The sequence below is a fragment of the Diadema setosum genome, chromosome 2 (assembly GCF_964275005.1).
Source record: "Diadema setosum chromosome 2, eeDiaSeto1, whole genome shotgun sequence".
Classification (NCBI taxonomy): domain Eukaryota; kingdom Metazoa; phylum Echinodermata; class Echinoidea; order Diadematoida; family Diadematidae; genus Diadema; species Diadema setosum.
The window spans coordinates 1,048,159-1,192,337 of record NC_092686.1 but is presented as its reverse complement, the minus strand read 5'-3'; the positions used below and the strand labels follow the sequence as shown (position 1 = coordinate 1,192,337).

Below are 144,179 nucleotides of genomic sequence, written 5' to 3'. Positions count from 1 at the left end.
AGTCTAAAAATTGCATTTGCTTACGCCAGTGAGTAATTTAGGAATGTACCTTTGCACAACTGATGTGTGTGTGTAGCATGGCAGCAAACTATGTGTAGTCAGACTACTGAATATTAGTTATTACTATGTACTTTTCATCATTATAAAAAAAAATGCACATTAAAACTAAGGCAATGATATTTTTTTTTGAACTCGGCATTGGTTAGAGTACATTGATCAGCATTATCTTGACTCTCTCTGATCATATCAGTTAACCAAGAGGCAAATTTACCATGGTTCTAACTGGTAGTTACAGTATTGTAAGCCAAATACCACCATCACCTATGCCACACATCCTAGCTATAGACTTGTAGATAATTTAGCTTCTTGTATTTTTCTTAAAATGCAGTGCCTCCCCATAGAATGGTAATTGAATTAGATCAAACAACCCAATTGTAGGTGTTTTTTTTTATCAAATTGAATTTGCATAATATTATACAAAAGTTATGAGTTTTATCAAAGTTTGCTATGTAGTTACTAGTTACCTTTTTATTTGGTTGGTGGCAACCATGTACATGTACATGTAAATCTTGATAAGAAAAAAAATCATCACTAGTTCCCCCATGTTGCACATGGCGTAGCAGTTATGTTTTAATATTTTGATATTAAAGGGATCGTATAGTTTGGTTGAGACCTAATTTCAACTTTTTGGTGAAATAATGAGAAACCTCTTATGAAATATGAAAGAGCATGTAATTTCATGAGGAATTCAACATTTATTTGATGAAAATTGGTTTTGAAATGGCTGAGATACTCAAAACAGAGCGATTCTTATAAAGTGTGGGACCCACCTTTTATTACGATGTCTTTGTTTTACTTCAAATGTTTTTGGATGTTTCAGTCATTCCAAGCCCGATTTTCATCAAATAAACTTTAAATTTCTCTTAAAATGGTATGCTCTTTACTATTTCATAGGGGTTTTCTTGGTATCTCACAAAAAGTTAAAAGCCCAATTCTCATCTCCACCAATATTGTACCATCCCTTTAAAGTAATAGGTGGGATTATTACTTTATATGTATGTGAATGCAAAAACAAAAACTTACAGAAGAATTCAACTGTATGTTGAATATTTGTAAGTCAAGAAACAATGTCATCCCCCTGATGACAGTGCATAGAATTTCAAGATGTATTATCAAACATTTTATTTACAGCATAAGAATTGTCATTTTCTACTGTTTACCTGCCTACCTACAATATGTATGATGACATTAGATTGTGGCATGCAGTACTGTAGATACAGTGCCCACATAAATTATACTCCTGTGTGAAATCAGCTTGCTAATCTTGATGGTGTAGAAGTGATAGTTTACATTATATTTTTTTCCCATATACTTTAATAGAATAGTGAATTACTGTACATAGCACTACTTTGCAGATGAATCATACTTCAAAGTTGTACCATCCTGTTGTTCATGGTGTGGTATATTTTAGAGTTCTTTTAGAACTTTACTGAGGCAATACAAAATGCTTAATGTGATCTTTTTAGTTTGTTTGCAATGTTCTTGATAGGTGTATTTAAAGGTCCTGTTTACGATATTAAGATATCGCTTCTGATGCATATGTGTAGGTCAGTTGTATCACAAAACATCCTACCATATAAAATTTTTGCAATAAAGCCTAAAATACAAGGAGATATCACTATTTTTCTCACTAAACCATAACTGTAGACGATTTAGTCTGGAAACACTTTTATTAACTGATATTGTTCACATTTTAACATTTATAACATGCTGGTTCAAATTTTTACCTTGGTTGTTTCTTTCCCTAACTCACATTTTAGAACTAATTTGAAGCACTAATGCTGGCTATTTGTTTCATCTGCAAATGGTAAATTATGCCTTTAACTCTGTGCAAGACAGTTTATTGAGATAGCAGAATATTGAAAACTTTGTGAGAAACTACAATCAACCACCTCTGCAAGTTCACATTTTTATCAGCTATTAATAATTTCTGTTTGTTTTTTGCCCCCAGATGTTTGATGTTGCCAGTACCAAAAATGTTCTGCATTCATCATGTTTAAGAGTACAAGTGCTGTACTTGGACTACAAGTTTTTTGATACATCTCTGAACGTCTTTGTCTGTCTAGAATACAATCAATCACATGTCTGCATGGCATTGACATGACTGTGTTGCTGGCACCCCACAGAGAGAACCAGTTTCTGGTTTAGATGATCATTGAACTGTCTAGTATTCCAAGTGATCAGACTTTACTGGTGGTGAAGATGAATTTTAAATTCAAACCTTCTACTGTGATGTAGACACATTGAACTTGAACTGCCATTTGTGATTAATAGAGAAAAAAAAAAAGCTGTAGGTGCCTTCTTCGGGCAAATTCATGACAACTGAGAAGATTGCAACAGCAGGGTTGTTTCTTGTAAGAATTATTCTGTAGATGAACCTGAAATGTAATTTCCATATTTATTTGTTTCTATCTGTGTACATGTGCAGTGAAGAGATTAAGAGAACCCAAGGATGAAAGGAGACCGTGGAAGATTTGGTAAGTCTATCTCAGCAAAAAGTGTGTGTTGCAAAATCTGCTTTAAGATAATTTTCACCCTGCTGTCTCTACTAAGGAGACTACCATCTGCATAATTTGCTTTGTTGTGTATGTTTAATGCTGTAGATCGTAGATACCAAGCTCTCCAACAATTAGCTACCAGTAACAATACACTCGTGCATATGTTTAGCATACATTTATGCATTGAATGATGCATATCAGTATGTGGTGATTTTGTTCAATGGATATTCAAATGCTACAAATTCTGTGTAAATTTATTCACTTGCAAATTGCTTAGAAAGGGTTTGTATAGACAACAAGATTTAATGTTCACATCTGAGGCGTCTGCTCTTTTTCTCCTTCATACAACACTTGTTGTGATGTGGATGTGGTACAATGTGTATTATCTCACCCATGGTCATGCAAACATTGTTTTATAGTGTACTTTTATCAGAATTTTTAGGTCAAGGCACTTTGATATACACATGTTTATTGTGAGCAGCAAATTCAAAACAAAGTGGTATGGCCTGGTCAAAGGTTTTTCATTGTTGACACACGTTAGGATACTGGTATTTCGAACATGAATGGATGTGTAATGTACACAGACAACAGCTCTTATCAAAGGTAGTACATGTAGGTTTCTCCATTGGTAGTACATGTAGGTTTCTCCATTGAAAAAGATTAGAGCAAGGTCCGAACAGGTCACAGACGGGATTCGTGAATCATCCTAGTGGCTCGGTCTGTTGCCATGATGACATGAAATCCAGCTTTAATATCAAGACATTATTTTGAACATCTTTGCAACATCTCTTTGGCAACAGTTCTACATGAGTCCATGAAGTAAATCAAATATAAAGATAACTGGTCATTAAAAGAAAGTTTCCTTTGTAATACCAGATGTCAAGCAAGGACGACTTGCCATTTTGATATGAAATATGAAGTAATGCATTTAGATATGATACTGTCTCTCTTTTTTTAACCATACATCCAAAATGTCCATTAAAGGACAAGTTCACCTTCATAACATAAGGATTGAGAGAATGTAGCAATATTAGTAGAACACATCAGTGAAAGTTTGAGGAAAATCGGACAATCCGTTCAAAAGTTATGAATTTTTGAAGTTTTTGTGCAGTAACCGCTGGATGAGAAGACTACTGCAGTGTGTGAAGAACTTAGATGTCACATGCGTACAACAATATGAGGAAAATATAAAGAGAATTTCACAAAATTTCATCTTTTGAAAAAAGTACATGTTTCCCCGACTCGTTACCAACAAATGTTATGGGTAATATTATTTCCCCTGCCTTTAGAAAGAGGCAAGTCAGGTGCTCTTTTATTATGCGAAAAAAGTGAAAATATGTTGAATTTTCTTTACATTTTCTTTATACTGTTGTACGCATATGACTCACAAGCTGTAGTAGTCTCCTCATCCAGCGGTTCCAACACAAAAATTTTTAAAATTCATAACTTTTGCATCGATTGTCCAATTTTCCTCAAACTTTCACTGATGTGTTCTACTAATATTGTTGCATTCTCTCAATCCTTATGTTTATGAAGGTGAACTAGTCCTTTAACTCACTTTGTTAAGATGAGTTACAGCATTATTTTTTTTTTTCTTGTGAGGATGCTGCTTACAGGACATTTAAATTGCAGATACATGTACTACACTTTTTGATTCAGTCTAACAGCATAATTGCTTATCTTGTATACAATGTACAACCATGTCCTGCATTCAACAAATCAGTACTGCTTGGGGCTTGCATCTTAAGTAATCTTAGCATCATGCAACGATGAAGTACATGTATAATGAATTGCCTACAACTAGAATGACAACTCTCTTCAGTTGTACATGTATGTACATTTGTACACTGGGACTTGATTGTTAAGTTTGCAGGGTTATGGTATTATACATGTACATGCAATCCAGTAGAGGCTGATATAGTCAGTGCATAATTGCAACATACAGTTTACACTGAGTTGTATGGATCCATTGTACCATTGAGGTAGAGTTCTACCTCCATGCATACACATTATTAAATATAGCCTATAAAACCATCTACTGACATGCCTCATATTGACATGGGAGGTTACACTATAGATATTCAAATGACCCTCCCCTTCAACAGTCTAGATACCTGCCTGTTTGTGCATTGGATTATACATGTTAGGTCATTGATAATTCGCCATGGGTGGTATGTCTAGTGAGATAGGAGTGTTTTGCTGTTTAATCCAAACACATGTACCCGGTATACTTCCCCTCCTTAGTAGATTGAGCCAGAGGCGTGGTGGTACACTATTCATCACACTGAAATTCAAACTGTCATTATTGTATAGTCTTTTTCTAGTCCAGCATGCATTTCTACTCACATTTGATACACTGTAATTTGCAACTTATGCATGAAACTGTATGGTATTTATTGCAAAACAGATTTTCTTGATTATAATCGTTAATTATTATGACTGCCATAAAAAATAATGAGATCAGCAGAGTGAATACATCCAGAGGTCTGCTTTTAGCATACTTTATTACCAGATTACAGCTTGATGCAGCTGGGTAGTTTTATTTGAATAATATGAATTGAAAAAAAAAAAAGTATTATAAACAACCTGGACACACAATAAAGTTGACTCCGTTAAATTCATTATAGGCCTAAGCTGAGCATTGAGGCATGGAAAGAAATTGGAAGAATTAACGCAGAATTGTGTGAGATGGAATTTAAAAAATGTGACCAAATTACATAACTTTAAGGACAGACACTCTACTGATTCCTCTTCTATTGAATTGACAGCTTCTCTTAGGAACAAATTATTACTCTCAGTGGCAAAAATAACATTTCCTTTTCTTTTCTTTTTTTTTTTGGGGGGGGGGGGGGGAGGGGGGGGGGGAATGTGAGTAAAATTTCCTGCCAGTATCTAGTTTGCAATAACTACATCAGGTTTATTAATTCTTAAAAATTAATGCATAATAAACAGACAAAAGTGGAAAGTAAAATTTTGCTGTCTTTATTCCCATTATCAGTATGTAACTTGATAATTTTGACAAAAATAATTTGGGTCTGCTCTTTACAAAGGATTATCTTCAGTAGGTGTATGTTCTTGCATGCTCAAAAAAAGTTTGAGTATATAATTTCATTGTCAAGAAATAATCTAAAATGCCATTTTATGGGTAAGTGTACAGTGTAATTAGTGTTTTTGTCCGTAATACACAAAGTGCAATATAATATCCAAAAGCCAAGATACAGTGTGCACACACATAGTTGTACAATATTGTGTGTATAGCCACCATCTGGCATGTACTTCTGTACTGTATTCACGGTTTCAACGGTGATACACCCCACTGTGCATTATCTGCTCTTCATTCTATTTTTAGCTGCCACGTTAAAGGGACTGTACAGTACTGGTTGAGGTGGGGATTCATGTTTTGAACATTCTTAAGTGAGATAATGAAAAGCCTCTTATGAAATATGAAAGAGCAGGTAATTTTAAGAAGGATTCAATGTTTATTTGATGAAAATTGGTTTTCAAATGGCTGAGATATCCAAAAAAGTGCTAATAATAAAAAGCGACATGCCACAACTTTATTAGGATCTCTTTGTTTCACCTTGTTTTTGGATATCTCAGCCATTTCAATACCAATTTTCATCAAATAAACTTTTGATACCCCTTAGAACTGCATGCTCTTTGACATCTCATAGAGTGGTTTCTCAATATATCGCAAAACGTTAAAAGCTAAATCCTCACCTCGACCAGAACTGTACACACCCTTTAAGTACTATGACATTTCTAACGGGTGCCTTAAGCACCCATGGCAATTCTAATTTTCATCAGATAGGGTGACATGTATGAAGTCCTACAGTTGTATATAGTAGGCAACTTTTGAAATTAGGGTAACATTATTGAATTATCATTACAAGTAGAATTTGATTTTCAGGCTTGTTGAATTCTGGACTCATAATTAGAAACTATTGAAAGTGACATAGTATTTATTAATATTTTTGATAATTGAAGTTTTTGCTGACATTTGAGTTTTCTCGGGAATTGTTTGTCCTTATTACAGGAGTTGCTTTGAAGAATGAATTTCCGTATGTGATAGTGACAAGGTGTACATTTCACATTTCTGTGTCATTGTCCTGGTGTGTACTCTGCCATTTGATGTCAGCCTGGTGAATGTTTGTTTATTTCACAACATTATGTAAGAAAGGAAATGCTGTAGAGAGGGAAATTCCCAGGGCTGTAAGAGCATGCAACAATGGATGCCTGTTATATTGTAAACCATTGCCACTAATAATGTGGAAACTAGATATTGGATGATTTGCTGATATTTTAAGTGTTTAGTGTCTTATCTCATTGGAGGTATTTTTGGACTGTATTGCTGATTTGATAGCTGTTCTGAAATTCTCTGTTTCCCCATGACTCTGCACCATGGACAGGAAAGCCTTGATGTATTTTTAGGATGTCTGTCCTTTGGTCTAATCTGTCAGAGTCTACTAATTTTTTTTTTTTTTTTTTAATATCTGTCCAACTCGTCATTCCAAGGGTGAATAATCATATTTCACCAAACTTGCTGTAAGGCTGAACATGACAACTGGTGATCATGGGCAAGGGGCAATATCTTTTGAAGATATGGCATCTATTAAAGGGTCCTGATAAACTGTTATCACTGTCCATGTAATACCAATTTGAAGAAAAGGAAAGATTGTCAACATTGGCACATGGTTTGCAAACCCAATTCAATATCATAGCAGTACCTGACAAAGATCTATGAATTAATAGGTAAAATATCAGCATTCGAGCCGTCAATTATTAAATCATACAAAAATTCTTTAAAAGTTCGTACAATATAGTAGTTAATATGTTGTTCTTCAGGGCATGTGATTGATCAATTTATGACAGAGTATAGTAAAGTCTGCCTTAAAAGTTCTACCATCACATTAAACATCTGAACTTAAGACAACAAAATAGTCACAGATAAAATTTTACATTTACACGATGTAAAAATTTTTTGATAAACCACTAGTTTAAACAACCTGGAAAAAAAAGTTCACAGTGAGGTAAAATCACTGTATAGCATTTGTCCATGCAGTGGAATATACTTGATGGGTTCTAATACAGCATGATGTTTGTAGATGTACACTGTATGGCTGTTGACATAATGATAAAAGTTGCAGTACCTTGACTGTTTTTTTTTTTGTTAGGTTTTTTTTTGTTGTTGGTATTTTTCCTCCAAAACTTCTTACCTCTTCATAAAACGTGCTCTTTAAAATGGGCTGCTGCTCAGGCTGTTTGAGCGAGGCACACAAACTGAGCAAAGCCGCATCAGAACTGGTGTGAAGACTTTCGGTTTCTATGGCAACCACAGCATGCGTGTCTCTCACGTCACCTAAGACCTCCTTGTCCTTTCTCCACTGATTGATGACTTTTTACCTCCGCCTTGTTTGATCACACTTTGCTGGCAAATGTTTAACCTTTGGTTGACTATTACATCTGGTACACTGTGCACTACCCTGAGGGTTTTAAAATGTGTAAATCTGAACTCCCCCACTGAGGCAAAATGATAGAATTTATAAGATATTGCCAACACTGAGTTCTATCTTTGCATGATTATTTTTTCTCTTGCAGGTTTTTTGATACGTCTAAACAAGCAGTGGGCACCGGCCTGGAATCTGAATTCCCCCCACTGAGGCAAAATGCTAAACATTTAAGTATATGAATATAAGAACGACCCAAGTCCATTGAAGACCATTTCAAGTAAACTAAAAAAAACTTCGTATCTTTTTTATTTGTCCAATGATATTCTATTTAAATGTGATGGGAAGGCAACATTGTATACAAATTAGAACATATATTATTATGACAATTAACATTTACATTAATTGTGGAGAGGCCATTTTGTGTGGTGGACTTCGGTCGTTCTTTGATTCATATGGACTTGGGTCGTTCTTTGATTCATATACATGATATTTTGCTATAGAGATGAGAGAAGGATGAGAGAGGGCGCTATTATATGAATGTAAGAATGACCCAAGTCCTTCATTCTTACATTAATATAAGATTTAACTCATTCAATTCAGGCACTTGCGGGGGTAATTAGGATTTATCATTTATACACAAGATGAGTCCATGCATAAGCTACAATTTCCCATGTCAAACTGAATTTGGCCAAAAATTGGACTTGGGTCGTTCTTATATTCAGGTCTTCATTTACAAGATATTGCCAACACTGAGTTCTATCTTTGCATGATATTTTTTTTCTCCCTCCTGCAGGTTTTTTGATACATCCAAACAAGCGGTGGGCACCGGCCTGATTCACGTCATCAACACTCTTCTCTCTATCGTCTCCCTCCAGGGTGATGCCTGCACCTGGTAAGGGATGATGCTGATGCCTTCATTCAGCCGAACAAAATTTGGGGAGAGTCATTATCTTGTGGAACATATGGCAATAACATTTATGAAGTCTTGATTGCTGTATACCTCAAGTACATGCAGAATGTCTAACTAACTACAATATATTGTTTTTTATCATATTTAGTGCATTCTATTTTAATCAAAAACCAGAAAAATGTAGCTATGGTTTAGAGATGAAAAACTATTTTTGACATGCGTGGTATGTGCAGTTATGTCCAATTTTTTTAACCAAAATATATTTTCTGCCGTTGAAATGTGTTTCCCTTTCTCTATTTCTTTTTTTCCCCTTTACTTGTTGTGTCAGTTACACACACACACACACACACACATATATATATATATATATATATATAGGTTTGCAGACCTGGTTATGGCATTCTAAGGAATAATATAACATTGATTGTTTCATTCACAAAACCATTGCATAACATTTTTGCTGATATACATACATGTGTATACAAGGCCCTATCTTACAGTGTAAGTGTATCATGCCAAAAGAATAATATGCATTATAGAGCACCTTCTACTGTATGCTTGATGTTATTTGTGCAGATGTTGTCCTGTCCACATATCATTAGATACCCTAGACCATGTTTCAACATGGTCAGTATTGCATGCATGCCTTCTGTGTTATATATGGCAGCACTTTCAGTAGAAGGCATGTATGTCTCTGAATTTTGACATAATATGAAACATTAAAAAAAAAATTTAGATTCATCTTTTCTCTAGATTGATTAGACATAAATACCCCCTCCTTGTTGATTGATAATGGTATAAAAATACCACATGAATCATAATCATTGAGGATATGAATGATCTATTTTGTCTGCTGTTAAGTGGTTTACCAAATACAATCAGATAGGTACATAATGTAATTGCACATATTGAGTAAATACACAATTTGCGATTCTTGTGGCTTATTGTCATTGTCTCCTGTGTGAAACACTTGACATTTAACATTTTGCATGGATGTTCTTGTAATGTATATGTACTGCAAGAGATAATGATACTAATTATGTATTAGAGAGAGATGTGGATTTCAAAATTTATACTTAGTCTCCAACATTAAAGATAATGATTCACATGAACATTGATCATGGAAAGAAAATGCAGTAAAATATCGAGTTGTGCAGAATTAGTTATTTATCAAAGACTACAGTTTACTGTACAGGAGCATATCAGAGGTGAAATAATCTCCACAAAATGTCTCCTTGTTGTTCTCTTCTCTCATCAGGTACATCATCTATTTCCTGCTGGACTCCACAGCAGGTCTCTTCTTCATCTACGTCCAGGTGCGCATCGCCCAGGTCATCGTGACCAGGAGTGGCTGCAAGTCGCTGCGCTTCGGCGAGTACGGCGACCCGCCGCAGTACGATGCCTGGATCGGCCAGTGCGGCGTTTTCATCATTATCGTCATCGTGGAAAAAATCCTCATCACCCTCCTCACACTCATCCCATTTTGGACGGAGGTAAAGTGACAGATTCAGTGTTGTAGCTACATACAACTTCCTCCCAGATTCTATCATTGTGTGAAAGGGATTAATACTTGCATGAAAGAGTTATTGCTGAATTTAGTGCTGAATGTATCTGTAATACAGTTGACTTGTAGAATTTGTTCGCACTTTTTTTTTTTTTCTTTATAAATTTGTGTTTTAGCAGACCCATCTTTGAGATCTGCTGCTTTTGGACGGCTGCATAGTGTAGTGTCTTTGAATAGTGTACTGTCTTCATTGGAGTTTGCTCATCACTCATATTATGAATCATACACCTCCATCTTGCTTCTATAAACAGTCTGCTTGCAGTAGCCCTGTTAAAGCACCCACATCTGAGTATTTAGCAGTGCTCAGAAACAGAACAACAATTACTCGCTATCAGAGTTGTTTAGTAGATGCTGTTTTGGGTTTCGGGTAGATTTTTTGTTGTTGTTGTTGAGGGGGAGGGGAAGGGCAGAGTTCTATGGTAATGAATGTGTCTGTTATGGACACACAGTTTCATTTAATGTTTATCAAGTATGCAGAATGATTGAGAGTTATATTCTCTTTGTTCCTTCAACAATGGCAAGTATAGATTCCCTCATTATTGTAGTAAAGGAGGCAATGTCAAAGCACCCAGCGTGACATTATTAAAACAGTACGAATGCTACAATGTGTATTAAGTGCTGAAGATATATATTTTCCCCATTGATAACTATATCATTGTAATTTTAGAATTATATTAAAGGCCTAACTATATGATTACTATTGTTGGTATTGTTTAAAATATCGGTAGTAGTAGTAGTAGTAGTAGTATGAGTTGAAGCAGTAGAAATAGTGGCATTATTATCACTATTATTGGTAAACTGCAATGTACACAGCTATTACTGCTACAAGTGCTACAACTGTTTTGTAAATGCTTTGTGCCCTGTAATACACAGCACCTTTAATTGAACATCTCTGAGTGTGTATTGAATTATCCTGGTAGAGCTTAGAACGCTGCATTGCCAGTCTAAGAAGAAATGTAAAGAGCAGAAATAGATGACACATTGCTGTAGGTTTTGAATTTCCAAAGTACCCTTCTCCATTACACAAATCACATTTTGTCCATTGCTATAAGATCCTTGTTCGTCATCAGAGATGGACGATTTTAAAGGGCCAGTTCACCTTGATGTATGGTGTACATCTGTATTGAGAGAATGCAGCAATGTTATTAGAACACATCAATGAAATTTTGAGAAAAGTCAGACTATTCTTCAGAAGTTATGCCTGATGAGGAGACTACTACAGCTTGTGATATCACATGCATACACTGTAGAATGATGTAAAAAAAAAAAAAATAAAGAAAATTGAACGTATTTTCACTTTTCTTGCATAATGTGGGTCAGAGCACTTGACTTGCCTTGTCAGAATGCAGGGGAATGATATTACCCTTAACATAGTTATGTCAGTTACGTGTTGAGGAAATAAGTACTTTTTTTTTCAAAATGTGAAATTTTGTGGAATTTTCTTTATGTTTTCCTCATACTGTTCTACACATATGTCATCACAAACTGTAGTACCTTAGTTTTCTCATCCAGCAGTGACTGCACAGAAACTTTAAGAATTCATAACTTTTGAACAGATTTTCCTGTTTTCCTCAAACCTTCACTGATGAGTTCTATTAACATTGCTACATTCTCTCAATCCCCCTATATATTCAGGTGAACTTGTCCTTTCAAGGCAAATTTTCTTGCAAATGTTTAAATGGCTGCTTTCCTTTCTTTCACCTGATAGTCCTACTGTATTATTTCTTTTACGAAAATATGTCCTGTAGTTAATATCAATGTGTTCATAGATTACCTTAGACAAAGGAGAATAAATTGCAAGTTTAAAGGCATAATTTACCATTTGCAGATGAACTTTAGTGCTTCAAAATAGTGCTTAAATTTGAGTTAGGCATAGAAACAACCAATGTAAACATTTGAACCAGTATAATCAATGTTAGGTATTGTTGAATATACAAAATGTGAACAATAGTGATAATAAAAATGTTTCCAGGCTAAACTGTCTGCAGTTATGGTTTAATGAGAAAAATAGCGATATCTCCTTATGTTTTAGGCTTTATTTCAAAAATTTTATATGGTAGGATCTTTGTGATACAACATGATCTATTTTTAAAATCACTGCTCCCAAAGGTAAACAGGACCTTTAATATCAGTGTGTTTATAGAGTACCTTAGACAAAGGAAAAGAAATTGGAAGCATGACACTGCTGCCAGTGTAGTACATTCATGACCACAAATCTTTGTTCTAGAGCCCATCCAGTTTTAACTCCACTACCTCTGACACTGGTCACTGCTAGGTGTAATGACCACATCTATTTGACATGTGGAAGCTTGGTTGCTTGACTTGCCCTGAGTTAGCAAGGATAGAAATGTTACACAGCTGGTTACACATCAGTGTTGGATTGTCGTTAAATTTCTACTTCCGGCTAGTACAAATTTGTACAGATAGTAGTATTGTAATATCAGGAGAAATTTGTAAAATGTAAACTTAGGGACTGTTTTGTTATGTGAGAACAAAAGATATGTATATACATGTATATGTATTTTTTTCTATCAAGGGAATACTTAACCTTCCTTTCCTTTGTAACTTGCATTGATCCCCTTAGGTAAGGGGAAATTTAGGCAAAATCAACTACATGTAGCTATATGTCACTTCTGTGCAAATTATCATCTTAACCCAAACTATAATGTGCTAGTATTTGATGGACAGAAATTTTCTACTGTTAGGTACCCATTGTTTTTAATTAGAAATGCTAATTTGGCATTGTCTTTCTTTAGTCGTGTATATCAATTAGTTTGTCCCTAAAGACAAGAAAGTTGTAAACATGACATTACTTGTAACTTCTTGCAGTCTGTAGATGATGAAATGATGTAATTGTTGACATGCTAAGGAAACATTAAGCTATAGCATTAATTGATCACCATGGCAATGGTATAAGAACAGTTAGCCTTTTCATGGTGTTTTACCATACAAATCTGCGACATTTTGTATAGTCAACCCTGCCAAAGTTGAATCCAAATGGACCAGAAAAAAAATTTGTCAACTTACATGAATTTTGACTTATACAATAGAATTAGCACTTGTTTATATCTATACTTGGGGTAATATTTTTCTTTGACTTTGATTTTGCTTTTTTTTTTGGGAGGGGGGGTTGAACTTGCATGGGAGGGATTATGCCTTCTTTTTTTTCCATTAGTGATGGTTTTCTGTGTGTGTGTTTGTTTGTTTTTTGTTTTTGTTTTTTTTAGGCAGATATTTCATCATAATGAATTTTAAGAGCATTTGAATGAAGCAGTAAATTACATGATCAAATATTTTGTGTAAGAAAGGCACAGTCTGTGCACTGCATACCGTACATAGTTGAATGGCTATTGTTACAATCAGGGCCCCGTTGCAAGAAAGTTGCAATCAATTGCAAATAATTGCTAATTTTGAAACAACCATTCTGATTGGCTCAGGGTCTGCCCTATCAAGAAGACATGCATGCAACAATGATTTTGATTGGCCAGTGACAATCAGTTGCAAGTTGCGTTTAAACGCAAAGTTGGTAGCAACGGGGCCCAGATGTATATTTGATCCCATGCTATTAAACGCCAAGGAATATGTATGCAGACAAAAAAGAAAAAGAAAAAAACAAAGCAACAGACAAAGATATACATTTGTCATGGAAGAAAGCTAGCTTTCAAAATCTGAGCATTACACTTATCTGAGGGTTTTGATACCATTGGCATCTGTGTTGGCAGATGGAAAAGTCTACTGTAATATATGTAAAGCCTTTTTTAATGGATACAGCTCATGAAAATTTCAAATTTCCTTGAGTGGTCTGCTGAATTATGCACAATACTGCACTATCAGCACCTGAAGTAAGCTATACAAACACATCGTACACCACAACAAATTGGTCTTCTGTGTGGTGCATGAATTCTGATGGAAGGCAAGGTGTTAGGAATAAGTAAATGTTCTTGAGATTTAACCCGATATAGCCAGGGCTATTTTGATATTGTATAGCCGGGGAGGAGCTTTTATGGCTTAACCGTCGGTGGCATGATTGTGGTGTAAATCAGCTCGCCCGTTGCCCATCATGTAATCTCCAAGAATGAAACATTAGTGTTTCCAAAAACATGATCATTTTTAAAATTTTGCTAATTATATACAATATAAAGAAAATATAAAGGGAATTCCACAAAAATTCATTTTTCATGAAAATTACGCATTCCATCAACTTGATATTGACATATGTTAAGGGCCCCCCTGCTTTCTGAGAGCGGTTTATTGTATGTAGTCAGGTGCTCTTTCATTATGGTAGGAAAGTGAATTTTTGTGGAATTTTCTTTAATTCGTATTGTTGTCCACACATACGTCATAACCTCTAGTAGTCTCCTCATCCAGTGGTTCCAACACCAAAACTTTAAAAATTCGTAACTTTTGCATCAATTGTCTGATTTTCCTCAAACTTTCACTGATGTGATCTACTAATGTTGCTACTTTCATTCAATCCACATTGCTCTTTGGGTTTAGGTTTCCTTTAAACTGGGCTAATATTTTTTTTCTCTAGATATTTTTGTGGTATCATTAATGAATTAACACGAAAAAATTGCGGTATCAAAATTGATTTCTCATGTATTTCATTGTTTTCTGAATTTCTTATGTATTTCTTTGTTTTCATTTTTTCATTGTTTCTCTTTACGTGGAATAGTTGATGATAACAAAAAAGGGTGCTATCTGAGAAACATCAGGGAGAAACATTGATCTTAAAGTCGTCTACATTATCTGTTCTGCAGCTCCTCCTGTCTCAGTATCTGGTGTTCCCTAATACACGCAACTCCGTTTATAATGAAGCCCTCGGGAACGACAGTTTTCTTTCATTATACCAAATTTTGTTACAACTGAAAAGATATTTGTTCCATAGAATTTAATGATAATATGTTTGGGCCCAGAATTTTACTTAATTGTATTAAATCCAATTTTGTTATAACCATGTTCGTTTTGATAGGAGCACCCCGTTCTGACAAAATGTGTTGTAGCTGCTTCACGTGAATAATTTTCATATCTGATCTCTGTGTAAATGACAGGTTGCAGAAGTGCTGTTGAGTCCCATCCACAACCCACGGGCGGAGCTGACCCTCGTCATGCTTGTCATCCCATTTATTGTCAACGTAAGTGATGATTGATTCCCCATCTCCTCCCCTTTTCTCAGTCTTAGGCTGCGTTTATCATCTTTCCCCAGTTTGAAATGGCTTTCCATACCAACTATCAAAAGTCATTTTCAAATCCCTTTACAAAACGCCTTCCAAAATAAGTTGTGTTTATCAACTCATCGTCAACACAAAAACTGGCCTTGTCACTGCACAGCTGCACTGCGCCATTTGACCCGAGGAGAAGGGGTCATGTATGGCGTGCGCTTCGTAACTGCAGTACAAAGTCATTTCAAAACAGCTTTGCATTTATTTTGCTTCTAGAAACATGTTTCTCGCTGAAAGCTGTTTCGGAAAGCACAAATTTGCAATTTTCAAAAAGGCTTTCCGAATCCCATAATCAAAACAGCTTTGTGTTAATATCATCTCTGAAAAAAGTCCCTGAAAGCCATTTGGAAAACATGTTTCTGCCAAAATATAAGAGTTGATAAACGCACCCTTGGACCCACCATGTTCACACTCTCAAATTAATCTGCAAATTTACCCATTGTTCAAGTTGACGTTCTTGACTACGGCCAAATTTACCGGGAAAAAACAAAAGGGCCGGCCGCGGAACCTAAGGGCAAAAGTTTTACCAAAATTGGACAAAATGTATCAGGTATCAAATCTAAAGCTTGTCAGAGGCCATATATCATGCCTCAACCCCAAAAGTATTTCAGAGGTGTTATTTGCCAAAAACAAAACAAAACAGAACCGTGAATAACTAATGATGCAATATACATTGTAACAGTAAAATGGAGAAAAGAGTTATAACATGCTGATCTACTACATATAGTGTATATGCTCAGATTTGCTAACCAGTTAAAAAATACATTTGTCTTGTAGAAACAGAGCATCTGGCAACTTAAAAACCTAAAATTGATTCATAAGCCATAACTAAAGAAGATGGGGATGCTACCTCAACAAGAGAGCTTATTGATGCATGGTGCATTTCTGGTAGCATTATGCACGTCTTGTGTAAAAAATTTACAGAAATTGTCCTTGTTGTGCTGCAAGGACAGCCTGAGATAGGCCTAAACCATGGCTCACCCGGACTAGAGTACTTATATGGTGTTCTACCAGACATTATGAGATCACTTTTATACTTCTGTCTGTTGTGTAGAAGAATTTATATTTGTTTGAGTTTATCCACTCTTTCCTTCAGACCATCATGTTCTGGGTGGTTGACAACTTCCTGATGGGCAAGAGGTCAAAGGTGAAAGGTCACAGCAAGGATGGCGGGATGCCAAAAGGACGAGACAGAAAGCAGCGAGTTCATTACTACCGCAGTGTGCCAGCAAAATCATCAGATGGGTCAGAATCAGAGGTGCTTCTATCGCCCGACGAAGAGGATACCAAACCATCCAATGGGTCAGTGGTGGTCAGGGACTCCAATGTGGATAGGCCGACGGTCAAGCGAATAGGGGATGCCTACTTATAGTACTTTGGTTTGACAGAGGCTTGACAAAATGAAATGACAGTATCGGTTATGGATGGACATCAGAGTTTGTGAAGAATGAAAGTCTTTGTGTCATCAAAGAGGAGTGAAACCTTTTAATACTTTTCAGGTTTGGTATTCATTTTGAGAGATTTGTTGGTTTCATACACTGTCATTCTTTGAATGGGACTGTGGCGCATATTCAAGAAGGTTCACAACTCATTATCTGCCTTAACCCACTGAAGACTTGTCCAAGTATACGTGGGCGAGTGTCTATGGGTGCGTTCGAGCGCTCTAAAGCGAACCAAAGCGAACTGAACTAAAGCGTACCGTACCGTACCATGCCAATTTTGGAGCGTTCGAGCGCTCTGTGGAGAAAGCGTACTCACAAGTTATTTTTAGAAAGGTCACACTTGTTTGTAGCAAGAATGTCATTCACCCCTGGCGCTTGAACTACTTACAGCTATCCAGAACAAAGAGAATGATGTTTTTGCATTGTGACATATGCGCATGATACGCGCATGCTTTACAACGAACTTTTGGTACGCTTTGGTACGCTTTTGGAGCACATCGGGAAGTGGTCCACGGGAAATGCATGTTAAAGCAAAATCAGCTCATCCTCAACTGGTTAATGTGCTTTTTTGGTTGGTGATTACTAGTATTATGTCTTTACATACTCTCTCTCGGACCTTTGCTCTACAGTTCCCATCAGATCCTCCAGGATTGCCTCCTCAGAGCGCCTATTGGTACTTAGGGCCCCACCCCCTTTGGAGGATGACGTGGGATCACAGGCTAAAGAGACAAGATGTAGGAGTATTCTTTGCATCTGCTTCATGCTAAAGATTTCAGACACTTGCCTCATTTCACACTAACAAAATCTTCTCTTTTCAGTCCGTTTTCTTCTAATGGAAGTCTATTGCTCAGTACAACAGGGATTGTCAAGATTGGGGGGGGGGGTTCTGGCCTTCCAAGAACTGTGCTTCTATTGTCGTATACGTGACACAAGGTGGAAGACTGTTTTTGGACCTTTTCAAAAGCATTTTTCTTTTTCACTCCTTCTCGTTAGGATAAGGGGCAAATTATATCCTTGTTCCATTGCACCATTTGATCACTTAACTTTTGTTCAGTGCTTGTCATAGGCCTTATTGATACATTACTCAGTAAGTCCACCATTTTCAGGCACATATATCTGAGGATAGCCGGAGATTGAATCTTCTCGTTGGGATAAGGGGCAAATGAAATCCTTGGTCTATTGCACCATTTATGGTTGTTATAGGCCTTATTGATACATTGCTCAGTAACTCATCCATTTTCAGGCACAGATCTGAGAATGGTTGGAGATTGCAGTCAGAATCACTGCCTCTTTGTGATACATAGAAACAAGTCACTGTTAACTCTACTCAGTTTACAATGGACAAGGCATTGACCACTGAGACTGCTTGACCATTAGTTTATCATCTTCATATCCTGTCCAGTTCTCTCAAAAGGTGTGAGATGGTGCTCTGTGAGAGAGTAGGCTTGTTGGAGTAAAAAATTGGAGGAAGATAAACTGCTTGAAAATATTTGTGTCAGTTTTTGGCTTAGCGGCTGTCACCGCATCACCCCACGATTGCCTCTCATGAAATTTGGTCCAACTCTTCTTTAAAAAAAGGGACAAGAAATGTGGTTTGTTTGTTTTTTGGTGGAATTTTTTCTCATTCATCTTAAACAACATAAGATTCTTGATTTCAAAACAGACTTTATGTCTTTGATATGTGTTGATGTTTGTATGTATAAATGTATTTAAGGAAAATATGGCATGAAATGCCTAAACCGTGCAGTGTGTTTCTGAACCTCTCTCTTATGTTTTTTCAAGTGTGGATGAAGGGACCTAGTCCAAACAACAAGGGGTTTGAAAGATCACACTGTATGCGATGAATGACTCGTCAGTATATTTTCTGCAAGTTTATGTCAACATTTTTTAGTTTAAGACTTGGATTAAATGCAAGTACAATATATCATATTTTGTAATCAAAATTATTTTATAATCATATCATAATTTCGTTTAGATATTGATGTTATATACTCAAGTGATAAGGTTCATACCTCAAGGTCTGTCTAAGTGCAATTCACTCTTAAGATCAGAAAACAAAGGTATTGAAAGCAATATAATATGAAACAGCTCTCTCCTTGTTCTCTTGTTAACTGTGCTTGATACAACCTCTCTCAACTTGGATTATTTTTTTGTGTTGCACGCAATCCATGTTGATGTTCTTATTCATCCTTTGCTCTTGTTACTTAGCAGACAGCTGAAAACTTTTTTTGTGCTTTGCATAATCTATACATATCACCATGGGGCCAGTGCACACAAACTGGCCTATGTAGGTAGACTGCAATATCTAAGATGTGTATTTACTTTATCAACAGCATGTCAGTAGAATCATTTTGATGCTTAAAAGTACCTAAAATGTATTTGTAGGTGTTTGAGATCTATAGATGGGGAGAGGTACATGTATGTGGAATGTCCATAGTACAAATTCAACCCAGCTCCAAAAACTTGGGATTGCCTGATGGCCCAGTACAGCAACCGTAGACATAAACATCAGTGAAACTGAACTTCACCACTCCCATATGTTTCACACTCTATAGATTGAACAAGAATTTCAAGCATTTACCAAAAAGGGAACCGTTAAAATGTCACTGCAAAAACTTTTTGTCAATGACAGGAATACTATCTGGTTTGAATGCAGTTTGATTGGTCAGTTTGTTGTTTTGCAATGTAATTGTGAATTCAGTTTTGGATTTTGATTGATTTATATTGATTTAAAAAAGAAAGAAAAAAAGATGAGTTTGTTTATCAGGATGGTGTCATGTAACTGCTGACTAATATGATGTAAAAGCGCCCATCCAACAAACTGCCACCTGCTACTTACAGGATCCAGTTGTGCTAAATGTTAGTTCTTCAGAAAATTACCATGTCTCTGAGGAGAAAATTTTAGGGACTGGAATATTTTCATTTCTCACCACTACTAAAAATATGCATAAAGGCCCCGTCACACTAGAGTGAATGACCAACGAATTCTAAACGAATTAAAAATTTTGACAATACTTACGCATCTGATGCCTTCATTAGCTATTCATAGGATTTGCTATTTTGTTTTCTAGCTTTCTTGTGTAAGTAGCACCAGTGCGCTTTTGGAAACACCTGTATAAAGCGCCATATAAATGCAATTGTTATTATCATTATTATTACTGGCAAAGATATGCTGGAGCCGATTCATTTATTTTGAACAAGTCCAAAATCTCCAACAACTCTGCTAATTCCTATGAATAGCTATGGAATACAAAGAATGTCAAACATGTTACAAACTATTTAGTATTGGCAACGGATGCGAATGTAATCTTCAAATTTTTCTAACTCGTTGGCCATTCATTGGCCATTTACTCTAGTGTGACAGGGCCTTAAATTGCATCTGACACCAAAAGCCTTTTAGGGATGAACTAGGACAAAAATATGGAGGGCTCCCAAACAAGTGCGATTACAGTAGTCTCCGCTTAATTGGGTATTGTCTGGCAGAGCATTTCTTACATAATTAAGCGGAGAGTACTGTACTACCATGTGACCATATCTACCAGATATTTCCACCAAAGACATTCAGCTTTATGTACTTGCACTGGTGTGCTTTTAATGAAGTCAAAGATACTTATAACTTTCCATTGAACAGATCTAGATGCAGATCTACATCACACAGTATGTAAATTATATGAATATGTAGTTGCACAGTACTAGTATAGTTTCTGTTGTCTTTGTGTATATATAGTGCAATGTTGCATATATATATACATGTGAACTTAATTCTTGTGCATTAATTATTCACAGCACGCTTTCATCTCATTTCACTGTGGAATAGCTTTCACTTCATGACCAAACGTCTTTTTTCCATTGTTGCCTCCATAGAATGTTTGTATATAAATGCATAAAGACTGAGATTCTCATGATAAATGTGTGCATATAAGAAAGTAACTTATATTTTCCAAGATAAAAGGAAAGATATTTTGTGATATATGTCTATAAACTTTGACAGCTCAAAAGAGAGTTTCTTTATAGTGAAGAGAATTAGTACACTTTGATAAAACAGGTGCCACACCTGTGATAAGATTTGTACCACTAAATAAAGTGCACTGATGTAGAGCTATTATGAAACGCCTATCAACTGCTTAATATCTTGCCTTTGCACTTCATGATGTTCAAAACTCTTATAAAAGTCATGTGGTTACATCTTTGTTATCTTATGTGTAATTCAACTCTTCAATTATTATCATGTATTTTCTTTTTGTCATAAAATTTGCAGGTTTTTGTCAATGAAATGCAGTTGTATTTGTTCACCAGGTTTGTCATTCAGTTGACTTTATATGTCTTGATGTTGCAATGAAGAAACAAAGCATCAGTAACGTCTCAGAAGTGAGGTTGTTCAGCCACCATTGGCTTGGCCAGTGACAGCAAGTTACATCACACTGACTAGTTTGTCCAGGCTCAGATTCTCACAATACTAGTTTTAACATGAACCAGGTTTATGTGATAATTGGTGAAATGGACTGTAGTTTGCTCAGACTGAAATCTTCATCTCTCTGATCAGTGATGTACGATGTATTCGTTATGAAAAACAAGAAAGTCAGTAACCTCATTTTTTGATGGTGAAAGTTATATTCCAGAAGATAAAGTGACACTTTTTTGGAGTAATCAAGATTTTACATAGAACTACACCTACCAGTATGGGCCACTCAGTTTTGTAGTGTCTGTATTGTCCCCGGCTTGGGAGAAAGGTATACAGTACACACATACACCCACACACACACACACACACACAGGCAATGTACTGTGGGAGCTGAAATTTTTGGGTGCAGATATTTTTGCGAATTTCTTCTTGTCAAACGTTTTCGCATGATGTTCATTTTGCAGTTTCGAGGGGGTAGTACAGGTGTAGTGGTTACTTCACTTTTCATAAAATGAATAAGAATGAGTAGTAAGTAACAATACTATTACTGGATGTTTTTACTGGGTGATTCCCTGTACATAAGGAAGTAGTTTTTCCAAATTCATGACATTCTTCCGTCGAGATGTTTTCATTGCAACTGATTGACAATCAGTTGCAAGGAAGTAGTTTGTTCTGCATTGGCAGTACTGTACAACTGCATTGCATGTTGTTATGTCCCCAGATGTTGCTATGTCATGACCCCATGCTACATCTTCGGAAGTTCCATCTACTAGTTTTGCACGATCCAGCACTAGCATGGATTTTCTTTTTTGCGCATTGTTGTTTTCACACATTTTTATATTTATGTGTTGTTTTTTTTGCAGTTCAAAGGCAGTTTGAAAACTTTACAAAACTAAAACCACCCTTAAAATTTCGGCTCGTACAGTAATCTGACATGGTGAAAAAATAGGATGGGATAATTGGTCTTCTTGAATGAGAGAAACAAAACAAGTTGATGTTTGTGTTTTCTTTACGCTTCTACCATTTCCCAAACCATGGGTCTGTGTGAAGATGCACATTGATAACTGTGATGACAACATGTATAACCCACTAGAGCAGATCATACAAACTAGTATTTCACCTTATTTAACAATTATTTGACAGGTATTCAGGTAGAAACGCCAGTATTTCTGTCATGGTGCTGAATGACGATGTAATGTGTCGCTGGCATATGACAGAAGTCAGAGCGAGCATGTTCAAAGAAATAACGTTTGCATAAAGAAAATCAGATTTTCTCCAAAGGCTGTTTGAATATACAGTTGAACCTCTATTATCTGGCCTCCCTTTATCCGGATCTCTCTATTATACGGACGCAATCTCGCCGTGATTTTGCCCAACTCCTTGAGAACTCCTACACAAACACACATGAATTACATATTACTTCCAACATGATTAACATACATTACATCAAATTTCCTTCCAAATTGCTTACCCTCAGACATTTTAACATCCCCAAACATCCCCAAATGTAACAATGAAAAGGTTGCGGTATACACATTACTACATGTGGTACTACAATGGGCTACATCAGTACATGTGTATGTATGTACATGTATAAAGCATTGAGTCTCCCGTATCCGGCCAAATCCCTTATCCGGATGAGCCCCGGTCCCGACTTGTCTGGATACAAGAGGTTCAACTGTACATCAAATACAGTTGTATTTTTAGAAAGCAAAGGAATATTCTGTATTCTCATATGAACAGATATGAACAGTAATAATCCTGATCGAGGCATGTATTACAAAATACATACAGAAGTTTGAAGAATGTCTGCTAATTCTTATTTCAAACACATAAAGATGACATCTGACAAACAGTGACACATATTGCTGATGCAAAGATAAAATTTTATGGAAATTTAGAGTGCACTCAAAAGAGAGTTTGTATCTTTCATTGTGAATGTTTGAATGACAGAAATGACAGAAATAGTACAATGTACAAATGTGAAAAGGCTTAACATTTTTGTTTCAGTGTAAATTGTTTATTGTGAATTTCATTTATCAATGCCATTTGCTTCCAGAAGCAAAGAGTTTGTCAGAAACATGAAACCAACTCCTTGATGTGAATTCAATGTCATCATTTGTGTGCTTCGTATTCAAATTGTCCAAAAAGAAAAATGAAAGTAAGTCATTCATGGATGAAAATACCAGGATGGTGTTTCCCAATGAGAAAAATTCTACTGACAGGATGAATCTTATTAAATCTTCACTCAGCTTATTTTTTCCCCCATCAAACAGCAAGATTGATAAACGTATCTGTGGCTTTGTTCAGCCAGAGTGAATTTTATAACAGATGAACCTGTCACTGAGTATTTTTCTGCCACACATTATGAATTATATTCTTATCCAAATCACGGCAAATCATTGACAGGAAAATAAAGCTGTTAAACGTATGAATATATTGAATTGAATAAAGGTATTTTATTTTTAAAAAAGATATGAAATATTATGTGTTAGTTATGTGTATGTTATTTCTTTGTTACTCATAGTTACAACACGACAGCTCTTTACTGACAGTGCTTTTGCATAATTAATATGTAAAGGACTTTACCCTACATTATCCACATAAAATGTATTGTATGTACTTTTCCATCTTCAGTTGGGCTCTCTCTCTCTCTCTCTCATTATCTGTCTCTCTCATTCTCTGTCATATATATATATATATATATGTATTAAGATGTCCACGTGTTGGCGTGATAATATCATCAAAAACAAAACTGAAACAACGTCCATGCTGTATTCACCAACAGTTTATTTCTGCACACAAATTTTCAAGAGATTCACTCTAACTCAAGCGTTGACGCTGAGAGAACAATAATTATATATAATCTATATTACATATATATATATATATATGTGTATATATATATATATATATATATATATATATATATATATACATTGTATATATACTTCATCTGCACTTCATTCTTCAAGCTTTGTGCATGTTATCCATCAAACCTTTGAGTAGAAATGTGATGAAATACTCCCACTTATATGTGTCTAGAGAGAGAGAGAGAGAGATGAGAAGGCACAGGAGGGGGAGAAATAAGTGAGTTAGTTTTGATTGCCCACACAAATCAAGAGGATACAATGAAAACTACAAAGAATTGTTGTTCGCTGAAATTTATGCTGGGGGCTTTTGTAGTATATTCCTTACTACTTTTTCACATAGCATATGTGTGCCATTGGGAAAAAAAGTGAATATTTTCTACTGCAAATCAGTTTTCTTTTTTTAAATAATCCAGACTCCGAATACAGGAAAGATAGCTACATGAAAGTATGATATCTCACAATTGCTTTATTTGAGAGACAAAGAATCACTCTGACAGTGCTTGAACAAAGCATCAGCAAATCTTTCCAATATTTACTTCACTTCATATATTTCCAACTCATGGGATGTCACAAACTGTAGAACTGTATAATACATGTAATTTGCGTACTCAACACATACTGTAGATCTCATCATTCAAGCACTTGAATGTTTCAAAGAGCTTACAAATGTAAGTGATCAACTTGCCAGGTATGGTCCTCTCTTTTGAAGTTTCACACACACACACACACACACACACACAAAGTGTATCCCACTGGCCAAAACTCTAAAGATCACATGATTTACTCAAATTGATTATATTCCTAAAAGTCATCCACAAATCGCACTTGGAAAGGGAAAGGGAATAAATGAAACTGTCAAAACCCAAGCAATACCTGACAGAGTACAGATATTGCATGCACATACAGGTTCATCATTAACCACAAAAAGTTTCTACAGAAGAGAAAAGAAAAACAGCACAGACCATCGGTCAGAACAAAAATTTGAATCCAATTTTCAATGACATTCTGGAAAATAATGATTCCCTTTTATTCTTACAAATGTTTCAACAGAAAAGCTTCAACACAGAGTGTTTGTTAGACTGAATACAAAAAAAAAGAAAAGACACATGAGGCAAGAACTAAGTTTACCAACATATGTTTCAGTAATTTTAGCTTCTCTGTTAAGCATGATTTTGCCAGTGTAAAATGGGATTGTTGCACCTGCATAAACACCAGAAATCTTAAAGAACTGAAATTCAGTCCATGGTTAATGGAAATTTTTGAAAAATTCATAATGATGAAAACACAAAAGAGCAAGGAATCCTCGTCTTGTTTAGTTAACCTTTGCCTATTACACCGTACTAGTTGAATCTCTGGGGACTGATGAAAACATGGCTGGCGCCATGTTTTTAAAAGGGGGGGGGGGTGTGCATTTTTATATTTCTGGTGCCACTTCCAGGTTTAAATCAGCTAAAAAGCAAAAAAAAAAAAAAAATTAAAAAGGTCTTCAGCACAACTTTCTGATTCCACTTCAGGATTTCTCTAGCTGACAAGCAAAAAAAAAGGACTTACCCACGCTCCCACTTCAAGGTTTCATCACCCGGCAAAAAACAAATTGCTCTGGTACAACTTGCAATCACGAAACGCTTACCACTTCCAGGGTAAAAAAAGTGGGGGGGGGGGGGGGTGCCAAAGTGGTCCCCCCCCCCCCCCCCTTTTGAGTTCTGGCATAACCTCTTATATTCATACACCCCTTGGGCAATCCTTCTGTAATGATAAGCACTTCTTTTTGCCATTGGATTCTATGGGCTTTGGCCCAGTCCGTTGGGAGTCCACAAGTGGCAAATCTCATATACTGTGGTCATTCATCTGATGAACATTCCTTGGTCATATCACCAACAATTTTTCTCATGTATTGGAATGGAGGAGCTGAGAGCATTTCAGCAGCATTTCCATGACTTGAGCTGAAGCTATGTTCTGTGGAGCATGGTGAGGAAGCTGTAATATACTGGTATAGTGGACATCAGCCTGATTGCATCTCACAACGTCCAGGTGTGTCCATTAGCAATGTCAATTTAAAATGTCTTTTGGGTTTTTTTCAGTGTTTATATTTTGAGCGACGTTATGTTTTCTCCGGGGGAATCAGCCCTGCTGCCACCACCCTGCTCTCTCTTGCCAGGAAATTGAACGTTGCACAGGCATGCGGCTGTTGAGGAACAGGGTCGGGAATTTTCAAGACAAAATATTGAAAGGACGACAGTTATAAGCTGCAAAGAAAGTGCAACGGTGAGGTGATGAGGTTACCAGAATGATGCTCTGCCATGCCCATGTTAAAACAATCTCTGAAAGTTTACTAGCAGTGAAGGGAGAACATAACTTTCTGTCACACAAGGCATAAAAACACATGAAAACTGCTATATCTGGCATTTACCAATAAATGAAGTAAATAACCAATTAAAGAATAGTATATGACTAATGTAAACAAATAAATAGCACTTTTAAAAATGATTTAAGCATCGAGTCAGCAATATTTTCTAATCATGAGATTACAGACCATCAAAGTCTGATATGGAATTATACCAACAGCTTATTAAAAACACACATACACCCACACATACAAAACAAACAAACAAACAAAACAACAACTCCAAACTAAACCTGTAGAATGATATCAAAATCAACTTCAGGTTAGAAGGTACAATTGTGTGTGCTGAAATTGTAAGCCTACATAGACTATTATTTGAAGGCATTTTGTGAACTTTCTAACAGATAGTACAACTTCCAATGTTTGTAGATTTTGAAGATTTCTTTTTGTTCTCCTTTCATTTCATGTAGTCTTGTCGACTTAAAGAACACATTTGTAACTAATGAATTTCACTACTATTCAACCAAAAAATATGAACATATTTCACAAAGACACCATTTAGTTTTAAATAAATCAATAATCCCCGAATCTAAGTAAAAGTGAAGAGATCCTTTAAGGACATGATTTATGAAAACACTTTTTTAATCATATTCCGGCATTAGCAACCTGTACAGACATATGAAATTTAATTCAATGTTCCTATGCAGTTATGTCTCCTACAAAGAGAGTCAACTTACTGTGTCCTGAACTTCAAGTGCGATGCCTTTCAGTCTCATGAACTTGTGCAAGTCGGGACTCAGCTTGTGGTATTGAGCTCCTGTTCCTATTACCAAGATTTCTGGGGATTTAGATAAGAGGCACAACAGATAAAGCTAGGCTACTTCAGTACAGTCAACTCCTGTTATAACAAAGTCCACTGGACCGGCAGTTTCTTTTGTTATACTGGAAATGTGGATATTTTCGCGCGATTAATTTTTCATACTCGGCCCGGTAAGAAGAGTTTCGCGTGTTTTTAATTTCGTGAAATCAAGACAGTAAGTACGGGAACATATGGCAAGCAAAAATATTCGCGTGCTTTTATTTTGGCACTAGTTTCTCGTTGCGCGAAAATTTCAACACCGCGAAAATTTCTACTTTTACAGTAACCGAACAAATAAACAATACAAATACATAGAGCTGATTATGCTGCGGCCTAAACTTTTATTTGGTTGTAACTGGAAATTTGCTAAACTACATTCATTATAATGGCAGTGCACTGAATAATTTGATGTATGCTAGAATTTCTCAGTATTTGATGTTTTTCCTGACCAGACTATCCTGCATGTTGTGCAAGACTGCCCCTCTAGATGCTGTCCAGGTGGCCTTGGGGGAATTAACCGGTTGAGGACAGATTGATTTTGCTTCAACACGCATTTCCAATAGACACCTGCCCAAGAATACTCGGGACTCATCCTCAATGCGTTTTAAAGAAACAACAGATGATGTCCTACCCTGCCTCAGCAGCCTGGACTCATCACTCCAACTATGCATATCGTCGCTGGGGCAACTAGACCTTGTATCTACAAAATGTTAAAGGTTCAGGAGAGCCAAAAAACATGGCGGCCAAAGCACAATAGCGAATGGGATAGCCTTTCCTTTGACATGCCTTGGTGGCTTCATTTTTGGAGTAAGACAGTTTGGATTTGTACAGGACATCACTTAACGCATTATTTGACCATTAATCCAAAAAAGTCATTTTCACCAAAATTGCAGATACAAGGTCTTGTCACCCCAGCGACGATATGTCATACCACAGGAAGAGTCATTACTTTTATTAAATGCCTTCATCCACACTTTTTATCTGCTGGCACTATGAACTTAAAATCTCCCCTCCTTGCCTAAAGTTAGCAAGTTTTCGATACTAATGTCATTAGATTGTACTTGACATTTTACTCGAATGCCACTTTTGTACAGAAACACTCCCCTGCTGTAAATATATATCAGCCAAGATGTCATAAGCGTGTACAAACATAAATGATAGAAACACTTCGCTCAATAAAAAAATAACACTTTTTGTCACTACCCTAGAATTGCTAAAGTAGGGCAGAATTGTCTAATCTGTCAAAATGAAGAAATTGAGAAACTATTCCTTTGCCGTCTAAGTATCTGTTTGACTGTCATAGTGGACTGTAGGGTCATCAGCTACTACAAAACACATTCACGCTTTTGACACTTTTCAAGCTTTCTTACTTTCCTGTGGCCATTGCTAAAATTCACTACAGCAGCAGTGAAGGAATTGATACAGTAGGTCCAGAGATATGCAGTTTAAAGGCAACATGTGGTGTGTGATTCATAAAACATACTCCTATTGGTGGTTGCTAGGTCAATCAATGCATAATGCTTAACTTCCCAACCATCTTTTTGAGAAAATAATTGCTTGCAGCATTCTTCCCTAGCTAAGGTGATACAAGATACATAGTTCCACCCTCTATGTGTTTCAGATCTTCATGTCAAAGCTATCTTGACGGAGAAAATTCTTGGTAAACTCAGATTGAGCAAAAATTGCTCTTCAACTGTGTTACATGATTTCTCTGAAAGGTGTAAGAACATTTAGCTCTACAATCACATCTCATCTAGCTGCTAAACAGTTTTTAGTTTTATACTTAAAGCTAAATGTGTAAGGTTATGATTTTTCATTCCTCATGAGATAAAAAAAAAGGAAATAAAGTGGTGGGCAATAAAAGAGTAGTCAAGTGCATGATTCTTACCAATTTTGGGTTCTATAAGATGAAACAATGAAAGGCTTTCTTCACAAATATCGCTAAGACCAGAAATCTGTATAATAGAAAAAGCAACAACATAGAGAGCATGCATCACATTTTGTAGACTGATAACTAATGCAACAGATGAAATAAACATTTTCCAATATATCATGAAGGTGCATTCAAAAACAGTAATTACACATTCATCTATCACTGGTGGATATTCTAATATTTGTGTTATCATATTAACATCCATATAAATTGTTAATTTGTTTCTTGTTTTAAATGGTGACAGAAGATGAATTTAGCCAAAGCTATATGAAATTAGGGAGCATTAGCAGTTCTTACTTTCCCATCAAACACTTCTTTTCTACCAAATCGGAAGTACACAACACTTTTTTACTTTCAGTCACTAGCTTGATGACAGTGTTAATCAAATTTTTATCAAAATAAATTTTTTTTTCTCAAATGATGTTAATGCACAAATAGGTCAAAATTTCCAAGACTTTATAATCAATTTTCCTCTTTTGATTCTGATTTTCATAAAGCTTGCAACCCTCAGTTCATCTGATTTTTCCCTTCGACATTACAGTCAAGTTAAACATGGCTTGGTATTGCAATTTAGATTGCTTCTGTAAATAACATCAGGTAGAGCTTTAATAAAAAGAAGCCACCTTAACCTGATGGTGACGCTGTCTCTTATTTAGATTTCTAACTCTCTTTCCTTCTTACACAAAGTATTTAAGATACATAGTCAGCTCAGAACCAGAAGGATGCTATCACATTTTCAAATTTGAATGTAAATAAAAAGGAAACAACCAATTTTTATGAAACAAAAGTTTTTTCAATCAAAGCATTGTTCCAAAAATAGTGCCCTTGTGGTGTAAGTTTTAACATCTAACTGAAAATGAAAATAATTGGACACCATAATGTACGAAATGTAGAGGAGATCCAGCTCTACAATATGATATCAATCACCCAATACCTCCCAAAATTGCAATAAAGTCCTTCTGGTAGATTTTGGAGGAGCTGCTGTGGCTCAGTGGAGAAGACTATAGGCCCACTACCAGTCCCTGGATCAATTCCCCTAGCTGCAGTGGTTGTACCCCGAGGCAATGAACTTTATCCCCATCACCCAGTCCCTCAGAGGGGACTTTTAAGCTGTTGCTCCCCTGGTTGCTGAATTATAAGTACACATTGCTTCATTAGCAGTTACACAACTCAGATAAGTTAAAAGAATCAAATCAAACAACGCTCCAATATTCAATCAAACACAAAGAAGACGACCATATTCTGAGACAACACTCACATTCCAAGACACTAAGCTCCTGGGCAAGATGGCTACTGGTCCATAGACCTTGTCAGCGTTGATGGTGAACCCTCGGATGCTGTAGTTGGATATGAAGGGGACATCGGATGACTCCTTGGAGAGAAGACTGATGGATGTCCTGGTGTAGAGCTCGTCATCTGTAGGCTGTAGCTTACTCATGCATCTCCTTGAGACGTCAGTCCTAGGTCAGCAAAAACACACCAAACAAAAACTGATCAGGTGAAGTAACATACACCATAAGGGTCAGAGGTGGTAGAATTAGCCCTAGATATCTTCATTTCCCCATCACATTTTCTCATGCATAATCTAATCATTTGATATCAGTGTATATCACTTCTGAAATTGTATTACACAAAACCACGTTCCCACATAAATAAACATATTAGAAGCACTCTTTTGAAAAGCAGCAAGTGAAGGGGTAAATACACAGACTTTTTGTGAAATCTGAGTCAAGTCCTAAGCTTTCGATCTTGGCAGACTCTTTGTCAGTAAACCACAAAAACAATCAGATGTCATAAAGGAGCTCGTCCAGATTTTTCTTTAGACCCTATTATGGTATAGATACATGCAAAACTTAATTTAAAGACCAAATTGGGTAATACATCATGGGGCAGGCTAATGTAAAGAAAACACAATGACAAATTGTTTGAGGGCACATGTTTTTTTTTTTTTTTAATTAAACTTTCTTCTTAAAACATGTATTCGTCAAATATGTTATGGCAACAGAAAGTGTGTTATGATGTTCATTCATTAACCGATAGGTTTTCACACAAGAATAGTGTGGAATTCATCCAGTGAACAAGAATATACATAAATTAAAGGATAAGTTCACCTTCATTAACATAAGGATTGAGAGAATGTAACAATATTAGTAGAACACATCATTGAAAGTTTGAGGAAAATCGGACAATCCGTTCAAAAGTTATGAATTTTTGAAGTTTTTGTGCAGTCAAAGCTGGATGAGAAGACTACTGCAGTGTATGATGTCACATGCGTACAACAATATAAGGAAATTATAAAGAGAATTTCACAAAATTTCATCTTTTGAAAAAAGTACACATTCCCTTGACTCGTTACTGACATATGTTATGGTAATATTATTCCCATTGCCTTTAGAAAGAGGCAAGTCAAGTGCTCTTTTATTGTGCGAAAAAAGTGAAAATATGTTGAATTTTCTTTACATTTTCTTTATACTGTTGTACTCATATGACATCACGAGCCTTAGTAGTCTCCTCATCCAGCGGTTCCAACACAAAAGTTTTAAAAATTCATAACTTTTGCATCGATTGTCCAATTTTCCTCAAACTTTCACTGATGTGTTCTACTAATATTGTTGCATTCTCTCAATCCTTATGTTAATGAAGGTGAACTTTTCCTTTAAGCACTACCAGTTGCACAGCACAATACTTTCACCTAAAACCCGAGATCCTATTCCTAGCTACAACTGGTGCTAATGTTGATTGACCAAAAGATCAGTCTGTATTTGTTGTCGTAGATATGTTCCATGGAGACTACATCTGGCTTCACGGAATCCCCTCTAATGAGGACCATTAACCTGTTGAAGACGAGTCCCAAGTATACTCAGGCAAGTGTCTGTGGGAAATGCGTGTTGTAGCAAAATCAGTCCATCCTCAATGGGTTAAAGTATGTTAAAACTCCTCCAGGCAAACAGATTTTTCTGTCAAGCACTAACAATCATTAGACTCCAGATAGAACATTGAGGAGTTTTATCAGTTTTGTAACTACAGTTTTTCTATGAGGAGACTGCAAACTACAAGCTCTGCTTGTTAGCAGTCCCCTCCATAAACAACTATTTTTTTTTAAACTTGTCTTGGAATTTACAAGGTTGCATTATTATTCATAGTTTGTTTTTCATTGCCTTGTTGTATCATCAGTATACGAGTATTCAAAAGTTGTAATTACATGTGTTGGAAATAAAATAAAATGAAATAAAACATGTATTTCAAAGAAGAAAATGATAAGTGTCATGAGTTAGTACTCCAATGGCACTCTAATATTTTATCTCACAACAAACCCTAAACCTTGAACCTTATCAGTGATGCCAAGTTCAAAATTTTTTTATGAGTGAGATTTTCATGACTCGGCGTCTCGGCGCTCGCGCGCATGCACATGCGAATTAGGGGGTGTCCCCCCTCCCATGGTAGGGAGCTTCTTTTCTTTTTTTTTTAATTAGATCTATTAGCTCTTAATGATGCGATCTAGTGCAACTATTTTCTACTTATTTTGAAAGACAAAAGGGAAATATACCTTCAATTGCAACTATCGCTTTAATCCTTTGAGCTATGGCTATGCTCCTTGTTTTTGGCCCAAGTTGCAGACTTCACCCAAAGCGTGAGAAAAATGGTTGCCATGCATGAGATCGTGAGACAGACCCTAAATGCTCGAGTCTCACGCAGAATGCACGAGACTTGGTAGCTCGCTCTGCCTTATTCAATCCTAGCCGAGGACTTCAGAGTAAGAGCATGCTGTAAGAGCATGAGTATGATGAAGGAGTTGATTTTCAAAAGTGCATTTATGACACCGGCCTTGTCTTGAGGCATGAGCCTTTCCATTGTCTCTTTCTAGTCTAGTAAAATTGGCGATGAGGGGTGGACATCAACAGTAGCAAGGTGCAGGAAATGGATATTGTCCATTGAACATCATAAATGCAAATTTAATAGATCTACGTACACCAAAGAAAAGTAAAAAGAAGTAGAATCTAGACTCTAGACTGTTCTAAATTTACTCATTATCATTCTCCTCCTCCGTAGCTCCTCCTAGCTCCTCCTCCTCCTCCTCCTCCTCATCTTCATATATGCTGTTCGAATTTACCTAGCCTGGCCTGGACGTGACATCCAATGCATTCCACACAGCTAGATAGCTAACTAGTCTGCAGTAGGCACCTGACCTATCGAATCACGACCTTATTAACCACAGCACACAGATGCAGATGCGATGCTGGTGTAACAATTACATAACAAACTTGAAAGTGAGTATGTGGGGATAGTGCGGAGACCCCTAAAACACTGGATAGCCGATAGTGCAAGGTAGTACTTATACAAAAGAAATGGCATTAGACCGTTAGATCTATTTACTACCAGTAGACCCCTGACTGTGGAGCATGCATGGGGAATCCTACGGAAATATGGCCGGAAATACTTACATTTTGGACGCACGCAGTATCACAGACCTTGCGTAAACATTGGAATATCTGAGAAATCCTCGAAGCGCCGAGGTCGCCATTGTCCCGTCCACGGTGGCTCTACCGAAGATGTTATGTGCATGTGTTACATGTGTTTGTACATTGTACGTATTCACACTCGAAATTGATATTACGCAATACGCAGCGAGCACACAGCTGCGGAAGAACCCCCGCAAGTTGGTACAGCTGGCAGAGAGTTTCGGTTGCCCTAGGCTATGTTGCGATACAAAATCGACGTTGACTTGGCCCAACAGAGGCCCTATACTGCACTGGCTGGCCGGCAAATGGTATATCATGAGCATAAACTTACTCGTGGGCTGGGCTTGGTTGGAGAGCAATGTCTAGCAACTGCTCAGTGCTTGAATGTAACTTGTAAGCATGACTGGTGAAGTGGTACGGATGTGTTTGGTGAGTGTAGCTTTAAGTTAAGCTATGAAATGAATTTATGTCATTGACTTTGCATCGTTTATAGCCTAGCCTACTGGTACAAGGGAAAGTGAAATCTTCATCTAGAATCTAGTTGACTGTATTGTTCAGTAATTAGAAAATCTATCCCACTATAGCCCATTAAATCATTGATTCTTTGTCACAACAGTTACTTTGAGTTAGCTATAAAAATGCAGATTTCAAGCCCTGAGCCACAATTAACCTGTTTCTTCCCCTTTTCTAACTGAGAAAAATAAACCAGTGGCAGTGGCAATGTAACATGTCATTTACACAATAACAAATTTTGTGTTTGGATGGACCCTGCACCCCTAACCCCGTCACGGGGCGCTGTAACACGGTACGTATTTGTCCGTATGGGGTCGCTGCTGCGGTTACTGCACCCCCTACATAATGAGTAGATCTAGATCTAAAACAGGTATGGTATTACCGGACACGGACAGCATGGTAATTCCGAACACGCACATTTCTGTGTACTGATGACATTCAATGCGCACGGGACTTTGTAGACTAGCCTCACAGACTGAAAGCGTAAAAATGTGACACAACAATGCAAAAACGCTATTAAAACAAATTCACATTTCCTACCTCAGATATAGAAGAAGATGTTGATTTATCAAAAGATTTTATCGCGAGAATTGTTCAAAATAATGTTCATAAAGACATATACTGCATAATACGAAATTTGAGCCTCATTTGTCAAATTCTCTTTGTTGTCTGCTTGGTAAGCTTGTTAGTTGTAACAGAGTCATTGTATGAATTGTGATTCTATAATGCAAGGATAAAAGGCGAAAGGAGTCAATTATTCCATTATGAAAATTGTGTCCGGAATTAGAATGTGATTTTTTTTTTACACCGCACTAAAAGATAACTCTTGTAGCTAAGGGTATACTTTAAGTCTATTTTCCAAAAATCAGAGTGAATAATTTTCATGATTTTACTAAATTCGTAATTTTCAGGACTTTGTGAATAAGTGGTGATATTTTGGCTGAAATTTCATCCTCTGTGTAAGGAATTCAGAGCCACAAAAAAAAAAAAAGGTGTCTGGTGATACGATCCACACTCCTTCTACCAATGGTACAGCTGTATGTTCTACCTATAAGTAGGAAATCTGCTGGTCCTGATAATTGTGTAACACCTGTAATGTTATTATATTTAGCTGATATCTGATCGATTAGATTTCAGTATGTCGGAAGGAGATTGTTCATTTGGCAACATACTCTGACTATCCCCAGTTTCATTCTTTGTATTTTCCTCTTCTTATTTTTCATGTAGAGTAAGATGGATGTGGAAACAAGCCTCTCACTTCTCGTGGCTGAGTATCCTTCTTAAAAGAGGTCCAAACAATGTTCAAAACAATGTTTGACAGATTTCTTTGTATTGAAATCCCCCAAATCTGAAAGAAATGTGCTGCCATCCTTTATTGATTCTCAACCACCTATGTTCTTGTTGGAAGGTGATCTCATACATCTAACAGCCCACCACACCCCCAAAGAAATTACCGAAGGATGGCTCTTGCAGATGATGTACACGGTGATGTGGGTGTCGTCAAGGATTCAGTCAGTGAGACTCTTACCGGTGCTCAACAAGAAGTACCTGCAGAAGGTGCAATGGCGCTAGAGATTGAAGGGGAGCAAACAGCCTGGATCGGCCGCTGCAGGAGAAAACTTGACACTTCTAAAGCACAAGTTCAAATGCATGAGTATCTCCTCCTCGAGGGACTACAAGCAGTTGTATCTTATCTCAAGAAGGCAGGAAAGACACCGATTAGGTCCTTGTGGATGGATATCATCAGTGAAGTACCACTTCCAGCCTGCAGGAAATTCGGCAAAAAGGCCCCTGAATTTAGAAGAGTTCTACGGTGCTACCCAGACATTTTTGTGGTGGATGACAATGAAGTAGACATCATGGAGAACGCTGCTATCACCTACTCTTGGATACACAGCTACCTCTTGTCTGCTGCCCTCAAACTGCAGACCTTCATTTCTGCCCATGGTTCTTGCCGTCTTGAAGAACTGTTCATAAGGTCATCGGACATCCTCTCTGATGCTGAAAGAATGGTTGTAGGAGACAATTTAGACATGTTTGGCATCACCATAGAGTCCCTACATGAGCATGTTTCAGTGAAGCACACCAACCAGACAGTGAAGGAATCCTGGGCAGTTGTCTTTTCAGAGATTAGCACCCAAGTCTCAAGGAATTTTCCTGATGCAGGCTGTACAGTTCAGCATGTAGTTCAAGTTTTAATCAGCAGTGAGTTTGATAATGCAGGGATTACACATACGGGTACTGCTGATAGCAGACAGTTATTAGCGATCAAGGAAACTCTCAAAGCACACCCAGAGCTGTTTGAGATCGATGATGAAAGGTCATTTGTTGTCTGGCCTGCACACTGCCTGTCTGAAAGTGTGGCTGCTGTTACTGGTGCTCAACAAGAAGTTGTTGGAGAAGTTGCAAAAGCACTGCAGATTGAAGAGGAAGAAGCAATTAGGCTGAGCTACTGCAGGAGAAAACATGACACTGCTAAAGCACAAGTTGAAAGGCATGAGTATCTCCTTCTTGAGGGACTACAAGCAGTTGCATCTAATCTTAAGAAGAAAGGAAAGAGACAAATTTTCTCAGTGTGGATGGATGTCATCAGTGAAGTACCACTTAGAGTCTGCAGGAAATTCGGCAAAAATGCCCCTGAATTTAGAAGAGTTCTACAGAGCTACCCAGACATTTTTGTGGTGGATGACAATGAAGTAGACATTATGGAGAATGTTGCTATCACCTACTCTTGGATACACAGCTACCTCCTGTCTACTGCCCTCAAACTGCAGACCTTCATTTATGCCCATGGTTCTTGCCCTCTTGAAGAACTGTTCATAAGGTCATTGGACATCCTCACTGATGCTGAAAGAATGGTGGTAGGAGACAATTCAGACATGTTTGGCATCGTCATAGAGTCCCTACATGAGCATGTTTCAGTGAAGCACACCAACCAGACAATAGAGGACTCTGTGGCACTTATCTTTTCAAAGATTTGCACCCAGGTCTCAAGGGATTATCCTGATGCAGACTTTGCAGCCCATCTTGTTGCACAGGCCTTAATTGGATTTGGTGATGTCGGGAACACTGCTGATGGCAGGAAATTATCAGTAATCAAGGAAACTCTCAAAGCACACCCAGAGCTGTTTGAAATCGATGATGCTAGGATGTATGTTGTATCGCCTGCTCAATGCTTGTTTGAGAATGAGGCTGTCAGCTCTAGTGGACAGTGCAGCCCAGCTGGCAGTGCTCATGAGGATGATACTTCCAATCCACCCTCTGACTCTGTTTTCCAGAATGATCTTGAATCTTCTTTGACAACATCAACCTCACACCCTGAGGCTACTTCTTCTTCAGACATGAGTACCACATATTGTTTGCCTTCTATGTTGTCCAGGGATGAGATAAAAGATGCAGCCCTTGGGGATGAGTGGGAAACCTGTTCCGAAGGAAGTGAGGTGGAGTCTCTTGGCAGTGAAAGTATCTCAGATACAGAGTCCTTGGAGGCAAAGGAGACCGAACCAAATGAAGCCATTGAAGACAAGACAGAGAAACCAGCACTGCATGTAGATAACATCCTCACTGTACTGCAGGTTTGTGGTCAGGGAAAACCCTATTATATTCTGTATTCTCCGTAATCTGCATTATTTGAGAAACTGTCTGACAAACTTATTATAAATTGTCTAAAATGTACAGCAGAGTTCTACCAGTGCCAATAAACCTTTGGGAGTTTGTATAAAAGCAATTGGTTTTCTTTTCTTTTTTTCAGTGAAATATTCAGATTATTTATTCAGGGCAGGGGTGACATCAAGATCATATCTACAATTATGGTACACTGCTATAGTCTTAGCCAGTCTCCAGAGGCCTTGACGAGGCATGTGACAGACCCTGCAACCACCAGCCCCGCCACCATCTTGGGACTGAACAAAGTTACAGATGTAAGATTTGAAGGTACTGGTGAATCAAGGAAAGAGAATGCACATTAAATGTATTATGATTAGCAGTGCTTGTATTAGAGGTTCCCTATGGAAGAAATGCTTCAGAACCATTTTATACCATCTGCTAATCTCTGCAATCCAGCAAGTGTCACATCTGTCCGAGCATCATTCCTGTACCTAATTCTCCTGGCCTGCTGTTCATTTTGTGTGCATATACAGTTGTACAAATAACGTTTTCAACTTTGATACAGTCATCAATAAAATTGATAAATATTGTCTTCATTATAATCTCCTGAATAGGACAAAGGGCACTTCAGCTCATGCATTAATCAATGTCTGGCCCAAAGCGCATTCCCCATCATCTCTGTATCCTCATCAGAATGTTGGCTGCTGGTGGGTCTCTGGGAGGGCCAGATCTTTGCCATTGATTTCACTTCACTTTCTGCTGAGGTTGAAGGGAGAAGCACAGAACACCTTCCTCTTGGCTTCCTTTCAAACTCGGCCATCTTGAAGGTAAAGAGTGGTGTTTATCATTCCAATGTACATACTTTTACTTTTCTAGTAATACCTTTTACTGCATGTAACAATTTAGTCTTTGAAACTATAAATTTTTGTACTGTTTGCCAGAAAAATTAGATATTTGTGTACAGCAAACATATTTCTCTCTTGAGATATGGTGGAATGGCCCCTGCATACAAAGGCCCATTTTTTTTTTTTCCTTCTAAAGCTTCCTACAGGGCTGGCATTTGAGCGCTGAATTTGACAGCAAAGGTGGCATGTCTAGGATATATGTGAAATTGCAATCCCTCTGATCTCTCTATCAGGTAACCTTCAATGTGAAGCAGCTGTCATCTAAGGTCTATGATCAACTTCGGCTGGAGATGGTCAGCGTGTTTGATGTAAAGGTATGTCGTTACTCAGGTACTGGAGCAGAGTGTATGTAATCCTTCCACTTAAAATACATAGTGTCATTTATCTCTTCACACCACAACCACAATGTTAACAGTTGATATGTACAGGTGTACAGAGACAATTGGTTCGTATTTAGTACCACACGTTTTAGGTGTTGTTTTTGTGTTTTGCCTGTTAAACCTTATTTGAAATAGTGTGTGCAGTTTTCTAGCTTGCTTTTTTTTATTTTACTGCCAGATGGGTTGCATACGATTAACTTGAGATGGTGGCAGACCCATATTTTACAATTGTAGTGTAAGTGCCGCCCACATCACAGGCTGCAGATTTCACATTTTGATATGATCCTCAAATTACTACTGTCAGTTGAGACATGTGCAGAACTAGATGTATGTGTGTGAAGAGTGTTACATTCTGAAATTTTGTCATTTTCTTCTTTCTCATCTAATATTAGTGAAACCTTTGCTATTGTTTATGTGATGAAGTTATAGTTACAAGGGCCTATTTGGAGTTGGAGTGACCTTTTTTGTTTGAGGGATCCAGCTACAAGCACATCCAATTACTTCTTAGTAGTCTTGGCATGTATTTGTTTCTTTGTAATGACTTGTAAGTTGTATATTGTTTTATATTTTGCCAAAATAAATGAATGAAATGAAATAATTGAATGTGATGATTGCTTCTGAAACTTTGACATTTCGTCCTTAAGATGGCAAAACAATGTATCTAAATCCAACCTCATTTCCATTAAATTGAGCTTGAAGTTTTGCAAACCTTCAGCTGTCTTTCTGTTTTCATTCAACACTTCATATCTTACCCTAGAAGGACCAACACTATCAGTAATACAGTGCATGCAAATTTATTTCACTAGACCCTTTATTTTTAGAATAATTTGCATTTAATCAAAACATACATTGTTTTGCCATCACAACATAACCACACTATTGCCATTGATGCGTCAAAACAACGTAAGTCTCGATCACTGGCACAAGTTTAATGTATTACAACGTCAGTATGCGTGCGCTTCTGCAACAGCACTTGGCGCGCAGCCTATTACTTAGTAAACATGTAGATGGCAAAACAACGTAACGCATGTAGATACGTTGTTTTGCCTATTCCATGCCTGACGTGTGATGAGCAGGGGCAAGCATTGTGTTTTCCCAACAAAATTTGAACAATTCCCACTTGGATGGAGCGTCATATCAGTAACGGAATGGGTTCTGATTTCAAGATTTGGTCAAGAGTTAGATTATACTAAAATAAGCTGAAATATGTGACTAAGGCAGTTTTCATGAATTTTTGACATGCGTTGTTTTCAGTGGCGTATCTAGGGGGGGGCAAGGGGGGCACGTGCCCCGGGCGCCACTCCCCGGGGGCGCAAAAAAAAACGAAAAAAAAAAACGAAGAAGAAAAAAAAAAAGGGAAAAAAACGAAGAAGAAGAAAAAAAGAAAAAAAAAGAGAAGAAGAAGAAGAAAAAAAAAAAACTCTCGCCCGGAAAAAAGGGGGGGGGGCAGAAAACCAAATCAAACAAGACAACAAATAAAACATGATGCCGCCGACAAAATGACAATGTTTATTGTGTTCACACAAGATTTCCGTGTTCTGTAAGTAAGCTGAAGTACAAAAATTTTCGGCTCGCTCGATGCGCTCGCTCGCCAAAATTTATGTAAAAAAGAAGGTACGAACAAAACGTGGTGATGACATGAGTGGACAAAATTACCATGTCTATTGTGTTCACACATGTCACTTTATATTCAGCAGGCAACATGTTTCACGGAGCAGCGGCTGCCATTTCTTTCGTTCTGAAGCGATCGCCAATTGGATCAAAAGAAGGCGCCAATGGTTTCGAACATAAGGGGGGGGGGGTGGGGGCGCAAAAAAAAAACACAACCCAAATCAAACAAGATAAGAACAAAACGTATTGATGACGCGGGTATATACAAATTTCGGCTCACTCGCTCGTACTAATTTAGAGTATTTTTTTAAAGTCCTCAGTTTGTTGGTATGAATAGTTATCTATAAGGTCGTCACTATATCTTGTAAAAATTGTAAGATTTAATAAGCAAAAAATGACAAGAATTTCATGTTTTGTAAGCTGAAATACAAAATTTTTCGGCTCGCTCGCTGCGCTCGCTCGCCAAAATTTATCCCCAAAAAGAGATAAGAACAAAACGTGATGATGACGCGGAAATATATAAATTACGACTCACTCGCGCGTACTAATTTAGAGTATTTTTTAAAGTCCTCAGTTTGTTGGTATAAATCGTTATCGTCGTCACCATATCTTAATTAGAATTGTAGGATTTAATAAGCAAAAAATGACAAGAATTCCATGTTTTGTTAGCTGAAATGCAAAAATTTTCGGCTCGCTCGCTGCGCTCGCTCGCCAAAATTTATTACAAAAAAGAGATAAGAACAAATCGTGATGATGCCGCGGAAATATACACATTTCGGCTCACTCGCGCGTACTAATTTAGAGTAGTTTTTCTAAGTCCTCAGTTTGTTGGTATCAATCGTTATCTATAATTCCGTCACCATATCTTTATTAGAATTGCAAATTTTGAAAAGCAAAAAATTACAAGAATTCCATATTTTGTTAGCTGAAATACAAATTTTCGGCTCGCTCGCTGCGCTCGCTCGCCAAAATTTATTACAAAAAAGAGATAAGAACAAAACGTGATGATGCCGCGGAAATATACCAATTTTGGCTCACTCGCGCGTATTAATTTAGAGTAGTTTTTTTCTAAGTCCTCAGTTGGTTGGTATTAATCGTTATCTATAAGGCCGTCACTATATCTTGATTAGAATTGTAAGATTTAATAAGCAAAAAATGACAAGAATTCCATGTTTTGTAAGCTGAAATACACAAAAAAATTCGGCTCGCTCACTGCGCTCGCTCGCCAAAATTTATCAAAATTCATTACATTTAAATCACCCTCAAAAAAGTACATCATGACAGTGGACTGTGTTTAAAGTCTCTACGGGATGGGGTTGGGGTTGAACACTTTTTCGGAAATTAGGGGCGCAATTTTCGCGCTTGCCCCGGGCGCCGTTTTCCCTAGATACGCCACTGGTTGTTTTGCCATCTCAAGGCCGATTATTTTAGCTGTTCTCGGTGCTGTCCCAAACAGGTTACACACAACCTCTTACGAACGAAAAGTTGCTGCTCAGGCTTGTTGCCGGCCATCATGAAGGACTATGGTGTATCACCATTCCAAGATGGGTTGGTCTCCATGGCAACCCTTCAAACTCCGCTCCTTCAGTTAGGTTACTCAGAGCAGCAAATCTCTGCACTGGCGGACTGGGCAAGAATGAGCTCCAAATTAGTTCCACATCTGTTTGAAGAAATGCTGAGGTAGGAGAACTGTATGGTACGGTACCAGACGTTTCCACAGAATCCATTTCTGAAGCTGGCTACGTGTACTGACAATTTGTATTTTTCAACTTGTGCTTCTTAAGATATCCTATAAGGCTCAAGTAATGTTGGATCACTGGTGGGTGAATATGACGATTACACACAGAAATCATGTCTGGACGAGGAAAATCTGGCAAGGCTTGCACCAAGGCCAAGTCTCGAAATGTAGATAATTAGAGTTTCTGCTGTTGTTCTGTTTTTGTAACAGCTTCACGAAACCTGTCCTAAATAATATGATTAGTGAATATTTTTCTCTCTCCCTGCCCCCCCCCCCCCAGTGTATTTTACCTTGACATGACAGTAACCATGACAACAACACTATCATTTACTTTTTGAAGCTCCATGACATCGAAGCAGATAACGCCGGCCTGTAGACAAAGCCAGGAGGCTACAGTACCTCATAAGGGAGAGGTCCATGCTATTAATGTGGGCTACATAGCGGCTGTGTTGTCCTCTCACCATAAGCGCTCCAAGAAGGCAAAGAAATCCAAGAAGCCAAAGAAATACAAGAAGGCACTCCCAATCTCTCTGGAAGAGATATCATCATCCAGCCGTGAAGCAGCGCCCTCTCATGACCAATGTCAAGAGGTCGGTAGCAGCATTCTTGGTGAATTCATAGAAAACTTGCCCTAGTGTGCAATTTACTTTCAATGACAAACCAATTAAAGTATAGCATCATTGAAACTTTGATAAAATTAAATTTTCTTTGATGCTTTCACTCAGTGGCTCTGTCTGTCTTTTCCAGATTTTTTTAGTTTCCACAAAGTCTATGTCAAAATAGCATTTGTAATATATATCTAGAAACTGTGTGGCAATGTAGCAGTGAGGATGATATTGTTTTGAACTTTTTTTGTTGTTGTTGGTACATCTTTTTTCACATCTTTAAAGCACCTCCAAATAAAACTATTTCTCATGTCATTGCACTGTGTTTGCATACTGGACTCCCGAGACACGCTCAGAACTGCCAAGTCCTCTGTGATCCTGTAGGAGGCTTCCTAAAATTTTCAGTGTCTCTTATGTCTAGATAAGAAAATCATAGCGAGCATTAGATCTGCGATGTGAACGCTAACACGATGCTAATTATTGGCCCAAGTATGCACAAGACAGCTGTTTCCATTTTCCAACCCGGGAGGCTGCGTTGTCCTAGCGTTCGCATTGCAGATCTAAAGCGTGCTGATATCTTTTATGTCTGGATAAGCGGATATAAAAGGTCTCCCAGATTCAGAAATTATTTTGGCCACCTGAGTGGCATGTCACACACAAGTGCTGTATACACCATAAATAGTGAGTCTAAATTTTTTGCGAATCGGGACTTCCCGACAATTTCGCGAGTGGTTGAATTCGTGATCGTAGAGTACTGTACTGAAAGGAGAAACATATATACAACTGTACGTGTGCATCACATTCATATCAGGATCAGAGTCTTTGTTTATGCGTGTATTTAATTTCGCGAATAGCACGTGACTCGCAAAATTCGTGAAAATAAAAACCTTGCAAAATATTCAGCGTATACAGTATTTCCTTGATTTGATCGCTCTTTGGAATCTCCCTATATTTGAATATCTGAATGTTATGCTAGCCTTGAATGCCGTAATTATAGAGTTAACTTGTTTTGGAGGATTGCATAAGAACCTCACCAAGATGTCATAAATCATTTCTCACCCATATTCACCTGCCTCTTGTCATGTCCTGTGTACGGTCATCACAAAAGGTTGATGGCTATCTTTCTGGAAGCTGTCGTCCAGACCAAGCTACGCCGTCTTCATGTGAGTCAAGTGGACATCCTGAAGGCTACTTGCCATCTTCACCAGGCCCAGTGCAGTCCAAGGTCCTACACTATGGGGAAGATGGAATGCCAACCTTGGTTCACTGTGCAAGCGAGGTAGTGAATAGTCTAGACCTCTTGTCACTTTTGTTCACAAGAACAGCTAGATACTGTAAATGCAGAAACCTTCGCAGTATATTAGTTTTTGCGGATTCTCCGCTACTTCTGGTTAGTGCAAATTCTAAAACCTACCCTAAATGATTTTCTATGCACATTTTGAACTGGGTGAATCATGCGTTTTGTCAGGTGATAAATGGTAAGTACGCATATATATGTATGTATGCTAGTAGCTTGCTGTAATGGACTGTTTACTGGTATTTATACTGTAAAACAATATTTTCGTGGCATGAAATTTTTGTGAATTGGAGCCGACGGCCTTTTTCGCAGCATGAAATTTTCATGAGTTGCCTCTAACATTCAATGCATATAGATCTAGTGTAGATAAGAATTTTCATGTGCAGTTTAATTTCGCGAATCTTGGCTCTCTCGAAATTCGTGAAATTAAAATGCACGCAACGATTCCTCGTTTTACAGTATTCTGTGATTAAATGTGTGTACTTGTGTTATTGATATGTGATGTGCATACATTGGTATGCATACTGCACAGTAAAGTAGTAAATATACTTAAATTTTCATGCATGGAAATATGAACACAGTGTTTTCAGTTTTCACCACATCCATTTGCTGCAAAAAAAAAAAAAAGTCTCATGGGAATGCACATGAGTTTGTCTGTGTGAAATGATATGTATTTATATACAGGGCTCAACATACTGTAAAACGAGGAATGTTCTTGTGCATTTAATTTCACGAATTTTGTGAGAGCCAAGATTCACGATGCAAATCAAAATGCACTTGAAAATTCTTGTTTTCACTATATGCATTGAATGTTATAGGTAACTCGTGAAAATTTCATGCTGTGAAAAAGGCTGTTGGCTCCAGTTCGCAAAATTTTCATGCCATGAAAATAGCGTGTTTCACAGTAAGCACTTTCCCACTAGGCAAGTGAAAATATTGTAAAATGCCAATTATGTTACTTGCCCAATCAGGGAAGTAATATTTTGTCTTTGGTTTGAAAAGCAGAAGCTCCTCCAGTCAGTTACATTATACATTGGCACTAGTTTGCGGCAAATCCTTGTTTTTTTCCAGGCAAGTAAAAATTTGAAATTGATGACATTACTTGCAAGATGAGCAGCTGAAGGAAAAGGTATATATCAGATCCTAAATAGATGAATAGTTAACCCTAAAGGGGCCGGGCTTTTTTGGCTATGCTCAGACCGGGGGGGGGGATTCCGCCCCCCCCCCCCCCCCCGAGATCTCGGTCATCGGTGGTGCGATCGCGATGAAATTTTGCATGCGTGAGACCCGTGTCATAATCTACAAGATTGTGTTATAAGATTTTTTGAAACAATCAATTTCTAATTTTAATTAATTAATTATGCAAATTAAGCTCAAGGTGATATTTTAGCTTAATTAAAAGCATTGAGAGTCTAATTTTTGATCTGTAAATCTGTTTTAGCATATTCAACAATTGTACATCACAAAAACTTCCAAAACTCATTTCAATTCTTATGTATTTTATTGTTTTCAGAATTTCTTATGTATTTCTTTGTTTTTCAACTTTTGTTTTTTCTTTGTTTTTTCATTGGAAATTGTCACTGACCACTTTTCTACCATAATTAACACAAAATTAATCAATGAAAGTGATTAATTGTAAAAATAATCAGGTTTTTATGCCTTTCATGACAGAGCACTGTTTTCCATAGGAAATGTACACAAAATCACAAAATTGTGCCCATTTTGGAGCGACATTCCGTTACAAAAATGGGCGTGGCTTCGCAAAAGTATGCGCGGACGTTGCAAATTTGGTCTCAAAAGTTGCGCGAGACTTGAACGAAGAAAGTCAAGAAGCCTCGCGATGAAGCCTTCTCGCGTTACAGAATTATAGCGCGAAACGTTGAGGGGGGGGCGGATTCTGCCCCCCCCGGCCCTTTTAGGGTTAAAAGAATAAATCATACAGATGTAGATGTACATACAGTGTATACCCTCACCCACACTCTATTAAACTACAAGTCATGTCTCAGACTTCTTTCATAGTGCCAGAAGACTGGATTTTGCTTCATATGCTGCACAAGAGTGTGTGTGTGAATGCAGATCAGCATGTAATTCATGGACCAAACACTACTCTGTGCTTTGTCTTGTAGCAAGCCACGAGGCAGATTAATCCCTGTCAGATCAGCTTGGAGATAGCCAGGGAGTTTGAGAGGTGGAACCAGCACGACAAGGATCAGTTCTTGGCATCCTTTGACAGCCGCACCAAGAATGCCCTGAAGCAACTCGCTGAGGAAGACGATTCATTCTCACTAGATTTACTCACTGAAGTGATAATGGATGTTGGAAGGAAACCTAGCGCAAGGTAGTGTACCATTGATTTATAAATGATACACTGGTCTGAGTGCATCTGTAAGAACTGTGTCCATGTGGTAACTACGGAATTGTTTAACCCATGAGGCACAGCCAAGTGGATTTAGACAAGATTTGGTAGATACTGCATGCACATTATTTCTTCTGACTCATGGAGAGACATGTGCATCATCTGTTTTAAAAAAAGATGGACTATTTTTTGCCAGAAATGTATTGGTTCGATCATATGTCCGATAATCACCTACGCTTGTCAAATTTACTGGATGCTTTCCTATTGGCTTGCCAAAGATGCAACCATGCATCAGGAATTATTTGATGCATGTTAAAATTATTGGATCCATGGCTAGCCATATCTGCTAAGTCAAAGTGGGCGAAAGCTAGCTAAGTGCTACAAGTTTGCAATAGCATATTATCAGTGTTTATCACCATTGATCACAGTGATTATTGATATCGAACGTGATGCCACTAAAAATTGATGCACGGCTCTCGATGCCGACCCCTCGCGGTTCACCCCAGGTGAATAGCAATAGTCAGCAAATGTATCAGCCAGAAACATTGTACCATATGCTAGAAGAAGAAGACAGGATATGTATAACACAATGATTGGTTCAACTAACAAACTATAGTCTAGTCCCTTATAGCCACCAGCAATGTTGCCTTAGTGCTCTCTAGAATAGTTTTGATTTATTCATGATTTATTCACACCGGTGTGCCACAAATTATATGATTGAACTTGGTAAAATTTTGTGAACCTTGGTAAAATGTCAACAATTTATTGCAACCGCTTGCAAAGAAAAAATGGGAGGAAACTTGATATCATTCATGTACAAGGACCCAAGAAAAGCATGATGAAGACATTATCATCTCATTTGACATTGCCAGATATTACCAACCAACGGACCGAGACCAGCTCAAAGTGAAGACTCTACGTGACAGAGTACTGACCAAGCAGGATATGGTGGAGTTTCTGGACGGGAATTGTTCCCCTGTGAGCACTGACCATCGGGCAGCCATAACTGGCACCCTGCACAGAGTTGGGTGGGTGTGCTCTTTGAATTCAATAGAGATTGTGAAATATTCTTTGTGAGGTGATGAAAGGAAACCAAAAGTGTATTACAGTTTCAGTATTATAACAACAACAATAATGATAATGAGAATGATAATGATAATAATAATAATAATGATAATAATAATAATGATAATAATAATAATAATAATAATAATAATAATAATAATAATAATAATAATGATAATAATAGTAATGATAATGATAATAATAATAATGATAATAATAATAATAATAATAATAATGATAATGATAATAATAGTAATGATAATGATAATAATAATAATGATAATAATAATAATGATAATGATAATAGTAATAATAATAATAATAATAATAATAATAACAATAATAATAATGATGATGATAATGATAATGATAATGATAATGATAATGATAATATATGTATGACTTATATTGTGCAGAATCCGCTTTGTAGAGCGAGAGCGCTCAAGGTGCATGATACGTACCCCGGTCACTAAATAGGCATTATTTCCAACCAGCACATATACCTGGATTGTCAATTAGTGGCAATAAAATGACTTGATGCAAGAATCCATTAATTTGAATAAGTATGCAGTACTTGCTATTATGAGGGATCAGAATCATCACCGGAAACTGCACGAAGGCTCCATAGTCTAGTGGAAATGACACCTGTCTAGTAATCAGGAAGTTGTGGGTTCAAATCCCACCCAAGCATGCATGCCTCTGATTTTTATCAAGGCTCCTACTCAAACTCTTGAAGGGCAATTTGTCAATCAGTTGCAATGTAGGAATGTCATTTCTATTTTCGTTCTTCTTGAATTGTTTTCAGGGTCCTGGTGAATCGGCAAAGAGAACCCATCAGCATCACGGTCAAATTTCAGCATCCTGTCTTTGGCTGCATCACTCCTCTATTTGACCTCATCCGTGATGGTCAGTCTGTGCTCTTTCTTGGTCAGCCACGGTCAGGCAAGACGACCCTGCTGCGGGAAGCGGCCAGAGTGCTGAACGACACGGTTGGAAGACGTGTCGTGATCGTTGATACCCTCAATGAGGTATGTTATTCTTCAAACTCTTTTGTTAGAAACAACAACATGTGTACTAGAAACAAGCAGGTTTTGATATATGTTGTGATTTCTATCAACAAAATATGCCCCTATTCTGCACAAACTTTTACTTCTGCAAACAATCACTACATGCTGGAACTCATATACCTCCACTTCTTGCAAATTTGTGCTTTTATTTCCTTCAGATTGGTGGTGATGATGACATCCCTCATCCATCGATAGGAGGAGCAAGGCGAATGCAGGTATGAATGCCAAATTTATTCGTTATACTGTGTACGCCTAGTATTTCGCGAGGTTTTTATTTTTGCGAATTTTGCAAGTTAGGTGCTACTTGCAAATTTAAAAACATGCAAAAATATGACTCTGATCCTGACATGAATGTGACGTGCACGCATACATTTTGCCATTCAGCGCTGTACTCCACGATCCCAAATTTAACCACTCGCGAAAATGTCAGGAAGTCCTGATTCGCAAAAATTTAGACTCGCTTAATACATGGCGTATACAGTATTGGACAGAGCAGATTGATAGATATTTGTTCAGATTTTGGTGCCAAGCTTAGATATTTTAGTTTTCTGTTGCAATGTATGGTATTTAGGTCCTGTCATAGTATTACATGCTTTGTCCGAGATGATAATAACTCTATGAATTTATGTTTGAAGTGATTTGGGGCAGAATGTAGACTTCACTTGCCGTAGAAATTTTAGCCATTTCCTGTTCTGCCAGTCACATGCCAAACTAAGCCTTGTTGAAGGATTTTTATTTTGTTGGTATTGCTTTCCCCCATTTGAATGCACTTTACCTGGACAGTAATTACAAGCCAGCCATGTACATGCATGATAAAGCAAGTGATTGACAAATTGCTTTATCAACATAAATACATACTGATTATTCAGTGTTTTTATACAAATGATGCACAGGATAGAGAGTGTTAGTGAAGGTGCGGTGCGCTCGAGAGTATTGACAATGGTGCGACATGCATGAGGCGCAGCCGAGTGCATGTTTGCAACCGTTGTCAATACTCGAGAGTGTGCCGCACCTTCACTAACGCCACGAAATAATCCTGTGCATCATTTGTTTTATAAAATGGGTCGAAAACTAACAGCATTATTCACGTACCTTTGTGGGTCAATACCAGTCAGCTACATGTAGCACTCGCTCAAAAGTCAAGAAGACCGAAGATGTTCGTCCCAAACATTTACGCACGTCGCACTCGGAAATCCCGCACATAAGTACTGTACGTAGAGTATACGTACGCCACGTGTTATGCACAAGAAAGGCCGCCGGCTGTTGTGGCAGCCCGCGGCCCGAACTAGAAGTTGTTTACAGGATTGACAGCGCGTATAGTAGCATGTGACGCACTTGTAACAACTGATTGAGTGCGCACTGCTAGTGTAAACATTGTGACGTACGTCAGGCCAGGGAGGTGGAAGAGAGACTCTTCCACCTCCCTGGTCAGGCCGTGCATAAGAAATTAATGCACTCACACGTGACTCATTTCAGCGCTTCCAATTGGCTACATTCTTGAACCCATTTTATAATGAGTAATAGCTATGATAAAAATCATGGGCATACACACTCTGGTGGGAGTACATGTATTCTTGTCAAGTAAGATAAAAGTTCTGAAATGACCTTTGGAAAGACTGCAGTGATTGATAAAGGTTCATAGGAAATCATGCAGAATGATAAATGTGATTAACATTATGTAGAATATTTTAAGGAATTTTGAAATTGTGGAATTTGAAATGACAGAAATCTTGTGCATACATTAATGAATCAGCATTGCAAATGATTTGCCACATTGTCATACGACAGCCTAATGATACATCACTGCTAACAACCAGAATGAATTCATGATTGTAATCAGGTTTGTATGCTTTCTGTCTTGTTATTCAGCTGCAAAGACGTGACCTTCAGCCCACCGCCATCAGAGAGGTGGTGCGGAATCACAGCGCACAGACGATAATCGTCGACAGGATTGAAACCGAGGCTGACGCCGTGGCGGCACTGGCTGCCCGGCAGAGGGGCATTCAGCTCCTGGCCTCAGCCCGTGGGCAAACCCTCAGCGACTTCATCACCAATTCCCGCCTGGACCCCATCAACGGCCAGATACGCAGGGCCATCTCGCAGGCCTGCAAAAACAGCCAGCAGGATGTCCGTGACGGCATGATCCTCCGTAGGAACCGCGTACCAGCCTTTGACGTCATCATAGAGGTGCGGGACTGCCATCGGTGGATTATCCATCATCATACGGCCCAGGCCATCGATGCCTGTTTGAGATGTGACCCTGTGCATGCCCAGGTGAGAAGAGTTGTGATGAGAGGGAATGATGTGGACACTGAGCCATTCCCTCAAGTCATTGTGGATGAGGTGACTTTGCAGTATCCTATTTGAGCACTACCTCCTTCTACTTCTTCCAAAGATCTCAGTATCTATTATAGAACAGCTCGAGAAAATTCTGCAGTCTCATTAGTCGAGAGCTGTGCATCAATCTTTTAGTGGCGGCATGTTACCAGAAGTTAACTCTAGAATCTTACATTAGGTATGTTCACACTCGTGCCTTCTCATTGAAGATAGCTGCCACGGATGATGTGGGAAATTGCTCCTTTAGCTTTTAAGCACTCCCTCAGTAATGAAAGTCAAGAGATTTAGCGCCTGGACTAGGATGACCCAAGTTCATAGCCTCCATTCCGAGGAATATTTGATTTGCCAATGGAGTGGAAAGTGCTGCTACTTTAATGAGTGCAACCATGAATAGCCAGAACTTCTATATTCTTGTGTAATGAAATGCACAATCACATAATCGAGTGTGCAGATATATGTTGTTACACCAACATTTCAAGGTGTTCAGGTACCAAGAGTCATCATATCTTTACCAATAGCAAAAATAATGACTATGATAAAATATTATGTGATTACTGACCAGGAAAGAGTCTATCAATAAACTGATTCTTTTGCATGATTAGGTTTGGATAACTATGGAATTCACTGCCATCTTACACAGTTTGTACGTGCCATCAACAACGTCATTTAAGAATGAGTTGAAAGTTTGCTTGTTTCATGATATTTGAATTTTTCCCATTTCTCCATCTAACTTTTATATTTTCATTTTAATGGATTTGGCACAGTCTTAAATAAGAAATGTCATCAAAGAGTTGTAAACTTACTTGTTTCTATGTATTTGAACTTCTCCAATTACTTCTTACCTTTATATTTGTATCTTCAAATGTGCCTTGAGCTTTTCATTTAATGGACATTGCTCAACCTTACATGAGAAACGTGTCATCAACTAGTCATTTAAGAATGAGTTGAAAACTTACTTGTTTCATGATATTTGATCTTTTCCCATTTCTCTGCTTTACCTTTATATTTTTATCTTCGAATGCACCTCAAGCTTTTCATTTAATGGAATTGGCGCAACCTTACATGAGAAATGTGTCATCAGTGGAGTCATTTATTAAGAATGAGTTGGAAAACATGACACCTCGAATTTTTCCTCAGTAGAAACAGATCGGGTAGTGGCCGATGCGCAATGATGTGAGGTGCTCTGTCGTCCACCTTTTGAGGTGGTCAATGCGCAGTGATGCGAGGGATGATTTTCAGTAGAAACGCAACGGGTAGCGAAATTCACGGTGTACCGGAAGTCTCGAAATATTTGGAGTTTTCGCCTCGCGCTTTTCAATCGGTTCACCGCACACTCCGACACTTGTGTGTACACAGCGACTGTAGTTTCGTACGCATCATGCTACTAATTATGAGGTGGTGGTACATGTGAATTGCGTGCTTTCATCGTCTATTGTTTGCATGCCCAACAACCTATTATACTATAGGCTCTAATTTCTAATAAACCAAGTGGCAGGAAATGTTGGTGAGGGGCATTTTGGACGGAAAGACTAAACAAAATTTAATGGTCTACCACAAAATGGCAGAAGCAGTGATAGCGCAGGCAGGACTTGTGATTACTGTGACCTGAAAATATGCGACTTCAGGATTCACCGCATTTAGCATGTCACCTCGCATCACCGCATATTTTATTGCTCATAATAGAAACAGCTCGAGTGGTCATAAAATACGAGGTGATGCGGGGGACAAAATTCGCAGTGATGCGAGGTGATGCGAGGTGCTCTCAGTAGAAACATGGTCTTACTTGTTTCATGATACTTGATCTTGCCTTAAATTACATTTGTATCTTCGAGTGCGCCTTGAATGTTTCATTTGATGGATTCAGCGCAATATAAATTGAAATTATTATCATCATTATTGTCATTATACATAATGATGTGAGGTTACCAGTAATATACAGTTGACTTCTGTTTATAACAATGTCTTTTAGACTGCTAGTGTTTTTTTTTTTTGTTTGATTGTTAGTTTTTAGTTATACCAAATTCCATTTCAGGTGAACAAATAGAGTATATAAAGATATATAGATAAAAGATATTTGAACTGAATTTTACTTCATTTCAACAAAATTTCATGAAGACTGTTTTTGGTTTAGCAGGAGTGCACAGTATGACGATCAATTTAGGCATTACCCCTGCTTAAACTTCACTGAATTTGCCTTTCACTATGTAGTATAAGTTGCTGTAAGTTCAGAGTAAAGAATTCAAAGATTACTGTACTACAAGACCTGAATACAAAAGGTAGTTTCTATCAACTCCATGGTTTAAATTAGTCGAAGGACTAAAACAAGCATGAAATGGGCACAGGGTGCATAACCAGATGAAGTGGCACAAATGTTCATTAACAATTGACATTAACTCAAGATACTGTTAACTCTGCATAAATGTGTGCAACTCGACATTTTGTTGACTTTAGTAGCTTTTTTTGCTGGTTCCATATCTGTTAACTTGCACAAGGTTTGCTGTGTGTACAAGTATCTTTATTGATATAGTATAAGTATCCATTTAGTCACAGGTTATCTCTTGTCAAGTCATTTTCTGTGTTAATTTAGCATTGAGGTAGAACCCAAGAGGTTGTACATTGCTAGAGTGGATAGCTCTTTTCAGATAAATTTGCGCTGTCCATGGACATCCAATGCCTAGCTACGTGTAATGATACTGTCCTTGGGCATCATGCAGTATTACAAAGGTGCAATGAACTGTAACATTCCATAACAAACATCTTTATCCCACCGTGACAGCTTCCATCTTTTCACATGGCCTGATTTAACATTCTGCATTAAAATTGAATAGTCTTTCAAGAGGTGAGTGCATTTCTGATCTTTCTTTTTGTCTGTTTGACCAAAAACATGTTGTATTATATATATAGATATATATACATGTTTGTACATGTACATGTATATAGATCTATCTTTCCATTATTTGAAGCGCCATGAGCACCGAAAGGTGTCCCCAAAAAAAGCGGAACAGTAAATTGTGTGTAAGCTCGTTGATCCATGTCAACAAAAGATGCTCAGTACAGCTTTCACATTGGGCGCGCACACACACACACACAGACACACACACGCACTGTTTTTTCCTCCCCCGCGCCCAATGTGAAAGCTGTATCTTTTGTTGATATGGATCAACAAGCTTACACAATTCGCCGTATGGAACGCGTGTCGCACCCAAATTATTATCTCATACGTCACAAAAATCCAGCGAAATTTGAAAATGACTGCACTTACAGAAATTAGCGTAGAATAAAAAGCACTGAACCAAATTTAATGATTTTGGTACAACTGTATCATTATCTTCTGCGGAAGATGCTTTTTCTAATGATGTCAAAAAAATATAGCATTTTTAGACCACAAGGTACTGAAAATCCACAGTTCCGCTTTTTTTTTTGACACCTGGTATAAGTAGCCATCAATATTTTTTTTTCTAAACCAAAAGATATTTAACCGCAGATGGCAGAGCAATTACTTTCAGTCTGAGAGGTACCCATTATGGTCATAAATGATTCGTTCAATTCTCTGTTGTTTATTCTTGAAGAATGCTGGTTTTACAAAACAACCATAGTATTTGTCGTTTGGTATGTAGATTTTAGCATTGCTCAAGTTCTCTAGCAAGTCCGCTCATTTTTAATACATGTCACTCCTTCAACAGGTATTTGTCATGTACAAGTGTATACGTGTATTTAATTGTATGTCTGTAGTCTACTAGTAGATTTTCTAGACAAGTTGTTTACTCCTGTGTGTTCATGAGAGTAAATGTAGGAGATATGACGCGACATCAGTTTAGTACAGCACAATTCAAAATAATGAAATCTGTCCACAAAGTTTATATCCTTTTGAAGAGCACTTTTTATTAGTTTTCTCTTTTTTGTAAACCTCTTACATCCAGTTGTTAAGATCCTTTACACAACCATACAGCATTCAATGGCTACAATAGTACAAGAGGCTGTTAATTTATAGCATAGCCAATTTTCATCTCGAAATTTAAAAGAAATAAATATACAATATTGGGATACACAGCAGTACGTGTACAGCCAACTAAATAAACTCTGCATTCCTGTAAATCAAATTCACTAGAACTTATATATAATATAGCCTCTATCAGACATATTTATACAGTAAACTCCAGAGTCTACAAAAAGGAAAAATGGATATAAACAAAGTTGGTATGGGTAAAGACCTACTGTATAAACCAAGTAATTCTAAAGGTCTGTGGGAAATGGTTCAGATAAACAGAAAAAAAAAGAATGTATCTACTTTGAATTTTTAGTAGAAGACCATTGACATAATGCATCCACAGTGCAGGAAGTAAAAAATATTAGTTCAGTCAAAACTAAATTACATCACCAGAGTTTAAGACATCTGCTGAGGAAATTTGATAGAGGGGGAGGCATTAAGAGATTCAGTGCTGAAAAGAAAAGAAGCAAATTTCTCCTATTTCATAATTTCACAGTTGGAAAGATATAGGAAGTTACCTGGAAGCATTGTTGTGTCTGTAGGAGCAAGTGCTACAGGGTGTGTTATATCTTTCATTGGCACTCTCATGTACTCTACAGTCAAAAACTCTACGGATAGTTCTACACAAGACCAAGGAAACCAAATATTTCACTGCATTTCTGTGGAATATTGTAGTTTTCTCAATAACTTTTAGATTAGTCTTCATTTGTGACAATACACTGATGTGTCATATATATACATGTATTTTGAAAAGGACATTTCTTGTTACAAACATTTCAAAACATTGAACATTCTCATCTATTAAACGCAAAAGGCTCCTGAGTTGCAGGTATGTGATAGCTAGCATTGATTCTTGCCTTGATGATAATGATGAAATACAATGAAAATTCTTTTTCATTTTTATCTTACCTTACTATCAAGACACTATTCTTTTGTAATTACAATGAAAAGGACATATTTCAATTTAGGAAAGAGCTGATATTCAGCACTTCACCTCATGTTCCTCTTTAGAATGGAAATTGAATTACCATGGGCAACATAAAATGTTGCCCTGCATATTACTGCAATTAAAGCATCACATACTCTTATACATGATACACATGGATCATCTACCATTCAATACATGTACCATTAGTGCAAATGTAATGATGTCGACAAATGACTGAAAATTATGCAGTAGCACAAATGGGCTACACCCACATCAATACTGGAAGTTGTGAACATCGACATTTAAGGGAACTTGAATTCCCCTAGCTGTTATAATTCTTTGACATGTTAGTCAATTGTATTATCAAGAACCTTTACTAACAAGCAAAACTGCAAAAAATATTCATAGAATGAACTGCGCATTGTAGCCACATTGAGAACCTGCTTTACGTGAAAAGCTGCTAAGATTATAGGGGAAGTATTAGAACCTGGAAGTATCATGGTATATGGAGGAAAGAGAAAAAGTAAACATATCTCACGAGCTCACAGTTTACAACCATACGAAGGAAAGTACTTTGCACACGGATAGACAAATACAAAGTTTAAATGCATTGACCCACACACAAATCTCTACAATTTTTCACAGATTAGTTAAAAGAAATTTGCGATTCATGATGCCTACCACTTGACAAGTCCGCCTTCCCAACCATGTGATTTCATTTCCTTTATTTCAACATACTTCATTCTGTAAGTAATACCAATATTTTACTTGCATACACATAATATGAATCACAATGGATAGCCACTGTATTCAAAAAACGCAAAAACATACTAGTGAATGTAAACGATGAATCTAACATGTATCTGAAGCTCATTACTTCTATTTTTTTTTGCAGGAATTTAATTACATATATTTATTTATCATTACTACTATTTTTTAAGATCATTTTGTAACACAGCCAGCTCACAAAACTTTTAAAGTATACTGACAGCACTGTTGGCTCTTATTATTTACAGCTTTAAAATTTGAAATGCTTGTAGCTCAAGTTGATGTTTTCAGTGTTCTGTACCTGTGCGAGAGTTGCAGATCAAATCATCCCAAACGGAAGATTTAAAGAGCAGCCAAAGCTGGCCGAGAAGGTAGAAACCAGCTGGCTACTAGCAGGTGTCTTACTGCAGTTTACAGAAACAAATTCATACACCAAGTTTGCAAGTGGCGAGCATCACCGATGTCTTGATATGAGGATGCATAGACTCCCCGACATAAAAAATTGTACAAAATGGCATTTTGCATTTGCTTCTGTTCTTAATGATTTGTTTGTGAGTTTTAGATTCCCTGCTGCACTGTGAATCCATGCCATGTGGACTGATTTCTAACATACCTTTAATGCAAGAGATTTTTTGTTTAAATGTGTGTGCATATACCATTTTATCTTCTTCTTTTTTTTTTCCTGCTCAAAATTTGAAGTATTGATTTTCAAAGGAACAAAAAGGAGATTATTTCTGAATAAAACTTCTGTTTGTCATAGAAACAAAACTTGGAAAGAATCAGAAGCAGCACACAACAGCCAGTGAAAAGAATGCAGGAAGATGGGAAAAAGTCTAACATTTTGCAGATATCATGAGCATTCAAATTATTGTGCATTTTGTGCATAGCAATGTTGAAAATATGAAGCTCTATCACCAGAACAGATCCTTGAAATAGAGAAGACAGTGGGGCATGAAGCCAAAATATCTATTTCTAGTGTTATCATTTTCCAAAAAACATCACTTTCCTTTAACATACAAGGAAACCACACACTATTATTGTGTATCTACTTCCCTGTTGAAGACCAGTACCACATAGGAGGTATACGCATCTCTACTCCAGTGACTGCAAGGTTCTTTAGGTTGGACGTGGGAAGTCAGAATGATATGCAAAATGACTGCCAAGTTCCTCTTGATGTTTCATGTTTTGCTTCTGTTATGGCTACATACAGCTCTAAATGCACTGCTGATATAGAGTTCTCGTTGTAGCCATATCATCACAGGGTTTATCAATTTGTTAACCCATTGAAGGCTAGTCTCAAGTATACTGGGGCAGATGTCTATGGGAAATGTGTGTAATAGCAAAATTAGCTCATTCTCTATGGGTTAAGAGTCACACAAATTCTTAACGAAGACATTAAAAAAATAAACCAGTAACATTCCTCAAAATTTAACCATGGACACAATTTCTGAAGACTACAGTATAAATAGATAAATATAACATATCTCTCTAGAATGAAAATAATTATTCATTTATCCTTGATTATGAGAGAATACATAAAGAGGGGTTAACTTGCCTGCCTGATTCATATGATGTACAGAGTAGCTATATACACATAGTAAAGCTGTAAAGGAATGGAATAAATTGGAAAATTGAGTACTGATACTAAATCATGGAATACAAATGTACATTGAAAAGCATGGAAATATTTTGTGTCATGGAATGAAACTAGTAACACAAATTAGTATGAAACATTGAAAGATTCTCAATTGTGTTTTTGCATGTGTTGTTTCATAATCAATCTTCTAGTTGAAATCTTTTGGCTGACTGGGAAAAAAAAAAACCCTTCATAAAATCAAAACTCTTCAACATGTCATAACACGTAGAGTTGTACTCACATTGCTGTTGCATTCTTTTATCGTATGCAATTACCAAAGACATCTTACAATCCTATTGACCGATTCGGGTTCGTTGAGGGCAGCAGACATTTTATGGCACTGGGCGCAGCCATGAGCTCAAATTGCGGTGTCTCAGCCGACCCCCCCTGCTCTCCCCCACCCCCAGGGCAACATGTTTATCGCGCACTTGTAACAAAGGTTCGCGCACTAAGCAAGCATTCGCGCACTCAGTACGAGACGCTCATTGGCTAAAGCAACCATGCATCAGTTTTTCATTCTGCGCGCGTGCTAATGTAGGGAGAGGGGTGGGGAGTGGGAAGGGGGGGTCGGCTGAGACACCGCAGTAATGGCGCTGCCCATGCCAAAAATACACATAGCGCGTCACAGAATCGGTCAATAGCTGATGTTACCATTCCTACATCATCATATTCTGCCTCTGACAATGCTCAGTACCATGACTTGTTAAATAACTTTACATACTAGAATAAGAATACCTTGTATATGTTACCTGATACATTAACTTGTAGTAAAGTGTCTGTAGGACAGATAAACAATAATCAAACTGGAAGAATACTGTCCAAACCACATCCTTCCAACTCTGCTATTACTTCTGTCCGGAAGCATATAACAAAATTTGGCAATTAGTCTCTCTGTAAGTTGGTGTGTGTGTATATGTCCTTTTTGCTTGATCAAATTCCAAAGGTGATACGGGAACAAACACATTGGCACAGAGCAAAGAACAAACTTTTTCCCCCACAAAAATAGAAAAAATACAGGTACCTGTTCCATAGACATTTTTGGACCAAGACAAATACATAAAACATTTATCAAAAAAAAAAAAAAATAACAAAAGCTTTCCTTTGGATATGTACATGCTTTTGACCTTTGAACTTGCAAAAGCGTATAAATGCAACATACAAAGGGGAAATAATCCAGAAATCTCCTCAAAACAAGGAGCATGACCTGATAAAGATTGAATGTATGCATGCACTCCTGGAAGATTTGTGTGGTAGCAATAGGGCTGAGAGAATAATATGGTCTGATGTACGAAAGACATTAGACACTCTAAGGACAAATTTCATACAAGAGGTCTGCAAATTACTGAAGTTGCAATAATGGCTGTTACTATGCCAGTTACTATAGCAACACAATAACTAATCAGCTCTCACCATTTTAGTTGTTGCTATGGTGACTGCATCTTCAGCTCTGATATAGGAAGTGGAAGCATATTTGATGAAGAGGCCCTAGAAAAGGTAATCAATATCATAGTCTGTGTTTATTGATGACAGAGAGTCAGACATAAGCTTGGGACATTTCACGAAGCGTTTTGGTCGGATATTTTTCTGACAAACTGTTACAAGCTACTGAAATCCTTGCATCTGATTGGCTGAGAGCAAATTTGTCTGACAACTTTGTCGGACAAGATGCTTCATGAAATGCACCCCTGGAGAGGACCCCCTTGGATTAAAGGGAGGATTGACAATTCAGGTGCTGACTATTCTCTTAACCATGCAAAGCTGTAGCCTGAATGATAATAAACATGATAGATTAATATCAAACAAGGGAAAATATTCCTACTGTGATCAAGATTGCAAAAGGAAAGAACCCCCCCCCCCTCAAACTAAACACAAACATGTACAAAGATATTAACTGCCATTGAACATTTAAACCACACACATTACTCAAAGCCCTATTCTGGTTTTTAGCTTGATACAGACAGAAAGTAGAAAAAAAAAATAATAATTTAGATGTAGATGGAAAATCAGCAACTCACTCTGTCATAATTCTTCACACAACAATTATGAGTAAAAACAAATAAATGTTATATCTCTTTTTGTTTGCATCTTCTGAAGCACTATTCTAAGCTTCATACATTCATACAAAACCAGGAGCAAACACTGATGCATGTAAGACCCCACTGACATCACCTGCCATTTTTAATACGAAGTTCAGTAAATTGTTGCGTGTTGTAAAACCATGAGCCATCAAAGTGCCACAAAGTGGAATGACAGTGATGTGAATCTAATATCTGAAAAACTCAGTTCTGCCTTGTGACAATGCTACAAAAATATATCTCTTTATCAGGTTTTGGAGGTACTGTAGAGGAATGATGCAGACAAAACAATGTAGATTTGGCTGGAAGTTGCCAATAACAACTAATCCAGAGGACATACACAATATCACTTTCATTGAATGTATGTTGAACTACAAATGCAAATGCACTATCACTATACTGTAAAAGTGGAAATTTTTGCTGTCTTAAAATTTTTATGCAATTTGTACGAGGTACATCAAACTTGCATGAAAATGAAAGCATACAAATATTTTTTGCTTGCATTATGTAGTGATATTCTGTATCCTTGATTCGGGGGAAATAAAAACATGCAAAATTCATTTCACCCAACTGAGTGCAAAAAATTACAACAACAAAAATTTCCACATTTACAGTAATACATGGGAAAGAGCTCTAGAAATTTTGTGGACACTAGTCATATTCTGTGGAGTACGATTGTGTTTGTGAAGTCAGTGTTTGGCATACGTAAAAAGGTCAAATTAGTTGGAAGAAAAAAAGACAGATGTTTCTTAAAAAAATTACAGTTCATCAGCAGGCATTTACAGGTTTGTACTTCTGTGACCATATTTGTGCTACTAGGCTCTACTTTACCACAGCCCTATTTCTACAACTAGCAGTTAACAAAGACCTGATATTACTTCAGCTTTTTACCACCACCATAGCTATAAAAAATGCATGCATCTGCATAGAATGTACACAGCCCACATCTAAAGACTGGGGCGTTCCCCTTAAAGCAATTCAACCAAATGATTTCTGATCAATAGTCTGGTACACCTCCACATTGGTTTAATTCCATCTCACGAGTCACGTGCAGTCTCTCAAGATGATTGACTGTAAATAAAGCGATGATATTATTAAATCATTTCCCAACTAAAAATGGGGAAAGGAAAACATTTTATCAGGGTTTTGAAGGGAGCCAATGTTGTGCTGATGAAGTTGTACTTTTCACTTTTTTTGATTGTATCTCTGCTTGTTGGAAGACCTGGTGTTAGACCCATCATGACTTTCCTGATCCGCCGCGGGACTTAAGTGTTACTTTCATGAACTCTGGCTCAGTAGCTGCCTTTTCTAATGCCTCAAGATTCTGCAAACTCTCCTCCTCCTGGTGAAAAGAAAGAACAAAAAACTGACTCACGGTTAAAAATCAGGCCTTTTCAGTCGCTGTCTGCCATGATACAAAATGTGACGTGATATGACAGATATCAGATACATGTGATGAAACACTTTTCATAGGAATTTGATATGAATCGTGGAATTAGCTGGTACATCATGGTGCAGATTTAAACAGCAAAACACATATCTTCTTTTTGTTACAAGATCCCCCTGAAGAGTTCTACATGTTACTGGTACTCATGATAAATCTGACATACAAGTAACACAAGCCATAAATATTTAGTGACACTCTAAGAATTAGAAGGATATCACAGAAAAGGACATGAATCAAACACAGACTGTATTCACACAATAGCCACAGTCATGCTGGCAAAACTTTGAGAATACTTCGCGAAGTTTGCTCATCTGTTCACACTGGCAGTCAAACCCCTCTAGTTTCAGCTGCCTGTGTTCAGACTGCACAAACTTCAAGGAGATTTGCAGGGGTTTGTGAAATTCCCCTCATTTAGTATAGTTCCACGAGAAGCGTCACAAGAAATTTTCAGGTAATTTGAGTTCAAACTGAGAACATTTGAGAGTGTGACCACAGCTATAATATCCAGCTTCCAAATGAACCCTTGAGGCTCATACATGAACCACTACATTGTCTCCCATTTACTGTATACACCATATATTTAGCGAGTCTAAATTTTAGCGAATCAAGACTTTCCGACGATTTCGCACGTGGTTAAATTCGCGATCGTGGACTCCTGTATTTAATGGGGAATGTATACGCATACGTCACATTCATATCGGGATCAGAGTCAATATTTTTGTGTGTGTTTAATTTTGCGAATAGCAGCTGACTCAAGAAATTTGCGAAAATAAAAACCTCGTGAAATATTCGGCGTATACAGTATGTAAACCTCTAGTCTCTTTTCAGATGTGAAAATGAATTTACCCCAATCCTGAGGCGCTCAGCCAGCTTCTGGTCCAGGCTGGTCCTATTCTTGATGCGCTCTTGTTCCAGCTGCTTCTTGGTCCGCCTCTGTTCTCTGTCTCGGAATGCTGATTTCAGCTCATTCTTCTCAAGCACACTGCGCCCACTGCCATGGAAACACCACAAGAAATGACACAGGAAAATATGAAAAAGGAGAATATTTCAAAGAAATCTAATCAGCATAACAATTTTCCCTCATTAGAACCATCAGTCTGAATGTCCCTGGCTCATTACACTATTCATCACAAAGTTTCCATCCATTATCATGAAGTTCTTTTGGTGTTAAATGCAACACAGCTGATGTTTGTTCATTTTTCACTTTTGCTATGAATTGCAACCAGAATGTACAATGGACAAGAATGGGAAGAGTACTGCAGAAGTGGAAATATTCATGTATTTGTCGCACCATGAAACTGGCAAGAATATTTTTGCTTGCAATGTGTAATAATGTAATATATTGGATGTTGACACAGATGTGCCTGTTTTGTACTGTAATACATATTGTGTCTCAGTGCTGTATGTGAATACTATGGCTTGTTATGTTGTGCAAAATTGTATTGCATTACGCTGCATCATTAGCAAGATACAAAAACAATAAAAACTTAGTTTGAACAGAAAGAGAATAATTTGAGTGAGAATCAGAAATATAAGAAGACCACAGTAACTTCACTGCAAATATATCTGGTTTCCAGTTGATTAGTTGCCATTCTGACTCTGCTTACCTTCTGTTATGTCACTTTACACCAAATCAAAGTCAACTTCAATAATTATGGTATTGAATTGTACCTTTAAGCATGGGCGTAGCTTCCTCTAACACTGAAGAAAAAAATATTACTGGCAAAGTCACTGTTTTCATTCATGCCCATTAGAGATAAAAACATTAAAACATACGTGAGCATTTTGATTTAGAAAAGAAAATTGTTTTGTGATTATAAATCTGAATCTCTACTCAGAGATGATACATAATGTATTATCACATGTACAGAATGAGAGCAAAGTCATATTACATTTCTTATGATAATTTTTGTTATGCGTGGTTCCTGGCAAGTCTATAGTAATGTTCAGACAGTGATTCCTAACCTCAAGGATGAGCGGATTTCAAGGATAAGGTGCACTCTATGAGGTGCCAAGTGTTCACACGGTTGATTTCGTTATGACATCAGTCATTTCATTGACAAAATGGCCTCGAGGTTCAGGATCACCGTCTGAACGTAACTTATATCAGTTTATTATGCTGTCCTCATAACAGCCACGACATGTGAATTAGCATAATGCACAAAATTTTCACAACATTGAGCTATTGCCTCTCAGTCTAAATTGTTTCATGAGACACTCTGTAGAGGTTTTGATACACCTGTGTTTGTTTGAGATGCACCTTGCATAGTCAGCCTGTCACCATACTTCAAAACAAATGCAAAAAACCCATACAGTTAGGCACCAACCATATCCTTGAATAACAATCCAATTTCATCCAACACACAAACTCTTAATGAACCCAACCCTAAGACACATCATAGACACCTGAAAGATAAATGGTACCAATGTTAGGTGTATTTTGCCGATGGAGCCCCATACAACAACCCACAATCCATCCCTCCACTATACAGAGATAAACAAGATGGGCAAAGCATCGTATCCCACATACACTTCTTCATAGACATTTCTGATGCAGTATGTTATGGACCTGAACAAAATTATACAACAAAATTTAGAACACTGCCATCTTGTGCTCTTAAACTGTAATTACTCTTTTGAAGGTAACACTCTGCACTGAGGTGCGCATATACCTTTTAAAACAAAGCATTATCGAGACACAATATACAATATATGCTTCCATAGTGAATTGATTTCGTCATGTGCCCAGAAGAACAAGGCAAACCGGAAGAATGCTGTGAATGCTAGTGAGGCAGGAAGTATAGAATTCGCCTCGCATGCGCTCACATCGTTCTTCAAGGCACACCCTTTTTTTTTCTTTTTTCATGCTGACTGGTAGACTAACATTCAAAATGGGAAGACAGGAACTTTAATCTCATGTAAGAGCATGTTAGGAATATGCAAAATATTTTGTTGGATATCTTGCTTTGTGCATGAAAGATAATGTTAACCCATTGAGCACGAGCTGATGTTGCATCAACACAAGTTTCCTATAGCTACATGCCCAAGTACACATAGACTAGTTTTCAATGGGTTAACCAGTGCTAACGGCAAAGAGCAAAAACCTTTAATCAGTGAATATCTTTTCAATATTCATTGAACTATCGATCATAGACACATATCATAACATATTCAGCTTTACTTCTGCAAATTTCATAAAGACAGCATTGGTAACATTGAACACTGCAGTTGTATGTAATCTCTAGACAGTGAAATAATAAATCCTGTGGATTATATGGATTCATATTGTTTTTTGTTACTATACTATCATGACTTGATGGCTTTTGGCTCCAAGGATAAAATTTGCTTGTGAGAGCTAAATCAGCTACGGCCATTATTTTGCTGGTCCTCATGCTATGTGGTTTATTTGACAACACCAACCCAGTGATCTTGAACTGGAGTAAGAGATACAATTTATGAGCATTGCATGTTGTGTGTGTGTGTGTGTGGGGGGGGGGTATATTATACAAATATGCATGCACACATAAATATAGCAATTGTAGTGGCAAAATAGGATCTAAGTCATTGACAAAGTCAACTTTCAGCAGCAAACTGATGACTTTTAACCTTCCCCAAAGTCTTTTTGTCATCTATATGTATGTCCTACATGTACATTTCTCTTTGACATACATGGATATCTGTAGATAGCAAGTATATATTTTCAAACATATATTAGACACCACATACTTAACTCCTGTGCTTATTGCTGCTTTGTACAATTTTATTTTATTTTTTGCTTTTTGTTCCATTTTATCCAGCTCTGCCTTTTACTTCATGTCAACTGCAAGTAAAAAAGTTCTCCATAGACATTTTGATACAAAATGAAGTAACAGCAACAGTATCCATGGCAACATACAAGCGCCTTTTGTGAAACCAAACATCTCTTGACAGTGTCAATGAAACCCAATATTCTAAGTAACACATAGATGGGAGCAGCAAAACGCACATCTCATGTACTTTTGTACTTGCTTTAGGCAAATTGCAAAAAGCTTACTTGCTTGTTTTCATACAGCTCGCAAAATCATAATGGCTAGATTAAATATTGCTTTTTATTCACATCACAATGGACAAACTACCACTAGAGATCTCAGACTACAGAGATGTTCTAAGCCTTCTCCATTTCGATGTTGTTCTCAGAGGTACATATCATCGCTGAGGCAACAAGACAGTGTATCTCAAATTTTGGTGAGAATCACTTTTTTTTAATCCATTGCCAAATAATCAATTAAGTAAGCATGTCCTGTCCAAATCCTAGCTGTCTTTCAAAAAAAAAAAATAATGAAACCACCATTGCATGTTAAAGGAAAGGTGATCCCATTTGTTATGGTGCTGTGGTTGCCATGCTTTTTGGCGCTCGTGAACATTTGAATGTTTTGAGATACAATGTTTTGTCACCCCAACAGCGATATATTTCAAAGAAGTTTCCACTGATAGCATGAATGTACCGTAAGTGCCTTAAAGTGTGCTTATGAAATTTGAAAATTGATGAAATATGAATATGTGACTACCATCCAAGCAACACTGCATGAATGATATTTAATGTGAGGAAGGAAAAACATGCTAGTGCTATCTACATGTGTAGCCAAAGCAATAATTATGATTTAGATATTATGAGATTTTATGCTTTCTTTCACCCATTTACCATATATTGCTGATGAATGGATTATGTTACTACCTTCACTTTTTATCATTCATGACTTTCTTTCTTTTTTTAATCAGCAGGGGGTGTGAGGATTCTGTGATGACAACAATGATGATGATGATGATGATGACGGTGGTGGTGGTGGTGATGGTGATGGTGGTGGTGATGGTGATGATGATGATAATGATGATAATGGTCATATTGTTGATGATAAAGATGGTACATGATGTAGCTAAAGATGTTGACAATGATTCTGATAATAATTTGGGAAAGATGAAGATGGTGTTGAGGATAATGAAGACGATGATAGTGAAGTTGATGATGACGATGATGATGATGATAATGGTATTAATGATGATGATGATAGTCATATGACAGACATGGTAACAGTAGTAATAACAATGGAGAAGATGAAGATAATATTGGTAATAATGATGATGACATGAATGATTATGTTAATCCTCACGATAATAGTCAATGATCAAATTGTGTGTAATATTCACAATGCTTCTGATATCGACACTGGCACTGATGCGGACACTGCAATTTGCATTGATGTTGCTACAGAAAATGCTAACGGCCGACTGCATGATATCTGTGATCATGAATCAAAGACAGCACACATATTCCAGCTTGGGAACCATTAACAGAGGAAATTAACAATTTATTCTTCTAGCTCATGACTTACAGTGTGAATAATGCAACAATCTGGAAAAATTTGATGATGTTATCACTGCATTAATGAAATTAAAGGCCTTAAAGAAAGTATCCCATACTACATATTATGAGTGATCAGGGGGGTGTTTCATCAACGTTTGTCAGCGCTAAAAGTTGTCATCGCTGACAATCACCATAGTAACAGTCTGTGACCAGAGCATCTCATCCAATCAAAACCAAGGATTTTGCTGAAATTGTCAGCGCTGACAAACGTTGATGAAACACCCCCCAAGCGTTTACTTCAAGAGATGATAGTGCCATTAAAAAAAAAAAAAATAATGTGAAAGCAAATTTTTTCAAACAATGTAATTTACAAAATAGGTATGCTAAAAATGTGTGAACTTGAAGACAAATCTGGTGAGTTTCTCAACTTTGAAAAAAAACTAAAGATGAAGCTAACGGTACATGATGTCACTGAATGTCACAATATTCATTGCAAAACAGTTAAAGCTTTTAAATAGAAATCAATAACTTGAATGATTATTGATTGTGCAGTAGTGATAATACATTTGGATATATACAAATTTATGTAGCTTCATCTATTTCTAGGCAAGGATGAAAATATTGTATGCTACTGTTTTGTGAGGAAATGTATCTTGAGGTTACAATCATGCTGGATAAATATTGTTCTACTCAATGTGAAAACAACAGAAAGGAAGACATATTTCCATAGACAACCACTTACAATTGATAGATCTATGTGTGCCCTGACGGTCAGTAGTTCAAAAATGACCGATGACAAATGTCTATCTTTACCTGGTACCTCAAAATGATAAACTTCAATAAAGTCTGAACATGTGGTACATGCACACATGACAAGCAAGGCTCAAATGCCGATACACTGACTCATATACTGACTTGAGTTTAAACTTAAAATTGATCCATTTTTACATCATGCCATGGTGTATTTTCCCTTTGATAAAACCAGACCGTACATACCAATGAAATTTGTACAAGTTTTAATTGCATGTATCCATAGTTTTCCTGTCTGAGAAAAAATGAGGATTATAAAAAGTTAATTGCCTAAATGACCTCACAGCTGATGGGCAATAGTTCAAGTTAGAAAAAACAACAACAATCACACATTGCATATCACTGAAGAAAAAGACATCTTATGGTGATCCCATTATATTACTCACGCTGAATTACTTGGAAAGCGCTAGCACCTCAAAAAAAAAGTGAATTGCTGGAAAAAAGGCTGCGGTTGAAATGTTAAGTTGATGAAGTAAAAGGGAAGCATTTCCTTGTGGATGACATTGGATGCGTTGCCATGGTGATGGTTACATACATCTTAATGCTGCTAGTTGATTAAAGTGTATGAATTACGACAGACTTCTGGACTACTTTTTGCTGTTTGACGTGCTCCTACAATAACCCAGTCACTTTCAATCTCTGGGTTGAGAAATGATATCACTCTCAGAAGTCTTCATCTCAACTTTAAACGGCACACATGTAGGCAACAAAGTAGACGAAAAGACCATGGAACCCACCACAAGTAGAAAATACTGGGAGAGGGAGGAAAGCGCGAAAGGATTGCTTCGCAATTTGCCGAAAGAAGCCATTCAGAGGCAAAACAAGTTTTTCATCTCTTACCGCTGTGGAACCTGTATTCGATCAATGTGGCCCGGGTAATCAGCTCTAGCATACATAGACCTTAAGGGTGATACAAATATTTTGACATTATTTTTCTGTTTTAGGGGATTCATTCAGTTCTGAGTATGTAGCCATTCACAGTAGACACTAACTGCTATTTAGAAGTCACAATTATATTTTTCAAATCACTGCTCTCTCTGTGATATTAAAGGTCCAGTTTACCTTTGGGAGCAGTGATTTAAAAAATGTTCAAGATATCACATTTGATGCATATGTGTAGGTCTGTTGTATCACAAAACATCCTACCATATAAGATTTTTGCAATAAAGCCCAAAATATGAGGAGATATCAGCATTTTTCTCAATAAACCATAACTGTATATGGTTTCGCTTGAAAGCATTCTTATTATAACTATTGTTTACATTTTGTGTATTTAACAATACTTGACATCGATTATACGGATTCAAATTTTTACAGTGGTTGTTTCTATCCCTAACTCACATTTTAGAACTATTTTAAAGCACTAATGTTGGGTTTTTGTTTCATCTGCAAATGGTAAATTATGCCTTTAAATGTGTTGGTCAAGTTGATAAGAGGTAGCTCCAGCATTTAATCACTTCATATATGTTTATTACTTTTCAAAAATTACGGAGCCATCTACAATACTAATTCATGAAATATTAAATTCAATGAGAGTTTTCCAACAATGACAGATTTAGGTTCCCTCTTTAATCATGCCAGTCAATATTACCTCCTAAATATCATTATGAAGTGGATTATTTATTTTTTATTCACGTTGTAACAGATGTCTATTTCCTCATTACTGAGTTTAACTCAATCATTTAAAATCACAAATAATAATGGAAATCATAAATGCACAACTCCAGTCCTTGAACCACAAACTAACACTCTGGAATGTTATCCCCCAAATTCTACAGTCAAATTCTCATGAACGCACAGCTTACGACTAATACGGCCTCACTTTTGTCATTGTAACGAACATAAACTATGCACAGCATGGCCATATCATATCTAGTGAAGCAAAATAGAGCTATCTCCAGGAATTTTGTGTTTCTGCCTATCCCTGTTTTATCCATGTTAGTCATGAAAGACTATTATCAACCATATTACTTCCAAATGTTGTTGAGATCACTGCACAATACTGTGCAGCCAGTAGAAGAGTCACCAAGATTGTCCTCAAAACTGGATTCTTTTGAATCCAAATCTACACCAAAGTTTTCCTGCAAGTTTGGTGACAGAACACTAGTCAAGACAATCTATTTCATACTGAGACAAGTGTGAATAAAGTTGTAATGGAAGGTTATGGTAAATCCCAGGTGATGCCTCCTTATGTCTAGATGCTAAAATCCATCACTAAAATGGGGAAGTATTTTCAACATGGAAATTAAGAGTCCATACTAACTCCAAATTACTAGACAAGGAAGGAAATAAGATGAAAATGGCAACAACATCTGCACACCACTTTAATACCCCGAGACTAAGAGCAACAAAACTGCATGTATGTGTTTCTGTGTAGAACTTTTTGAAGGACAACAGTACTACATTTCTGTAACCTGGCAAACAAGTCGTAATGACTCAAAGACTTTTGGTTCTATATTCATCAGACATTCCTAAAGCCTATGTAATGCATTTATCTAAGATGTCTAATTCAAATTGTAAAATGTAAACCATTCAATGGGGTGAGTACATGTTTTCCCCTCTTAATTCCCAAGTCATTAACATATATTCTATATTCTATGATCACATGACTTATATATATATATACAAAGGCTCACTGAAAGGTCATACTGCCCTTTGCTAAAATGGGTAAAGCAAATAAGCATTACCTTGGACAGGAATGTGTAAGATTCCTAAAAATATGTTGAAACAACTGATACATATTTCACATCTTCCCCAAATTAGTATTATTAAAGGTCCAGTTTACCTTTGGGAGCAGTGATTTCAAAAATTTTCAAGATATCACATTTGATGCATATGTGTAGGTCTGTTGTATCATAAAACATCCTACCATATGAAATATTTGCAATAAAACCTAAAATATAAGGAGATATCAGGGTTTTTCCTCAGTAAACCGTAACTGTATACGATTTAGTCTGGAAACATTTTTATTATAACTATTGTTCATATTTTGTGTATTTAACAACACTTAACATCAATTATACGGATTCAAATTTTGACAGTGGTTGTTTCTATCCCTAACTCACATTTTAGAACTATGTTAAAGCACTAATGCTTTCATCTGCAAATGGTAAATTATGCCTTTAAGTAATTTGACTCCTAGAATATGTGCACTGATAAGATCCTTGAACTGCTAATCCTTCATAAGACATCCAGCAAAATATTTGTGTGAGCAAATTTCTTGTGTATGTGTGTGTTTATCTGTACACATTGGGCATAAGTGAGTAGACTGGCTAGGATTCCAAACAAATACACTCACAGCATACAAGTGCATGATGACTGATTAATAATGCCTGTAAGATTTTCCTGTAGTTTGATTCAATTCTACTCACTGGAATTGTTACTTAGAGTGAAATTATTGAGTATTTTGACATCAAATATTTAACATTTTAAGGTACTAAACAAACTGTGCTGTCATCAATATCTACCATTTATTCCAGATAAATAGAAAAAACTAAAAACCCAACATAGCATAAAAGCACTTGGGGAGATTTCAATTAATGTCCAGATACCACGTTACAAAACACATGAAATTACACTAAACTTTTAACACTGTCCAACTTTTATGAGAATATCAATTGTCCTAGCTAACTAGAAGAAGAAACAGAATATACTTGGTAAGAACATGCATGAGGAATAATGTGATTTTATTCTCATATCAGAAAAAGACGGGTGTGGATCATTGGAAGTATTAGTTCTGTCTTTCTACCACAGTGACTTTCTTTTTAATTTTTTTTTTTTTTTTTTTACCAAGCACAGTAAAGTAACGCACATGGAATCAAGGATGTGTAAAAAGGTAAAGGAGTAGACTTTTCATAACAGACAAGTAAACCTGCTGGTAGGAATTACAATATATATTAAGTGACAAGATGGTTGAAGTTCACTGGGTCTACATGTCGAGGAGATTCACACGATCATGGCTCCTCATCATCTATTTCCTCACAAATTTCTGCAATATATATCCTTCTCGTTCTTGGCTCCTCCACCTACTTCTACCGTAAAAGTGGAAATTTTTGCGGTGTTGAAATTTTCGTGCATTTCCCGCACCAGACACTAGCACGAAAATAAATGCATCCAAATATTTCTGCTTGCAAATATTTCTGCTTGCCATGTGTTCCAGTAGTTGATGTCTTGATTCCGCAGAATTAAAAACATGTGAAACTCATATCTTACCCGGCCCAGCGTGAAAAATTAGTCACGCGAAAATATCCCCTTTTACAGCAGCGCCAAGAATCAATGTTGGTACTTCTCACTAAATAATTACCAAGTTAACCTTGTTAAGCAACTTTGCTTTTGTTATCCCCATCCATTTTCCTGTATTTATACCACCCTTTGTGATAATTTATACACATGTACATATGAATTGTCATGTAAACGCAGTAATGTACTGTTTGTTGGTACTTTTAATCACAGTTGTATTTTGCTTATATTTTACCCAATTGTGGAAAATTAAATAAATTGAATTGAATTGAAGTGAATTGAATTGAGTACTCACCTATGCCTTAGTTCACGGTGTAAATCCTTGTGAGCGGAAGACGCCTTAACTGGGTGGTGTAGGGGCTTGGGTTGGATGAGTCCATTCTCGTCGACCACCACCCCTCGAGGCTGATGATGGGTGGGCGACGTCGGCATCATGGTCGAAGGGTCTTCTTCCATATCGAACTCGATGAATCTCCCTGATGAGTTTACTGAAGTGATCATCCAAATTGGACATGTTTTAATTCGTGAGATCATGGCTCTCGTACAAGGTTCTGAAATCATTCTTTGTTTTATTTGAGATCTCTCCTTTTCTTTCATTCACACTGATTTTTAGCACTGAATCTTGTCCTTAAACATGAACAAAGAAAATTACAAAATAAATCTTAAAGCCCCACCAAACCAGTCTTAAAAATATCAATACAAACCAATTTAATCCAATCTATATGAACCAATCTGATCTATCTATCTTAATCAATTTAATTTGATTCACCCAAACCAATGTAAAATCTATCTTAACCCATTCTATATCCGTCCAGTGCAGCAACAGATTCTTTGAGTTTTAAACATTACCATCCCATGTGTTTACTTATTCTTTCTACAGCATTGGTCTGTGGCAGCAATAATGAAATTTGTATCCACAGCACCACTGAGAAGGCACACAATGATATCATCACACAAGGTGAACCCTAGCACATCACTAATGCAATGAAATCCAGATATACACTTGTATGCAAGAATTTGATAAGTGGAGCAGGGTTCTCCACTGGTCTGTATTTTGTCCGGGGGCTCTTGTGTTCGTCGGCCTCCGAAGTCAAATCGCGGTTTCGCGACAGCGTCAAATTTGCGGTTTTGTGACGGCATATGTATTATAGTGCACTGCGTCGAGATGGTGCACATTATGTCCACAGAGAATGGGTATATATATACTGAAAGGCTCCCCCTTTCTGTAAGAAAAGAATTAATGCATTTTAGAGGGCTTGGACTGCAAATGGTGCAATCTACAGTCTCTTGTAATGAAAGGGGATAGGAGCATCTGCAGCTGCTATGTTCCAATCTTGGCATTTGTAGCCATATTTCAATTTGCATTTTTCACCATCTAGTGAAGTCTTATTTTCTTGCAGATCTTGAAGCTCAAGTTTCTACCTGGATATATAAGAAGCAGCTCAGATACTGAGATGAAAGAAATAGTGACCTGCCAATGCTACATAATCTCAGATGTGGTTGTCTGCAATAATGAATTAACAAGGATTCAAGAACAGATCTCACAGACTGAGAGTGTGCTTTTTGCTATTTTGAATTAAACTCGCCGACTTATGAGGCCTACAGGCTCTAAACATAACATTAAAACATTATGCCGAAGTACCGGGCTGGTCACCAGCATGATAAAGATTCCAAACTACGCAATGTTCAGCGTTGATTGATTGCTTACTTGCAATGAATGTGTACTAGTGCATGTATGTACCTCCAAAGACTTGCTGGGCTGGTTATGGAAACTTCCACTACCTAGCAGGGGAGGGGGAATGCTTTCTTCTTCTCAAGAGAGCTTTTGTGTGAGCGAATGCAAAACTCTGTTGGATGTTTCCAATTATTGTTTACTATAAAACACAATAATGCGTTGTTTTCAGGCTCTTTCATTTTATTGGCTTTTAAACATCATTTTCCAAAGTATTCCTATTTCTTTTCCCCTGACTGGAATTGGAAAGTCTGCCATAACGATGATCGCTAAATGCCGCGCTGTGTGTAGATATGTGCCGATGTGCGAAACACATGGTTTCACTTTCAAGTTTAAAGGAATGCGCCATGTGCTCCTGCCGAAGAGGTTACTGCAAGTTCAATGGATCGAATGCAGATCGAATGCGGTAAACATGCAGTTCATGTTCGATACGAAGAAATCATTACGTCTTTCACGAGGGAAAACACACAAAACACCCACGAACGAATATGTTGATAGCCAAAACTTTGAAAAGTAATAAGCAGTTTTGATGAGCGTGAAATTGTCATGATTTTGCTGTCTAATCAGGTGATGACTGCATCTCATAGGACCTACTCGTAGTGAATTTGTAATACGAGACCGTTCATGTATTTCTGTGATTTTTTTTTAATCGACTGAATAATCAATCCTTTTTTTTTTTTTATTGTTCAGGGAACATATAGGATATTCGATCACGTACATTATAATCGACTGTTCGACGTTTCCTACTATGCGCCAAAAGAAAGGCTATAGAATCATGATATCTTTGCAATGATTCCTTTAATTCAACTCATGAGCTAGTTCTTTGATCGATATTTCCAAGATATATTACACGTTGTTTATTACAGTGCACGCATTCTTTCGTCTGGCACGCACCTGGGTCTGGCACCTGCTTTTGTGGAAATTTCCACAAGGGGGGAGGGGTGGGGTGTCAAGTTTCTTTGAGCCGAAGAGACTGCATACACAATCTCTTCGCTTCTATTTACTGTCATTCGTGTTTTCCCCTTATTCTTTGAGGTAACGAACATTTAGATTTAACTTTACGAAGGTTGCTAGCATGTGATTCTTTTTGTTTTGAGGTGTATTTTCTTTTTAATCATTCTTGGGAGGGGAAAGAAGAGTAAGAGGGAAAATGAAATAAAACAAAGGGCAAGTACGCTCAGCATTCACAGCAAGCCGTCTTTTACACCAACATCATCACCATCAGGCATCACTCAGATCATTTTGTTCTTTTCCTATCAACATTTAGAAACACGATCACCATCATCACTCGAGATAAACACCTAGGAATATAAATCAAAATACAAAGTATCAACACCTCCCGACAACAACACCAACGGAAACACAAACATTACGAAGACAATACACAGCACACCGAAGCGGCTGGGATCAAACTCGCTTCGAAATACATAGTATTGCAGCAAAGCGGAGAAATCGCCGTTACGAAAATGCATATACAGTGCGAGACACTTGAAAGAATTACATTTGGGAATACTTCAAAGTATAAAGGGAACAGATAAGGTGATATTAAACGGAAGAAATCGTGCCAAACGAGGTATGAGAAATGACAAAAATAAAATGTTAAGTGTAGTAGGCCCTAGTAGAAGTTTGCAGCACCGAAAGCTACACGAAAATAAATACACAGTGGAAACTCGGTATTGCGACGAGATCCTTGGGATCAAGTCAATAAACGATGCAAAACAAAGGAAATTAATTCATTTTGACCGGAAAATAGTTTGTTATAGGTATTCTGTTATATGAGATCTCCTTTAATAGGCCTAGAAATACATCCGAGTTTCCACGATACACGGGAAAGAAAGTTCAAACGCTTTTCACCTGCACTACTGCAGTGCACATCAGTATATGAACAGAAACTCACCTCTGCACATAGTCTTACTTTAAATTACTTGCAGAAAAATGATGCAATAACATTGTAAAAAAAAACACACAACACTCTAAAAATCATTTTGTACTTGGGAGGCAAGGGAAAAGTGGATGAAGAAGAGAGATAAAGAAGCAGACATTGTATAACAGAACGCCTTCTACCCCGCTTCACTTGGAAGCTGGCTACATCTACAGTGTGTAGCTACTCGTGCTCCCCAGCCGGCCGGCTACACATGGGGATCCGGATCCCAAACACCAGGGTCCGTAGGTGGCAGGGATTCATGTTATTCATAATATGAGAAAAGTTTCATTTTAAGTCGATGCTTGATTGCGCAATGCTGCGCGGTCTTGATGCTGTCTTGTCTGCGCGTGAAAATATGTCAATTTTCATATCCGCTAGTGGAGAACCGTGGTGGAGTGAAATAATTCTCCCCTCCCCCCCTCAAAAAAAAAAAAAAAAAAAAAAAAAAAAATCAGGCATGAAGACATTTAAAGGAACTGTACAGTTCTGGTTGAGGTGAGGATTTAGCTTTTAATGTTTTGCGAGATATTTAGAAACCACTCTATGAGATGTCAAAAGTTTATTTGATAAAAATCGGTTTTGAAATGGCTGAGATATCCAAAAACAAGGTGAAAACAAAGAGATCATAACAAAAGTCATGGCCTGTCGCCTTTTATTATTATCCCTTTTTTGGATATCTCAGCCATTTGAAAAACAATTTTCATCAAATAAACATTGAATCCTTCTTAAAATTACATGATCTTTCATATTTCATATGAGGTTTCTCATTATCTCAATTAGGAATGTTATCAAACTGAATCCCCACCTCAACCAGTACTGTACAGTCCCTTTAAGCAAAGAATGAACACATTTTTGCAATATAGATTTTTTTTTCTAGCATATCACAAGAAAAAAAAGACACATAAACAGAGGGTAATTTTAAACAACAACAAATTATGAAGACTCCATATTCTTTTGCTGAGAATAAAATGAATCTAAGGCATACGATACAGCAAAATACTGATTCAAACGTCGGGCTTACATTTGTGGTGGTAGGGGACCCCGTTGGCACCATCTTCATCATCGTCGATGTCGTAGTCAGGCGGAGGGGGGCTCGAGACTGGTGGTGGAGGTGCTGGGGGAAGAAACAAATCAGATGTTTGCCAACTTTCAAAGAGAATATTGATCCACGATGTGCTCAGTGGAGACCTGCTGCTGTGGTTTGTGCTTGCATTGTGTGTGACTGCACAAAGCCATATACCTCTTCCAATCTCTTCTTGAATATCATCACTTGAACTTCCTCATCAACTCTGATCTTGGCAAGAGCTATCGCCAACAACAACAACAAAATAAAAACCCTCAACAGTGACACTGCCCTCCATTGGCTGGTCCTTGTTGAAGATTTGTGGGAATTCTTAGCCTCATTTCTTCATTGGTCAAGTCAGTGGTCAAATTTCTCAATTTTCCACTCTGACCTCGATCATATCTATCCCGAAATTTAAGAGAGAGACAGACAGACAGAGACAGAATTGTTCTGACAAAATTTGTATGTACACTTAGTTTGAGTACAACCTGTCAACCACTTCTCAAATTGTACGTAACAGTACCATGAATTCCAGATGTATTTCATCCAAATCTGCCTTTTATCTGTAAACTGCAGGCTTCATTACATATAAGAAATAATAATACTCACTGAAACAAAAACAAAAAATGGGATCATGATATAAACATGATCAACATATTAGCCAAAGACAACAAGGAAAAAGTCGCCCAATATTCTATATTATGGCAAATTCAGAAATGATTTCCAATTTTGATTGTTTGATTGCTGTTTTTTATGCATTATATCACAACTGAGAGTGCAGACATAAGATTCCTTCCTTTGCAGCAGGACATGGCTGTACTGCCACATATGCATGACTTCAGTTTGTTAACACTGAATGCCGTGTAAATGGGAATTCCCCATGGCATGTTTTATTCACAAGCAGCCAAGCCTTTTCATTGTTGTCAGACATAATACCGACTGGCAGCTTATTGTAGGAACCAGATTGGTCCTATGGGTGTTCTGAAAGAGAAAGAAACCAAGGGGTCCAATAAGAATTTGCCAAAGCATGCAGTTTGGAATACTGCCACTAGGAGTAGAACAAAATATAATCTTCATTCCATAACACACTTTCAGATTTCTTCTAGGCCTTGATATGACAACAGGCTGTCGGCATTACAGTATTGTAGGCATCTCTTATTCTTTTGACGAAAAACAAAAATAAAATGGTCCGCAAGTTCAACTTTTCTCTGTGAAACAAAACACATAATAGAAATGAAAGATATACTCAACAGAATTTTCTGTTAAATCAAATACATGAACACATAACAAACTTGAAGATACATTCAGCATACAAAGCACACTCTTCCTAAAATATTTTGCTTCATTACAGAAGAGCGAATGAAACAAGCATTTCCTAGAAGTGAGAAGGATATTTGTTACCGATCAGTTAATAGTCAAACACAATGCATACTAAATGACTGTAGTACACTGCAAATAAAATTGATTAGTCATTTCTGTGAGTGCATACATTTATTTGTGCTGCAAGCAAGTGCCAAATTTGTCATGACAATTAGTTTATTAAGGTGGTGACACACAGTTTATACAGATTAGAGTGTGCAACATCAAGTGATGTTTGAGAAGAACAAACAATAAGGTGAGGATGGCAAACTAACATCATCCAGAACCTGTATGGGATGAAGAGCACCAAGTTAAAACAAGAGGCAGAGATATTTGGCTAGGGAGAACAACGTTTTAACCATTGGCACCCTGCCCCATCCTGCCCCCCCCCCCCCCCTTAGGCAGTCATCCATAATACATATGCTTGTTCCAGAGTCTTACCCCCTGTTCAGATGCAAGCCAGTTTATACCAAAACTAGATAAAGAAACGACATATAAAGAATCATCGTATAGCTGACAGACCATTCAGACACTCATTTTGATTTTGACCATTCTGGAAAACAGTGTATAGATTCATAGTTTCTATAAGTGTTTACTAGGCCCATTTAGATAAGATATAAATATTTTTTATTCATTTTTTTGCTGACATCATGTTCCACCTGAGAGAGCTTCACGGCCCACTGGTTGAGAAGCAAAGCTCTAGGTCAGGAAATATTGCCTCATTTGGTTCTTGCCTTCCTCCATAGTTCCTTAGCTCCCTCCCCTTCCAATATGTGGATTATTTGGATCTTTTCTAAATCAAACCAAATCAAACCACGTCAAGTCTCTATTCATAAAATGTTATGCTTGGGAAATAGATACTCAATACAGCACTGTCCTTGTATCGCTTGGCACACAATGTATAATATGGTCTACAATTTGTAACAAATATAAATGCTTGCCTTTCAGAAGCATTCATACTGGCAATTCTTCATGGTGTTATTAGCATTCTAAAAAGAAAAACTTACTTTGCTCATAAATGACAGGAAAGACATATTGTATAAAAACCTTTATGGTTTGTGATTATTACTGAACAGATTGTGAACTATCTGGCAAATGTGGATTCCACTAAAGAATACATCAGAGAAAAGAATGTTCCAGTACCTGAGATGTTACGACGTTTAGGTCATCACTTGCATAAATCTAATGTACTCAAACCCATATGTGACAGTATGAAGCAAGAATCAAGTATGTGTCATTGCTGAGTGCAAAGATGTCATTACTTCTGTTTTCTGAAAACAGAGTTTCTTGGAAATATTTCAGTGTTGAATAATGACATTTATACTATTTATTCTATTACTGCATATACGACGAAAGTAGAAAGAAGCAAAACCACACACTCACACACACATGTGTAGCAGGGAGTCACATGTGTGCAGCTCTCAGTGAACAACTCTGCAGGAGGTTCTAGTTCTCATCCACAGAAACAAAGAATCCTCCATACATCTCATCACAATAAACTTTGAACTGTATAGTTTGAATTACAATAGGAATCAGTCTGATAGACACCATGTCCATTTAGAGGGTTTGGCAATAGTGGTGGCCCAGGGCCACTAAAAATTCATGTTGGGCCACCAAATTTTAAAAAATGGTTATTGGTTGGCATCCCCATTGGGAAACTAATATTGAAACTGGATTGTTATTTTGGGGCCATCAGAAAAAAAAGTTGGTGTCAAGACCTGACATATGGTACCCCAGTGTACCATCATACCCTAGGTACTGTTGTATGGCACCACCATGTGTTTGTACGATATATGTATTAGACACTGCCATCATGGCAATCAAAACTCGGCATTCGGCGATAATGACCCCAATGCTAATTCAGCCCTATTATGGAGTCTGTTTTGTTTGGGGGTTTTATGCCATAATTAGCGTAATAATGAGATCACTGGTGATGTGTGGGTCATAAGCACTATAATGTTATGATGCTGCAGCACTGCTGACTTCATTCTTGCAACAGAATTTTCTTCCACAAGGTGCTAAAAATTACTTTTATCCATTTTATTTTGATCCAGGGTATAGCATTAAAAAAAAAGAAGATAATTCAACAAAATGGCAGCTTTGTATGTGGTACCCAAGATATCAAAAAACTGCATCAAATGCATCAGCTGTCATTACCATTCTCTGTTAAATTTTGAAGACTGTAAATCAGAGAAAACTGCAAAAATATTACAAAGGTGATCTGTCTGGATGCACAATAAGAAATGAAATCTGATATTTGAACTGATGAATATAAGATCAGTCCCAAACCAAATTTGGCTGTGAGACACATGGCAAAATAATGCAAATGTGGATGATTCCAATGACTGTTTTATGTTTCAATTTGTAAACATAACATTCTCAGAACTAGAAAATTAAAAATATAAAGACTTTATTTTCAAATTCTTGGGTTAGACTTGGGTCTTTCTTATATTCAAGTATTCGTCTACGCTTGCCTGCTCTTATTCTTTGGCAAGTATCTTTTTTCAATAAAATGGGACATATTACTTCTTGTAGGAAAGATTTCAGTTAATCATTTTAAAATAATGAAACCCTTGTTCAGCAACTTTTTCAAGATTTTAGGGGGGGGGGGGTATGTAAAGTAAAGCGGGCAAACTATGCAGTCATGTCCAGCTTCTAGCTATTAGCAGTAGCAGCGTATTAGTCTAGTTCTAGCCTTTTTAACAGGATTTGTCTTCTCGCAAGCAATGATTTATGGCAATATTTCAAGCAAGCTGCAAATCTTTGAATAAAAGCATAGCATTTCTGCCTCTATTACCCAGAACTATGTCTAATGTTCATAAGCATTCCAGATGGGTTTGAAATCTGGTAGCATTAAAAGTCCCAATAATATTCAAATCTTGTGTGTTAAAGGCAACAAAATCCAAAGATTTTCCTATCAAAAAAATCTTTGCATTGAAATGTAACATTGTAAATGTGACTATCTAAAATGATACTTTATCATGCAGTTCAAAAACAAAATAAAGTAATCCAAAACTCTATATATCACTTCACGTCATATCATTCAACCATTGCTAAATTTTCTCATTTGTCCTTGTCATTTTTACATGATTACACAGAGTTAAAGATTTGCTCATCAAAAATGGTCTTAGCTGAACACATAATATCAGGCAATCTTATGTTGAATGATTCAATACAAAAGGTACATCAGAGGCTTATGTTAGGCAATGGTGATGAACTTTGTTGAATGAATTTTTTATATTTAAGCTGATGTCATACAGATGTATCACTTACGATACTAACCAATTTTATGTCATATGTGTATAATTATGATAAAGAATCACAAGGGACCAATAGATATTTGCATGCAAACACACAGTTACGAACATCTGTAAATATATGAATATACTAAAAAAAAAAAGTTATATTAGATGAAGCAGGGTTCCTATGAGACTTTTTACAGATTTTGAATTTGATTATTTGTATATTTTCTCCAATGTATTTTTCTCTTCCTGAATATACCTTCATTGCTTCATAAGTCTTGTTTGTATCTGAACATGAGGAAAATTGTGGCTATTTTGTTTGTAAAAAAAAAATCAAATCATTCCTACAACAAGTGAAATCATATTCCCTATTTGAGCTATAACAAGCAGTACAGGTAAATAATTGCTGGTCAGAAGGATGAACATAGTCCCATCTATACTAAATTTTATGATTTGCTAAATCGTTTGATAAAGCCATTCCAAATTGTACAGTTTGCAAGTATGTACAGTGACATTAACAGTTCAGCTTTTTATTGATGCATGCTATGTTATGTTCACATGCATAACATTTTTTTTTTTGCATGAATTCCTATGATTAAACAAGCACTTTTGAGCAATTTAATTTTAAAACCCCCATACAAAATCTTACAAGACTGGCAGAGGATAGCTGATACTGGCTTATGAATATCTGTAGTCTTTACTCAATAACAGAATGATTCTCTACATTTTTGCTTCTTTTTTTTTTACAATAATGACCATGTGTAAGTATATTCCAGAATACTTTTAACTCTTCCTTGTTATGCCAAATGATCAGTGCTTCAAAAGCTGCTAAGCAGATGTTACATTACAATCCAGTTGTCACACGACAGCATTGAGTCCATTAGAGCAGAAAACAGCAGTTAGAAAAAATGCACAAACATGACAATTAATAATGATAATACTCGGCCATTAGTGTACAGGAGGCAAGCAGGTTATCGAAGGTGCAGAAAGGAATCTCTCCGCGGGGAAGATTTCCCAAACTCACTCGTGCGAAGATGTGCCGGAAGTTCATCCTCATCATCGCTTGGTTCCCTCCTATCGGCACCTGCGTTACCTAGGTGAGTGGTGTGGGGATAGAATATTCTTATTTGTTACACACAGAAGATAGAAAGTTATCAAAAGCTTCCTGGGATGGCCATCTTGATTTAATTGACAGTGACTTGAGAAGAGGCTAAAATCCACTTGGCCTCCAAATGAAGATCTGTGAATAAAATGAGATTTTTTATGCCAAACTCAACTTTTTGACAACATCAATGACATAGGGTGCGTTCGAGTGCTCTTCTAAAGCGAACTGTACCGTACCGTACCCGCACCAGAGGAAAGCTCGAACACTCCTAAAGTGTACCGTACCGTACTGTACCGAGCCAAAAGTGGACCACTTCCCGATGTGCTCCAAAAGCGTACCAAAGCGTACCAAAAGTTCGCTGTAAAGCATGCGCGTATCATACGCATACGTCACAGTGCAAAAACATCACTCTCTTTGTTCGGGACAGCTGCAAGTAGTTCAAGCGTCAGGTGGATGACATTCTTGCTACAAAATGCATGACCTTTTCTAAAAATAACTCGTGAGGTACGCTTTCTCGACAAAGCGCTCGAACGCTTCAAATCTGGCACAGTTCGGTATGGTACACTTTGGTTCAGTTTGCTTTGGTTGGCTTTAGAGCGTCCGAACGCACCCATACATGTATCATACTCAGAATAATTTTGGCTGACCCACGTACAGTAAAGCATATGCACTGACTTATGACCCTTGAACTTTGACACATCAATCTCATATTTCTAAAACTCCATTCCCATCCATAGTCATCTCCTCCAAATCTGTTTTTGTTTCTTTTTAGCTTCTTCTTTTTTTGACACATGGATCAATTGCTCTAGGCCACACTGAATGCTGCAATTGTTGAATTCATAAATGGGGCATGTCCGAAGGGTTAAAAAAGAAGAAAATTGAAAGAGTCGTCTGCATTGGCTGACAATGGCACAAGGAGGCACAAAGCCGTGACCAATAGGCACTGGGTTCATTCTAGAGCAGGATATCAGGCAACAGACTGCATCCCTTACAGTGAGTGATAATGGCTGCTTTTGAGGGGGTGGAACTGCAACAACAACAACAAAATCATCAAAATGCCATCTTCTATAATCCTTCCACACCCTGCTCTGTACCTTTTATGAGGTCCCACTGAATTCATAATTTTGTCCACATGATTTTCAAAACTCATTTCAAAAAGTTAGAGATACTGTTACATGCTGCAGTGGCTGAACTGAAAAAATAATGGCACACTGACAGAGCTGTATTTTGATGTTCAAATTGATGAAAAAAAAAAAACACTCCAGGATATGTACATTTGTACAAATAATCAACCCTTCATCAAATGAAAAATTATTGAGACATCACCATGCTAATAAACCATTTTACATAACTGTTTACCCTTGTAACACTCCTACTCATAGGAAAATTAATATGGTACATATCTGGTTGTAGATTTGGGGCTTTTTCAAAGCATTTGGTATCATTAGCATCTGCCTTTTTTCCCAGTTTATATTTCTAGACAGTATTAGCTACATTAGTAGAATGTATGACCATTTAGCTCAAATTTTCATTGTGAAAACACTGTAAAACAGTACCTTGACGAATGTGATGTTTCATTGTCCTCACACCACACAGCATAATTATCTAGAATTGTGCTCCTATCTAAACATCATATCTTTCAAAACATATCATATAATTCCCTCCCAAATGTTATCTCAATGGTAAATATTTCTTTCCCATTTCCACCATGGACAAAATACAGCTAGAGAGATAACATATTTGTTTAAAATCTTCCCATCTTATTGATTTCATCTATTCCAGCTCAGGATGATTTTGTTCATAGAAACGGGTAGCCTCAATTTGCATAAATATGATGTAAATCTGTAATTTGGGCACTTCCAGTAGTGACATCTATTGCTCAGGAATTATGATCATCACCAGAATCAATCATATACATAATCTAAACAAGGAATTTCTCTGATCCCTTCATTTTGACTGCTTTATGGCCTGCATGAGCAAGTTTCATGCAGCCAGCAATAAGGAATAAATAAAACAATAATGTTGTCACCGTCCTTATCAATATAGATGTCTTATACAGACTAGGAGAAAACAGAATTGTTACCAATTACATTTCTTTTCAATTTTTTCTTCTGTGTAATCAGTAAGGAAGCAATCTTTTATGGAAGCAAACAATTTTCATTGATATGGTCTATTTAATTTCAATGTATGGGAAGTGGCGTGTCAAGTAAGGTCAAATATAATGCCACTTTTCTGAGCATTCCATCTTGGATTAGACTTTTAATCCAGCAGTTTATATCCATAATGTCCAATTTTCTCTTCAATGGATAATCAATTGAATTCATAAATGGGGCATGTCTGAAGTGTTAAAAAATAGAAAATTGACTGAGTCTTCTACATTGGTTGACAACAGCAGACGAAAGGATAAAACCATGACTAATTGGAATGGATTCATTACAGGGCAGGATACCAGGCAACAAACTCTCAACACTAACATTGGGTGATAATGGGTGCTTTTGAGGGGGTGGAATGACAAAAAAAATCATCAAAATGCCATTTTCTATAAACCTTCCACACCCTTTTCTGTACCCTTTATGAGGTCCCACTGAATTCATGATCTTGTCCACATGATTTTCAAAATTAATTTCAACAAATGCTGTGGTGGTTAAACTGGAAAAATAATGGCACACTGAGAGAGCTGTATTTTGATGTTCAAATTGATGAAATATTACATCAGGATATCAACATTTCTTTAGAATAACCAACCCTTCATCAGATTTAAAAAAAAACAAACAAACAAAACAAACAAAAAACAAACTATTGAGACATTACTTTGCTAATGAACCATTTTACATAACTGTTTATCCTAACACTACTGTCTATAGGAAAATTGATATGATATATCTGGTTGCAGATCTTTGTTGTTGTTGGGTTTTGGTTTTTTTTCAAAGCATTTGGTATCATTTGCAGCTGCCTTTTTACCTGGTTTATATTTTTACACAGCATTAACTACATTAGTAGAATGTATGACCATTTAGCTCAAAATTTTAGGGTAAAAACACTGTAAAACACTACCTTTTTTCAGAATAGGGGAAAAAAGAATTGTTACCAATGACATTTCTTTTCATTTTTTTCTTCTGCGTAATCAGTAAAGAAGCAATCTTTTTTGGAAGCAAACAATTTTCATTGACATGGTCTATTTAATTTCAATGTATGGGAAGTGGCGTGTCAAATAAGATCGTATATAATGCCACTTTTCTGAGTATTCCATTTTGCATTAGACTTTAATCCAGCAGTTTATATCAATAATGTCCAATTTTCTCCTCAATGGATAATCACCTTATACCAGACATTTAAAGCTAAATTCACCATACTGATGTCTTCAGCCAGCCTCTTAAAAGCCTTGTGATGAGAAACATATGTCTGGCACTTCACTACACACCCAACTTAAAGATGCTGTTTACCTTTGGGAGCAGTGATTTAAAAATGTTTAAAGGCATAATTTACCATTTGCAGATGAAAGCATTAGTGCTTTAAAATAGTTCTAAAATGTGAGTTAGGGATAGAAACAACCACTGTCAAAATTTGAATCCGTATAATCGATGTTAAGTGTTGTTAAATACACGAAATGTGAACAATAGTTATAATAAAAATGTTTCCAGACTAAACCGTATACAGTTACGGTTTATTGAGAAAAACCCTGATATTTCCTTATATTTTAGGTTTTACTGCAAATATTCCATATGGTAGGATGTTTTATGATACAACAGACCTACACATATGCATCAAATGTGATATCTTGAACATTTTTGAAATCACTGCTCCCAAAGGTAAACTGGACCTTTAAGATATCACTTTTGATATATATGTGTAGGTCAGTTGTATCACAAAACATCCTACCATATGAAATAAAGCCTGAAGTATAAGGAGATATCAGAATTTTTCTCATTAAACCATAGCTGTAGGTGGTTTTTAGTCTAGAAACAATTTTATCATAACTATTGTTCACATTTTGTTTATCTAACAATACTTAACATTGTTTATACGGATTCACATTTTTACAGTGGTTGTTTCTATCCCAAACTCACATTTTGAAACTATTCTAAAGCACTAATGCTGGTTTGTTTGTTCTTTTAAATATCTGCAAATGGTAAAATGTGACTTTAAAGCCTTGTGATGAGAAACATATGTCTGGCACTTCACCACACACCCAACAGGACATCTGGACTAAATTGGAATGCAGTAGAGCAGCACACTTTGACCCCATGTCAAGATCAGTTTTCAGCCAAGCCCAGCCCAACCATACCTACCCCTCAGGGCAGCAGAGAATTGATGGATATGATAAACACAGTCAAAGGGAGTGACTCTTATGTACAGACATCCATCAAACATTCATCATATCTTATGGACTTAGCAAAGCTGCACGCAATTTCATAGCTAAATAGCTGCTAAAAACTTAAATTACACCAAGAGTAAAATTTCAAACATTTATTCTCCCAAACAACACCTCCCAATCATGTAGGCCCGACAAGTCTCATTGTGCATTACATAGACCTTCAGGCATATTCCTGAATATGAAACAAACCAAGTATAATTGGTGAGCTTTAATAGTCATGAATGAAATTAACATTTCAAAATAATGTATGCCTCCCCTCTCAGCAAATCATTTTCCTTGGCATATAACATAGACAACTTGAAGATGGCAAGCATGTATATTGATCTGCCAATCCCATCATTGGTATCAGGCAGCCATAGATATGGATGCCCTGTTGCCATGGAGAAGAAATGTGTTTGCTGTCTGTTGCCATGACGACAAGATTGCAGCACCTCCCTAAATGGCAGTAAAGGTGCGGGCAGTGCACAGCCTTTTCTCATCAAGGTGCAGAAATGGAGACTGCAGAGCTCAGCAAGATCATGAACCAAAGTCCAAGTCAGCTCTCTAGGAGAGGCTTGGAGTACATTGTATTGATATTGAATTCTCACTGACATTGGATTGCACAGCTCATATGGAAAGCCTCAATATACATAGATCTCTTTTCTCTTTATATATCAACCTACATACATCTCTGGAAATATAAACAAGATGTTGTAAAATGATCAGAATACATTTCTTTATAACAGCTCTAATACATCACATATATGAATCATATAATGAGGTATACATATATTTGTCCTTTTTTATTTTGTTGTACAAGGAATTACAAAGTGTTTAGCTGAAGGGCATTAGTAAAGAGAACATCACCAATTTAAACCTACTAACTGTTAGCCCAAGATTTCAGAAGAATAGTGACCATGATACCAGCAAAAATTTGAAATATTCATACCCTGATTAGTAACTTTGTATACATAGCTGGTTGACTGGTTGTTAATATCCACGATAGGAATAAATCAAGATAAAAGAGACAGTACAAAAATCACAAAGTTTAGACAATACAGCTTTCCCTGGAGTTGATCTTCGTATCAAAAGGATTGCTCTTTGATACAGCACCTGTTTGTAGGTACATCTTCTATTTCTGTTTTCAATCTTTACCCTTCTCAACCTCTCATTATCTCTACCTTTTTTTACTCTGACCTTTCTTTGTCTATACTTCTACACATTCTACTCTTTGACACTAATATCTTGTTACATTCATGTCATTCTCACACAGATAAAGATATTTGTGAGTAAGATATTTGTGAGTAAGAAATAATCCACAAGTATGAAATCATTATTCACAAGCACGAACGTGATCACGCATGCTCCAGGTCAACCAACCTTCATTCTAATCCAACTTTCCACTCTCAAGATTTCATGATTTGGCTGATGGCTGTCTTGTTCTGACTGTCAGAATAACAGAGTAGCCTCTGTTGAAGTATGTACACAAATCTTACAGTATTTCTCCCCAATGCAACTGATTTTACCCTCTCATTGATTAATGGTATCAATATACTACATCTATATACTTTTCAAGGTAAGCAGAACCAACACCAGTAATAGGCAAAATAAAATGGTGGAGTATAGCACAATGTATAGCATTTAGACACATCAGTATTAAAAAAGTGAAATGAAGTCGTTATGCACCATCTGCCTGATCTCTGGAAAAAAAGTTGAGAAAATGCTAAAGCAAACGTTAGATAACCAATCCGTGAAATCTTATAGTGAAATGAAATATCAGACAGTGTTAGTGTAACTAAACCAGAATATGATACAGAGGTAAATAAATCATAGAGTGAGAGAAATGTGTGTTAAATACTAGCCTAGATTGGTGATCACATCCTTATCAGAAGAAAGGGCAGCATAGCCTGAGATCCCAGCACAGCAGTAGATGAGAGGATAAGAAATGGTCACCACTCAAGAGGAAAAAGTAAATTCATATGGGTGGGGACCGGGAATCCCCTTTACTTACATATGTGATGGTAAGGGAGGGAGTCGTCTTCACGTCGGAACGAATTATTCCTGGATTTGGGTTTGTGGGAGGGTAATGGGGAGGGGCTCCGGGGTCTAGGAGCTACAGACGGAGGCGGCCCATGGTAACTATTTCGGGGGGACCTAGAGGAGCGCAAAGGGGAAGGGCTCCGGACACGGTCTTGAGGGTCAGAATCTGGGAGCTGTAAGTCTGGGATGGGAACTGGAATGGGATGGAAAATCACAAACACATGAAATGAGAAAAGGAATGAATCACATCATCACTAACACCACAAAGACAACAACTACAATGCACATGAATATCCACCATTAAAAAAAAAAAAGATTAAATCAAAGATAAGGCTAGAGGGGATAATTAGAAAGGAAAGCATCACCTGATGGTGTCACATGATAGTATCACATGACAGTATGACATGATAGCTGTAGTATCCATGACAATAAGGAATCCATCCTCTTCACACCTTTGTACTTATAATCCCTCTGTGTGCACTTTTGGCAGCATTTATACTCAGTGAGTCTTTAGAAATCCACATGCCTTTTTTACTTACACACAGAACATTCATGACTTTCATGCTTGCTTATGTTAAAACAAAAAAAAAACCCAACAAAATAATTGTCTTTCATTTTTGTTAATTAATTTGTACATTGTACATATGAAGTCACAAATAAACAGAAATAGTTGCAATTTTTAACAATACAGATGATATCTGGGTGTGCAATGAGACCTCAATATCCCATCATCTAGAGATTGGTGTTGAATGTTACCCCCATACCACACCCCAGTACATCCTTTGGTATGTATGTTTGACCTTCTTCTATAGTCCTGCAACCTGAGCACAGTGTGACTGCTGGGCTAAGGTAAAAAAGCTCTCCGCCAGGCTTCCCCTGGGCATTCCATTGGTACAATTGTATCAAAGTCAAGTTTCATGATAGAAAGCAACATGTCAACAGAGTCAGATTTCATGTGTTTGGGCAGGCCAATGTCCTTTTCTCTTTTGTACATATGTGTGTGTGTGTGTGTGTGTGTGTGTGTGTGTGTGTGTGTGTGTGTGTGTCCATGTGTTTTTTGTGGTATGTATGTGTCTATTTGTCTGTATTAATTTTCTCTCCTCTGGCTGGGTAAAGGGGAGAGGCAGCAACAACTGAGAGGCAGGTGGAGGTTAAAGGTTACAAAAATTGTTTGTATGATCCACCAAGTCTCTACCGTTACCATAGAGACATCAGTGGATCACATACTGTACCAGAGTTACATTTTGTGAAGTGAAAGCTCAGACTACTGCTAGAATGAACTACAACGACAGCTGTACTCAGATATTGCAAATGTCCTTGTCATTTTGTGTGAATGCTAATTGTAGAGAGCTTTCCTCTGCTATTCCTCGAGACAAGGTTTGATTCATGAATTAAAATCATAGTTTGGTGCCAAATTCAACAGTCTGAAAACCCTGTGACCTAGATGTCCTGCTGTTTTCAACTATGTGGAGGCAATTTCCATGGGTCCACTCATGCCCTTTTGCAAATAATAGCTGCCACCTTACTTAAAATGCAAGATCTGTAGATGTAGGACCAAAGTCATTCTAAGCCAATAGTATGTATAGAATAGACATGTGAAAATAGAGAGAAACAGAGAGAGTCAGAGAGAAGGAAAAGAAATGGAAAGGGATCTGAGAAAGAGGAATGATTGAGAGAGAATCAGAAAGGGGGAGAGAGAAAAAGAAACAATGGAGAAAGAAGAAAGAGAAGAGGAAAGGGGAAAGGAACAGGCAACACCTGTTGCACTTGCAGTCTGATGTACAACACAACCTTACACAATCTGCTAACTCCAGGTGGCAGCAGAGGTCAATCTTGAAATGTTCTCACCTCACTCCAACATGAAAACAATTCCTCCATTTTAAAAAAAAAATCCCAATATCTACCATGTTCACCCGCATCCATCCTGATCCACATGAAGTATTCTATCCACTCAAAACACAATTCATCTTTCACAGGATAATAAAATAAATTGATCCAATCGGGATATATCCCCAGGCGAGAAGCAATTTGACACTAATGGTTCTGTTATGTATGTCTCTAAACTTAACCCCTTCTGTATCAGGGACTTTGGACAGTGTGTACAACACTATGGGGTTGTCTATGATAATCAACTCTACGCACACTGAGTCTCAACCAGAAATATTTAGCTGAGGTGAAAATGCACTTGGGAGGAAGACAGCATTGTTTTGCTTGTAGTAGGCTATATGAGGTCACATCACCATATCAGCATAGGATTGTGGTGTCATTGATACATCTCAGAAAGTTAGGACATCATTTCAGAAGACATCATTTCAGAAGACATCCACTGCCTTCATCACCCTGCCATGAGGTTACTTGCACTTTCTCCTTCTCTCGGTAATAATAAAAACCCAAAACAACCATTACCTCAAATGTATGTGATTGTATCAGATTTTCAAAGAATGCATGATTACCTATTATCCTTGACATGAATCAAGCAACCTATAAAAAATATCTGTTTATCATAAGGGATGTTTCATTCACAAAAACAAAACAAATGAAGGGTATCAAATGCATAATGCTACAGTCGAGTTAGATACCTTGGTACCCAGTACTGCAGTACCAAACCTTCAGGAGTGATGAATCAGAAATATTATGTTGTATCACTGAATACTCATTTCCAAATGACAATCATATCTGTTCAATTCCTCTCAATTGACATACATTCTTTATTTTCTTATCTTTCATATGACATAAAATTTGATACAATGGCTTCTCTTGGGACAGTCAAGAAAAGTGGCAGTAGGAATTAATGTCATAAATTAAATTCTCTCATTTTTGGAGTGCAAAATCTCATTCCAGTTAGCACAAGAAAAAATGGCTTTCCACTACAAGGATTGAATAAGTTTAAGTGCAAAGTCTAAAAAAAATATCTATAATAAGTTATACTTCACAGTCATGAAACATTGGCATTGTCACTGAGCTGAGCTGGGTTATTATTTTCTCTAATCCAAAACATCATGCAGTGATGGTTTCTTCCTGCATTGCAGTCAAAACAAGTTAGGCCTATGATGAGAATCACTTCAGCTGCATTCATAAACACATGAAATTAATGGTTTTTGAAAAATTATTTTGTGCATTGTGATGCAAAAACTGATAGTTCCTGTGAGTGAATGGGGGTTGTGAAGTGGACTATACTTACTCTTAGCCCTCTGGTTTGAGGAGGCAGGCTGTGGAGGAGGAGTTGGGTCCTTTGGAACATCCATGCCAAGAGCATGACCGATCACATGTGCTGCAGATGGAGAGATCACCACAGGACATGGTCAAGGAAGGTGATTGTGATGTCAGAAGAAGAGGATTGTGATGTCAGAGGAAGATGATTGTGATGTCAGAAGAAGATGATTGTGATGTCAGAGGAAGATGATTGTGATGTCAGAGGAAGATGATTGTGATGTCAGAGGAATGGTAAATGGGAGATAAAAGGATGAGAGGAAGAAATTTAGGCAGGTGGAGATAATAGACCAATACAGGAGTAGAAAGAAAAAGGACACAAGATTATAGGTAAGAATTGGGATGAGGGGAGAAAAAGGGGATAAGAAAAGAAAAGAAGAAATGGAAGAAGAAAAAGGAAACATGGAAGGGAAGAAAAAGAAGAAGAAGATAAAGGAGAAGGAACTAAAAAATGAGTGAAAAAAGAATGATTTCACAAGATTAATTCTGTCAAAAGAATTGCTTGCTCAAAAAGTTTTCAGGCATTTAAGAGTTTGGCTTCTTAAGCTACCAGTATCTTATATAACTGAGCAAAGATCATTGAAAATACATATAAATCAAATGGCAAAAAGACGCATTATAATTTTACAAACACACATTTTCACAATGCCAGCTAAATGCACATTGCTTCTGGAACGAGATTCACATGTTACACTAAAGGTGACATTACAATGCTGACAATGGAACAATGGGTACAAAAATGGGGCTTGCATGAATGATCAAACAGTAGCTGTGTTTTAATTTATAAAGATATTCAAAGTATAATGAAAAGAGCACCGTCCTTCATAATCACCAGGCACCGTCCTTCATAACCACCAGACCCCAGTAACTCATTATCCAAGCACCCTTGATGTGTTTATGCGCACATAGCAATTTCTATGACATCACAACAGGTGCATTCACATTCAAATTAATGTCGTACTGAATACCACAGACACTTGTAGGCACTGTTCTCATTGGCGAAATGCCATGATAATAGATATCACTTGATACAGTTCTCATTCACTAAATACCATGGTATTTTTGGTAAGCACTGCATCATAAAGTGCATATCTCTGATGAGAAAAGAGAGAAAGTGTGTCAGGCCACATCAGAAATACACCTCTGTGGTATTTAGTGACACGATTCACACTGAAATCTCGCATGCACATTCATGAGAAGAATGAATCACCATATCCTACATTAGTACCACAATATTTTGCAATGTAGATGTGGATTTTGTTGTGTAGGCCTAAATTGTTGTGTATTTGCATTCGCATTATGAAATATTGCACAAAAAACTGCAGTATTTTGCCATCAATGTAAATGCACCTCATTCTACAGTATCCACTTCATTACACTCTCCCTCTATTCATTCTGGGATCTATTCATCTGAAAACAAATGATTTCACTCCATGATGGACGCTGCATTATAATCAAGCAGGTTTTACTTTCAGAGCGGATGAATTCTACAATCAGCAGAACAGAAAGAGCAATACATAACAGCAGAACAGACTGAATAGGGACGCATACCTTTGTCAATCATTACCTTGAGAATTTTGCAGCCAACAAATGTGTATTATTTAATGTCCCACAATGCATGTCATGTTATACTAAAAGTAACAGTCTGCCATGACAATACATTACTGTATAAGCTGTTTTAATAATTTCATGAGGGTTTTGCAAAATCACTGTTGGATTGCAAATTTAACAACATGCAAAAATACTGCCACACAATAGAATATTAGTGCACATACGATAGCCTATGTGTCAAATCCTTAAAACAATTTCTCACAAAAATGTCTCTGACCTCCTCATTCACAAAAAAAAAAAACAACAGCTTTTACAGTATAGATATTGAATGATGGTATACAGCATGATGGTATACAGCATGATGGTATACAGCATGATGGTATACAGCTGACAATTTGCCTCTTTTTGTTTCTACAGACATAAAGAACTGACACTTACAATTTATATCTCTTTTTTAGGATTTGAAAAAATAATTGAGAAAGTTTTATAATACAGTGTAGCATATCTGTCTCAAGACGCTTGGTAACACACATACACAAACACACACAATAAAAAACTTCCTCAGAAAGTATGACATGCATTTTGTATTTTTCAAGACTGACGTTATAAATCAACATGGGAATGTCAATCACTACTGGCCGAGTATTGAAAATCAGCCAACCCTCTTATCCTTAAACCCTTTCTCCCCTTTAATACTTTGATTCATTACATGTCAATGGCTAAGAAGACTAGGATGCAGCTTCCCAAAACAGACAGCACGACTGAGCTACAGCATCAAGTAGCAAGCACACTCCAACACAAATTGCTTTCATTCAACTGTACAGGAGGACGTCATCCTGTATGGGATCAATAATTCAACTCGATACCAAACTCATAATGGCCAGGCACTAGCTCATTTGTGAGTCAGGCCTTTCTGTTTATCGTCTCCCACAGTAGATCCAATAATATATATTTTCCTCATCGTGTCTCTGGAAAAAGCCCTACTACATGTATTGTGATGTACGAGTATATCTCATACAATAGTGTCCGGATAGAAATCACATTGACACATTACCTCGGAATTGCTGAATAAAAAGATGCAATCAAACTTAAGTCAGAAAATCAAATCTAAGTCACATATCAGCCAATCAGAATTGAGTATTGAGAGAGTTATGTTTGATTTTTGAACTTAGTATGTTTGATCCCAACTTTTATGCCATATAGAATCCTGGTCAAATTATTCTCACAGTAAAAACAAGAAAACAAAGCAAAGAATTTTCGCAAATTGCCAGTAGCATTCAATGCATACAGTGCAGACGAGAACTTCTGCATGCATTTTGATTTCACGAATCTTGGCTCTTGCAAAATTTGTGAAATTAAAATTGCACATGAAAATTTCTGGTTTTTGCAGTAAAATTATATATTTCTAATGATAAAGATAATAAGTTGGCAAGATGGATTTCAGCATGACTGTCTAGCAAAGAAGCTAAAAACCATTTATGGGAGCCACTGAAACCACCACCTTGAACCCAAGGAAGAAATCATGCAGGGAAGTAGATAGGCAAGTTTAACAGACTGATGATTTTGAATGTTACACTAGTTTCCTTCAATGAGCCCAGAACCATGGTTTTAGATGAAAGAAAACAGTGGTGGCCATGACCTTTGACACCAGGGGACTGCATGGAAGAAAAGCAGAATCTTGTTTGTGTGTGTGCACCTACGCACACTAAGAGCAATGCACTATCAATGTAAACTGAACAGGGTCCCACGAAGGAGGTACATGGGTTCCAACCTCCCTGGTCCCACACACATGCACATCACTGCAAAGTTTGTTGACACTGTTTTCAATATCACAAACAAGGATCACACACAAGAAGGGAGGAAGTCTGTGAGGAGACTTTACACTGCTGAAAGGGTAATTTGGAAAGAAGTCAGAGAAACGAACAGATTAGTAAGAAAATAAGATTTACAGGAAGCTACCACCGCATCAGAAACAGCTAAGTGATTCTAATTTTAAAAAAAGAAAAAGTAGGCAAGTGGCAGATCCAGGGGGGCACACCCCCTCTTTATTTTTTGTTGAAACAAAAGAAATAAAAAAAAATGGGGGGCATGTGCCCCCTTTAATTTTTGTAAAGGTGCCTCCTGGAATTCCTGGATCCACCCCTGTACAAGTGTAGGTTCCTGCAGGCTATGGGATTAGTTTCTGCAATAATCCAATGAGTATATCTTGCAACCATCTTGGGTCATGATTAACATATCATTTGATCAATATTTATAAATTTGATCACTGATATGATCAAAAGAATTAATGTTCTCTGGTATGTCTATGGAGAATGCATCAGATTATCAGGCGCATTCATACATACTTCAAAAGCCTATTGAACATGGGCTGCACTATACAACCTTGCTTCATTCATCATGTGAGAATTTTCTACATATTGTAAAATCTTGGATTTATGGTCCAGTAATACTCATCATTTGTGCAGGCTTTTTTGTTTGTTTGTTTGGTTTGGTAGTATTTTTGTTTTTGTTTTTGTGAATGCCTCACACATGAACAATAACACGATTTGTATATAGTCTTTAATTTCACTAGGCATTATGGCAGCGGAACTGCATGCACACCATTGTGAAGAATTAGAAGCGGGGATTCATGCTGTGAATAATGAACATGTGCTCCTGTAAGTCACAGCAAGCTGCATTTTGCTGTTTTTTGTCTGTTTTTTTTTTTTTTTTGGACAAAATATATGTAAATGTAGCAAATTGGTGCTCAGTGTGTGATCCATACTTTTTTCTTTTTCTTTTTTTTTGGTGTACGCACAGACGTACCTATTACGTTTTACATTTTTCTGCAAAGTAGCCTTGGACAAACATTTCTTTCCAGAAAATGCACACATTGACAGTTTGTGCAATAGCCAAATAAAGGAGCTCTATGCTATTTAAAATAACATTTGTGGGGAAAAGGCATATCCTGCAATGGGCCAATATGACACCGTAATGTAAGTTTAACTGACATTAGAATGGTGCAATGCTCTTGAAATGTATAAACAATGGTCAAACATTCACTGACCTTTAAGGGATAAATTCTTTCCTTCAGAATATTCTTTGGGGGAGGGGAGGGATGGGGCGTGAACACTTTGCCCTTTTTAGATGCATGAGAGAGAAAAAGGGAGGATTCCCTTTTTCACTGACAACACGTAGGAGATATCATGTTAAAAAAGATCAAACTTGCTGTAAATAATTGCATTAACAGTTAAAAGAGCAATTTAGAGGGAAAAACAACTGCTGTAATGACGGACTTTTTTCTGATATTTGAACTTTCAAGAGAGCCATAATTACTTATGGTAAACATCTGCCGCTAGTTGTTGTTTTTACTGTTATTTATCTATTCATTAGTTTTCTATTCATTATATTTTGCAGAGCTCATTCCTATCTGGTGAAATGAGTGTCATTATGAAAGAGTTGAAATAAACTTGATATCGCAGCAAGATACGACAGCTGCCATGGATCCCGGCTCTTAATTTGATTTCAATCACACGAGGTGCCACGCCAATTTGTATCACGCAAATTGCACACTCCTCGTTCGGTGTCCAAAGCCCCCGAGTCAGTTTCTCGTAAACCCGGCCAGATGAAGCGTGTCATGTGACTTATTTTGAGAGGTATTGCGGAGTTAATGAGGCAGGAGCTGAGAAGAAAAACAGATGCACAGGCAGATGACATCAACATCACACATTTTGGACACGCCACCAGATTTTTAGAAGAATATGTGGCGAGGGAACCATGAAGTGGCTACTGCTGAAATGAAGACATACTACGAGCTACATCTAGTAATCTCTATATCTCAAAATTTATGACAATTTTCACAAGATTTTAAAAATAAACTTTTAACAATCTGGGTGGTGAAGTCTAAACCCTCCATTTTGTGATTAAAAAAAGATGAATAAGGATGCCTTAGATTTTGATATTTTCTCAAATGGAGAACATTGCAGTGAGAAGAATATGGAATAGGACTTTTTAACTTCATACTTTTCTATTATCAGTCATCACATGATTGGTTTATATTTGCTTGCTACTTGATTATTGCTTCAGGAAATTTAGTCTGGTACACTTTTTTTTTCTACATGAATAAAAGCATTTAATTCCACAGAGGGGTGATGGACTACTGACTATGTGACAGCAAATATCAAGTACACAGCAATGCAATGAAATGAATGAATGTGCGCTGAAATCATTTGAACCATACAAACATTCAAATAACAGTCTACTATCTTGCATCTTTTGGCTTAAAGATGATCCAGCCTTTGTCAGGAATACCGACAAAGACACACCTAACTCCCATGAACCGTGAAATCTTTCAGAAATGGATGTGTGGGTATTTCATTTTCTCTATCTCAAATTCAGATGAATATGATTCCTGAAAACATTGGGTAAACAGGCATTTTTGTGATGAGTGTAACATAAAACAAAAAAAAAATATATAAGTAATGGATAGAGATGAAACTAATGGGGGGGGGGGACTAAAAATCTATTCCTGTGACTCACAAAGTGTGTGATACATATGAATTTATTTTTAAAACAGGTACAGGACACGATGTATGCAGACATGTATGCAAACAGATAATTCACACAGGGGTTGATGGTGAGGGAGATCACACTAAGGTTTAAGAGAGATTTTTTACAGTACCTGGACAGCTCTTAGACATTGTTAATCCTTAGGAGAAGAAAGGACATAATATTTGGGTTAATCAGTAGAGTCTGAGAGCAAGAAAGTAACAAAAATCATCAATGAAATATGGAAAGAATCCACATAGATGTTCAGTCACACTCTAAAGGCAAATACTGTAATATTACCAAATCACGTCCATTAACAAAACAGTTTAGATGTCATTTATTTGGTCCACTTATAGTTTTTGCTGTATATCTGGGAAGGCAGGTTTCTCGAATATGTGACAGTTGGAAGTTACTGGTGAAGTGTCATTACATTCAAAAGAATATAGATTTGATTAAAAAAAACAAAGCAATCATAATCACAACAGCACACAAATTAGTGTTAATGTATCATAAAGCACAACAATGACAATATCACTCTTGAGTTACATCACCACAATCAGACAAGTCATTTCAAAATGTATAACATGAAGACTTGTAAACTGAAGATACAACATATATTGATTACAAAATAGATTACATAAATAGATTACAGAAAAGATGCAGGCTTAGTTACAGATTAAATAATTTACAAGAAATTCATGCAGTAAATTTCTTGTCATGAACATTCAGTTCATAAACAAGTAGGCAAGATATTTTTGGCATGAAGAAATCCTTGGGTCTTCTTCACTAAAACATGTAGGTGACATATAAATAACCCAGCATTTATTATGGCACATCACCTCAACAATAATGCCAAGGCCAAAACATTTTGCTTGCTCAGACAAAACATAGAAAGATCACATGAAATTCACTGAAGCTGATAAATCGAAACACCATTACATATCAAATGTACCAAGACAATTAAAAACAGAAGTTTTCATGAAACTACGATTCAATGAAGGCATTGATGACTACATAAATCTGGACTTGAGGAAACAAAACAAAAAATATATATTTTCTTTTGTCATTAGCTCACTGTTTACCTGATATCTTTAAAATTGGGCTTTTGGTCTATATTACTATTATTATTATTTTTTTGTATACCATGAAGAAGAGCATTTTACAGAATGTAAAGAGTACAGAGCTGTCCTGGTACTGTTAAAAATCTCTCAGAATCAGAATCAGAATGAGAGCAAGGTCATAACCTACTGGATGCAACACAAAAGAGGGTTATATATGGAGAAGAGGTCAAAGGAATTAAATTTATGAAAATCGTTGTTTGGTGAGCCAACTTGAGGTGAGCATTGTTGGGTATTTCTTTGACAAGAGCCAGATGGGAGCTCATATCACATCTAACAAATCTTACACATTTGTTTTGGCAGCACAAAAAAGAGAGAGAGAGAGAGAGAAAAAAAAAAACTTCTTCATACATCACATTCTTTTTTTCATGTGGATGCCGCTGGACAAGTAAGTGTCTACATATGTTTTAAAAACTCAAATTAAATACTACTCTACAATGTCTCCTAGGTTTTCACTGTTACTTGTTTGATGTTTTGTTAGTGCAAATTCTCAGCTGATAAAAGAAAAGATAATTTCGATTACATGAATCTCCCTCCTTTAGAAAAAAAAAATATTACCCTCTCAATGTTTAAAAGACCCTGTGGTTGTAAAATAACAATAAAATGATAAAAATAATGATTGTAAAAAATTGAAATAAAGAATTGCTAAGCAGATACATAATTAATTCTATCTAATACTATACACAATTTTATACATGACAGAGGCAAAATCTATCATGTAAAACCTTTCTTTGGTCACCTCATTTTCTTTTTTTACTTTGAAATACAAGACAGAACACTTTACATCATCTCAACCTGAGAAGTTAACAATAACTTTTTAAAGAATTGTTTTAAAGCTCTGATTGTTGACTAGGTATGTATATTAATCATGCTGTAGATGTACTTTGGGGATAGTTTAGTTATATGTCAATCAAAAAAAAAAAGTGCCATGTTACACTATTAAAAATATTTACTTAAGTTTTTGTTTTTGTTTTTTTAACCAGATTTTTTTTTTCTGCCAATGCATAAAAAGTGTGTATAGGAAAATACACTGGAGTTTTTGCCTGTGCAAATGGACCCTATTACTTGTAATGACTTTCAAGTGGCATATTTCTAAAATGCCAATCCACTGTTAATTGCAATTCTTCAATTCAAATATTCATAGTTTTTTTTTTTTTTTTTTCAGCCATGGGAAACCCTATCAAACACTTCTAACAACGACAGCAAACCCACATGCTGTGATATATTGCATACTTGCTGAAGCTTTGCATAATTTTACAAGAATAATCATTGCCCTCCCAGCCTGTTGACAGATTTTTGCTCCAGATTATATGAAGGTGCAGAAGAGTATAAATATCAGTCATTGACAGTACTAAAATATTCATAGAATGATGACTCTTGATGCATAACAAACTTTGGGTTTTATTTTGAAATCAACGAACATGGAATATAATGAAAATATGAATACACATGCAATACAATTGCTTGCTGAATTCATTTTAGATGTAATTTGTCCTATTTGGCAACCTAGAAAAAGCTTCACAAACTGGTTACAATGCTGTCAGCACTGTTGTACAATTTAGGTGGTATTTTGACAAAAGCCTTAAGAAAAGACAAAACAAATGTGAAAATCTGTAATTCTAGAGCTACTAGTCCTCCAAAAGGTGACAGATCAATCATATTTCCTATGTACAACAGACATACTACATCTAGTTTATTACAGAGTGTGTACTCTGTATGCCAACCTCCTCAGACATGACTGACAGTGCCATATGGCACATACATCAAAGAGAGGTTTCAGACCAATAAACAACTTCTATTGTTCTTTAATCCTGTGTCTGCATTTCTATATTGTGCTTTTTATACCAGGTTGCATAGTGTGAAAACTGTAATGTGAGTTCTTGCTCAACCACAAGCAGTAGTAGTAGCATTCCACACAACAGCTCTTTTCATTAGACACATATTGTGTGTGTGTGTGTGTGTGTGTGTGTCTTTCTTGCAAACGAATGTCTGTATTTTGAACATGCCATGGCAGATGTTGAAAACTAAGCTCTACTGCTTTTATTGGGTGTTAGAGGTCATACTGTTCACACTGTGAATGTGCAATCCAAGTAAAGCAAATCTCAATTGAAAAACACTGCTGGACCGAGACTGACCAAATATGCTGTGAGATACATATTTTGAGACGTGTGATTCTATTTTGTTTTTACATAGTTTAAAAATAAATTTGTTGCCATAACACAGTATTATTCTACACACATTTCCACACACGTTCATTTGAACATGTAAAACCCTTCATTGCTATTATTTGATACTTGCTGTCAGTAATTAGACAACAGTAGGCCTACATGGCAAACTTCGTGGCAAATTTCATTTGTCATACAATTGTATATACAAGGTAGAGACAGAACTAAAATTTTATCACTAGCCAAGAATTCAATCTCTCTTTTTTTTTTTCTTCTTTTTTTTTTTTGGGGGGGGGGTCCACATTGAATGAACAGCTACTTGATGGTCAGACATTCTGACAATTGTTAATTTCAGTTTCAGTTTCAGTTTGATTTCCTTCGACAATGGCCCAAGCCTCTTTTTAAAACTTGGTAACTCTGGCAGCACCTTACAACCTGCCTGTCCACAGTCCTTCAAGTATACTCCAGTTCAACTGCCCTTTACTATTATGACATACCAAAGTATCCATGCACCTCAAGTATCAGTTTACCCATAGCACCAATTAGACAGTATCAGTGTTTAAAGACAAATATGAAGAGCTGAATGTGAAATGCATGAACGGTAAATCTTCACATCATGTGTATTGACTTGTACACATCATGCTCAGCTTTATCTTTAACTGCAACTTAACTTTATCCTTATTTGCAACCTGTGAGCTCTGTACATGTAGCTGACTGCATCTTGTAAAAGTTTATTGGGGATGGGAGATGTTGATTATAAAGGAAATATTCACAATTAATGCAGTCAGAAAGTATCACACTTTGATATTCTTTCCCTATATGCTCTTCCAGCTATTCTCATTGAGTTACTTTCACATGTAATTCATGTTACTTCACTGCTTCCATATTGTTACAAGAGAATGCTTTCTATATAACATGATCATATTTTTATTCTTATTCACAAAAAAGATATTTCCCTCTAAGATAAACAACAAAACAAAAAACTCTTCAAATTGCATTTCAACCATGCTGTCCATACACAAATTCCACAAGCTATGCTGCATGGTTTACATGCCCATAACAGTAAATTAACTCTGCAAAGTAACACTAAAAATGACGAGACATGAAAACTCGTCACATTGAGGACGAGTTAGGTGATACGCTTGTGGTCATCAGATGACAGTCATCTGTGATCGACAAAGAAAAGAATGTGATATAGGCACCTTGAAGTTATATTGAGCGTGCATGCGAAACCGTTTCTGTAACCACTCGGCCACGGGTCATCCACGGAAATGGTAAGACAAAAAAACAACAACAATGTATAGATATAACAGGGGGAAAGTCAATGCCCACTCAACTAACGTGGCCGTGTGAACATCTATTGCATTGCTAGACGGAAAAGCGGCCTTGTAACGACTGAGGTCGCTATGCCATTTCTGGCAACTTGGGAAAAATACGTCCCGCAGACATAAAACCTATAATCGGGTGGTTTTGATACCTTGCCTTTAATCACAATTTTCAATGTAATGACGTCATCAAATTACAAAACAATGACATCGGCTTGAAAGACAATTGTTCAAAGTACAACACCTCAGTCGTCGTCATTACATACTATGATCGCTTTGACAAAGTCAACCTGCAAAATTTGCTGCAGTCGAAGCAATGTGGTCTCCAACACACAAAAAAGAGGGATATGGCGTGTGTGTGTGTCTCTGTGTGTGTATAGGTGCGTTTATATACGAACGTGATTTCTACATGGACGAATATGTAATACAAAATTGAAGAAAAAAAAAAGAGTAAAGTATCTAAGTATTTTGTTTCGTGATCTTGTGGGGTTCGAACCCGCAACCTCACGTCTCTGAGAAGTCGCCTTTAACCACTCGGCCACACGTCTCGACGGGAAAATATGTGGAACGTTATGGACTTGAAAGACAGTTGTTCAATGTATAACACATTCATCGTACGTTGTCAGTTTGCTACTGACACGACAATCTACCATATGAAGATGAGGCAGGTATTAGTACCTGTATGAAATTATTATAGGCATGGTTATCAAATTGCCCTAAAATTTCCTTATAATTGCCTTATTTTTACACACAGTTATGCTATCCCTTTAAACTCGTCACAGTTTAATTAGAATCATTAACATCATACATTAGTACCTTATTCAGTTCCATAGCTGATCACGTTTGCTAATCAATTAAGATTAATTGTCTAGAATGTGTTATATGGCCAACCTGTATACACACGTATATACACACACACAATGCTAAATGTATGTATCAAACATCTGTAACACAACTTTGAACTAACTGTAGGAATTATCGCTGCACTTTAATATCATCCATACTTTTTATCACTATCTGAAACTCCACAAAAACCACTAAATGACAAATAATCATCAATACAGAAGACTGAATACCTTTTTAAAAATGTATAGCTTGTTACATGTATAAATCAGCACAAAGTAACCACGACTACATTGTGTTACTGAATTGATATGAACAAATTTCACTTTGTTAAATATACTATATCAGTTTGAAAAGCCCAGCCTGCAAAATTTTGCAGCAGTCGAAGTAATGCAGTCTCCAACGCAAAACAAAGGTATACTGTGTGAGTGTGTGCGTATAGGTGTGTTTACATGCAAACGTGATTTCTACATGGACGAAGGTGTAGTACTCCATTGAAGAAAAAAAGTAAAAAATAATTATTTTCTTTCGTGCTCTTGTGAGGATCGAACCCGTACGTGTGCAACCTCACGTTTCTAAGACGACGCCTCTAACCACTCGGCCATACGTCTCGACGAGAAAAGTAGAGGAACGTAAACTTATGTACGTGAAAGATGAATCAGGAATCGTTTGGTCCGCATTCCATTCTCATTTTCAGTTTTAAACTGCAAAATTGTCAACCTCATGAGAAGATTTCAAAGAACAAAATGCATGATTACTGCAGCTTATTGTCTCAGCTACAACATACTTAAATTTCAGAGGAAATGAAGCAAAATCAGCTGAGATAAAGGTGCTTAAACGTTGTCAAGTCAATGGATGGTTTTAAAAAAAATCACCTCCCATAGACATAACACGTAAACTTGTCCGATTTTGCATCTTTACTTTCAATCACAATTTAAAGTATGATGACGTCATCAAATTTCAAAACCATGACATAGACTTGAAAGGCAAATGTTTAAAGTACAACATATGTGAATTTGGGATAATATTGAGCTTAAACAACAGAGATACGAGCAAATGAATGTCAGAAACAGTACCTCAAAAAAATCAATTCCACTTTTTTTATTTAAAATGACGATATGATGACGTCATCGCGTTTTCCTGGCAATATTGATACTAGCAATGTTATTTACAATTCACATACTTTTGTAATATGCAATAGAAATATAGGGTCAACGGACGATTTAAAGAGCTATGGCTAAATAAACAAAGACATGTTTTTTCACTATATTTGCAGAAAGACGCGCACGTGGAATTTCAACTTTGACGCCAGTGCATTCCTTTGTTATAGGTCGAAATCGATCGAAAATCAATGGATGTTGTTACTCAAAGTATCAGGAATCCAAATCAGTCAAAAAAATTGCATTTTCATGTTGCTTACGCCCTCTGCGCGCGAAATTGCGCGGACGGACGCGCACGCGAGAAAATGTTTGAAACGCTTAAAATTGTCTGAAACTTCGAGATTTCCCATTGGGAAGTCGTTTTGAGCCTTTTAAAATTTTGACGCGCGCGTACGCGCGCGTAATGAAGACCTGGGTAACTAGCGTTAAAAGGAAGATAGAGCGTGACCTGAACTTCATGTCCACCGAAAATGATACAGAAATGACATCTAGTTATGAAGTTATGATCGATCATGTGACAAGGTCCGAAAATCACAAAATGGCGCCTAGATGACGTCATAGATATGTTACTGTCATGAAAACTTTATTGTGGCTAGATATTGTTATGAGACATGTTGACTGAAAATTTCATGTCATTCCGTAATGTCATTGTTGAGATATTGACGACACAAAATTGTCCAGAAAGAAAGAAGAATAAAAAAAAATAAAGAGAGATTTTGACAATCACAATAGGTGATACGCTGATAGCGTATCACCTAAATATTGCATAACCCATACAATATGACAGTCAGTAGGAGGAGTCAATAAATCTCTCACAAGTGACTGATCATTCAAATTCATGAAAATTCTTCCGTCGTGAATTTAATAACAAAGCAGTACCCGCTGCATGCTATAAGGATTAGAACCAACACTTGCTGTCGGGCGAAAGCTCGGTGGTCTAGTGGAGATGACGCCTGTCCGGTGATCAGGAGGTCGTAGGTTCGAATCCTGCTCGAGTATGTACGCCCATGATTTTTTATCATGGCTACTACTAAAACACTGATCAATTCAGTGCTTATTTACGTCGATGTAGGGCAATTTGTCAATCAGTTGCAAAGTGACTGATCAGCTGCTCATTATTAACCAAAAATCACTCAAGATTTCAAGATCAGTTTCATTGCTCTCATCACAGAATTTATCTCCTAACTAATGCCTAACATACAGCTCAACAATAACCTTTTTTTTTCTGTGGTTGCCCATTTGGGCCACTAAAATCACTGAATTTGAAATGTTGGTGGCCAGAAAAAGAAAATGTAGTGGAAAAAGAAATGTAAAGGCACTAAATAAAAGCAAACATGGTAATCTATTTTGAATCCTAGTTGTCCAATCAGGCAATCAAAAAATTTGATGGCCCCACATCAATATCAGGCCACACTGCTAATGTCAAGCCTTGACTGCTTGGTTTGTTTTAGTATTATATATTTTTGGTTTCTCTTTACCTCTCCTTAATGTTATTTTTTTTTTCTTCCCTTTTCTTTTCTTTCTCTTTTTCCTTCTTCCTATCTGTTTTCCTCCTGCATCCTTAGCTTTAGTCTCTTGTGTATCTGTACTTCGTCTTGTAAATGTAATGTCTTTTTAGCTATGTTTCAATCAGATTCAACTACGTTTTCAAATGTTAAAGGTGCACTCACTTCAAGCTGTGCTGAGTTGTCACCTCCAGTTTATCATTACTGAATTGCTACTGTTTCTACACGAATTGATCTGGAAATAAATGTTCTATTGAATTGAATTGAATTGAAAATCTTTTATGAGCAGAGGACTAGAAATCCATGATTTCAGGTTTCCTTTTCAAATCCACAGTGGAGTTTCCTTGGGCATTTTCAAATGGTATATGGACTGGAGGATAATACAAGGAAATGTTTTAAAAAAATAGATAAACAAATAAGTTGATATGATGGCAGTCAAACAAATATCATCAAAGCTAAATAAAAATTTGAGCACACTCAACTAGAAGTTTATATTATGTGTGGCTTCAATTTATGGTTCATACAGAGGGAAAAAAAATCACAAGAGAAACTGGGTCTGACCTTTCAGAATTCGCCAAACAACACGTGATATTTGTCTTGCCCATTGCTTGATAAGAGAAAATTATTTGCTGCTTCAAAGTACAAACAATAAGTGTGTTGATGCAGGAAATCCTCAGGGAATTTGCTCAGGACTCTAGATAGTGGCATTATGTTGTCAAGATACTTCAACAAACCTGGGCAAGTTTACAGCTTGCATACCAGTTATGAGAAAGTTTGAAGGAACAAGTTCAAGATTTTGATTATGGTCATAATCTCCAATCATTATTCACTGATAACACAGTCAAAACATACACAAACAGAACTTATTCCTACAGTATTTTTTTTTTCTGTGTAGGTACAGCACTACATTGATACTTAAAATTGCATTTTGTGTCACGTGAAAGGGAGGTCACAATTAAAGCATCAAATAATTAAAGATGTATTGCAAGCACAAAACTCTGCATTTTCCACATCTCTGCATATTTTAAAGCTCTTTTGATTGTCGGCTTAATTATTTGATACTGTTTATATCATGTACTTCACAGGCATAATATCTTGCAAATAGATACTTGTGAGGCACTTTCAAAAGTAGTTTAAAATCTCAATTGACAACCATGTTTTCAGAATGAGATATCAGCATCCTCAAAACCTTTTTTATTGTGTCACGGGACTGGTATTCTGTTAATCTAGGATCATAAGGAGAAACATCTTGATGTACAGTATGTAGATGCTTAATTATATCAGTTGACTTTTATATCTAGCCCGAGTCCAATACCTGTCTAGGACAATTTGCAGTAAACCATATTGGTTTTTCAGTTGTATTATAGCATTGGGACCTAGGACTAAGATTAGGAATATTTAATCCATCTCTCTCTCATAATTCAGCTTCTAGGATGCTATGTTCCATTCTTGTCTTGACAAAATAAACAAATATCTATCCTCTATTCATCTGTTATATTCTCTGATTCTAGATAAGATCATATCTCAGAATGATCTACAGATCAGGTAGTAAGGCACCACCATTCAATGTGCTGGTTGTACTTTGCTAGTAATTTATAGTAACGTTATGCTTCTGTCAACCAAACACAATCCCAACATTGAACGGACATTGCAGAAAGTATGGTATTCACACAAATCATAATCTAATTCTTGAATTGTATGACTGCATTGAAACAGCTGAGTTGTAAAAAAAAAATAGCTCAAAAAGCATGGGTTATAAAAATAGAATACATAATTATGAGTTCAGTACTTATTATGCCTATCACTATCAATGTTTTACCACATGTGGCAAAAGTTTGTGTCATCCTTATCAAATTCTATCATATTAATACAGGGTGGTCTAAACCTTGCATACAAATTTTGCTATAGTGAATAATTTTGTTGTGATACATGAAATCCCTTGTGGCCTAGGTACATGATCCTAGAGCAGATCCATTGCAATGAGTCTGGGATATTCGTAGGATGCTATGTCAGCCTCATGTTTTTGACATCTGACCCATGTGAATGGGAAGTGATTGAAAAATAAATTGTCTTTAGGCCAGAAAAGTAAGGCTTTTAATGAGATTTCAAATATATCCGACTCATTTGCTAAACTTTTCTTATTTTCACTATGTCAACAAAAGGCATTTAAAATGAAAGGAAAAATTACGTTGTCATGCAAATTTTTAAGCACTCCTTCTCAATGATTATCCTGTGATATCATGGTGTTTTGCTGTAGGCCCTGATGATAGAAAATGTAACAAACGACAATGCAACCTATTGCTTGATTTGCTTTCATCGCATAACTGTAGACTGATCCTTTAAGTGCACATTTCAGCATGAATGGTCAAAATCAACAATTAATGTTTACTTTCAATCTACATTGTAAGCATGCTCTGAGCATATCTAACAATCCATCAATCCTAATACTGCACTTGCAAGTTACAAAAACAAGATTTATTCTCACAAAATCCCTGAGAGTGCCGGAGTGTCTAAAGCCATGTAGTCAAATTGAGTTGGTCATTCAAATACATTCCAATTCTACCAAAAATTTTACAGCAGTAGGGAAAACATTATGTTGCAAGAAAACCATTTCCCCAATCCATGAATAAAAATTGAGACCAAACACAGCGCAGAGCATTGCTCAGTTCAATAAACTGCCATTGCAAACTGTGGTAATGCTATAAAAAGCCCATCTGACTACAAAACCTTTTCTGCAAGAGTAAGGGCATATCTTATCATACCATTGACCCTCTTTCTTTTCCATTTTTTTTTTTCATCTATTGACTCTTCGAAATGTGCAAACATAGTGGGCAATGCAAAGAATGCCCAGAATTATGAATTGATATCCTATAGAGTCCATTCCTCTTGGCTCATACAATACAAAAGGGGAAGGCGGGACTTGAGTTCACTGAGGCCTACTTCTATTGATTGACCGTGCATATAACCATGGACCTGTAGGTCCATGGTATAACCATGGACCTACAAACGAATACACAGTGTCTAGTAGTTCTAATAGCAGTGACATCATCCATTGGCAAATCTATGCAATTTTTACTGGCCATGAGACATCCTCTAAAGGTCATTAAGAATTGCAGTATGACGGTCTCTAGACACTCAGAAACTAGTTTGTTCTTGCATAATAAGACAATTGCGTTTGTGGGCATGTAGTATCAGACTGAAACATGAATTTGTATAAAAAAAAAACTCACTTTCAAACTAAATCAAGTAAGGTCAAAAAATATTATTTTCCATTGCTAATAGACTAGCAAAGGAAGCATTCAATAGCCAAATGATCATAAAATCATGATGCAAAGAACTGGCTGTGGTGGGAAATCAACCCATTTAAATTTCTTTTGCCATGATTGATGGAACTTAAAGACAATATAAATAAAATAGAAGATTAATAAATGTACGAGAATCACAGAGTACACACACAAAAGAAGAAAGACAAACAGCGATGGAGAACAAGACAGAGAAATAGACATATTGCATAATCTTTCCCATCATTGTACAACAGGTAGGCCTATACAATATATCTAAGTTTACATAAACTAGAGTAACCCAGAGAAAAAGACATTGAAAGAGACTTACAAATGCAAACTGAATGTTTCAAGATACCCAAATACCTGATTATAGTTTTTTTAAATTATAGGTACTGTTTACCATTGGGAGCAGTGATAAAAAAAAAGAAAAAAGATTGAGTTTTACACATACACACATGCATCACATTTGATGCATGTGTGTAGGTCCGTTGTATCACAAAACAACCTACCGTGGTACCGCATAAAAATTTGCAATAAAGTTTAAAGTATAATGTGATATCACTATTCTTCTTTAGAAACCATAACTCTAGACAGTTCATTCTATAAACATTTTATCATATAAACTATTGTTCACACTGTGTAAATTTAACAATACTTAACGTTGATTATCTTGATTAAACATTGGTTGTTTCTATCCCTTACTCACATTTTAGAACTATTTTGAAGCACTAATGCTGGGTTTTTGTTTCATCTGCAAATGATAATTTATGCCTTCAAAGGGACAGACACACAGGAAAAAAAAAAAGAAACTGAAAGAAAAAGTCAGAGAGCATTTAGAGTATAGGTATAAGGATATTGCAACCTAACAGTGAGAACATATCTCAGAGACACTACATTTGCTTGGCCAAAAGGAGAGAAGTGACTGGCATGTCTGTTTATACGGCTGTTGAGTATTCTAGCATGGAAGCAAACAATTCCAGACCTTCACATTCGCAATAGGACCTATTCTTGAGCTTGCTGTCATGCGTGGTAAGGCACACAAAATAATGCCGCTGAGCGAGAGAGAGAGAAAAAAAATGAAGAGTCCTCACGAGGTTTAGCAAAAGGAGGGTGACCCTCCCTTCATCTGAAGGTGGAGTTGCACGGTTGAAAAGTTCCGGACATAGCAGAGCGTATAATGTGTACAAACTATGCACATCTACCACAGACATCCCCTATGGAGGTTCAGGTTGTGTGGCAAGTGTGTTCATTGGGGAACCAGTGGAATGCTGGTCTTACTCTTGGCTTGTTTTGCTATTTGTACAATGAACGGAAAGACCTCCACACTCGCAATTCTGGAACATGTGGTTGACTCCACTCTTTTAGTTGGGTTCACAGAGAGCTATTGTACATGATACTGTAAAACACGATCGGCATGAAATTTCGCGAACTGGAGCCGACAGTATGTTTCAGTAGATAAAAAATTGTACTCTTCGTCTACTAAGATACACACTGTAAAACAAGGAACTGTTCCCGTGCATTTTAATTTCGCGAATTTCAACAGAGCCAAGATTTACAAAATTAAAATGCATGCGAAAGTTCTTGTTTACACTAGATGCATTAAATGTTAGAGGCAACTCATGAAAATTTCACGCGGCAGAAAAGGCTGTCGGCTCCAATTCGTGAAAATTTCATGCCGTGAAAATATTGTGTTTTACAATATGTCAGTTTTCCTCCCAGATGCCCGTTCCTTCAATGTAATGTTCAACAGTGGCAGCAAAATGGAGAGTCAGCATTAAACTGATCAAAAGTAGTCTTATATTGTCTGCTTGCATATAAAGAAGCACAAGTGAGATCATTTGGTATTCTGTTTATGATTTCCGGGGATTTTCAGAAAAATAATTCAAATGATCATATACCAACCACTAAAATTCTACCCACTACAGACCACCAACCCTGATGCCGTAGGCTAAACATTGCATAGTAGTTCGCATACACTGTGGCATTTAAAGAAATTTTTTTATCAGTTATGTGTAAATTTCACTATATGACTCCCACATATAATCCTTGATGTACAGTATATTCAGTTGATATCTGAATCATTTTTTTTTTCTCAAACAAATGTCACCTGTGTTTGAAATGAAACATCAGTGTATATATTATTTTTTCATTCCTCTAGCAAGTTAGTAATAAAATATTTAAAGTAGATACATGTAAATATCCAAAGTGCCACTTCTTTCCAACCATTGATCTTCCGCACTAACAGGAATCACTATGTGAAATCAAGGGAAAAATTCTACTATCATCTATTCTTCTATTCTAGAAGATGACAACACCTGTTCAATCTTATTTGCATCATAATGCACAATTATCAAAAGCTATAATTTCAGCTACATCATCTTGTGGTTATATCATATATATTACGTGATTACCCCATAATGTTTTGAAAAATGTTACATTCATGACTAAAATAGACAACTCATAAATGATGCAGTTACGACCACTCACAAACAATTTTAATGTGAGATTATTCAATGTCAACAGTGACAAACAGACTTCAGATCAAACATTTATGGCCAGGGTTATAAAACATATGGAGAAGTTGTTAACTTCCTACATGCAGCTACAAATTTTCTCTGATGAGTTCCAGTTCCCTCTAGTATGCATAAGCACAACATCAGTCCTTTCTGGTGTATAATACCTCACTGTTGGTATTAAATTCAGGAATAATGATAATAATAATAAATGTAGCACTTGTGCTGTGAAATTGATCTAGTGAGCTGTTCTGAGGGGCAGAAGGGCATAATCAGAGCAATGTATTACGTAAAAACAAGAAGGGAGCGGTAGAATATACGTAAATGTATCAAACAAATATCTAGCCAAAGAAGATGTGAACATAAGTTGCTACTTTATATTCTGTTAAAACTTTTCTATGGATTCTGTTGATCGGATCCTCAGTGAAAGAGAGATGAGGCTGTAGGAATAAAGCCTTTTTTTCTCCCAGTTGAGATAGTTCTTTGCATTGTTAACTTTTCAGTCCTAGATGAGCTGAGATTTTTGCCAGGGACATATTCTGAAACAAATTTTTGCAAGTAACTTAAAGCCAAAAAATGCAACGCTTTTCATGCACAGTGTAAAATTTTGAATTCTGTTCTTTTAGACACTGGTATCCAATAAAGACCTAAAAGAAGAGGGCTGATAACATGAAACGTATAGACATTCAACAGAGGACCAGAAAAGCAGGATTTTGAACATGTTGCATTTCAGCAAGTTGGTAAGACAGGGTGATGCTCAGTATTCCAAAGGTTTGCTGATCCAAAGATTGAATAAGGTTTATCATTCTGAAACATACAAATTCCCTATACCTAGATCTCTGTCAATATGAAAATGAAATATGGTTTGTTAATGAGAAAATTTGCAGCAATCAAACGTCCATTATTCCAAAAATGGAGTAAGGCTCTTTATTACGGAGGTGCGTTTATCTGAAAATGAAATAAAGTTCATTATTCTGAAGGTTTGCTAATCCAAAAACGAAAAGAAAGTGTGTACAAACCTTCAGAATAATGAACCATACTTCATTTTTCAGACTTAAATTGTACCAACCTTTTCAAAACAAACCTTACTCTGAAAGTGGAAATTTTGGGGCATTTCCCACGACCAGAAACTAGCACTATTTAAAGTAAAAGCACAAGAACATTTTTGCTTGTACCAGTATATGTACATGTACCAGTACGTAATGTCTTGAGAATCTGCAGGATCAAGTAGGCAAAATTCAGCTTACTCGGCAGAGTACAAAAATATCCACTTTTACAGCAATTCATTTTCGGATTCAACGGACCTTCAAAATAGCAAACTGTAAATGATAAGACAATAATTGAGCAGATACTTACCAGGAAGAGGCTTAACTCTCTGATGCAGCTCGGCCAGTGCTTGCAAGTGAATATCATGCTCTCTCTAGAGTGGGGAAACAAAATTGTAGAATAGACACCAAGTGATGACATCGTTATCGACATGCACTAGAAATTCTAAGTACTTCGCTGCCAATTGCTGGCAGGTGAGAGTTGCAAAGAAGAAACTAAACTGTCTGCAGGATCGTGAGGGTTAAAGATCTGGGTGATTAACTGCAAAAAAAAAAAAAAAAAAAAATTGACGTGAGAGTGAAACTTCTCTCCTAACTACCCAGTGGAGGAAGCAATTTATCATACTGCAAACATTATAGCTTGTCAGTCTTAAAGTAAAATTCTGCCCTACAATCAAGTTGAAAGCAATCAATTATTTTTTTTAGTGCACAGTCATAATGTAAAATCATATTATATTGAATTTGTTATTCTTCATTTAATTTCATTTTAAATTTAGTGAAGACTTGAGTACACATGAGAAAAATTGAAGAGTGTTTAAAACCATGACCTCATCTATTCTGTGTTTGCAACAATATCAGTTTCAATGTAAAAACTTAAGACACCATAGCTTTATCAATCATTTTCTTTTTGTGGTTTTTTTTTTTCATATGTTTAGTTAAAGTGCTATGGATATTAAACTGTTCATGATGACTACAGAATGAATAATATGCAATGAATTTTGTCATGATTAATACCTGGCTAATGTTATTTCACATCCATCTTTCCTTGCATAGTCATTACACATACTCTCACTTCTGTGTGATGGATGTTCTTAATCACTCTTTTTTGCAATGTATGACTATCGGTATCATAGTACCATTACATGTTTCAAAAATAACAAAGCTTCTAATGTTCATCTGAATTAACCTGTTTTTACCTATTGAGGAAGGGCTGATCTTGTTATAACACATGTTGCCTAGAGACACCTGCCCGAATACACTTGAAACTGGTCCTCAATGAGTTAAGAGTCTTCTTAACATGTAGTGGCACCTTACTTTAAAGAGTACCACGGTACAGATACTCAATACATTGGAAAAAAGCATAATTAAGAACACCCATCACACAGAAGTGAGAGTGTGTGTAATGACTAAGCAAGAAAAAATGGCTGCACTCTAAAAACACAAATGTTGAATTAGCATTTAAAAGGGCCGAGGAGTGGCAACATTTTCAAAGTGTTGGTTTTCCTGCTAGATTCAACATTTAAAATGTTATCTTAAAAGTTGGATGCAACACTTTAAAAAATGCTGTCACTCCTCGGCCCTTTTAAATGTTGATTCAACATTTGCGTTTTTAGAGTGTGTGAAATAACATTAGACAGGTATTAATCTTGACAAAAATCATTGCATATCATCCCTTCTTTGTTTTGAGATTGTGTGTCATCACAAACAGTTCAATATCCATAACTTCTTTAACTACATTAAGTTTTTAAAACAATGACATTTATTTTCTGAATCCTCTACAAATATATGTATTTTTTTTTTTGCTACTATCACTTCAAACAATGGCTTATTACAGTCTTACCTTATGCATTAATCAAAATTTGTATAAATTTACCTCATAAAACGAGGTTTTGTACTAAATATCCCTACATACACTGATTGAACAATTTGTTAATCACCCATTTACTTTGTCACATTTCTGTTCTTAACATTTTATTTTGACACTTCTTAACCCATTGAGGACAAACTGATTATGCTACAAGACACATTTCCCATAGACACCTGCCCGAGTATACATGTACTTGGTACTCGTCCTCAACAGGTTAAGACACTTCTTTGGTGCTGTATTTCTATTCATTGCATCTTGAATCTCTTCATGTAAAGAACAAAAATCAAATAACTCGTCCATCAAGAAAAAGTAACTTTAGTAACATCTACACTATTGACAACCATATTCACTGGAGTTAGTATTAGACTGGGCTGCACATGCAGGTTGATACAGATGAGTTATTATAATCACATACTCACATGTACATCTTTTGTCATTACAATGAATAAGTATCATTTATTAGTGCGCAACATTCTGTACAGCAAACTACAGACAAATTCCTTGAATCATAATCTTTTACGTTCACTTGAGACTACTCTGGGTGATTGGAACACACAGCTGTACTGAGCTGTTTGATGGGAAGTATGCATGCGGTGTGCTTGCATTCACATTTGAAAAATCTTTCCACCCTAAATTTTCAACACACTTTCAACAAAGGAAGAGGGTTATATTTCCCTTTTTAATACAAAGCTACATTTCTTATTCTACGGAAGACAAAGCTAAATATTAAAGTTCATTAACATTGGTGGCCAGCAACGTATTATGATATTTAGCATTTTGTAAACTCTGCGCAACAAAGTAGATTGATCTTATTAGTTTATAGGAAAATTATAAATTGGGTTGGCTGATTAGAACTTGTCATATATGGATAGATGGATGTATCTGCATCCAGCTTTGGGGATCCTACCTTAAAGATGGTATGGGGGGGGGGGGGGTATTGCAGACTATTTCATGATTACATTATAGCAAGCACACACAGAACTCATATTCACAGTCCATCCCCCCTCCCCCACTGACAAAGGAATAAATATGGGTGTGGTTAATTGTAGTTTACGGACACAAAGCAGATGGTCGCAATTCTGCACAGTGACACCATTATAGTATCCCTGACACTCATTAAAACCAGTCACTTGTAAAAGAGTTTTGTTAAATTCATAAGTGCATATATATCAAATACACACACCCATTTTTATGGAGGCAACATGCCAAAAAGAAACATGAATTTCAAACAGCCTATAAAATTTTGTGTTTCGCCGACATAAATTTCGCGCTTGTTTGCCAAATGTCAAGGGGTAGTGACTTTTCTGCAAATGATTAATACTCCTGGCTTTAGGTGTACTTTCTGCTGTGCTGATGATGCATACACATTCGCAAGGATTTTTTTCTCCCCTTTTTATACACATGTTTCCTCGCACAAAAATTCATGTAACCCCATTAAAGAAGACCCCCCTTCCCCCCCCCCCCCCCCCCATGGCAATTCATTTGCTGCCCACAGGGTACATTCGAAAACAAAGAATAACATCAATCACCAAATATGTGTTTCAAAGCATTTGCTCATCGGTAACAGACAACTCCAGTCCCCCTTCCCATTCCCCCCCCCTCCCCCCCCCCCCCAAACCAGCCTGTTAACAATTTGTTATGGGAGTTCTTTAAAGGACAAGGGCACCTTTATAGACATGTGGGTTGAGTGAATGCAGCAACAATAGTAGAACACATCAGTGAGAGTTTGAGGAAAATCTGACAATCCGTTCAAAAGTTATGAATATTTTAGGTTTCTGCTCAGTCACGGCTGGATGAGAAGACTACTATACATTGTGATGTCACATGTGTACAACGATATTTTTGTAAAGAAAGAATAAAGAAAATGCAACATATTTTCACTTTTCTCGCATAACAAAAGAATACTCAACTTCTCTCTTTCAGAAGGCAGGGGGAATAATATTACCCTCAACATACGTCAGTAACAAGTTGAAGAAATGTGCACTTTATTCAAAAAGTGAAGTTTTGTGAAATTCTCTTTTTATTTTCATTATATCATTCTATGCATGTGACATCATACACTATAGTAGTCTTCTCATCCAGCAGTGGTTGCACAGGTAATTTAAAAATTCATAACTTTTGAACGGATTGTCAGATTTTCCCCAAACCTTCACTTATGTATTCTACTGATATTGTTGTATTCACTCAATTCACATGTATGTGAAGGTGGACTTGTTCTTTCATGTATCCAAGCTGAGCCAGCCTTCCCTCTCCATGGTATTCCCATGCTACAAGGTCTTTAGACAAGTACACTGTATGCACACTGATTTGTGATCATCGTCTTCTACAGCACTGAACATGTGTCACTGGGAATCAAAATCTTATCATTTCACAAAAGGCCAGTAAAATTTTAAATTGAGCAGTTCTCATATCAAGAAAACTTGCTGAAAGGGTCATGTAAACCACTCATTACTAGGGTGGAGGCAGTTAAAATGTTGTGTTAGATTTTAAAAAAAAAAATGAGTTGCCATTGCAATCTTCTACAAGCGTAAGCGTGGTACTGTAAATGATCCTCTAGTAAAAATTTTGTGATGATATATCAGGGAATCTGCATGCTACATCAAAGCTGTCATTCATATTACATTGGAACATGCTTAAATTGTAGTTGCATACAATGAAATACAGGACAGCCTCTGTAAGCCCTCAGATGATCTCAATATATAGAATAAACATAGAATAATGTGCACATACATCCAATGTATAATTGTGTACCAGGTAATCATTATGACACTGGGGACTATGAGTGTGATATGAAGTGCAATTACCTGCAAATACCTACATGTACACCTTCTTACCATTTCTTCCATTTTCACTTTTCTGTGGCTGGGACACAAAGAGTGCGTTTTAACATAATGTTTGTTACTTTACCTCCGCCATAGGTATCTAACACAATTTGAGCACAGTGCAAAGTATTGATGATTTGTTGTAGTCTGAGAAAAATATTGAAATTTTCACTGCATCTTTCTTTAAATGGTAGTAATTATCTTCTGAATGTGCAATATACTCCATTATGATTTTTATACCATACTCTTGTATTTGTATTGTGCTGTGCCATGGAATATAACATAATAAATAAGGTCAAATATTGCATTACTAATATGATTATTAGAATGTTTATCATTGGTAGCACAACAATCTTTGGATAGTAAAACAACATTAACATATAGCTAATTTCACTATGCTAACAGTCAATATACAGCCTATATAGCCTATAATAGAAATAGTAAAAAATAGTATTACAAAATAAAATATTATGCTAATATTGATCATAATTGTAATGAGTTTCAAAGCCCAAACCACCAAAATGTAAAATGTGCTTCTTTGAATGAACCAACTAAATACATACCATTTAATGGTAAAAAGATTTCAAATAAAGTAGGATGCACACAATATTAAAGGAGAGTTGTATCTGTAAATCCCTGTATACCCTTTAGTATTCTAAATACTGAAATTACAATCATTATCTCGAAGAAGTTGAGGAGGAGTATAGTATACTGATACACATTAAATAATTTATGGTATACAGCAATCCAACCATGTTCATACAAAACAAAATATTTCTTCAATGATATAATTGTTTCCAACAAAGAAAAAAAAAATCAATTTTAAACCAAAATGAGTACACACCTACAGTGTACGTACTGTATACAGCTATGCTCATCATGTTAGATCACAGTCATACTATATCTTATTCATATTTATGCAAGGAGCTGAAATATTGTAATATTCTCAAGCTGACATGATTGCAGTGTGTATTATGTACCACACATATGTGACCCATACACAAAAATATCTGTGTGTCTATAAAGATACACAAAATTTAAAAGTATTGCAAAGTGGACACAATGTGAACATTAAATTTGTAGGACTTTTGTACACAAATATTGACATTATGGAGTCACTGCAAGCTAGTAGTGGTGGTGCTGATGATGATGGAGGTGGCGATGGTAGTGGTGGAAGTGATAATAGTTGTAGAAGGTCTCTTGATAGTAGTAATATATAACATAATATGGATAATCTTGTTGCTGGTTGCTCCTGACATTTAGTCACTTTGATAACAAACCCAAAATAATATCAAATTTTGGATAATAACATCAAAATTTTCAGACTATGCTGACTTTTGGATGATGCCAAGAAAGTTGAAACTGTGTGTAAGCACTGATACGGTTCCAAGAACAACTCTTTTTTAAAATAAAATTTTGATCATTAAATACTACTACGATAGAGTATTTGTCTATGTTTGGGGGTAGGGTGTACAGACTGTATTATACAGAACATTAATCTATGTGTCCACCATCATTTCACTTGCTTATCTCCTGCAAGCTTTTGCATCTTGGTTTATACTAGTAAACACTATTCATAATATGCTGCAAAATACATGATCTACTGATCAGAACATGTTTTGAACAGTCAGTCTAAAAGTATTTTGCTGTATTCAAGACTTAAAGTTCAGCTACACTCAATACTCAGGAGTAGCAAATATTACAGGAGATGGCACAAGCTGGTTGTACTGGTATATCAAATGAAACAAATGCAATGGTGCTAAAATATGTTGTGCCAATTTCACACTGTTGTGGTGGTGCAGTGTGGTTGATAATCAAACCATATATTGTGGTAAAAGTGGATGATGACTGTAACATGCAAAACCACATTCCACGCCCCATGTGAACTGTTACCAGCTTACATCAACGGTAACAAATCTAATTGTGTGTATGATGACGGTAAATATACATGTAAGATGCATTCACATACACCCAAACCAACTAAAAATCATGATGATTTCAAAGTTAACTCATTTACATTGTGAATCTACTTTATTGAATTTGCCACAATGCTAATATATTCTTTTAATGTTTAGATATAAGTATAATTTGTATGATAAAATTACCATAAAATTTTATTTTTCATCTGGAAGATGGAAAACCCATTTATTCTGCCCATAGAAAGGTCAGCTGTCATAATATACTGTAAAAGTGTAAATTTTTGCGGTGTCAAAATTTTTCACACTTTTCTAGCAACAGGAAAGCAGTGCAAAAAAACACACACACATTTTGCTTGTTATATTATATGTAACATTATTTTATGTCTCGATTCCGCAGAATTAAAACACATGAAGCCCATCTCTCTCAACTGAGGACAAACAATACCTCATGCAATGCAAAGATTTCAACTTTTACAGTACATAAAAATTGAATTCATAATTCATTAAAAAAACTAATGTGATATATACACCATGTGTGAAGAATTAAAATTATGAAATGACATCCCTTCAAGACACCAAGAGAACTTGCAAAGGTAAAAAAAAAAAATAGACTATCTAATGTATCTCTGAATGACTTTGTGGTTAAAAATCTATTCATACTGTTAGTTGTATATTCCTTTTTCTCCTTCCAGTTCCATGAAAGACTTGTTCACTTGCTAAACACATAGAACAATGTAATCTGAAAATAGCATTCATGACCTTAAGAAGCCTACATGTAATTTATGAATAATGGGGGTTGGAGTGGAAGTGGTGGTGGGCAAGACACCATGATAGTACCTACAATGGTGTACTATTTAAAGTGTGGTCAGGATACAGGTTCTGAACTATGCAGCATGACTACCTGCTGTTCATCTGGTAAATTCAAACTTATGAATACTTCACTGCCAAATTTTTAGCTTACTCATATCAGAGTTTACCTTGAACAAAAGCATGCACATACCAGGGAGGTAGAGGAATCCTCCACCTCCCTGCACATACAACTTCGGGCCTTATCCGGTCCACCACAGAAAACACATAACAGAAAAGGGTCTATAAACGTTGGTATGCAGCGGTACACCAGTTCAAACCAGGTGAAATGGTTAATTGTTGGGACAAATCACATGATGGTTTGTTAAGTGCTGATACATGAGGAGGAATCAGGGGCTTTGGAATGTCAGGAATGCAGGCATACAACTTTATGAAATATGGACTTACCTTTGAGACGGGTTTGGCCTGTTCACAGAGCATGATGGAGGGCAACGTGAACAATAATACCATATTCATAAATAGATTGATTCAACAGAGCCAGTGCAAACAATGGGCAATGACGTTGGGCTGTGCAAGAATGATTTCTAATGATTTCCATAGATTTGACTCTTGAATGGGACATGTAACAGCATTGTGCAACAGACACACAAGATTTATACACAGAATTTTTTGATGTTGCTGAACATTACTTTAACCATGACACATTACCAAGGATCCAACAAGCATGCAAACTGGACAACCACAATTATGCACAGTAAATTTGAGGGGAAAGAATAGCAGCACTTGAGATACAGTTTTGATGTATTGAAATTGGGTTTAATTAATTCTTTCATAAGCTCAATTCCCTCTTCACTTAGTTTCTATTTCTGAGTTTTATTTCTACTTATCTATTCATAATCAAGAAAGTAAAAAGTACCTATGTTCATTCTACAGAGCAAAAAGGACACTTAGTGTGAATATGTTTCACCAGTTCATGATCTTTCTTTGGGATATGGAGGAGAATCATCTCTTGTGGCTTAATGTCCTTCTGCTTCCAAAGTGATGAGAGCATGTGTACTTTCATTGCAAGCAACAATCATACTTTAATCCAACAAAAGCAGGTAAAAGTAGTTGATGGATGGATTTGAGGACATCTATTCTAATTCTTGGTTGTTGTGTTCAATGGGAGATATTAGAGAGTTTTAAGGTATCACTTCTGATTCGTGGTCTAAAATACCAGCATGATCACAATCAAAACTCTGATCCACTGTATCTGTCAAGTGCAGCTTATAGGAATCTTTACAATTGTAGTTATGTTGATAATATTACCTAGACAACATACATGTATGTTCATACATCTCCATAATTCTGTTCATATACACTGTAGTAGGCTACAATATTCACATACAACACAACATCTATTTGCTGTATGATATCCAGCATAGTGAGTATAGGAGGAGACTCTCAATTCACACATTGCTCATGACGAATTATGACATTCTTCATTACAGAAAAACAACAAACTACAGTACATGTATAATATTTGACACACAGTCTTACAGCTGTGTTGAAGTCACCATATCTACAAACCACATGTAACAAAGAAATGACACAATATGTTCACACTGGAGACATATAAATGTATATTATGACTCGCAGCCATCACTATCGTATGAGATTCCTGCAAAGAATGTCTATGACAGAAATACTGATTTTCATTTTCATACTTTAGTAACCTTTCTAAAGCTACCCGTACTACAAAGACTCTTACAAGTAAAAGTAACTATGTACCAAGTGATGTTTGAGGCTTCAAATTTGGAACACATCCTTTTTCATGACTCTGGATACAATCCAATGCACTGGGTACCAAATAACTTTACAAAATGTACATGACCTCAAAACACTTGCCAGGGGAAAAGGACAACTACAATAACTTTATGTGATACTACACGTATGTTCTGTTTTACTTCATGGTTATGCATTCCACAGAGTGGAAAAGCATACCATAACCACTGATAACTCAATAAGCTGAGCACATCTTCATCTCCACTTCTGGTTTAGATTAAACCTGATATGAAAGACAACCATAAAGACACTTTGAACACTAACATTGTTTACAAGTATAGGGCATTTATATTGAAATTGGTTAAAAAGGTATCACACGAGCACTAATCATGTTGTAGAACACTGGATCTACACAACATACACTCCATCAATTCTTTCTTATTCCTGTGTTATATTAGACCTACACAGTACCATGGATATCAGACATATCAAAACAAGGAATGCTGGTGAACATTGCCACACTGGGTGTCACAGGAGGACCAATTAGCACAAAAAACAGATGAATTTCTTACTGGTAAATCCTGAGCATGAACAGCCAGATAAGGCTGAGAAGCAAAGCAACCATGTCCACTGCTCATATACTGATAATCACAGCCGTACATACACATCCATGAAGGCGGCTTTAGTATGAGTCAATAAAGGTATCAGAGAAGCGTGCAACAAGAAAAGACAAAAACAATTACTTCTTAAACTACTGAAGAAACCAGTCTAGAAATTGACACATTGACATATACACGTATGAAAAAGATGAGAAAAAGGACTTCACTAAGATAAAATATACATATTCTACAGGAAAATTACAAGGGCTGTTTACACTGAGAGTTAAAAAAAAAAATGGCCGTAAAGAATTAGCAACATTTTGGTGAAAGTTGCTTTTGAAGTAAATGTCAAAAGCCATGCAAAAACACTGCAAGACTTATTGGAATAAAATTTGAAAACAAGTTTTCTAACTGCGTATGAGGTTTGCAGATCTCTGCAATTTTCAATGTAACATTTGCCACATGACTTAACAAGAAATTTGGGTTAATTCCTAAGGGTCACATGAAATTTGAATGGTGAGTGTTCAGCTAGCTGGACAGGCTATTACGTACATCCCACATTGCTTGTTACAGTCATGTACTGCAAAGCCAATGTCATGTGGTGTGCATGGTGGCAGCTAAGACTAGTTTACATTGTAGTTTTCTAGAATGTAGCAACATCACAAGTTTTCACTGCACTGACAGTGTGAATAGAAAAGGTCTAGTATTACAAATTTCAATGCCACAAATTTCCCCCCACTGAGAACAGGTTTATTGTTCATGTCATCTTTGGTGTGAGCAGAAATAAAAGGATTATATTTTAAAAAGCCCAGTTAGGAAAAAGGCACAAAAGGAAAGGCAGTCAGATGTAACAAATGTGACCATTCATGTTAGCATCCAACCTTTAGGGGTACACCATACAGCCATTGCAGTCATATAATTCTAATACTGCTTAGATGCAATTCATACTACTTCTATTTCTCTTAGAAGAAAAAAAAAACAGAAATAAAGAAAATAAATCCATAGTTCTGCTTGTCACTTATAAGCCCTAAATTATTTCTTGAGTAATTTTCTGGTAAAAGGAGTGAAGAGAACTTATCTATATGATGCTAAACATCACAGACATGTGACCAAGGCAGCCAGCCAATACATGTACGACTGGTCCTGCGATATTACACTCTTTTTTAGATGATTCATCGATGATGTCTATACAATCAAAACATTCCTGTTTATGTCTGTGTGACAGATCTATAATCTACATGGGTCAGCTTTTTATCGTGGTGGTAAATTTTCTTTAAATAGTACTACTTAATCATCTACGTACTCCAAATCTTTCCTACTTCAGTAGTATTTCAAATACAAGATGATGAAAGACAATCAGTATTTCATGCAATATACAGGTCGAAGGCAGAATCACACACTTCTACATTTCCTTCTTGTTGAGCTGCTTCTGAAAACAGAAATAAAGACATCTCTGGTTTTACTTTTTTTTACCTTTTCGTGCTTACTCATTTATATGAACCCTTTATTTGCAAAGAGATTAACTGCATGTACCGTACTCATACATCACATACATGTACACAGCCATTGCAAATCTTTGCCTTTAGTTTATCAGAAGACTGGTAAAACTGTAAACACTAGCTGTCCACATTATTCTGTCCAGAATATTACATCAATCTTGTGTCTAACTCTTGTGCTAAAGGATGGAAATTTACAGTGAATTTTAGATCATATTGAAAATTTTGTACCGGAGGCCTGATGATCAAATATTGCACACAGAAAGAAGTTCACTTATTCATTTTATATACCTGGGTCAGGCAGGGTGTATATATACAATACAATCAAATAAAAATCACATTATTCCATAAATATGATTCACTATCATAAAACTGGAATAGGTGACAAATATATCCAGAATGCATGAAGGCACGCATAAGAACATTTACACAATCATCAAAATGCTCTTTGTTTTGTTTGTTTCGGATATTACCAGCTCAACACTGCACTTTCCCAACTGCCAACTGCCAAGCAGTACAGGACACTGAATCGTTGCTCGTGATTCATTTGCATAAAATTTGCCCAGCGCAACCATGGTGCAACTGAGCATGTACTTTACTTATGATGGTGATAGGTCAAGCCTAGTGCTATACATCTATGTGAGCACTACCTGTACAAGACCACCTGCTCCTCTAAAATGTCTCTAATTGCCTCCTAAGAGAAAGTGACAGTCCAAATTATAACCAGACATCACAATGAGAATTCCAGATACTGCCAGAGTGCAGCGAGGACTATGAAACATTTACAGTACTTGGACCAATGAACACAAAATGAAGTCAGTCGGGGAAAGCTGCCACTACAGCTGCATTCACACACCCAAAATTACTGGGTTTTCAGGGGAGATGTTTTTTAATGCAGAAAACATCAAGATGATTTCTGTGAGTGAACACAAAATAATCATTAAAATATCACAATCTCTATAACGATACGAAAATCACTCACACTTGGTTATAATTGCGTGTTTCTTTGTTTTGTTTTTTTAAACTAAGGATAATATGCCCTGCATGGTGCATATGAATGGTATACTCGGACTTTATAAATTTTGTTAATCTCACAATGCAACTTGTTACCATAGGTCCACACACTCAGATGCCTGGGGTCACCTTCAAATCACTACAAGCACATTTTTTTTTTTAAGCACTGCAATAATTTGTCCTGCGTGGTGTGTGTGAACGGTGGCAACTAAAAATCCATTTTTGCATTGCAGTGCAAAAACTGATAACTCCTGTGTTTGAATGCAGCTACTGGGATATACTGGATGATGTGAAACCTGGAGGCCACAGACACAGGGAGACAGTCTCAACAGTACACCCAGGAAACAATAGAGAAAATCAGTATACAATTTCATCATACATCAATAACCCTGCACTAAAAAGATGCTACTGTAAAAGTGGAAATTTTCACGGTGTTGAAATTTTCACAAATTTCGCGCAACCCGAAACTAGCGTGAAAATAAAAGTATGCAAATATTTTTGCTTGCCACATGTCCCTGTGCATGATGTCTTGATTCCGTGGAATTAAAAACACGCGAAGCTCTTCTTGCCCAGCCAAATGCGAAAAATTAGTCGCATGAATATATCCACTTTTAAGTACTGGCAAACAACCTCAATTCTCTTTTAAAAAAAAATAAAATAAAATAAAGTAGATGAATAAGAAATAGCCCCTTCAGGACGGCAACATCACATTCGCATTTTGTGCAATACATTGTAGATCCCATTGATATCTTGTACTACAAATTGACAATGAAAGTGAAAGACTTATAAATAGGACTTGTGTACACTTGCGGACACTGACAGTATATACAGGTACAAATAAAATCGATGAGTGTACATAAGTGGTGCATGATGGGATTTCTGCAATTGCTCTGCACTTTCCGTCCTTATGTCATTAAATGTTGTACAGGTGTACATCACACTCATCAAGAGCGCATTGAACCAGAATCTGTTCAAGCAAGAGGTCTATATTTCAGCAACAGACCCACTATGCTCAATCATACAGTGTATGTTCACAGATAACCACACTAGATGCAGATTTTTTTTTTCCACTCTGACCCTTTAACAAGGTTCACATTTATCTAAAACTGAAATGACAATAAATGTACACAGTGATCACATTCTTCTGTTTTTACCTCATATTAGCATAGTGTGTCTATACTGATGTCAATACTGACATCAATATTTAGACATGAAATCTTCTGCATCCACAAAACAAGAAAAAATACATTCTATAATTATTCCTAAAAATCTCACACATTTTTCACTATCATTTCTGGAAAAAATAGCATTTATAGCACTATTTAAAGTACAAATGTAGTACTTATTTCATAAACACGTTAGCAGGAAGAATTACACTAATTTCAATATTATTTTCATCTGCTGCTGTTTTTGTTTTTTTTTGTTCTAAAGTCAATCTTGATTGTACGTGCTCAACAAGAAGTCATCTCAAGACATAGATTTAACTCTGTCAACAGCAGCTGTCAAAAAACTCATGAATTGAACAACGAACTCTATTAATATGTTTTCTGTCCGTTAGACCACTTTATTTACCTCCTGTAAATGTTCCTTACAAAGAAGGTAAATATGCACTATCTTATTCTACAGTTAATAGCACACATCTTGGTATTGCAGAAATGACCAGATAGAAGAATAAGAGTCATATGACTTCAAACCCTAGGAACACACTGTCATTCAAACAATGCTATCAGTCCCACCCCATGCAAATCTCTGTTTGTGTGTCAGGCCCCTGACAAGTGGCAAACCTTTCTGATTATTCTCTCAAATACTCTGTGTACATCCCAGTGATAATAAGACCTCGGGCACAGCAAACATACCCATTGATGTACTAATGCAATGCACGTACTTAAATGAAAATGTGAGAGAAATTTTGCTCCAGGTAGTAGTTTGTATTTCAAGTGCATCTCTTGATGGTTACATAAAAACCCAATACAAATAGCTACAAATGAACCACCATGAATGCTTTCTCTACTCAATACCAATAGGCATATTGTTCATGCAGTGGGCTCTACAAACTGCTGTGCCCCATATAATTTGGTGACACAAGCCACGGACGTGCTTGAGCACACCATCTCTCTTATATCTTTAGCTCCCACTAATCCTATCATGGGCTTCACGCTCAATAGATGGGACCAAGAGAATACAATGGGGCCTGCAACACAGAGAATAGAACAGGTCAATTCAATCAAGTATGTAATACCTGCCTACTGGAATTGGTGACTGTGGTATGACTCACAGCATGATGAGGAATACACCAATATAGGGCCTACAAATCACATTTTCTAATGAGGTATATACATGTACCTCTCTATTTTCATAGAAAGGAAAGGAGGACACTGTACTGCCATGTGATTACAAGAGAAGGTAGATAAAGTTGAAAATGACGATTGTTGTTAGTTGTCTGTTCTTGACTCTCAGCCATGAATTGGTGTTTATCTTTTGAACATTCCAGAAAAACAATATCTCTGAGATTTTAACATACTGCGTACATCCTTATATCTTAATTTGGTGTGAAAATGAATATTTGATGTACAATATATTGTAGTTGGCAGGTAGTCATATCTGCAACCACAGACTCTGAGAAACATAGACAAATATAACACTCTTTCATCAGACGATAGTAATATTTGATCAGTCAATGACCAAATTGTCAGATGATTACTAATTTACATATCCAATCAGTGTTTATATGCAATGGAGACATAAAACTACTTACAAAAGCCTGGTATTCACTGAAATTTTGAGAGACAAACACAAAATCAATGAACACATTCTCTATAGCACTTCTGTCCTTAATCATAAATGAACCCCCTCCTTGAAAAAAAAAAATAATATACCACAGAACTGCCATATGGGTCAATCTATTTTACCACAGTTTAGTTTGCGCAGCCTTTGTAACATAATTATAATTTTTTTAAAAATCATTACTGGTACATCATATATTTAAAGTTCCACATGGGATTTATGACAAACATGTTGCATAGGAAATGGAAAAAAAAAATAAAACCCCACAAGGAAAAGTTCCCATATACTAGAGACTGCCATCAAGACTATACATTCAGCACCGCTCACTACTAATCAAGTGGTCAAGTATGTTATTCTTTCATTCTTCAACTCAATATGGATATTGTAATATTACCCGTCAATTGTTTTATTGATATCCTCCTTACAGACATTTCTTTCTCTATTCTCAGCCACTTACCAGGTATTATATCCTTTTCTAGTACGTACGTTCTCATGGCTCTCAAAACTAATCTTGGAGTATTTTCTTCCTTTCCTTCTATCTTCACCCTGATGAGACTCTCATACAATCCTTAATTGGCAATACGATCCTGAACCCTGACCATTAGCACCCGACTGTGTCACCTGACTAGTGAATATAACGCTCTGCTCCTGCCACTAATGAGCACACATGTGAAATTGCCTCAGCACTGCTCTCATTACACAGAATGCATCCATTTCAAGTCGTTCCTCTGCCCATTAGTCCATCTATACACATGTTTTTTCCCCCCACTTTCCTCTCATCATACCCAGAGGGACTTGCTCTTATTTATTTCCCATTACTCCAATGCACATTAATAGCAAAAATATTGTAAATCTTAGTGAATCACACTGGGAAATTGCTAAAATGTGGTGATACTGTAGAAACCAATCCATCCTCCATGATAACATCACACTGAATAACTGGTATAAAGAGATGCCTGCTAATTGCTCACTGTCTTGCCATGCCATATTGGTGTCACCAAAAGATGGCATAAAGCTACTCATGGCATTCTACTTTGCTGTACACACACATACACACACATACAAATTTTTCAATGATCTTTATTCATTTACCATTCAAATGATACAAATGGCTCACATACACAGACACACACACAAACAATAAATTAATATGATATGAATCTACCACTGACCTCTGCTTCATAGTTTCATCATCTGACTTCTTACACAAATATATATCATACCAGAACAGTACCTTGCATCCCTGTTTTGTTCTACACTTTTTAATGTGAATCCAGCACACATTCTTTTTTTTCTACCTAAAAAACCAAACTTGCAATTGAAAGTCTGTTGTCCATTACTGAATGAAATCCTGGATAGAAAGCAGAACAACAGAAGACAAAAATTTATCACACAGCTGTACCGCCTACACCTGTATGCGTAATCATGTGTGTGACACTGGAAATAATGCATCTCTATAGCATCTTGATCATCTTGATCAGTATTCCATTTTCTCCAGACATCGAAATACTAACATCAGATCTGTCATGCTGCTATCCAGTACAAGGAAAAGGCCAAGGGCAGTTGTGCTATACTAAGTGTGCATAAATGTCTGCATCTTGCATTATGAATGGCATCAAACTGTCAGATCGCCAAAGTAACCCCTGGGGCCATTTCAATTAACGTCGCAATCTATAACAAATCCCTCTCCATCAAAAAAAGAGGAAAAGATAAAGAGTCTACTCTTGTTACATGTGCACTGGAAACCGAGACTCCCTAAAGGAAGTTCTTGACTGGAGAGCTGGTACAGTTCAGAATTGTTGTTGTTGTTTCTGAGCTCTCTGCCTCAGGGTTATACCTGTAGCCAAATATCTATCTTGAGATCAAATACAATCAAAAACAAACAAACAAACAAAAAAACAGAATGGTGGGGAGTGCCAGTATGGTTTATGAACACTGCATGTACAATAAAAACTTTGTACATCCTGTTTTTTGTTGTTGTTGTTGTTGTTGTTGTTTTTTGTTTTGTTTCTGCTGTACACATTCTTCCATGGTTACAAACACTGTGATTAAAACATTAAATGCCAATTTGTCATTAGAGGTTTAGAAGACGACTTAAATCTTTTCATTTTTTTTTTTAAATGAAAAGATACAAATGTATCATGAGCACAATAGTTTGTAATTTCAAGAAATCCCAAGCTCTTTTGTGTGTGTGTGTGCTGAATGTTTGTTTTTTTTTTACCATCAAGAATTTCCAGGACAAAGCCACAAAATACTCATAAAAGAGCAGATTATGCAATCTCTTTACATTCTCCACAATGCACATGTGAGCAATGCTGCAATACATGTGACAATTAAGATACCCCAAGTGATAAGAATGATGTTGATGTACTGCGCATTGCGATAAAAGATTACTTGTTGGTACAGACTGCCCTTGTATTATGTCATAAAGTCATCATTAGACGTCCACAGGATTGTCTCCGCCATTTCCTTTTCTTTCACTCCTTGACTTTTACAAAAGCTAGAAGCAAACTCCATTCTAGAGAGAATGTGTTTATTTGAATCCAATAAAATAACAACAGCAACAGCCCAGTTAAAGGAGACCTCTGGATGATTTTCAGACTTTAACATAATCATGAACAACTATAAATTGGTTATACTGGGTAGTGAGTTTCAAAATTTGTAGTGATTGGGATGAGGAATAGGAGTGTTTTCAAATTCTATAACAAATCATAATGAACAAGGATGATGACATGGCAGCCTCACTACAAGAATGCACGAGTAGGGGCTCAAGGAAGCAGAACTAAAGAAGAAAGCATGCATAAATTCTGCACAGGTGTACTTGTTAAGCATGACTTTATTGTGTATGGTAGTGGAATTACATTGTTACATTTCTGAAATATATGAGGCTACTATGTCATCATCTTTGTTCAGTGTAATTTGTTTTAGGTTTTTGGAGTATTGATTTCTCTGCTCAAGAACCACAATAAATTCCACAAATCTATACATGGAGCTGTTGATTTATGTACTAGAGGATATGAAATTATGAAAATCGTCTGGAATGCCCCTTTAACAATACAAACAATGTAAGATATTTAAGTACCATTCTCACTTCATTCAAAATAAGCTGTTACTTTGATCACCATCAGGATCCAGAGACTCCAACCCCAAGCACCTTCTGATCTGGAGATTCTCCCGCCCGAAACCCCTAGCAAACGGGAGACTCTAAGTTGATGCGTGCGAAGCGCGAAGTTCCTAGGGTTCTAGATGCTCTCTGGTGCTATCTAAGGCTTATTTTTTCAACATACGATAGAAATCCTTTCCAACGGGAGACACAGAGCCAGGGCGGGAGAACAGGAGATTTTGCAAAAATGGGTTTTCGGCGGGAGATCTCCCATCGAAAATGGGAGAGTTGGAGTCTCTGAGGATCTGAACCCAAACTTTAAATTTTTGACAGTGTGAGCAGAAACAGCAGGTTACTCTGCAAGATTTGGATCCAAATCACACTAATTTGTGCAATTTGTTTTGTTTTCTTTTGTTTTGTTTGTTTGTTTGTTTTGCAAATAGACACAAAGTTGTACAGTGAGAACACACACAACAAAACTTTTCAAAGCTTTATACCGTACAAGGTAGGCCTACTGTGAATGTTGCTCCTTACTATGTTTACCAGTTGTGGTGCCCCGCAGTAAATTGAATTGGTATTGAGAATTAAGCATACCATTCATGTACTGTACATGCACAGGTCAGCTCTTCACAAATAATCACAACCCAAATAGTTGAAAATTTTTACAGTGAGAACACTGAATCAAAATGAATTTTTTATCCCAAATTAAGAAATTTTTGCAATGAGAATGGCACTATATATTTGTAGCTTCATCAAATAACTTTCATTTGTATCAATGCTTCAAAGTCAAAACTTGAGGGTATGTCCACTAGCAATCCCATCCTGTACTGCAGTGGTATCTCAGAGTAGCTGCCATGGTCACATTCATTTTGTTGTGCTTTCCACTAGTTCCTTCAGAAAATGTCAACCATTCACCTTGTCAAAGTAAACATTTTCTCCATAAATGTATGAAATACTAGGTGATTATACCACGGCCACGTTTTACATATCTTCTGTAACTTAGAAGTCAATACTGTCATCAAGAAAAATATCACAAAATGTAAACTACACTGCAAATAGTAGTTGGTTCATACAATGCAAGAGACAGTACAACCTACCAGTATACAATTTGTCACATACACAATGACATTCATTGTTACATTTCTTTTCAACCTGTCAAATCTTTCTTGGGACTTTCAGCGATCTTCCCTTCTTATTTGCACAACTTTCCCATGCAGGGAAAAGATCTCCTGTAATCTCTAAGGTCAAATTTGTTTTGTCCTTACAAAAAGACAACTTACAGCTAGTTCAGCAAGAACCAGTGAACAAAGCAAGGTAGCCATTGCTTCCAAAAGAAATGTGATTCTAGATTAACCACTTTATGATAGGGCCTATGTACTGTATGAGTATATTCACGTCACCAATAAAATGCCTTAAATACATGTCAAGTTTTTGCCTCTTGATGCCATAGAAAAACACCAAAATTTTAGACCTTGAGTTGGAAGGAAATACACACATGATTGATACTCAGTTGAAGACACAGTTTGTTAGAAATTAACTGAGATACTTCTCATCAAGGTGGAGAATTAACACATCAGATTTATAAAATACATCACTAAATCCTCAAGAATGTACACTGTATTGAAAACAATAACTCTTCATAACATTACCAATGACTACAGAAAAGGAATATGATATAAAACTTGCAAAGTTTGGAAAGACACAAAAGTATGAGCCCCCACAACAACTACTAAAAATAAGAGTAGATACCACAGAGAAAATAACATTTTCCTACAAAAATCAACTCATGACAATTTTTGGCTCTTACCGTGTTTCTCCTTCCTTCTGGCACTAGTCTTCCAATAAATTGTTCTCTACATTTCTGTGGAAAAGGAAACAATTGAGAAACAGTATAGATGTTAATAAGATAAAAGTGCATGATGAAATTCTTATGGTGGTATTTCTATTTCACAGAGGCCACAGAAGGGGGGTGGGGGGATTATTGACCTTTGACCCACCAACAAGCACTACCCTTCCCCCCTCCCCACCCCCTCAAAAAAAAAAAAGAAGAAGAAATGCTCCATGCCCATGTTCCATAGCAAAATTGAATAACAAGTAGAATCTTGAATTTAACATCCGACAAACGATATTCCACTTCCAAGATTACCATTAATTTCTATAAACAGTATCCATCACACTACCCTCCATAAACACACACAAAACATTGCAAAAAAAAAATCTTTAAGAATTTGGATCATCAGAATTTCTCAGTAAGACATTTCACTATATATCAAATTGTCATCATAAGGCAATTTCATCATTTTATCATTTTGGTACAGAGGTTTGTAAATTTCTAATGATCTGATAAAGTAAGATGGGTACTTACAAAGACCATTTGTGAAAAGAGTTCAACCTGTAGCAGTCTATATTTGATTCTAAAATTACATTGTTCCATAGGACCAAAATCATAAACTCAAAAATTTCTAGTTGGTTTGCGTGGAAAAAAAGAAAGTTCAAGACATGTACAGTGTATTATTTCTTTTGGATCAAACAACATGCCTTCTCATGACTTGAGAGGTGTCATCTCAAAATCTGTATATCATGCCTTGGCTGACAGGACTGGCATGGAAACACTTTTTATTAATTGCAAAGTAACATCAATCCATCAAATAACGAAATATTATTTTGGATTATGGATGTTTATTATAGTAGGTCCTAATGTTTAAAAACTCAAGTCAATATTTTTAACATTCTAAATTGAATTACCCTGGCAACAATGTTGAAAGTGATCACTATCATCACCCAGTAGAAACCTCGTACCCAAAAACTATTTTTCATTGTGAGTCTTTCATAAAATGTCCCCCATTATTTGCTAGATTTTACTTCATACATTGATACACCAATGTGAACATTCCGTAATCAGTTCCCTTCTGGGAGTCCATTTTATGCCATAGAAGTACAGATACTGTAAAAGTGGAAATTTTCGCGGTGTTGAAATTTTCGCACATAAATATTTTTGTGTGCCATATGTTCCAGTACAATTGTAGCTGATGTCATGATTCCGAGGGATTAAAGACATGCGAAACTCTTATCTGGCCAAGCACGAAAAATTAGTCGTGCAAAAATATCCACTTTTACAGTATTACCCCGCTGATCATCAAATACAATGATGTACATTTGTATATCTCAGACGAATTTATCAAATCAAATGGATATTAGAAGTCAGTCAGAAAATAAAATTAAAATTGTCACCGAGATTTTTTGAGATGCAGAATATTCTTTGTAATGGATTGTCTTATTACATGCATTTCCTTTCAATACTTTGTCTTTAAAATGTCCCATTTTAACCCCACATTCCTTTCACAAACCCTACCTCATCATTTTCTGGTTCTTTCAACTTGCATTATCAAGTTAATACCACCCAAAAACTGATGAGCTGTTAAACTTTCAGCTCCCTGTTCATTCCACTTTAACAAACAGTGGAGCAAGACACTTTTCTTTTCAAATTCAAAGAGTTCTTTTCAAAATTAATGATCATTCCTTACAATCGAACAGACAAGACAGATTTCTTACACATTGTGATTCACTAGCGATCCTCTAACCTCTCATGTCAAGTTAAAAACTGCTTTCATGGCTACACAGACAGCAACTAATGCTTGCATAACTTGCCAAACTTTAATGACAAATGGCTGAAACACCTCTTAAATCATTACAATAGTCCATCATTAATCCTACTCATGATGCAATAATTTGGCTCCAAGTTGAGGAATCAGTCTCGTATCTATCGGAAATGATAATATATTGACACCACGTATGAGCCACTCTACTGTGTTGACTCGACTGTCAAGCTGTCATTATGATTAGGAACGAAACTTGGCAATCATCAATATCATCATGAAGATAATGTTAATGACATAGGGATGTTATCTCGATACAACGTAGTACAGGACAGATAAACAATCACACATCATTCCGGAGTAACTTTCACGCTCGGTGAGGTATGCTTTTTTCGGGCGAAGTATACAAAAACAAAACATCATGTCATCAACCTGTCGTACCTCTAAATAAACTGAAGGCACGTATCCGTATTTATTGTCACTGAGTTTCCGCGCACTCCACCACTCGCCATTCGGCTTGTCAATAATATAGAATTTGTCCCCCTTTCTGAAACTCAAAACGTCCTTGCGCTGTTTCACGTAGTCGAATTTCGCCTCGAACACTTCCATCGTCTGCTCCGATTCTTCAAGTAATATTCCACATGTGAAGTTATGGTCGTTATTGTGTCCTTATGAATTCTGCAGTCTGTTATCAGCGCACGGGATTCTTCTTACGGCGTTTCGTCACATCCTGGTAACTGAATGCAGTATACAGTGTCAGTGATCAGGACCAATTTTACAACTGTGTGCAGAAACGGGGTATACAGTACAGGTTGTATTACCCCTGATACCAGGTAGGGCTGGGTTCGTTCACCAGTCCAGAGCACCGGTTTCTACCACTGGAGTCGGTGGTGCGTGCTAGCACGATTATTTGGGGTGGGTTATGGGGATGGGGGTGCGTTAGGCTTACGTATTTCCCCTATGTATGAACCTTCCCTGAAACAGTGGCGCACGCCCACAGGACGTTGAGTCTTGAGGGTTTCTCGAAGCCGTGGCGCCTTTAAACACAACCATAATCAACTGTAAATCAGTGTGCACCATAGTCGCAGTCTGATCTGTAAACCTACAGCAATCATTTTAATAATCTAGAATGTCATATTCGCGAGAAGAGTAAATTAACTTGTGATGCTTGGTGCTTACATGTTTCGTGTCTTTAATGACGCCAAAATCGCTTTGAAACTGGTGAAAGTTCTCTCAGAGGACCATCTGAGTTATTATTTCTTAAAGATCTAACTTGGCGTAATTTCAGTCCAACGCTTTACTGATCTGTTGGTTCGCTATCAACCAATGGAAAGATTCATTTTTTGTCCCCGCCGAACGAGTTCGAGCAGGGGACTATGAAACGGGCTCCGTACGTGTGTGTGTCCGTGTGTCCGTCCGTCCGTCCGTCCGTCCGTGTGTCCGTCCGTCCGTCCGTCCGTGTGTCCGTGTGTGCGTCCGTGTGTGATCAAAATCTTCAATTTGCTACTTCTCTGTCATTTATGAGCCAATTTTGATTGTTTGCTTTATATGATAGCACTACATGGGAGCTTTGAAACTTCTACACAGAATTTCAGTCGTGACCTTTGACCTTGACCTTTGACCTATATTGTACATTTTGCTACAAAATGCTACTCCTTCGCCATTTCTAACCCGATTTCGATTCCGTTTGCTTTATGTGATGGCACTAGGTGAGGGCTTCAAAACTTCTACACAGAATTTTGACCTTTGACTTCTTTGACCTTTGACCTTGATTTTTGACCTATATTGTACATTTTTGCTACAAAATGCTACTCCTTCGCCATTTCTAACCCGATTTCGATTCCGTTTGCTTTATGTGATGGCACTAGGTGAGGGCTTCAAAACTTCTACACAGAATTTTGACCTTTGACTTCTTTGACCTTTGACCTTGATTTTTGACCTATATTGCACATTTTGCTACGAAATGCTACTCCTTCGCCATTTTTAACCCGATTTCAATTCTGTTTGCTTTATATGATGGCACTAGTTGAGGGCTTCAAAACTTCTACACAGAATTTTGACCTTTGACTTCTATGACCTTTGACCTTGATTTTTGACCTATATTGTGCATTTTGCTACAGAATGCTACTCCTTCGCCATTTCTAACCCGATTTCGATTCCGTTTGCTTTATGTGATAGCACTAGGTGAGGGCTTCAAAACTTCTACACAGAATTTTGACCTTTGACTTCTTTGACCTTTGACCTTGATTTTTGACCCATATTGTACATTGGCTACAAAATGCTACTCCTTCGCCATTTCTAACCCGATTTCGATTCCGTTTGCTTTATGTGATGGCACTAGGTGAGGGCTTCAAAACTTCTACACAGAATTTTGACCTTTGACTTCTTTGACCTTTGACCTTGATTTTTTGACCTATATTGCACATTTTGTTACAAAATGCTACTTCCGGCGGGGACATATGTTACGCACCGCGTAATTTCTACTTTTCCTTGTTTCTTTTAATTTCAAGGCAGATTTATCTAAAATTATACGGATTCAGTGCATGCAGAAAAAAAGTAGTAAAACATATGAGCGCAATTTGAAGAAAGTCTGAGAAAGAGTTCAAAGGTTAAATCCATGTGCCTCATTGATCAGATACCACTACTGGCTGGAGCTAGTTATTTTCAACAGTGCCCGTTGTTCCTCCAAAACCTCCATAAACCAACAATATTTACCACCATCGCTTGATAAGAAGACTATACATCGGAAAGAAAATCATTTTATAAATTTCTCTCTATGGTTTTATTTAAGAGAAATTCATAAAATGATTTTCTTTCCGATGAAACGTGCACACGTTCTCTTCTCCACCTGTCACTGACATAAAGATTATGTTGAAGCTTGTTGAGAGGGAAACCAATCCCCGTCTTCTGAAGGAGGTATAAGTCAGGTTCTCTTTCACTATGTGCTCTGGAAATGAAAATAAGGTATGAGATTTCCTTCATTTTGTCTTGAAATCATTCCACTATATTCTACACCCTAAGAAAAATAGGTTCAGCTTTGCACCTTTACGTGTGACACAATAAAACAGCACCTTTACGAGTGCAACTTTGCATCCTCTCAGTGTATGACATCACGAGCTGTCAGCCTTCTCACCCAGCGATTGATACTTTGAAGAGAACTTCAAGTAACTTTTGGATTAATTGTCAGATTGTCTTCAAACTTGACTAATGAGTTATTCTGACATGACTTTTATTGCATTGAATCCACACACAGGTATACATTTGGTTTAACGTAGGGTTAGTATTTATACAACAGTGCGCCAGATTAGGCTTCCTATCATGTATAATCTCCTGTTTATTGTTACGAGGCCAAGGGAGATGGTTTCGCGTTGTATCATCGCACTAGCCTGTTTCCGGATTAAATAGCGTAAGGTCAAAAACGCCCTAAGCCAGCTTACCTATGACGTGTCTCAGGTAGGGCCTACATGCATTATTACCTTTATTTTTTCGTTATATAACAGTCGCACAAAAGCAAAACTATATTCTTATTGTAAAGTATAAGAGCTAAGCGTTTCCGAATTAGGCGGGATTATCATCAAAGTTGAGACAGTGCACATTCTTGAGAGAGTGCGATGTTAATACGCACAGCCAAAATTCACTGGACGTCACTTTTTCGGTGCTGCTCAGATCGGCGGCGTCGTGCCACTAGTGTTTCGAAGTTCTTATTGTTGATATTTGTTAAACGAAGACACTGATATTCATCAATTAATGTCATGAGGGTGCAAAGTTAGATTAGCAGCCCATATTCTTTTACTGCATTATAGTGCATTCTTTCTTGAATTCAGGGAGGTGGGAAGAAACTTTCCCCACCTCCATGATGTTCAACTTGCTCTCTTGAGATTTCCATATGGCACATTGAGCTAGGACACCCATTGAATACAAAGCAATGTAAAGCAATGTAAGCCTATCAGACAATCTTTGATGTTTTGGTTATTTCATGACGCAAAAAAAAAAAAAAAAAAAATTTCGCTGACATTTCAAGAAAATAAATCAATTATTCAGATGTTTGTTTGTTTCTCTGTTGTATTCCTTTCATCCGAGACCAGAAGACAATGCTCGAAGTTATGCCATGAGAAAAAAAAAATTTTAGGCATTTATATTGACAGTAACCTTTCATGGAAGGTACATGTTGATTATTTATGTAAATTGTTGTGCAAGAATGTTGGAATTATTCACAAACTGAAATATCTCTTCCCAAAGCCAATATTGCATTCTCTTTATACAACTTTATTATTACCTTACTTGAATTCCGGAATATTAGCCTGGGGGAATTGCTCAAAGACTAAAATTGATTCGTTATTTTTGGTTCAGAAAAAGGCCTTGCGGATTATAAATCGAGCACAATTTTTTGATCATACTGATGAATTGTTTGTTTCAAGTAAATTGTTAAAAATTTCTGATTTGTATTTATATCATGTTGGAATTTTCATGTATAAGTTGAATACTGGTGACCTTCCTAGTATATTTTCCTCAATGTTTGTGAAAAACAGTGATATTCATACTTACCCTACAAGACACAGTGAATCCTATCATTTTTCTCCTGTTCGTACAGTTTTAGCAATTACATCTACCGGCCCTTCTTTCTGGAATGAGTTAGATTCGGTTCGGTTGCACTCAAGTTCTTTAAGCTCCTTTAAGAAAAATCTCAAAGCCAATTTTCTAAAATCCTATGTGTAATTATTTCGCCGTAATCGCTTAATTTTTTAATTTTTTTTTTGCATATACTTAAATGATGCCTTGCTCGGATGACCTCACCAGTTTGATTAACTTGCTACTTTTTTTAAGCATTTATACCATAAGTTAATCATAAAACATTATTTACTATACTTTGTACATCTCGTAAACATAGTAATATTCTCGATATTTTGAATTTTGCATGTTACGTCACTTCTGACTTTGATACACTGTACTAAAACCCTGTGTTATATTTTTGGAACCCACATCCTACAAGCTTTGCTTTTTAGTGGGTTCCTCATATTACACGTTAATTATAATCATTATGTCCTTATACATTTGTGCATTATTGGTTCAAACTGACCATTGTGTGAAAAAAACTTTTCTGCTTCAAATCAAATGGAATATAAAACTTGTACGAAATGTGGAATATGGAACGTGAATAAAAAAAAAAAAAAAAACAAAACCAAAAAGAGCTTTGGATTAATGTTTTACTCTTCAGGGGCGGATCCAGGGAGGACCACAACCGGCGCACGCCCCCCCTTTATTTTTTGTTGAAACAAAAGAAATAAAAAGAAAAAAAAATGGGGGAGGGGTGCGTGCGCCCCCCCTTTATTTTTGTAAACACGCCCCCTCTTTACGAAATTCCTGGATCCGCCCCTGCTCTTGTCTTCAGTTTCTTCAAGTGGAGATGACTGAGTTCGTTATACTTTTGATACGTTCAGTCATGCGGAGTGCATCTGTTTTTTTTCCCCCTCAAGTGCTTTCGAAAACCAACGAGAGGATTATGACACACTTATGAGAACACTGCCACGTCTGACGGATCAGTGGTATGAATGGGGCTCCGAAGGCGATCCTGAAACTACCCCATCTACGATGACTCGCTGTACAATCTTTGACTACTGTCAGTATACGTCGTGATAAAATTGCACAGCCGCTTTCGAAAATGATAATATTTCTCAACTCACATTAATGTAAGTAGGCCCGTAACTGGGGACGGGGCTGTTCAGGGGGTTCGAACGCAGCTGGGGATAGGAAAGGTGTTCGGATGATGTTCGTTATTCGGAAGGTTTGTTAATCCAAAACTGAAGAAAATGAAATAAATTAAGTCGCTATATTCCAAAGGTTTGTTAATCCAAAAACGAAGCATGGTTCGTCGGCCGAAGGTTCGTTAATCCGAAAATGAAATAAAATTTGCTAATCCGAAAATAGAATAAGGTTTCACTTTCGGATTTACGAACTTTCGGTATAAAGAACCTTATTTTGCTTTTAACGAACCTTCGGAATAACGAACTGTAACCAAGTTTTCTACCCCATGTTTTCCTTTGACGCAGATGTTGGATTTTCAAATGATTTGATCAGTCAATATGAAAATCACACAACAATTAGAAATTATTTTTTTCCTATTTACTAAATCAGATTTATCGTTACCATGTATGATAGGGCCTAGCCTAAATTACACATGACACCATCGTGATATCTGTCATCACTCTATTCACTGCCGTCTATTGTTGTCGATGAGGTCAATACTGTCCACCACCATTGACCAAGTTCATAGTGAAGACCAACACGCGAAACAATAGGTGACAGCTACAAAATATTTTCCCTGGATGTCTAGTTTCTCACTTTCTCGAACTGAAAATAAACATTTTCCCCAAATATTCCACCATAATGGCAAATCGTTGAACTCAGTAATTCTAAAAATCAGAAGCCCCTTCATGACACGCTCACCCAGATCGGTCGCTGAGCATACCCTATCAGATTTTTTTTTTTTTAATTGAGTGAGAAAATCACGCAACAATTTTTACAGAAAGAGACCTAATGGGGGGGGGGGGCTTGTACCTGCGCTAACATGATTTTCAAAGAAGTTGATCAGAGTATATAGACATGGGGGAATTAAATCATGTCACATTTCCAGAATATGGCTATTCTTGCTACTTAAACAGTAACCAACGCATCGTCCTATCTTTTGGATGAAAATGTCCAAAATATTTCACCAAAGGTGTGCATCAAATTGTTCCAGCTCCTTCGCGTGGTGGTAGGCCTATAAAGATCTACTCCCTCCCACATATCGCACCCGAAAACATAATGTTATTCTTGCACCCCCATGAAAACATTTAAACGGGCCCTGAAATCCAAATGCATGTTGATTAGTGTTGATTTATGATACCCTCAACATCACTTTTGCGGTAAAACAAATGTCTAGAAACATTTCATATATTTTTAACGATTTTTCTTCTATTTTTCTTCAGATTACTTGGGAACGCTAACAACAACAAAAAAAAAAAAATCCTTCCAAACCAATATTCTTGAGATGACATCGTCTGCCAATCATTTTTTTTTTTATTTGTATGTTCCACCAGACTTAAATATTGGGAAGTGGTCCATAATGTGAACTTCAAGTGTTGAATTGATACTTGTTTACGTTCTTTTTATTTTAAAATTTTCCATAAATCTATTGCTTTAAATGATTTTTTTTTTTAACCTAAGATAAAGAGAAAAGATTCGCCTAACTGTAAAAGTGTTTGTGGAATATTACCTGAATCAATTATTCATTTGTTTTGTGAGTGTAATGTAGTAATGCCCTTATTGAATGATTTGTTGCAAATAATTTTAAAACATGATAGTGATTTTAGTTTGGATAATTTCTTCAGATAAATTTCATCTTTTCTGTTTTTGTCGTTAAAATATTTTAGTTATATATGTAAATTTAAAAACATTAGACCCAATTTTGAATCTTTTAGGTTACAATTGAAAATTAAGAAAGAAACAGAGTATTATGTGGCTTAGAAACGAGGTAAACTTCATCTTCACTTTAAGAAATGGAAATTTGATTTGTAAAACCCGGTAAAGATTTAACATACTAGTACAGTAGTAGACTGTATTTGTTAGGGTAGAACCTGCAAGATGTTATACTGGTAACTACCACAATGATTTGTTTATTGAACAAAATGATACTGCGTTTTATGTCTTATTGATGATCTTATTTTTATTGTTATTTATATTTTTTGTTCCATATGTTTATAATTATTGTGTAATTTGCATTGTTTGTAATCGTCTGTCAATCATTGCTAAAGTATTGAAATGTTTAACAAAAGACACTGGAATGCACCTTCCTCTCGACTCAGCATAACTTGCATCAGTGTTTCTGTCATATTAATGTTACAAAAGACATGGCGAGGGAACATGCAAGTTATGCTGAGTCGAGGGGAAAGTACATTCCAATGTCTTTTGTTAAACATTTCAGTACTTTAGCAATGATTGACAGATGATGTTATCTCAAGAATATTAATATTGATTGGTTTGGAATGATTTTTTATGGGCGTTCCCGAGTAATCTGAAAAAAAAAATAGAAGAAAAAAATCGTTAAAAATATATGGAATGTTTCTAGATATTCGTATTACCGCAAAAGTGATGTTGAGGGTATCATAAATCAGCACAAATCAACGTGCATTTGGATTTCAGGGCCCCTTTAACTGCGCACGGCCATGAACTCGACTAACGTCTCTTGCAGAGAGCTTGGTGGTTGAGAACTTGACATCTTCAGCAACACTAAGTCCATTTATTTATTTATTTTATTTATATGTTTTATTTTCACAAGGTGGCTCCGTCAGTGGGTTAAACACTGTTGTTCTTGGAGGCCCTGCATGAACACATACATACAAATAAACACAAAAATGTATGATAATCATACAATACCAACAACAAAATCATATTTGCAGTATCAAATCTGTATACTGATATATATTAAACTCAAAATTTAACAAATATTATGCAACACATTTACATCCTCATATCCTTAAATTTCCCCTACCTCAGAAAGAAAAAAAAAAAACAAACAGAAAAAAAAAAGAAACGACAACAACAGAACTATACATGATGATGAACCCCGGTGCTGAA

General features: G+C 36.7%; 4 protein-coding genes across 6 annotated transcripts in view; 2 read left to right on the top strand and 2 right to left on the bottom strand.

Moving 5' to 3' along the window:
- Positions 1 to 17,089, top strand: part of LOC140238685 (store-operated calcium entry regulator STIMATE-like) — a 17,679-nt gene extending 590 nt beyond the window's left edge. Inside the window, exons 2-6 of the mRNA XM_072318588.1 lie at positions 2,489 to 2,537; positions 8,802 to 8,900; positions 10,177 to 10,411; positions 15,534 to 15,617; positions 16,801 to 17,089. Of these exons, the coding sequence (XP_072174689.1) occupies positions 2,489 to 2,537; positions 8,802 to 8,900; positions 10,177 to 10,411; positions 15,534 to 15,617; positions 16,801 to 17,076 (743 nt within the window). The 3' untranslated portion in view covers positions 17,077 to 17,089. The remainder of the gene's footprint in view (positions 1 to 2,488; positions 2,538 to 8,801; positions 8,901 to 10,176; positions 10,412 to 15,533; positions 15,618 to 16,800) is intronic.
- Positions 17,090 to 26,116: 9,027 nt separating this feature from the next.
- LOC140238675 (NADH dehydrogenase [ubiquinone] 1 alpha subcomplex assembly factor 3-like) lies at positions 26,117 to 34,093 on the bottom strand. The gene is made up of 5 exons (XM_072318578.1): positions 34,000 to 34,093; positions 30,816 to 31,017; positions 29,513 to 29,579; positions 27,503 to 27,603; positions 26,117 to 26,606 (listed from the first exon to the last, which is right to left on the bottom strand). Exons 1-5 carry the CDS (start codon positions 34,077 to 34,079, stop codon positions 26,523 to 26,525), a joined length of 534 nt encoding a protein of 177 aa, XP_072174679.1. The 5' UTR covers positions 34,080 to 34,093; the 3' UTR covers positions 26,117 to 26,522.
- A 1,897-nt stretch (positions 34,094 to 35,990) lies between these two features.
- Positions 35,991 to 52,152, top strand: LOC140246346 (uncharacterized). Its single transcript, XM_072325817.1, has 11 exons — positions 35,991 to 38,105; positions 38,751 to 38,963; positions 39,275 to 39,355; positions 42,489 to 42,712; positions 43,111 to 43,360; positions 44,484 to 44,654; positions 46,799 to 47,010; positions 47,901 to 48,056; positions 48,899 to 49,121; positions 49,319 to 49,375; positions 51,030 to 52,152. The coding sequence occupies exons 1-11, from the start codon at positions 35,991 to 35,993 to the stop codon at positions 51,525 to 51,527; spliced, it is 4,200 nt and encodes a 1,399-aa protein (XP_072181918.1). The 3' UTR covers positions 51,528 to 52,152.
- A 9,819-nt stretch (positions 52,153 to 61,971) lies between these two features.
- LOC140238653 (uncharacterized) lies at positions 61,972 to 136,325 on the bottom strand. Of its 3 annotated transcripts, XM_072318556.1 has the most exons (10): positions 136,008 to 136,325; positions 133,778 to 133,831; positions 121,658 to 121,675; positions 114,106 to 114,169; positions 92,730 to 92,819; positions 83,074 to 83,142; positions 77,407 to 77,499; positions 73,025 to 73,217; positions 63,186 to 63,330; positions 61,972 to 62,234 (listed from the first exon to the last, which is right to left on the bottom strand). In XM_072318556.1, the coding sequence occupies exons 1-10, from the start codon at positions 136,173 to 136,175 to the stop codon at positions 62,130 to 62,132; spliced, it is 999 nt and encodes a 332-aa protein (XP_072174657.1). In that variant the 5' UTR covers positions 136,176 to 136,325; the 3' UTR covers positions 61,972 to 62,129. The 3 variants fall into 3 exon arrangements, with proteins under 3 accessions (XP_072174657.1, XP_072174669.1, XP_072174664.1); XM_072318568.1 differs by lacking the exon at positions 83,074 to 83,142; XM_072318563.1 differs by lacking the exon at positions 121,658 to 121,675.
- Between the last annotated feature and the right edge of the window lie 7,854 nt (positions 136,326 to 144,179).

Bases quoted from the DNA above. Each gene is read 5' to 3' on its own strand.
- LOC140238653 (XM_072318556.1), bottom strand. From the start codon at position 136,175: ATGGAAGTGTTCGAGGCGAAATTCGACTACGTGAAACAGCGCAAGGAC. The intron at 133,832-136,007 runs GTACGACAGGTT...CCTTTTCCACAG, and splicing joins TGCCTTCAGTTTATTTAGAG to AAATGTAGAGAACAATTTAT. The intron at 83,143-92,729 runs GTAAGTATAGTC...CCACTCACCTAG, and splicing joins CTCAAACCAGAGGGCTAAGA to GTAACGCAGGTGCCGATAGG.
- LOC140238675 (XM_072318578.1), bottom strand. From the start codon at position 34,079: ATGGCGACCTCGGCGCTTCGAGGATTTCTCAGATATTCCAATGTTTAC. The intron at 29,580-30,815 runs GTGAGTGTTGTC...TCTATTATACAG, and splicing joins GGAGCTTAGTGTCTTGGAAT to ATTTCTGGTCTTAGCGATAT. The intron at 27,604-29,512 runs GTAAGAATCATG...CTAAATCCCCAG, and splicing joins TCTTATAGAACCCAAAATTG to AAATCTTGGTAATAGGAACA.
- LOC140246346 (XM_072325817.1), top strand. From the start codon at position 35,991: ATGGCTCTTGCAGATGATGTACACGGTGATGTGGGTGTCGTCAAGGAT. The intron at 42,713-43,110 runs GTAGGAGAACTG...TACTTTTTGAAG, and splicing joins CTGTTTGAAGAAATGCTGAG to CTCCATGACATCGAAGCAGA. The intron at 48,057-48,898 runs GTGGGTGTGCTC...AATTGTTTTCAG, and splicing joins GGCACCCTGCACAGAGTTGG to GGTCCTGGTGAATCGGCAAA.